Here is a 126,452-nt window from a genome sequence, read left to right as displayed (position 1 = left end):
AAATCGGGGGTGTCCACCACGGGTGCGTCAAATACTGGGGGACTCGGCCACGGACCCTTCTCCCATAGGTGTGGTATTTTTTATATCTACTAGTTATATTTTTTTTGTATCAATAAGCTTGTTATTTGTGTTAAAACTGCAAAAGTAAAATATCTTTTTTAGACATGTAAATAATATTTTATTGATTCAAAGTACTAATTTAGTCATTTTATAGACCATGTGACAAGGTTTATGCTAACCAAAGGCTAAAAAAATCTGGGATTTGGGATTGCAAATTGCAAAGCTTGAAACTTTTTTTTTCTTCCTTATCGATGGCTCCTACGTATACTGGCGTAAGTGAAAAAAGTAAATTTTACAGGAGAGCCATTTTAGTGGCCAGAACCATATTTTTGGGTCATATCTTCTGACCTACTAAAACGAATTTAATGAAATTTCACATTTAGCCTTAACATGTAATGCTTTTGCTACTGCTGTTATCAATTTTTATATTTTTCTTATATATTTTGAGATTTTACGCATTGCCCTTTTACGTCGGCATATTTCTATAATTTCATGTATATTGTTCAACGTAAAGAGACTTAAATGACAACGTAAATATAATATTTTAAGCGATTACTCTCTTTATTTATGCATGTAATTATTTTAATTGTTATCATGTGCTATATCAATAATAAATCAGTTAGAAAAAGTCGTTTAATGTACCGTTTTACGTTTTAACGCAAATACGCCCATATACTGTGTTCGAGATTTAGTTAGGTCTTTTAACATAATGTGTCATATTTTAAAAAAGTATAAATAACTTGAAAAAATCGAATTGCCTAAGGCGGGAATTGAACCCACGATGCCTTAGGCAGTTCGATTTTTTCAAGTTATTTAATATTTTCAAATTAGTTTGAGATGCGACTCTTAACGCTAAAAATTAAATAACTATATAATGTGTCATAATTTATAAATATAACAATTTGCTAAATATTTTCAGGGCTTTATTTAAGATTTGGATTATAAAAAATATATGTTCATGTAAGCAACTACTCGTATAGATTGACGAATCGTATGATTGGGCTTTATACGTGGCGTAGTTTTGCACATACGCCTATTTGCCTAAAATTTTATTTTGTATCTAATGGAAAAAAAATTTTTTTTTCTTACTGATGTTATAGATTAGAGCAAAGTGAAATCATTGCTTAAATAATTGGAAAAAGGCGTAAGCGGCAGTTTCGCCCTTATACGTAGGAGCCATCGTTATGGCTCTCGCGGAAACTTTTATTTACAAATCATTAATATATATGGTATAGAAATTAACTAAGAATTAAAAAATAAATTGTCTTTTTTTCAGTGGACATCAGCACTGGATCCAGCCTTGACCCCAATCAAATCTACAGAAAATATTCAGTGCTATGAAAACAAGAAAAAATCACAGAAGCAAATCAAGCTTAAAATTCATAATAATACAATGTTAAATATGTGTAGTTTGGATTTCCAACACACTGTTATCCTGATGTGTGCTATGTACATTTAATTTTAATACTGTTAATGGAGTCTTGTAAACAAAATCTGATCTTAGCACTATCATAATTTATAAAAAGTATAACTTTTAACATATTAACTTATTAAATTGACTTATAGATTAATCTATTTTTCAGTTATTGCATTTTGTGCTAAGGTACAGACATTTGTAACTGTTTGTATCATATTGGAGTGTTTTGTCAACATTTAAATGGCACATTTTGTGTCTGTTATCATCTAACTCAGTGCCCTACTACATATTTATATTGATTAGGTACGCTATGTATCCAATGAAAATCTTGCTATGGAGGAATCTTATATTTATTATATTTGATGTTGTCATCTTGTCATAGCTTTAATGGTTGCATAGTTGATACAATGGAGTATCTAATCATTTGTTTAAAGGCTTAAACATTCCAAGAGACCTGATTCAGTTTTGTGAAAGCTTTCATTGGTTTTTTAAAAGCAATAGCCTGTGCTTAACGTATAGTGTACATAAATTTTGATTGTTTTTCACCAAGAGACAATTTAGTATTTTATAGTTGAATTTACACAATTGTCATAGTAATTAGTTAAATAAAATATTTTTCGAATTGATGACTGTAACTTAGCATTTCATTTCAATATGTATTTCACTCTTTTTCATGTCTGTCTCTTCTTGGAAAATTTTCTATGAATATTGGTTTGGCATATTAAAATCATAATAACCCCATTTAAAATTGTTGGAGAAAAATTTATTACTTCCAATTATTGTAAATATTAGTTTGCTTTCCTGTTTGCTAATTTATTGTACTTGTAAATTCATATCCCTATATATTAAACTTAACTATAGGTGTTGATGTGAATGCCATAGAATATGTTGGAACATCATTGTTGGACCTCGGAGTCGGCGAACTCTTGGCACAAAGTCATGTGTACACTTGGAACAAAACGATTGAGAAAGTATTATATCAGTCATCATAAGTACCATTTACTGATGTAATTTCTAAGTTAAATATACTTTATTTGTGCAAATGTAGATATTATGTATGTTGATGAATAAATAGATAAAAGTTAGTTGTTGTTATTTATGCTTACCCACACTCCTGTTATGGTAGTAATAGAAAGAAAGGGGAATTACATTCAGTGTAATTGATTTCGTCGCTGGGAATATTAACTTAGGACAATTCACTAGCCCCGTAACAGAAATAAAATTTAAATTCTACATTTCAATTTCTGCCCGGCCGGGAATCGAACCCGGGACCTCTCGGCCGATGATTATGCTATGCTAGACTCGAAAGAGAAAGTATGGTTTTATAATGTTTTCACCATCAATCCCTAATTTTTAAGTGACCCCTATGAAAACAAAATTATTGTTGTGTTACCATAGGGGTCACTTAAAAATTAGGGATTGATGGTGGCATTAGCCTCGTATCCACTAGAGAAGCTTCAGGCCGAGCCTGCCACTAGTGGCCTCTGGCTTTATGCACATTGTCCCACAGGCTGGCAGGCCACAGCCCACTGCACTGGCTGTCATAATTATGTGTGACGTCATACTTACGGGAAATGGAATATCGCGCTCGAATTAGTCGCTAGTAGTCCACTACTATTCCTTCATTTTTAAGTGACCCTTTGAAAACAAAATTCCTGTTACCATAGGGGTCACTTAAAAATTAGGGATTGTTGGTGAAAACGGGCATAGGACTACTAGAGCGCACATTTTCAGCAGTTGCTCAACGGGAAAATCACGAAGAGCAGGTGTAGATGTTGATGTTGTTGAATGTCTATGGAATTTCATTTGCTTCAGTTATTTTTAATTCTTATTTGATTGAATATCTTGGAGTGTACTTCACTGATGCCTCTTATAAAGAGTGAAGAAAAGCAATTAGCGCTTCAGGGGCACTCATATTATACCTATTACTTATTTGAAAAAAAAAAAAAACTGGAACAAAAACTAATACAGGATTTATTTAATAAAGGATTTATGAACTATAATAATAATAAAAGATTTATGAAGGACGTGTTTAAGTGCCCTGGAAAGGGCCTATGTACTGAATAAAATATTTGAATTTGAATTATGGGATAAAAGAAATAATAGTCAACATAATATTTTAGCAATAAAATAATTTATTTCAATACAAACAATTCAGATGTCACCTTTCTTTCACATTTCATATAGGTATTTAAGAAATATTGGTACCTACAAAAATGAGCACATTTTTATCACAAAACGGATTGTAAAGAAAAATTTAAGATGACCTATCACAAGACTGAAGGAATCACAAATAATATTCTAATACATTTAAAGCATAATTTGAAGCAAGATGCCCGGAATTTTCGTATTATACCCGTTAAATTAGATACCTACTGCTGATTAGGAAAAAGGATCTTACAAGGTTAAATGTTTGAACCAGTATTATTCCTACTTCAGAATTGGATTTGTCATTTTTTCGTAGTATTACATTACTATACAATAATTATCTTATTTTTAGACTGTAAGTATTTTTTACTCATTATTGAAATGGGAAAGTAGTTTATGAGTTGGTTTTTAAGATTTTCCTACTTCTGACCACTTATTCAACCTACAATTTGCTGTAAGTCTGTATAATTTACCAAGTCGAATACCTTATTATTAAACTCATAATGTACAAAAATTATGGCAATGTGTCACCTACAGAGATACCTAAATAAAGCTTCTTTCTTACTATCTACTTTCTTTTAAGCTACAAAGTGTAAAAATCTATTTATTTACAAAATAGGTGGACTCTTCGTTAAAACGCTGAAAATGCACACAACACTCTTATGTACAAACATAAAACTGCCCCCCAAGCCCCCAACCAGAGCAAACGCTATAGTGATCATCGTCAACCTATTGAAAAAATCTATAATTGTAGGTATTTCACACAGGTTAAGAAGAGTCCCCATTTTACTAAATCCATCGTGATGTGATGATGGGACTAAAAATACATACTATCTAACATTTTCCTTTCCCATGTGAAACGATAACTCTGGAACGTTCTGGAAAATCACTATAGCCTTTATCCCATACAATATGATTTTCTATTCTATTTGCTTGGAACCCCTAGTTCGGAAATTAAATCTTATTTTTTAAAAACTACATAATGTAACCTAATTGTTTTCCTTCTTTATTTAATTCCTCAAGTCAATTTTTTCGGTACCTTTCTGAATATAAACAACTTGGTTTATTACAAACACTAGGTTTTAATTTATCTGTTTTGGTTTCTTAATATAAAAATAGTTTCATGTAATTAATGCTTTCAATATAATATAAACGAATCATATATCATGCATACCTACTCGTATGTAATATCTCAAATACAATAAATAAACATGAGTCTTTAATCGACATAGTGATCTTATTATTTTCTGTAAAAATTGATTACTCTGTAATGAAGAAAACAGAATTAAATTAAAGTAATTAAGACCATGGTAGTTATGACTTATTATTTTAATTAATAGAAAGTATGTACGATCTAGCAATACAAGTTTAATAAATAAATAAATGAACAACGCAGACTATTGATGTTATCACTATGACGATTAAAGTATGAAAAAATTTAAGTCACTTCTTTATACAGTGAACTTTTAATGCCTTAGGGCTGATTTTTCAATCGTCGGATAACTTTTAACTGAAGAATAAGTTTGACACATTGACAGTTTCAGTATGGGAAATATGTCAACATGACAAGTTTATTCTGCAGATAAAAGATATCTGACGATTGAAAAATCAGCCCTTAATTAATCAATAACTTGACTATTTACACATAACTCGACTGACTTTGGATGCCATTCCTTTCTTTCTCTAAATAAGAACACCATGTATTTAAAATACGCATAATGTATAATTTTATTTTGCACTTGTCCCGGTAAATACGCCTCTTAGGACCTCCTAACGGCAGCGCAGAAGTCAGAAATGTGTCCCCAATAGCGTTGTGTTGCGATATATTCGGGACGTCCCATTATACAAAAGTCCCAATTTCTCCTTAGTTTTTAATATCGTTAATTTTAATCGCTTTTGTCGTTGAAGCATTTAACACTGGCAATACTAAATTATATTAAGTAGTCCATGGAATTGGAAATACTAATTCCAACGTGAAATCATGCAATTATGCAAAACACATCCACAATGGTTTGTAATGTAAAGAACTTAAAAATACTATTATAAATTATCATTTTCTCACATACAAAAAAATTATGTATCACACCACAACCCACAATGGGACTTCCCACGATACCGCGCGGAGGCACAAACATTCAATTCATTTTAGTCTAATCAATTAAACTTCTAACAGATGGCGCTATTAAACCATAGGCAAGGAGCATTCAAGCTATACTTGCATACATTTTTGTCATTTCACAAAATTTTTATTTCTACATAATCTAAGGAATGTGAATAGTTAACTAAAATGTCCAAAATTTAAGCAATATACAAATTAGATTACACAAGTTGAAATAAATAGCATTTACTTCTAAACTATGGCAGTGGATTACTGATGTAAAAGACAGTCTTGCAGAAAATTAACGCTAGACACTTAAATTAAATACAATAATATAATATTACACAGTAAAATCAATTAACTAATTGAGATTCATTGGAAATCTTGTACATTCACACGTTTATTGTAAATAATTCACACTCTTGTTTCAGCGTCGTCTTCAGTAGTAGATTTCCTGGGGAATAAAAAATAGAAATAAGTGATTTTTTTAACTATAAAAATATTAACAATGTTCCATTTTTATGATGAATTATTTCAACTAAGCGATATGATAACTTAGTTCTTCTTTCGGCCGCTAGGACTAAGTATTTTGGTATTTGGTGCCACTTCAGAAGTTATGTTATGACTGACTGATCTGTATGTTTTAACTGTAAGTACAAAAACCACACTTATGTATGTGGAAAATACTAAATTTTCATAGTCATTAGTCGGCCGTTTGGTGTAGTGGTTCGAACGGACTACTATTTCGGAGGTAGCGGGTTCGATTCCCGCACAGTACCTACAAACATTTGTGTGCATGAACATATTTGTTTGTATTGGACTGGGTGTTTTCTATGTATAATAAGTATGTATTTACAAAAAAAAAGTATTTAAGTATGTTTATATCCGTTGTCTAGTACCCATAGTACAAGCTTTGCTTAGTTTGGGACTAGAAGCGCAGTGTAAAATGTCTAAGGATATTTATTTATTATTTATTTCATGTCATGTAAACCAGAGGCGTGGTGGTGACGTCGAGGCACGTGATTGTGTGATAAGCGTGATGATGCCTACTTAGCACACAAATCTCTTGCGGCCATTCTGTCTGTTCATGACCAAAGATAAAGACTATTATCTAATATTTAGTCTTGTTATACATTACTTAATAGTTTTTAAACACATTTATTTATGAAAGTTAACGTTATTTTGTGTACATAAGTACAGAGTGATGTTTTTTTGTGTGTGAGTATGGCCATATTCGAAATTCAAATGGAAATTAATTAAAAAAGAAATGAAAGGACACAAGAAGAGAATTTCTGAGAGAAAGTGACTTTTATGCTAGTGAAAGAACATCTTTCGACCCATAGGCCCATTAACATGTTCAGTTAAGATTATATTTAAGTAGTTAGTCCCTGAATGTAACACTTATCGAAATAACATACAATAAGTAGGTATACTTAAAAAGTGACGTCATGCAGAAAACTATTTACCTCCTCTCTAAGATGTTGATGACATGGCGCGACACCACCGGTTAGCAAAGCAAAAGATGATTACAATGAGTGTTTCTCATACAACCGCCACCATCTATAGACAATTTAGCATTAAAGGTGTTTTAAAAATTGATAATTAATTAAATAATTGAATAAGTTAAAATTGGTATAAGCACCTCTAAGATTTATGACCAAAAGTAGACGTGACGTCATGCGAGTCAAGAAGTAATTTTAAGGATGATTGATTTTTTCAGCTACTGAATTATGGTTTTTCACACTATTACAAAGCGCTTAAATCAATTTTAATTATCCGCATAAATAGAACCCTTAAAAATTCAATAAAATTGAAATTAGTCGTTTTCGAAACAAGTTCAGAAAATTGTATTTAAACTTCAACATGCAACCATGCAAATGACGAATTAAAAGTAATAGTTTTTTTTTAAATTATATTCATATACTCACTCGCTAGTCTCACCCATACTCGCTAGCGGCGCTCCCATTTGTTGTTGAGGTTCACCTGGATAAATTACAAAGACGATGTAACTAAAGAATAGGCTTTATCCGGTTCGAAGGACCATTCGTTTGTCGGGGATTTCTTTGAGGATTTTGTGGTCTGGAACTTGAACCCAGTATTTTGGAGAAACACAGCTCAGTGCTCCATCTGATATTTACACAATGATTATAGGAAGTTTAATGTATAAAAGACACACAAATAAGAAATATGTCTCTTTCTAAGGATTAGTGCACGGTGTGTTTTATCTGTTACAGAAGGGCTTTCATTGTTATTAAATAACATAAAATATAGATCGCACCAAAAGTCTTCTGCATTTTTAGTAATGATTAAAGCCGAATAAATCAGTAGGCCTAAGATGCGCGCCGCGATAAGCGGTTATCACGCCATTTTATAGATTTTCCCCATACATTTTGACGTCGATAAAAGTTATCGCGGCGCGCATCTTAGGCCTACAGGGCATGTTTAAGTCTTTCACTTTAAAATTAAAGTTATGCTAAATCAGTATTAATTTGCAAGTATACCAAAGAGTATTGGTGCAGACTATACACGTAAAAAAGGTTGCAAAAGAAAAAAAATAAAAAGTGCCAGGCGTTACCTGCGTGCGCTAGGTCACTACGCGAGGGCTGGGCGCCGCGCAAGCTCGCGTGGTCCTCCTCCGCTAGCAAGCAAAACGAACGGTGAGGACGCGTATTTTTTAAATATACTGGTCATCACAAAAATCCCACTACGTTTTACAGGAAAACTCGTTTCTACTGACACAATCATGGTGCCCCAACAATATTGGTGTTATTTGAAAGCCCAATAAATATCCTTAAAGAAAAACACATTTAATTTCTTGATAAACGATTAACATAAACGCGATATACAATAAATGTGACTTGAAAAAAGACCTCACTTTGGGCTCACCTCTGGGATAAAACCAAATAATGATCTCACGTGTCCTCTTTAACAGATGGATAGCGATTAATCCCAACTTAACAGTTTTATAGCCATAAAAGTTGGCTCATGCGTAACTACCTATTTTTTGAAGAAGTGACTGGATTCTTCTACAGATACATTTTTGGGGTAAAAACCTTTCCTTTAATGAAATGAAGTTTAGAACTAGGCTTTTAAATGGTGCCAGTATTGGTGGGAAGTGGGGATGCATACGTTTGAAAGTGCTTGTCGCGGGAGGGTCGATTTTTATGATGACCAGTGTAGATCTTCTTCGCATACGTATTTCAACATAGGATGTGTGCGATTCCACATTGGAATTCGAATACTTCAAAAATACGCCTCCTGATAAGCTGGCATCACAGACTAGAATCAGAGTAAATACAAATGAGTAGGTCATCTTCATATAGGAACGTTCGCACGGGCGCGGTTTGCATGTGAGCGCGCCAACAGTTTTGTCAGTGTGTGCGTATACGTATATTGGCGCGCTCACATACAAACCGCGCTCGGTGCGTTTCTATAAAGATGACCTACTCATTTGTATTTACTCTGCTAGAATCGAGCAAATAAGCTCTGAATTTACTGGGCTTTGAGGATCACGATGCTGCTTGTCATTGTGTAAAAAAATTCAACCTGTGTGCTCTGGGTCCGATAGTAACAAATCGAAAATGACTTTATGTGCACAGTATTCCAGTCTTATTTGCTTGATGCATTAAGTATGGGCTGCAACACCTGCATGTTAGGTGAACCATAAAACACTGCAATGTCAGTTTAAGTCCAATTTTAATGAGGCTCACTCGAATTCAAGTATTGAAGATAGGTGTAGGTACACATTAATCAGAGTAATAAATTAACTCCATGAATGAACAGAGCGTATTGAGTAGCGTCCTGCGTTCCCACATCATTGCCCAATACAATCAACAATAGAAAACAATAGTTATACTGTTCCTTGTATGTATCGGCGGCTGAGCCCGCCAGTTTTGTTTTAGTCGCAAATACACCTTTAAAGAAATCACATGTTTTACTGTTCCAACCTTCTGACGTACGTTTTGTGGACATTACTTATAAAGTGACAACAACAATAATATACCTGAACATAACGTATATTAATATAATTACGTACATCGGGTATTAATAAACGTACAATAGGCAAAAAGTATGTATGTACACGGTTTGGCCTAGTAGGTATAAAGCTTTGGGGTAAAACGTATAATAATAACCAAAATTAACAACAATTTTAGGTTTAAAACAGCTGCAAGTAACAGCAACAAATTAACAACAAAACAATTGCAAAATCCAAATAAATAACACAAAATCAACGTGCTCACACATTATTATAACACAAAAAAATATAAAACTTGATAATTCTTACCTGTATACGGGAACAGGTATTTATCATGAGGGTGATGTTTGTCTGACCCATCAGACATCCTCTCATTGTAATCCTGGCCGTAATGACTATCCATTTTCCTCTGGTAGTCGTTCTTCAACATAGTAGCGATCCCGGAATCCCTAAAATCCCTGGGGGGATACCCGTCGTGCTCCCTTGTGGATACCCCCGAATCCCTGAAGTCCCTTGACCCGTAGACGTTGGTGTCAGTATTTAGGTATTTGGTAGGGCTGTAGCCGTAGTCTGACGTTCTTGATGAGAGGTAGGTCTTGGATCCGTAAGGGTTTCCCGCCAAACGGTACATCGTGGGAGACATTGGATAGTTGGGGTCGTAAGGAACTTGCTTCTCGCCGTCGTTCGGTAGAACGCCGTACATAAGCTCGTCTTCTAGCCCGTATCTGTTGCGAAAAATAGAAATGGTTTCTGTTAATGATGATTTGAAATGGTGTTAAAGAGTACAAGTGTTACTCTTTAAGTCTTTGTTCTGATAAGTCTTTACAATTTTACATCAGAACAGCAGAAAAGATTATTCAAATCAAATTTCTTTATTTGCGTAATTCCAGGTTCATAAGTGGTCTTACATGGACAGATTAACGAGGCCATCCCGTTCAGTTCTATTCTGTCCTCAAAACCTTCCGAGTTGTAATTTGCCTTGGCTAGTTAGTTACTTGTTTTATGAAGCGCAGTCTGGAAACTTCTACTCAGTCACCCAAAACGGACTTGAGAAGTTTCTCACTCATCTGTTATGGAGTAAGCAACCTAGAAATTGACCACGTTAACACGGTGGCGGCCGAGCTGGTACACGTCTGAAGTCAGATCCGGGTTGGGAAGAGGATTAGGGGAGGGCGAGGCCATCCCGTTCATTGCTTCGTTGTCCGCAAAACCTTCCGAGTTGTACTACTTACAAGCAGCAGTCTAGAACCTTCCACTCTGGCCACGCAATACCTGTTATCGAGCTAGCAACCTAAAAACTTCCACGATGGTCACGCGATACTGTCTGGTTCTCACCTGTTGTAGATGTAACAATACTCTCACTTGGCTGGTTCTCACCTGTTATCCAGCGGCAGTCTGGAAGCTTCCACGCTGGCCACATAAGTATCATGCACGTTCTCCAGTATGGAGGGCTTGGCTCGTTGCGGGCGAGCTAGTACAGTCTGGGCTATTTATTCCAAAACGCTGTTTACGTAGTTTCGGATCGTCTGTCACCGTCGCTCATGCTGCATTCTCGATTTGCGTGAGAGGGATGGCAACATTCAAAGCAATTGATAACGTTTTCCGGAGTAACCCCGCGGGTTCGGAAGAAGATTGGGGAATGGTGAGGTCATCCCGATCAGTGCCTAGTTGTCCGCGGAATCCTCAAAGTACTTGGCTGTTTCTCACCTGTTATCCAGCGGCAGTCTGGAAGCTTCCACGCTGGCCACGTAAGTATCGTGAACGTTCTCCAGTATGGAGGGCTTGGCGCGGTGGCGGCCGAGCTGGTACACGTCTGACGTGAGACGCTGTTTACGTAGGTTCGAGTCTGTCTGTCACCGTCGCTCATGTTGGCATCTCGCTTTGCGTGAGAGGGATGGCAACATTTTTCGGAGTAACTCCGCGAGTTTGGAAGAAGACTGAGGGAGGGTGAGGCAATACCATTCAGTGCGTCGTTGTCTATGGAACCCTCTAAGGTCTATATTTACTTGGCTGATTCTTACCTGTTATCCAGCGGTAGTCTGGATGCTTCCACGCTGGCCACGTAAGTATCGTGCACATTTTCCAGTATGGAGGGCTTGGCGCGGTGGCGGCCGAGCTGGTACACGTCTGACGTCAGATCCGGGTTTGGAAGCGGGTTGGGGGAGGGCGAGGCCATCCCGTTCAGTGTTTCGTTGTCCGCGAAGAACCCTCCAAGTTGTACTTTCACTTGGCTAGTTTACGAGCAGAAGTCTAGAAGCTTCCACCCTGGCCACGCAAAACCGTCACCTGTTATTGAACTAGTAATCTAGAATCATCCACGATGACCATGCGATACACACTTGTCTGGTTTCTCACCTGTTATCTAGCGGCAGTTAAGAAGCTTCCACACTGGCCACAGCACAAATATTCTCCAGTATGGAGGGCTTAGCGCAGGTAGTCGAGCTGTGTGTGAGGTCTGGCAAAGCTACGTTTCGGGTCATCTGTCACCGTCTCTCATGCTGTCATCTGGTTTTGCGTGAAAGGGATAGCAATAATAACGTTTTTCGGGGTAACCCCGGGTTCGGAAGATTGGAGGAGGACCATGCCATACCGTTCAGTGTCTCGTTGTCTATGGAACCCTCTAATGTCTATACATATTTACTTGGCTGGTTCTTACCTAGAATGTCGCGTTGAGATCTGCATTTCTATATTTTGTTTCTCACCTGTTATCCAGCGGCAGTCTGGAAGCTTCCACGCTAGCTACATAGGTATCGTGCAAATTTTCCAGTATGGAGGGCTTGGCGCGGTGGCGGCCGAGCTGGTACACGTCTGACGTGAGACGCTGTTTACGTAGGTTTGGGTCTGTCTGTCACCGTCGCTCATGCTGGCATCTCACTTTGCGTGAGAGGGATGGCAACATTTTTCGGAGTAACTCCGCGAGTTTGGAAGAAGACTGGGGGAGGGTAAGGCAATACCATTCAGTGCCTCGTTGTCTGTGGAACCCTCTAAGGTCTATATTTACTTGGCTGATTCTCACCTGTTATCGAGCGGCAGTCTGGAAGCTTCAACGCTGGCTACGTAAGTATCGTGCACATTTTCCAGTATGGAGGGCTTGGCGCGGTGGCGGCCGAGCTGGTACACGTCTGAAGTCAGGTCCGGGTTTGGAAGTGGATTGGGTGAAGGCGAAGCCATCCCGTTCAGTGCTTCGTTGTCGGAGCCGGTCTCTTGGGACCACCGGCCCATTTCTGGACGGTTTCCTTCTGTTTGAAAAGCATAAAGTTTAAATTTGCTGACGAGGAAAGGAAAAATACATTAGGATTTTTAACAATTATGATGAATTAATGTTAGAAGTAATGTATGTATGTATCTCAAGCGGGAAATTGGTCAAGACGTAATAGTGTGAACACAATCTCGATAACTTTCTCCTGTCTTCTCGCGTGCGTCACTCATACTTCGATGTGCGGACTAGTGCTTCGTCCGCCATTAGCTACCAAGAGTGCCGTGTGGTGACGGCAGAGTAGAATACATTTGTCACCAACCCCTACTCTTCCCGCGGGTGTCGTAAGAGGCGACTTAGGGTCCACACATCAAACAGAGAACGGGCAGCAGCGCTCTCTGAAAAACATCAATCTTTTAAACTGCGATCTCCAACCCGCCTGCCAAGCGTGGGGATTATGGCAAAACCCTCCACTATAGTGGAGGAGGCTCATAGTCCAGCAGTGGACTGTAAAGGGCTGTTGATGATGATGATGATGAACATAAGCTTCAAAATGTACCTTCTCTTATATGAGGTTGCCATCGCGGCGTGATGCCCAAAGGAGCCCCTTCGGTGATATTTGGTAAAAAGCCTCCACCGTTCCCGCTCGTTCCTCGATCCCCTACAAAAAAGTTATAATTAAATATTGAATCAAGACGAATAGTGTATTGTGATGCATTCTGCTTCATAAGACTGATGCCCGTTTTCACCATCAATCCCTAATTTTGAAGAGACCCCTATGAAAACAAAATGCCTATTATATGTTACCATACGGGTCACTTGAAAATTAGGGATTGATGGTGAAAACGGGCATGAGTCTGAGATACTGACTGACTTATTTTATAAGTGGCTGGCGCAGCCGCCATTAGACTAGTTGCTGGGTTTCATGTTGACTCTGTATAGGTCGCGCAACGAGAGTTGAGTCTTGTGTAGTCGTACTGACAAGTTTAGTGCTTTCTCTCTCGCTTGTAGACATTTATCAAGTGCGTGGTAGCTAGTGTTATTTGAACTTGATTGGGTAATGTGTTGTTTTTTTTGTGAGTGTGAGTACGTGTTCGCCTCAACTTTCGTTGAGCGACCTACAAATCAAGTTGTTTGAGGGACCTAATCATCGATCAACATGGAAATCATTGGGAGCCTATGTTCATCAGTGTGCTGCGCTTACGCTGCGCGGAAATTATCCAAGTCAAGTCAAAAAAACAGTGGGGTGGGGATGAAAAATGAATGAATTTCATCCCCACTCCTCTGTTTTTTTGACTTGACTCGGCTAATTTCCGCATAGTGTAAATCCGCCAGTGGACATCCTATGGCTGAAATGATGATGATGTGGCTACTCACTGGCGACAGAAGGTGGGTGGCTGGCGCGGCGGCCACTGGTCTCGTCATCGTCAGAGGAGTGGCTTGAAGCTAAGTCCAGGCTGCGGTCGCTTCCATCGCTGTCGCTATCGGTGGCTTCGGTAGCCTCTTCGCCGGTTTCTGCTGTGGTCTCGCCGTCTGTGGCCGCTTTGCGCCGACGACGGCCTTGGTCTAAGTGATAGATAGAGCAAAGAAGTCCATTACTTTCTAATGAACATCGGTCTGTTATTCTAATGTAAAAATGCACCAGCAGGAACAATAAACTTGTGAATGTAATGGCGATATTTGTGGCATGAAAAAATTTAGGTGCAAACCAAGTGGCAGGCGAACGCGTTTAGAACGGACAAAAAGTAGGAACAGTCTGACAAGATGGCTGGCTGACCCGTGCGTCATCGAAACTAGCAATAATTAAGTTTTTCGCGTAAGATATTTAGACTTTAAACAAGATTTATCAATGATAGATTCATGATACACAGTATATTGGTTATACTACTTACCGTCTTTTCTGGTGTGTAGTGAGGAGTCAAACCCTCTGAGATAGGCCGGCATGTCACTTGCGCTGGTATTATAATTTGACGTCGACGTACTCGTGTGACGCAGTTGGCCGTCGCTGCGACTAAATTAAAAGAAAATTGTGGTTGTATTGCTGTTCTTGAATTTTTCAACAATGTGATTCACGCCCGTATTCACAAACATTACTATGGGGTCTCACAGTCCGCGTGGACATACAGCGTGACACACGAACCAATCACAGAGCTCTATTCAAAACTGTGCGTTCGATTTGCTGCTTCACTTAAGCAAGTATCGTTTGTGAATACGGGTAAAAGATTAATGGGAAAAATAACAATACCTGTAAGGACTAGAACTAGTCTTAGTAGTGGATCTAGAGGTGGTGGACGAAGCAGAGATGCCAATGTTTCGCAATTGCCGGCCGGGCTCAGTGCTGCTGTGGTACGCTAGAGCTGACCTGAGAATAATTATAAAGCATTTTAGTTTATAACATCAAGATTAAGCATACTAAAAAGACCACAGCTTAGATGATTATTCAGTTTTTTTTTTATTAAAATTTTCTTTGAACAAGCAACTAAAAAAAGTGTCTGACATACCTGTTGACCTGTGACAGGTTCTGTGCACTGCTGCTGACTATGACCGAAGTGTCAGCGAGGGGAACTTTCTTTCCCAGACATCTCAGCATCGTTCTAGAAAAACAGTAATTTCATTATTATAAAGAAAAATCTTACTAAAATCTCAATCCTATGTGGACGACCTCTTTTTAAGGTTGTTTAGGTACATGAAAGGTTTACAAGACCTTATCGTGCAGAAAACTAAATAGTCTAAGAGTCCCCCCAAAGTCCGGGATCTAAAAAAATGTTTTTGTCGGGGCTACATGTTAACTAGGAGCAAAAGTGTTTACCCAGACTGGTGACCAGACTTTTTTCATACTTAGGAATAGGCTACTCTAGCTGAAGTTGAGAACAACACTTGTGAATACTTTATACTTTACCTGTGCAAATTGTCTCTCGCTCGCACATTGAACGCGATCAGGCCCAACGCCGACGCAGCCGCGTGTAATGTGATGGCCCCCGCGAGAATCGAACTCAGCATCCCTCGCCGGGCGCCCGTCTCGCTGCCCAGCACCAGAGCGCTGGCCCATGCCGCCGTTAGGAGAGGCAGGCAGATTACGCTCACAGCTAGAAGCATCCTGTTGTGGTGTACCAAAGTTTGAATTAGTTACAGTCTTAAAAATTATATTTGGCATCATTATTCATTCATCATCAACATCTTCTCAGCCATAGGACGTCAACTGCTGCACATAGGCCTCCCCCAATGCTTTCCATGCTACCCGGTTGGTAGCGGCCTGTGTCCAGCGCCTTCCTGCTACCTTTATGATGTCGTCATTATTCATTACTATTCGTTAATGGTATTTTTGTGGAACTTAAATGTTATTACTTCTCCCTTATCGCGCTAGAAGCTACCCACGTATCTATTAAACACTATCGCGTATAACTTTATTACTAAGAAGTAGGTATAGTCTTTACATCAGAATAGAGGCAGTATGTAATTTCGCGAAATAAGCTTTTATGCCGTGTGGTGACGGCAGAGTAGAATACATTTGTCACACTCTTCCCGCGGATGTCGTAAGAGGCGACTTAGGGACTACACATCAAACAAAGAACGGGCAGCAGCGCTCTCTGAAAAACATCAATATTTTAAACTGCGATCTCCAACCCGCCTGCCAAGCGTGGGGATTATGGCAAAACCCTTCACTATAGTGAAGGAGGCTCATAGTCCAGCAGTGGACTGTTAAGGGCTGTTAATGATGATGAAACTTTTATGTGAATAGAAATTTCCGTCAAGTGAGATGCATATCAATAGCTTCCTTGTTGTGGACCTTTGATTACCGAAGTAATATATCGTGAATACTAAGCTACTACAAGGACAAAACAATGTTGAAAGTACGATATTGATTACTACGACTAAAGAAATACAGTTCAAAATCTCACCTCAAGTTGCCAAATCCCACGACGTGGTCGCGCACGGTAAAGGCAGCCGATGTGGCGGCAGCGAGGCACGCCAACGCAGCTAGAGCGTAAGCACCAGCTGGCACCACCACCCACCACACCACGCCCTCGTGGCAGCTCACCCAGCAGCTGCGCAAGAATGGACTCTATGATCACTGAGTTAAGGGATTAAATTGCCTGTGACAGGCTCATCTAGCAGCTGCACAAGATTGGACTCTATGACAGTGTTATAAGACATTTGCTGCTGCGACGTGGCCGCGCACTGTGAAAGCGGCTGACGTGGCGGCAGCGAGACACGCAAGCGCGGCCAGGGCATATGCACCAGCCGGCACCACTACCCACCACACCACGCCCTTGTGGCAGCTCACCCAGTTGCTGGGGAAATGAGCTTTGTGACTATTTGCACAAGGTACGTCATATCTCACACACCAGCTGCAAAAATGTACTTTATGACCACTAGCATAAGGAAGTGCCTTTGGTAGTCCACGTAGCAGCTGTGGAAATGTACCTTATGACTAGCATAGCAGCATTCAAAACCTTTCTTCAAGTTGAACAGCGTGTTACGGAGAGGGTATGCACGGTGTTTCTTTACAAAGTCAACACAAGCCCTTCGTGGTTCTCATTCTTCATATACAGTGTGAGTCACGTTAAAGTGTACATATGAAAATAGATGAAACTAGACCTATTTTTATCGACAAAAAAGAGGTAAAAAAAATTGAGATTTTTTAAAAATTTTTTAGAGAATTTTTTTCTTCCAATTACGTATTGTAAAGAAAACGTAATAACTTTTAAACTAAGCGGTATATCCTGATAAAATAAAAACAGTAATAATGCTAAATAACAGGCAATACTAAAAAAATACATAAAATACACAAAAAAAGCCAAAAAATAATAAAAAAAAATATACTTTTTAAAAAGAATCTGCTTAAAAATTCGTGTTTTTTTGGTTATTTGATAATTTCCTTTAAAAAATGCCCCTATAACAGGTGGTTTTTATTGTTTTGTATTATTCTCTATTGTATTACCTTTGTAAAACCAAAAATTGCATGTCTCTATCCCTATCACAACATTTGCTATGATTTGAACAAAGGCCTACCACAATATTCTCCTCTGCAGGTAGGGACAATTTTAATATTAACTAAAATGCTTATTTTACTTCGAAATCTTTTATTTTTACTTGAAATCTAACTTGTCTTTATCAAAATTACAAATCTAGATCCATTTTCAGTTTCGTTGTTAGCGAAGCGTTGAATGGCGCGCCCGGAGAGGCTTAGTTCAAACGATCATAGCAAATGTTGTGATAGGGATAGAGACATGCGATTTTTGGTTTTACAAAGGTAATACGATAGAAAATAATTCAAAGTAATAAAAACCACCTCTTATAGGGGCATTTTTTGGAGAAATTTATCAAATAACCAAAAAAACACGAATTTCTAAGCAGATTTTTTCAAAAAGTATTATTTTTATTATTTTTTGGCTTTTTTTGTGTATTTTATGTATTTTTTTAGTATCGTCTGTTATTTAGCATTATTACTGTTTTTATTTTATCAGGATATACCTCTTAGTTTAAAAGTTATTACGTTTTCTTTACAATAAGTACTTGAAAGAAAAAAAAATCTATAAAAAATTAAAAAAAAATCTCAAAAATTTTTTGACCTCTTTTTTGTCGATGAAAATAGGTCTAGTTTCATCTATTTTCACACTGTATGTAACGAGGCGGCGCCTATACACGCTGCATATGATATAAATCTGTCAGTACAAAACAGTAGTTCTATCATACTTACAACAAGGCGTTCCCATACTGCTGCTGATGATGCGAGGCGGCCAAAGCCAGAGCCACTGCCGGGGCAGCATAAGCAGCCGCCATATGTGCCGCTAGTCCTCCATGGTTCACATCTCTCAATTTCCTTACTAGGCGGCGCAGTTGCCACGCGTCGCAGGCCGACCAAGCTAGCGCTGCCACCCACAGTAGTGGAGTCACTTTATAAGCCTATGCTGCCACCTATAGATGGCATGAGAACTGAACAGTAGCATATCATACTCACAATAAGGCGTTCCCATACTGCTGCTGATGGTGTGAAGCAGCCAGCGCTAATGCCACAGCCGGCGCGGCGTAAGCAGCCGCCATATGTGCCGCTAGTCCCCCATGGTTCACATCTTTTAGCTCCCTGACGAGGCGGCGCAGTTGCCACGCGTCGCAGGCCGACCAAGCTAAGGCTGCCACCCCCCAGTAGAGGAGACACTTTATAAGATTATGCTGCCACCTATAGATGGCATGAGAACTGAACAATAGCAAATCATACTCACAATAATGCGTTCCCATACTGCTGCTGATGGTGCGACGCGGCCAAAGCCAATGCCACGGCCGGCGCAGCATAAGCAGCCGCCATATGTGCCGCTAATCCTCCATGGTTCACATCTCGTAGCTCCCTGACGAGGCGGCGTAGTTGCCACGCGTCGCAGGCCGACCAAGCTAAGGCTGCCACCCACCAGTAGTGGAGAGACATCGCTATGAGCTTGCACGCGAACTAGGAGAGGAGAAGACAAAAGATAAGTAACTAAGTAATTTTAAAATTGAAACGATATCTTCGATATATATATTTTTATCTTCTGTGTAAGTTTTCTGCTTCTTCTGCAAAAGTAGGTACTGTGATATTCATTACGCTAACCAGAGTACGATAAACGGTTCTGAATTTTTCGTTTCTCTCTCTCGTTTGTGCATAGTTACTCGTAATGTTAAAGATTTAATAATAAGGAAGTGGTTTTGGCGTGACGTTGAAATGACTCAATATCACGCTGAGTCATTACAAATAGTTGCCTATGACGACACAAGAGTCGTGGACGCGTGACTCTTCATTTACCACTTAACCGGTTACAATGTGCTAATGCATGGAGCTATAAGATAATATATGCTACTTATCTACTGATTCGACCCATGGTCATTCTCATTATGTTGAATGGTCAGAAGTTATACTAATGATTTTACCCATTTGTGATATTGGGAAAGGTATTTCACCGGAATAAGACACATTTTGCAATCACAAAATTGTTTTTACTCACCTCATTCTGCACCAAGGAGTTCCTTGCCTTAAGCGCGATCAAGTACAACAGTTCTGCCATGAACACGCAGAATATCATGTGCTTGTGTATGGAGTTGGAGACGGTAGCAGCGCCGCCCCGCATTAGGCAGAGAGCCGCCCAAGTAGCCAGTAGCAGTGGTAGGGATATGCTGAACGCTGTGTATGACGTCACGGATTCTAGGAGGGATGGTTCCGGGATGAACTGGAGGAAAAATTCAAGCGTCAGAGACCCATTTCCTTGATTAATGAACGTATAAAATAAATCAACTCATAAAGGTGTAAATGCCAAATTTATCATAATAAACAGTAAGATGCCGATACGAACAAGACTGTGTCTGTGTCGTTGTTCATTAATAACTTTTAATTTTCTACAGGGTTATTTTATTACTTGGCTTTTTACAAATTTGCGGTTTACTTTACAAATAAGATAATCTAAAGTTTTCCTTACCTCAATGTCGACTTCGTCAACCAATACAGCGAAGGTGGACAAGTGGTTGCACGTACAGTTGATCAGCAGAGGCTCGTCCGAATACGGGGACCAGTCGTAGTCGATCTCCGTGTGACAACCGACGCGGGACCATTCGCCGAAGCTACACAAAAGATTTAGAAATTAAGACAAAAATAAATGGGTTGGGGCCAATTAGCTTTATTGTCTAATCATTAGGCTCTAATGTACAGTTTATGCCAATGTCATCACCTAACTTAATTTCTTCCTTGGGTTATGAAAGAGTGAGTCCAAGGTCATGTACCCTGAAATAAACTTAAGAGTAAGACAAGCTATAAATAATAATAAAAATGATTTTTATTTTAGTCTTGGCAACTCTCTCTTCTTTGGTTGCATTTAAACCAGCGCCTAAACCGTCCAAAAGACGATTGCCGCCTCTTTTATATCATATAGTATTGAATATACTTAGTTGGAAAAGAGAATTGAAAACTTACCCTCTCAAAGTCGACCAATGTACGCATTGCGGGTTCGTCCTCGACCCAAAAGTCTCCCTATCGATATCAAGCCACATTTGCAGCCTTATGGGTTTCTTCAGCCTCATACCCCCTAAACTCTTATACACCAATTTCTTCTTCCCCATATCTTTTGTGCCATTCCCATCTTTGGTTTTCCCATCATCAGCGACTAACGACAAAGCCAGAACTTTAGGTTCTTGGTCTAATTTTTCAGCTGTGAAAGACGAGTCGTTTTCTTGGTAGTTGTCGTTGGTAAACGCATTCTTGTCGTGTTTTTTAAACGCTGGTTGAATGAGGATGGGACCGTGGTTGTCGTGGTTGGAACTTTCGTCTTCAGTGTGATGCCACGTGTTAGTCATTTGGGGATTGGCGTTGAGATGGTTATTGGGGTTTGAAGGATGGGGGTAGCCTTTGTTGGCGTATGATATGCCTGTAAAAGAGTTATATACTGAATATCTAGGCGTAACAGTACTTGCGTTTTAAGTGCATTACTCGTACTTAGATTGGAAATAATTATCTATCAAGAGGAGAAACAGACAAATAATTCAAGACTCCCTGAAGTGTAATATAGAGTAGAGCATACTCTTCTATTCTATAGAAGATCTTGTTTTGTTTGCTTTATTTTATCGATACCAAATAGCTCTTAATTCTTCTCGAGGAATTATAAGACCAAGTTTTTCATTGTTTTGGACCATAATCAAGGCAATAGTATGGTTCAAAATAAAGTGTCAACTTTATTTCATTAGGAGTCTGTGGCAAAAGTGAAAAGAAAGAAGCCCTTTTTCACGCATCGAAATAGAAATGACACACTGCGTAATTTTTAAGTATACATCTTTGGTAGCGTACGATGTAAGTAATTCCAACTCACCCTCAATATCCTCCATATTGTTCTCCAGCGAGTTATCCTCTTTACTTTCATGGGACTCCTTCATCCAAACATACTCTGGTACAAACAGCGCCACCTGGATTATGGGTGAGCCAATAGTGATGTTGACCCCCCATCGCTGGCTGACAGATTCATCCATGCGTAAAGGCATCAGCTGGGACGTGTTGCGAGAGTATTGCATGTACGAGAATACTGCGCGGGATTCGTAGTTGGTTTCTAGGGTGTCTGGGGGATTAAGAAACTTGTTAATTTAAATGGACCAATTTCCTGAAATATCCTAAATTTTTTTTAATGCCTGCCAATAAGTGACTTATATTGCAAACATTGGCGGTCATTAGACATTATTACGAATCAGACAGTAGGATTTGTAAATGCACAGGTATTGCCACGGGTATTACCTTCTATTAAAGGACGTGAGAAGTACTTGATATTTTTTTACTGATAAAGCCTTTTTTTGTAGTTTTTAGTATTGTGGAGCCTCTTTTTTGAATACCAAATTTTCAGTTTAACATTATATTTACATCATCATATTTAGACCTTGTTCAATTTAAGACGATCTTACCGTGCACATTGCTATTGGTAATTCCCAGCAGGTCCAACGGCAGTAGGACTCTCGTGAACTTATCGAACTTGTTCTTACTCCTCACATAGTTGTTATACTTGGGGAACGACACAGTCGGACTTGACGGCTTCTTCTTAACCTTCCCGTTGCCGTACGAAGGTTGTATGGGCGAGTGTATGAAAGCTGATGTATCAGGTAAGATGACGCGTTCTGTGGTGTATGACTCCAGGTTCAAACGGTTGAGCTGGGTCGGCTCGAAACCGTATATCGATTCCGCTGTTACGATGTCCACGCCGATTACTGTGAGACAAATAATTACATTTGAAATGAGACGGTCATTGACGACATTCATATTATTGTAAAAAGAACTATTGTTCCGTAGTAGTCTAAAATACAATGTAAGTAACATTAACTTCAGTAACGTAGCTCATGCCAATGATATTGCTTGACAATAAATATATATCTATATGTGTTATAGAATGCTGTTTGTTTTCCTAACAATAAAATAAAATAAAATAAAATAAAATAAAATAGCGCTCATATTGCTGTCAAAATCATCAGTAACTCCTGAGCCAAACACATCGCGGTAGAAACAAACCCGAAGATTCGCCCCCTCCTTGTAGTAGATCGGGTTTAGTTCTAATACGTTCTATTCCCACCTCTCGTTCCCACCGTTGCAACTCCTGTGTAGCCAGGATCTACAGCTTTACCGCCAATAAAAACCCAATCAGTGAAGATCAAGTTTGTTACGGGGGGTTTAGTTCTAATGCATACAAGACGTTGCCAATTGTCAAATATTCTTACCCAAATCACTGGTGACGATCTCAAAGGGACTGGTGTAGGTGTCGTGCTGACTCTCCGCTAGCACGGCTATGTACTTGTCGTACTTTTGTAACAACTCCTCTACGCCATGGCCGGTCAGCTGGCGGATGCGCCGCCACTCCTTGTCGTAAGTCGGGCTTAGGATCGTGTTGGAGGATTTTATTATGTTCTGGAACAAGTCACATTATTTAGTTTTTATCATAATGGTTTTTAATATATTCCGCGATTCGATGTTCCGAAAGTTCATGTAAAGCTGTCTGCCCAACTTGCCGTATCAGACGTCTACGATAGCAAAAGATCTCAATGGCAAGCATTTTAATAGATTTATGATGCATAGAAGTTAAAAAGTAATTTATAATCATCATCAAGCCTCTGCTGTAGCTTAGTGCCAATCTGTGTGGTGATGATAAAAGACACATTTTCACATCTTGCTTTATGCCACAGGTACTTCTTTTGAAGTAGCACATACATTGTCAAATACGCACTAAGAGAAGGAATATCAACGACGATAGTATCAGCGGCAGTGAACGCCTACCGTCAGACGAACTTCAAGTTTCATGCTATCACTTCCATAAAACACTCACCCGAACATAATCCTTATCCTGGCTGTGCGTAAGGTTCAGTCCAGCCTGCCTCAGCTCATACTGTATGAGCTCCAATAAGATGCCTTCAGCCACTAACACATCTGCTCCATAAAGCTGTGCTGTATTACGGCAGGCCGAGGCCAGGTCTTCGGCGAGACGAACACCCACGAAAGTATTCACTGATAGTTCACCGGTTTCTATCTTGTGTAGCTGTAGTATAGATAACAAATGGGTTATTAATGTGGCAATTTTTTGTCTTAAGAATATTAAGTACACCGTTATTTTATTTTTCTTTATTATGGAAACAAACAGCATGAATTAATACATGTGAACTTAAAAATTAAAGACAGTACAGAAGCCTAATCAGTTTCCACAGATAAACGTTACAAGTTGATCGAAAGTTATGCAGAGTGCGAGCAACTTAAAATAACAAAAAACTCACAACAAAACGTTACATTATTTAATGGATTAAAAGAATATTAAAAAAATAGTTTGAAAGCTTTATATGGCATATTTTCTGATATTCTCGTTTTATGTATGTTTTAGTAATATAAAGGGTTTACCTGGTTCCTCAGTTGGTAGAAAGTGGAAGTAGTACAATTGAACATGTCCGGTTCTTGCCAGGGAATCACTTGGGTATCATCGCACATCCGAGTAGCCCGGCCGCTTGTTCCTGTACAAGTGATACTTATATAATAAGTAAAAACCTCAAGCATCATAATTATACTATAAATATTCATTTAAGATTTTATTGCTCAGCATAAGGTACAAAAGTCATTGAAAATATTGAAACAAGTAACCAATTTATTACCTGAAGGACAATCAGTTGCAGCTTCGATACCGAACTTAGTTCTCGGCCACCAGACACCATGTGAGAACGAACGCGGGCAGCCATCGTATACCACTGAAATAAAAGTATTTGTTAAAAAGAGGCAAGAGCAATTTTACAAATAATTGTCAGTCGAATGAATAGAATCATCATAATTATCATCCTCTTTGAAGTTCATAAGTCTGACACTAGAGTTCAGACTTTTTTGTCACAACCCTCAACGATGACGAGAACAAGACCATACAAAGGTTGCAAGAAGGCACTGAATGCAGGCGTTGGAAATCATTGGGGAAGGCTTACGTTCCTTAGGCTGAAATGATGAACACTTCCCCTCGCAGTCAGTGTTAGGCGCCACTTCAGCGTAGGCATTACCACTTGAGTCGCAGGCGCGGCCGACGACGCCGCCGCGGCAGTAGCACTGGCACTAGACTTCTGACTCCACTGGTCAGCAACCAACGGCAAAGGATCTCCCAAGCACTTACCCTTGTAGCCAGTATTATGAGCTATTTCAGCGTAGGCGTTGACGCAGGTCGCTACCAACTAGCTAATCTGCAGGCCTAGGTTCAGTAGTGAACATCCTGTACCTCAAATGGTGATGGGCTTACCCTCGTAGCCAGTGTTAGGCGCCACCTCAGCGTAGGCATTAGACGCGGCATATGACGCTGCCATGACAGTAGCACTGGTACCAACCGGTCAATCTGGAGATCACTGGGAGAGGCCTTTGGCCTCGAGTTCTTACCTAAACTATAGTGCGACCACGGGCCCGAAGACGTTGTGTGCGCAGGCCTACCACTAGGAACGATCTGGGAAAGTACCTGGGTAGGCAGCTTAAGACTGGTAGAAGGGGAAATCCTTGGGGGAGGCCTACGTTCAGTAGTTCTTTAGGCTGAAATGATGACGTCTATAGTCTGGTCCGTGAGCACGTAGAATTTTGTCCAATGACCCCAAGCTATTCATCCTTATCGCTCGCGCATAATTATATTGCTGTCGCGCTCGCACACTCACTGCGGGCGCCCGTCGCACAGTCGCGACAGCAATATAATTACGCGCGAGCGATAAGGATGGGTAGCTTGGGGTCATTGGACAAAATTCTACGTGCTCGGCGACCAGACTATAGCTAAAATGATTATGACTCACCCTCGCAGCCAGTGTTAGGCGCCACTTCAGCATAAGCATTGGCGCAGGAGTCGCAGGCGCGGCCGATGACGCCGCCGCGGCAGTAGCACTGGCCGCTGGTGGTCTCGCACGAGCTGTTGAGGGATCCTGCTGCGTAACATTGGCAGGGGAGGCAGTCTTCCGAGCCTTAGGACTTGTAGTCTGGTCAATAACTAACTAAGTAATAACAATCTCAAGCAATTACCCTCAAATCCAGTGTTAGGAGTCACCTCTGCGTAGATATTATCGCAGCCTATGTATGACGCAGCCACGACAGTAGCACTGATACCAACAGGCCAATCTGGAGATCATCGAGAGAGGCCTATTGCTCATCAGTGGATATCTGAAGGCAGAAGTGACGATGACTTACCCTCGCAGCCAGTATTAGAAGCTACTTTGGCGTAGGCGCTGGCGCAGACCGCTACCAACTAGCCAATCTGGAGGCCTAGTGAACATCCTGTGGTTGAAATGATGATGACTTACCCTCGCAGCCAGTGTTAGACGCCACCTCAGCGTAGGCATTGGCGCAGGAGTCGCAGGCGCGGCCGATGACGCCGCCGCGGCAGTAGCACTGGCCGCTGGTGGTCTCGCACGAGCTGTTGAGCGAGCCCGCCGCGTAGCACTGGCAGGGAAGACAGTCTTCTGAGCCTTCGGACTTGTCATTTGCATATTTGGTCAATAACCAAATAACTTCCAAGAACTTACCCGCGCAGGCAATATTAGGAGCCACCTTGAGCGTATGCGTTTGCGCAGGAATCGTAGGCGCGGCCGATGACGCCGCCGTAGCAGTAAGACGGATACCAAAGTTCTGCCTCCACTAGTCAACAACCAACGACAAACGATCTCCCAAGAACTTACCTTCGCAGCCAGTGTTAGGCGCCACCTCAGCGTAGGCATTGGCGCAGGAGTCGCAGGCGCGGCATATGATGCTGTCATGACAGTAGCACTGATACCAACCGGTCAATCTGGTGATCACTGGGAGAGGCCTTTGGCCTCGAGTTCTTACCTATAGTGGCGACCACGGGCCGGAAGACGTTGTATGCGCAGGCCTACCACTAGGAACGATCTGGGAAAGTACCTGGGCAGGCAGCTCAAGTAGTAGGGGAAATTCTTGGAGGAGACCTACATACAGCAGTTCCTTAGGCTGAAATGATGACGTCTATAGTCTGGTCCGTGAGCACGTAGAATTTTGTCCAATGACCCCAAGCTATTCATCCTTATCGCTCGCGCGTAATTATATTGCTGTCGCGCTCGCACACTCACTGCGGGCGCCCGTCGCACAGTCGCGCGTCGGGTAGCTTGGGGTCATTGGACAAAATTCTACGTGCTCGGCGACCAGACTATAGCTAAAATGATTATGACTTACCCTCGCAGCCAGTGTTAGGCGCCACCTCAGCGTAAACATTGGCGCAGGAGTCGCAGGCGCGGCCGATGACGCCGCCGCGGCAGTAGCACTGGCCGCTGGTGGTCTCGCACGAGCTGTTGAGCGAGCCCGCCGCGTAGCACTGGCAGGGGAGGCAGTCTTCCGAGCCTTCGGGCTTGTAGTGGTTTTCCTGGTAGAAAATAATTCATAATTATTAATTTATTCATTGCATCATAAATAAATAAATATCCTTGGACATTTTTACACTGCGCTTCTAGTCCCAAACTAAGCAAAGCTTGTACTATGGGTACTAGACAACGGATATAAACATACTTAAATACTTTTTTTTTTGTAAATACATACATATTATACATAGAAAACACCCAGTCCAATACAAACAAATATGTTCATGCACACAAAATGTTTGTACTATGCGGGAATCGAACCCGCAACCTCCGGAATAGTAGTCTGTTTCGAACCACTACACCAAACGGCCGACTATCAAGAACAAGTTGATAAAAATATTCGTGAAGAAGTTGGTATGCAATGGCAAGGAAACAAAAGTCGCATTGGCGACTCCGATCGCCAATCAGAGGCTCCCAACACCGACACCTTTCTTCTCTGGTACTAGCATTACTGTCAGCACTGGCTGGGGGAGGCGCCTGGCCCGCTCGCTGATCGCCCTTTGAGCCTGGACGAATCACCTGATGGTCTTGTACCGCGAGGGCGAGGCAATGATACTAGAGACGAGTTACAGTTAAAGGTTCAGCCAAACCAACGCGATCAGCCGGCGTGCAGCGATGGCGATCAATGGTTTTAAGTCTGATTAACCTTAAGTCCGTCGCGGTAGCGTCCGAAGCGTAAGCTCGAAGCCCACATCAGCCACTGCTCGAAGAATCCACGATACGACGACGCTCGAAAAACGCTAATATGTGGTGGTCCATTAAACTTCAACACTCGCACGCTACCTTGCAGTGGCACGCGCCGGTGTCGCGGCGGCAGTGCGGGTGCAGGCCGCGCGCGGCGCACTGGCACGGCCCGCACGCGCCCGCGCCCCACCAGCCGCCCGGGCACTCCAGCGCGCCGCCCGCCCGCAGCGCTCCTCTACAACACTCGCACGCTACCTTGCAGTGGCACGCGCCGGTGTCGCGGCGGCAGTGCGGGTGCAGGCCGCGCGCGGCGCACTGGCACGGCCCGCACGCGCCCGCGCCCCACCAGCCGCCCGGGCACTCCAGCGCGCCGCCCGCCCGCAGCGCTCCTCTACAACACTCGCACGCTACCTTGCAGTGGCACGCGCCGGTGTCGCGGCGGCAGTGCGGGTGCAGGCCGCGCGCGGCGCACTGGCACGGCCCGCACGCGCCCGCGCCCCACCAGCCGCCCGGGCACTCCAGCGCGCCGCCCGCCACGCAGCCCTCCTCTGGAACAATATGGAATGGTTAAAACAGTTAACCATGTACGTACAGTTATGATACTACTACTAGCGGCAGTTCGCGACTTCGTACACGTGGAGTTAGTTATTTAAACATAGGACTTTAATACAAACAGTTGTTTTATTTACAAAAATAAAAAAATTCTGCACTCGGGACTATGTAAAAGAGAAAAAAACGTAACAAGTCATGGTAACGTATCTATGTCATGAATAAAAAATTAAGTTCTTTATTCATCTAATAAAGAATGATAGGTAGAAGCGTCCTATACCAGGTCAAAAGTACAGATGTTTTTTGGTGTTGTCCTTTCTGTAGTAGGAATAAAACTCTACTACTCTACAGTACAGAGAACAATCATAATATTTTGTAAACGCACGCTGGCCCCCCTCGATACGGGTCACACTCAGTGTGTCACACATGACGCAATAACTCACCCGTCATGACGTATCCCTCGTCGCAGTCGCAGCGGTAGCCCCGGCCGCCGCTGTGGCTGACGCAGTACGAGTGCGGGCCGCAGGGGGCCAGCTAGCACGCCGCCATGCACGGCGGCCCCCCTCGATACGGGTCACACTCGGTGTGTCACACGTGACGCAGTCACACGTGACGCAGTCACTCACCCGTCATGACGTATCCCTCGTCGCAGTCGCAGCGGTAGTCCCGGCCGCCGCTGTGGCTGACGCAGTGCGAGTGCGGGCCGCAGGGGGCCAGCTCGCACGCCGCCACGCACGCCGGCCCCACTCGATACGGGTCACACTCGGTGTGTCACACGTGACGCAGTCACTCACCCGTCATGACGTATCCCTCGTCGCAGTCGCAGCGGTAGCCGCGGCCGCCGCTGTGGCTGACTCAGTGCGAGTGCGGGCCACATGGGGCCAGCTCGCACGCCGCCATGCACGCCGGCCCCACGCGGCCCGCGTCACACTCGGTATGTCACATGTGACGCAGTCACTCACCCGTCATGACATATCCCTCGTCGCAATCGCAGCGATAGCCGCGGCCGCCGCTGTGGCTGACGCAGTGCGAGTGCGGGCCACATGGGGCCAGCTCGCACGCCGCCACGCACGCCGGCCCCACGCGGCCCGCGTCGCACTCGCACTCCGTCGTGTCCCAGGAGGATACGCATTGGCTCTGTAAGTTATAGACAGTTGGTACAAAGGCCATAATATTGATTAATATACACAAAAATATGTAGGCATTTTCTTCTGCCCGCGACTTCGTCCGCGTGGAACAGTTACTTGTCTTAGCGTGATGATATTATGCTTGTAGCCTTCATTAATAAATGGGCTATCTAATACTGAAATATTTTTTTCAAATCGGACCAGTAGTTCCCGAGATTAGCGCGTTCAAGCAAACTCTTCAGCTTTATAATATTAAGTACAGATATAGATATACAGGGTGTTAGGTAAATGGGTATATGAGCCGACACTAGCCCATGTTAACATGGTCATATAAATGGTATGGTGAAGTCAGAAAATTGATATCTTCATTTTAATTATTTTAATTTTCATACAAATCGGATTTTATAAAATTTATTTTGTATGAAAATTAAAAAAATCAAAATGATGATATCAAATTTCTGACTTCACCATACCATTTATATGACCATGTTAACATGGTCTAGTGTCGGCTCATATANAATGGTATGGTGAAGTCAGAAAATTGATATCTTCATTTTAATTATTTTAATTTTCATACAAATCGGATTTTATAAAATTTATTTTGTATGAAAATTAAAAAAATCAAAATGATGATATCAAATTTCTGACTTCACCATACCATTTATATGACCATGTTAACATGGTCTAGTGTCGGCTCATATACCCATTTACCTAACACCCTGTAGAATTGGTAGTAATGTCAGACGATAACTATGATGTAATAGAAAGAAAATACTTACATAAGGCGGGCAAATCGACAGCATACAGTCAGCGCGGGATTGGCAGCCGTCCCTCACATTCTCTCTCACTGTTGGGCGGTTCAATAAAGATTGACTCGTTCCCACTCGAACATCCTGAGCAAAATGTAATTCATATAGGGGCCAGGATCTTACTTATTTTGTACCAAAAGAAGATTTATCGATATCTTGAAGTATCGATAAAAATTAAAGTTTAATTTTTAATTTATACTTGGATTAGGTACACAAAGTTAGAATCGACCATTTATGACTTTGACTCACCTGAATACACCCTTCAAAGTACCCGACTTCCGACGCCAATAGCCCAGCAGTGCTATCCGGTCCACCGATCAGGATCTTCCCAATATACTGGCCCTGGACCTTATTGGCCAGCATCGGAAGCAAGGCAGTACGAAGCCCATAGTCGATGGCGACAGAAATGTCAGTTCCTAGCCACTTGATCTCGACGCGATGCCACACGCCGTCAGCCAGGTTCATTGATGGAAGGAACATGGATTCTCCATTGTAGGCGTAGTGGAGGAGACCGGATTTTAGCTGTAGAAGGAAAAAGAAACTTTAGTCTCATTATAGTTAGGTCATTTATTCTACATTCCAGGAGGACGACCCTTTCCAATTTACCAGAGGTGAAAAGGAGGATTTGATCTACACTCTCCATTCTGGACAGACATGATTTTTACTTATTTCTTCCTTAGTCGCCTCTTACGATATCCACGGGGAGAGCGTAAGTCCTATTCTACTCTGCAGGACACGCAGCTGAAGGTATAAGTCCGTAGGTGTTGATATGTATTCTTTGAAATACCTTCAGACGACGTGTCACAAAAAAAAAACAACACGACGACTCGTCTGCTGCTGCTGCGTTGAGTCGGCTCGGAAATTGCCTTTTCCGACATCCATGGGAACAGTGGAGAACACGGGAACTCCGACGGAACAGCATAGCTAAAGAATCTCCTTATTTATAGAATCAGAAATGAGGAGATCCGCACGAGAACTAAAACATAGCTCGCAGAATCGCTAATGTTAAGTGGCAGTGGGCGGGCACATAGCTCGCAGAGATGATGGCCGCTGAGGCAGAAAAGTTCTGGAAAAAACGTGGCGACCACGAGCCGGAAAACGTAGTGTGGGCAGGCCTCCCACCAAGTGGACCGACAATCTGGTGAAGGTCGCAGGAGGTGCCTGGATGCGGGCGGCGCAGGACTGGTCTTTGTGTAAACCGGTGGGGGAGGCCTTTGTCCAGCAGTGGACGTCATTTGGCTGAAACGAACGATCATTTGATAGATAGATAGATAGATATTTATTTGCATCACCATAATGTAACATAGGATACATAAGGCTTAAAGCTAATAAATAGATCATTATGCAGGGTTGTCGGGCACTGCAATTAGAAGAGAGGAGGATCTACTTTTAATTTATCACAATTTGGACTATAAAAGTATTAGTCGTTAATTATTTTATTTTAATATTCATATGTATAAATAATATTATGTATAATTATATTTTACTGTAACTTTCCTATTACAATTTATCATTAAAATACTCCTGAATTGTATAGTAACTTTTTTCTATTAGTAAGACTTTTAGTTTTTTAATAAATATTTTTTCTTTTTCTTCTCCTTTTATTGAATTTGGCAGCTTATTAAATATTTTAATTGCCATTACATAAGGGCCGCTTGAGTACATATTAAGTCGTGATATTGGTAGGACTAGCTTATTTTTTTGAATGTGAATTTGAATGTGTGAATGTGAATGTGAATTTAGTAGGCAAGTCCTGTCGTTTTGTAAAAAAATTTGGATGATTTTTGACAAAACATAGTTCGTAAATATACATGCAAGGTAATGTTAGAATTTTTAATCGTCGAAAGTAAGGTTTGCAGCTGTCCATTGGTTGGATGTTTGCTATAATTCTAATTAACTTTTTTTGTAGAATTAGCAAGGATGCTGCGTTTAATAGAAACTCACGCTGATCAGTATGGAGCTGTTCTGGCCCACTTGTATGGAAACGAAGAAGGCGTCGGTTTGCCGCGTGCGTAGCGACAGCGCGTTAAGCCAAGGCAGCTGGATAGGACGTAGCAGCGGGTTGAAGGATAACATACCATGGCATATCCCCCTCCCCCCAAAATGGTATGGGGGGACCTCTAGCTCTCCAGAATGAACAATAGTACTAGCTCTTGAGCTATGGTACCGATCGCAGCCCCCCTCCCCCCTCATATCATGACATGTAGGGGGCCAGGCCCCCCCTGGAAAATGACCCAAGATACGCCATACATGCCGCATATAACAGCAGCTGTTACAATGTATACTTACGCTGATCAGTATGGAGCTGTTCTGGCCCACTTGTATGGAGGCGAGGAAGGCGTCGGTTTGCCGCGTGCGGAGAGACAGCGCATTGAGCCACGGCAGCTGGATGGGCCGCAGCAGCGGGTTGAAGGATAACATACCCATGCGCGATATAGCGGGGCCTCTCCAGAATGAACAATAGTACTAGCTCTTGAGCTATGATACCAATCGCAGCCCCCCCTCCTCATATCATGACATGTAGGGAGCCAGGCGCCCTCTGGAAAATAACCCTAGATACGCCATACATGCCGCATATAACAGCAGCTGTTACAATGTATACTTACGCTGATGAGTATGGAGCTGTTCTGGCCCACTTGTATGGAGGCGAGGAAGGCGTCGGTTTGCCGCGTGCGGAGAGACAGCGCATTGAGCCACGGCAGCTGGATGGGTCGTAGCAGCGGGTTGAATGATAGCATCCCGTCGCCGCTGAACCGCCATGGCGGGGGTGTTGCTGTGGAAAAAAATATACATGAAGGCTGAGTTGCACCACCTTATTTTAACTGTAACAATAACAATAACCAGTGCTTTTTGTATGGAGTTTGACAGAATTTTGACGTTTGTCAAAGTTAAAGTACGATGGTGCAACTTAGCCTAATACAACCGGGTCGAATTAAGTGCGCACCTGGCGGCCGTGACGTCATATCAACGCTCTGGTACGGACACGAGGCGAACGCGAAGAGGTATTCAGGTAAGTAGGAGAGAGTCACTTTCCAGCGAGGTGCTCATTTAGCTCCATCGAGTTATAAAATATCCATGGGCTTTGCCATGGGTCTCATAAGAAGGCTCAAGGTCGCCAAAAGGGCGATGGAGTGTGGAATGCGAGTTTCCCTACTGCACTGGATCGAATCGGAAATGAAAAGAAGAAGAAAAGAATCTGTGGGAGAACCAAGTAACTGGCATAACCCCGCAGAAATGCCAAACTTATTTGGCAGTGGGCGGGGCGTATAGCTCGTAGAACTAATGGCCGTTGGTGCAAAAAAGTTCTCGAGTGGCAACTACAGTTTGGAAACTTTGATGTATGCAACGCGACGATTTAGAAAAGGTCGTGGGAAACACTGAATGCAGTCAGCGTAGGACCAGTTTAATTTATTCACATCAAGAGACATAAATGTTGAGTATTTTCAAGTTATTATTTTTAGCTATACATGACCTCTCAAATTAATAAATAGGACTTACTTTCCCCGCAGTCTTTCCCCGTGTATCCTTCCGTACAGTCGCAGATGTAAGTGTCCCACAGGTCCCGGCACTCGGCACCATTAAAGCACGGCGCGGAACTACACTGGGACCGCTTCTCGGGACAGCCGGCTAGGGTGCCATTATCTGCTACGTAGCTGTGGAAATGGCGTGGTTAATATGTTTTTATGAAACCTTCATTAAAAAGTTTCTTAAGACAAGTCAATAAGATTCAAGGACGGAAGTTTTAAAGCTTTGAATGGAGAGGAATGGCAAGGAAGTTTTAAATGGAGACAGTACCTTCCCACGTTATTTTGAATCTAATTGTTTTGTCTTAAGATTATCTGAAGCTCAATAAACGATAATGTGAAGGTACTCTTCTCTCTTATTTATTTATTTATCTTTATTAAAGAAACATACAGCCTTGTTAGACACATGCAGTTAACAGGAATCCACACTACACTGTGACGCTGCTGTTTAGCGAGTGGTTTTAAATCAAGTGATGTATGGGTAAAATTTTATTAGCATCTAGATCTGATTAACTAGGTTTGATAGTATTACCTGTTCAAGTCGATAAACTTGTGGTCGATGTAGAAGTCAGAAATGCAGCCGACGAAATCCTTGGTCTTCACTTGGAAACTACTCGGGATGTTGGGCAAGCCACCGATTTGGAGAGGACCCGTTAGATCCAGGAATCTGTATCAGATAAATACATTAATAAATTATAATAGTACATGGGATTTGCTAAATTACTTATATTGAAGCGTATGCCAAATTGAGGACAGTCTGCGTTTTAAACTTTTGACAGAGTGGGAAAAACACCTAAAAGATGAAAGCCTACTTGAAAGACGCATAGATTGATTAAACTGTCGAGTGGCGAGTATACCAATGAATGCTTCAACATTTATATTTTAAACCTCACTAAAAAGCAAAAAAAAAAATAATCTCAAGCTGACTAAGCTTTACGAATTGCCAAAGCAATATCATTGTTGTTGTAAGCTGCTTTAAGGTTCAATTTCAACAAGGGATTACCTGTGACAAGTCTCAGTAGCGATATCACAACGAGGCGGCAGGATCTTCCTGGTGAGGTTCGCACATGCGTACTTCTGGCCAAAGTCCGCCGCACCGGCTAGCGATAAGTCCTTGTCGCAATCGTCCACTGTCATGGTCGCAGTCTGCAAAAATAAAGTTGCGTTGAACAGCAATATGAACATGCCTTTATATGTTCAATGGTACGAGAAGTCAATTATAGGCCAGTAGAATTAGATTTTAAATCGGAAATAATTCCTAGAAAAGATTTTATTGCTTTAATGGCTTCATTGGTTGCCCATTAAGACTCTCCTAGGTTTTCGACTTCGACGGAGTTGTTCTTAAGTGGTGGGGGCCCCCGAAAGGGGCGCTTTTTAGGTTTTCCGGTTATACCGCGTAAAGGACTTACCCTATCGAAAAGTGGTCTTCCTGACGGTTGAAGGTCATTTAATCCTGCATTAAATAAGACCAAATTCATATGTTTTGGACAAACCGTTCTCGTGCAAATGTTCGGCAAAGTAGAAAATATGTGTATAATTATGACCCTCTCCACGTCCAATAGCTCGTCACCCGTAAGCTCCCAAGCCTTGTGAAGGGTCGCCTTAACCAGCGTATCCCTGTCAAGGCTCACGAGTTGGATTCGCTTATCCTTGTTCGTTCCAGCCGTTCATTAACTGCGGTTGCTGCACCTCTTCCTGGCACTCTCCTAAACGACTCTGTGTTACCTAATGTGGCTGCCCCTCTTTCTTGTACCCTCCTGTACGATTGCATTGCTTAGCCATATGCCTGGTGGTTCGACGCCACAAAATCAACTTCGTACGCGTGAAAATAGTTTAAATACTATTTTCCGTGCTTGCAACATTTTTCTTTACTGCTTCGCCTCTATTAGTCGTAGAGTGATTGTATATACCATATGTCATTTTTGTGTTTAATTCTACTGGCCTATTATTACAGCCGATGGCAATCTGCTTCTGACATAGTCCAATGTATTAGCAAGCTGAATGGCAATGAGCAGGATACATTACACCTAGAACTGACGGATGATGCGCAGCAAGGTTATGGGCTGGAGGCCATGTAACGGCAAAGAGTGACATCCATCCATAAAGTGAACAGGTGACCGTAAGGTTGCGGGAAGGAGTTGCGGGAAGGTGCTGGATGCAGGCCGCTTCCAACCGGCGAATCTGAAATGACGACAGTGACTCACCCTATTCAAGTACTGGACTTCAACAGTATGCCACATGCCGTCAGCCACATCAGCAGCGACAGTCAGCTCGGTCTTGCCGCCGCCCAGCGCGAAGGTGAAGCGTAGTCCCGTAGCGTATGAGTCATTGGGAAAAGTCTACGTTCAGCAGTAGACGTGGCTGAAATGACGACAACAATAACTCACCCTATTCAAATACTGGACCTCCACCGTATGCCACATGCCATCAGCCACATCAGCAGCGACAGTCAGCTCGGTCTTGCCGCCGCCCAGCGCGAATGTAAACCGCAGGCCCGCGCCGCCCGCCTGCCCTGCGCCCGTTCCCACCAACTCGAGAGCGACGAAGTCGGTACTCACTCTATTATAAAGTCGCTGATATAGGCCGACGGATTAGCAAGCTGAAGTGGCAATGGGCAGATCACAAAGTATGCAGAACTGACGGCCGATGGGGAAGCAAGGTCCTAGAATGGCAAACGCAGCGTGAGACGTCCACTCACCAGGTTCACAGATGACCTTATAAAGGCTGTAGGAAAGGATGCCGCTACCAACCAGGCAATCTGGAAAACAGTGAACGTCCTGTGGCTGAAATTACGATATGACTTACCCTATTCAAGTACTGGACCTCCACCGTATGCCACATGCCGTCAGCCACATCAGCAGCGACAGTCAGCTCGGTCTTGCCGCCGCCCAGCGCGAATGTAAAGCGCAGGCCCGCGACGCCCGCCCGCCCTGCGCCCGTTCCTACCAACTCTAGGGCGACGAAGTCGGTACTCACTCTGTTATAAAGTCGCTGATATAGGCCGACGGATTAGCAAGCTAAAGTGGCAATGGGCAGATCACAAAGTATGCAGAACTGACTTCCAATGGAGCCGGTTCTGGAATGGAGAACACGAACCGGCAAGCGCAGCGTGGGCCATTCACTCCGCCCATAAGGTAGATAGATAACCTTTTAAAGGTTGCAGGAAAGCGCAGGATGCAGGCCGCTACCAACTGGCCAATTTGGAAATCAATGGACCTCGGTGGCTGAAATGATAAAGACTTACCCTATTCAAGTACTGCACTTCCACCGTATGCCACATGCCGTCAGCCACATCAGCAGCGACAGTCAGCTCGGTCTTGCCGCCGCCCAGCGCGAATGCAAAGCGTAGTCCCGCGCCGCCCGCCCGCCCTGCGCCCGTTCCTACCAACTCTAGGGCGACGAAGTCAACTCACTCTATAGTAAAGTCACTGATATGGGCTGACGGATAAGCAAGCTGAAGTGGCAATGGGCGGAATACTGTACATTACATAGCACGCAGAACTGATGGCCGATGGGGCAGCAAGGTTCAGGAATGCAGGTCACGTACCGACAAGCGCAGTCTGGAACGTCCACAAGGTAGACAGACGACTTTATGTTGCAGGAAGGTGCTGGATGCAGGCCACTTTCAACCGGTCAATCTGGAAATCTTTTAGAGAGGCATCAAACGTCCTCTGGCTGAAATGACGACGACAATGACTTACCCTATTCAAGTACTGGATCTCCACCGTATGCCACATGCCATTAGCCACGTCAGCAGCGACAGTCAGCTCAGTCTTGCCGCCGCCCAGCGCGAACGTGAAGCGCAGTCCCGCTCCGCCCGCCCGCCCTGCGCCTGTGCCCACCAATTCAAGGGCGACGAAATCGTGACGCTCGTTGTAGCGACCGTTGTATAGGAGAAGGCCTGACGATGCTTGCGTTGCGAACCTAAGAATAACAAGGGTATGAATAAAAGTTATGGTACTTGAAACTACCCCAAAATTACGTGCTTCCCAGTACCGAAACTACTGAAGTACTGGGTTACATAAAATCCTGGCCCTTAGCTCGCTTATTGCAGATGGAAACCACCGGTGCATAAAGATCCATCTCTTCCTCTAAGCGTTGGTGCCTCCTCTTCAAGAAAAGTCATGAATGATGACGAAAGGAAACTTTCAGTTCGTACATAACAGTGGTATAAGCCGCGTCTATGGCACACTCCTGACACAGTATATCACCCTTACTGGGAAACCGTTGCGCCATAGACCCATTTCATAACTTTCCCTAAGCTTTGGTACTCACTTAAGTTTCAAATGCAGCCTATTCAAGCCAGGGAAGGTCATGAATGATGACGTAGGGAAAGTAGGGAAACTTTCAGTTCCCACATAGCAGTGTTATAAGCCGCGTCTATGACACACCCCTGGCACAGTATGCCACCCTCACTGGAGACCACTAAGGATATAAAGCTACTTCCTTTCCCTAGGCTCTGGTACTTACTTGAGTTTCAAATGCAGTCGATTCCGCCTCTTCAAGCCAGGAAAGGTCAGGAATGATGACGTAGGAAAGCTCCTAGCCTTGAGCTCGCATATGGCAGTGGTATAAGCCGCGTTTATGGCACACCCCTGGGACAGTTACAGGAGACCACTGAGACATAGACCTATCTCTACGTCTAAGCTTGGGTACTTACTTAAGTTTCAAATGCAGTCGATTCCGCCTCTTTAAGCCAGGGAAGGTCAAGAACGATGACGTAGGGAAGCTCCTAGCCTTGAGCTCGCACATGGCAGTGGTATAAGCCGCGTTTATGACACACCCCTGGCACAATATATCGCCTTCACTGGAGACCACTAAGGGATATAAAGCTACTTTCTTTCCCTAAGCTCTGGTACTTACTTGAGTTTCAAATGCAGTCGATTCCGTCTCTTCAAGCCAGGAAAGGTCAGGAATGATGACGTAGGAAAGCTCCTAGCCTTGAGCTCGCATATGGCAGTGGTATAAGCCGCGTTTATGACACACCCCTGGCACAATATATCGCCTTCACTGGAGACCACTAGGGGATATAAAGCTACTTCCTTTCCCTAAGCTTTGGCACTTACTTGAGTTTCAAATGCAGTCGATTCCGCCTCTTTAAGCCAGGGAAGGTCAAGAACGATGACGTAGGGAAGCTCCTAGCCTTGAGCTCGCACATGGCAGTGGTATAAGCCGCGTTTATGACACACCCCTGGCACAATATATCGCCTTCACTGGAGACCACTAAGGGATATAAAGCTACTTTCTTTCCCTAAGCTCTGGTACTTACTTGAGTTTCAAATGCAGTCGGTTCCGCCTCTTCAAGCCAGGAAAGGTCAGGAATGATGACGTAGGAAAGCTTCTAGCCTTCAGCTCGCACATGGCAGTGGTATAAGCCGCGTCTATGGCACACCCCTGGCACAATATGCCGCCTTCGCGTCGAGCCACGCATTGGGACCCGCTGCGACATATTGACCCGTCTCCGTTCACTGAGCACGTGGCTTTGGTTAGTATGGTCTCGCAGTTTACACCTGGAAAATGAATATTAATAAGAATCTGAAGATCAACCTCAAATGACTAAATATCCAGAACAGTTTGTGATACTTTTTTAGTTTGTTTATGGTTCAAAATCAATTGAAGAAGTGTAACATTTCATGGTAGGTTGATGTGCGACTAGGCACATCTCCTGGCACACTAGGCAGGGGTGTACCAGGATACTGCGCTTTATATTGGTCATGAGCTCTAAAATATAAAAATGTACATTTGTCAGTTCTCTATTGCATCCATACGCGGGTATTGTGTCTTTTAGTCATGGAAGGATCTAGATTTCTAGAAGATGTATATTAGCCACGGAAGGATCTAATAAGTGTAGATAGGTAGAGCCTGGATGCGGGCAGCGCCGGACCGTTGGTTGGAGGAGGCCTTTGTCCAGCAGTGGACGTCATTCGGCTGAAACGAACGAGGTATAGTAAGCAGATCGTACCGGTATATCCAGGTGCGCAGACGCACGTGTAGCCGCCTTCACGCCGCACGCACGTGCCGTTGTTGTTGCACGGCGACGAGTAGCACAGGTCTACCTCTGTGTCGCACATGTAGTGCTCTCTTGAACCTGTGAACCAAATATTCCAGATATTTCTCTAAAAGTAGGTATAAGTTGCCATCGCGAGGGCTGGAAACCATGAATGATCTTCCAGCCCTTCGGCTTGACTTCAAGTCAATCGGATATTGAAAAGGATTTTAACCGTTTCTTAATTTAATTACAAGAAACTGTTCTTAGAAAAGAATGTTTCAATGATTGCAGACGAATGACGATAGGAGAGAGATACTTCTTCCATGTGGTTCACTCATTCCGTGGATATCGTAAAATGCGACTAAGTGTGAAAATATTGTATTTCAGGCCTCCCCAACCCATCTGGCTAGCGTGGGGATCCGGATGGTATTCTAAATCTTCTTCTGTTCGCTTCTTTTAAATGTGCATCGAGTTCTTGCAGTGGAGACTGAATCACTGGAATGACCGGGTATCACTAGGGGACATGTCGCGGAGATAAGTCGTCCGACATTTACGTAGTTTGTCTCTGCAACTTTGTCCCTCGACATATGACTTGTTCACACTAGCCAGTAGTGAACAGTATGTCGCCCGAGGAGCGACACAAAGCGACACGCGTCCTCACTACTCAAAGGCTGTCGGGCGACTGTCGAGGGACACGAAGATCGCGCATCGACGCTTGCAGAGCATCGATAAGCAACAAGTCTCGCGACCCGTAGATGTCGCAAGCGACGTCGGGCGACATCACGCGGGACACGTGAATTTCGTCTCGGGTGACAGAGTCGCTGGACAAATATCTCCTAGTGAAAACGCGGCTTTGGGCGATTGCAGCGCCTCTCTTAAATTGAAGTGTCGTGTTCTTGCAGTGGAGACTGAAATACTTAATGACCTGGAAGTTAAAGACTTACCCGTAAATCCATAAGGGCACTGGCAGGTGAAGGTGGTGACGGGGTAAATAGGCCGGAATAGCATGGTGTCGCTGGCCACGAAGCCCGACGCGTTACCGAACTTTAGTACTGTGAGGCACGCCTCGAAGTTCAGGCAGGGCTCGTGCACGCATACGTTGTCGTCGAATGGGAGGACCTTGGGACGTAAGCAGTAAGTGTCAAGTTCCATCTTGCTATTGTAATCAAATAAAATATAAAAAGTGCTATAACATCTAATAGGAGAAGGTAAATAGCTTACGAATGATTTGTCGCTTGCTTTCTGTTTTATCATTTTTATGTGAAGAAAAAACTGCAGTGTCTTTGATAAATTCATGTAATCATCGAGTGCAATATCTTGATGACTAAAAACTTCAAAGTCTTATGCCCGTTCTCACCATCAATCCCTATTTTTTAAGGGACCCTTATGGTAACACTTAACAGGCATTTTGTTTTCATAGGAGTCACTTCAAAATTAGGGATTGATGGTGAAAACGGGCATTAATACCCTAAGGCTTTCAAAGAATATTGTGAATTTTGGGCAACCTCGCTTCATCATTATTTCAGTGAGATGGTGTCAATCAGAAGACAACTTTTACCATACAAAAAGATATTACAATTAACTAGATTTTGACCATGACTACAGTTTGATTTGATATTGCCTGCCAGAATTTCAGATTATCCAGAAAGACAGTAGAAGAATTCTCAAAATTGGTTGATATTTTCAAAGATCTTATAGGCACACTCACAAACTTTGCCTCTTTAAGTGTAGTCTCACCTGTACTGTAGCTAGCCTGGCCAACGTAGCGCGGTGCAGGTACACCCGCTCGCGCAGGTGCGTCGGCGAGTAGTACTGTGAAGTATCACCAGCCACGCCGACCTCTGCGTCCGGTCGACGCGCCGAAAACGACACGTTTAGGATGTTGCCCGTCACGTCTGTGTCGTCCTGTTTACGGAATAAACCATGTGATCAAGCATAAATTAGAGACAGGCAGATAAGCGCTTTTATTTTACTACTAGCTTTTGCCCGCGGCTTCACCCGCGTGAAATTTAGTTTTTCATATATCGTCATAATTTATAGCCTATATATTATTCTGGGTTATAAACAATAATACTTTAAAGTTTCATTAAAATCCGTTCAGTAATTTTTGCATGAAAGAGTAACAAACATTTACACATCCAAACTTTCTATACCATCCGAGGCACTTGGCGTATCTGAGTTTTTTTTTCAGGGTGGACCGGGACCATCGCTCTGAATATCGCAAGAGGGGAGGGTGCGATTAGGGACTTGGGTCGGGGCTCCCTCGGGTCGGGGGCCCGTGGCATTTTGCCAGCCTTGCCCGCCCACCCTATAGTTACGCCATTGATGAAAAGTAATTGTCTGGAAATGGTAACCTTATCCAAAGGAATCTACTTGCGGCTAAACAACAAAATTCTCCGCATCTCTACTTATTTAGCCAAAAGCTTGAATTTTAATAAAAACTAAAACTCAACCAGTAGTGGCGAAACTAGTCTTTATTTTGTACCACATTTACCGCAATAAAGAAATTCTTATTCTTATAAGGATTTCATTGGAACCATACCAAAATTTATCCGTAATAAAAGTATGCGTTAAAAATTACATTTCCTCCAATGCAAAAAAGATTTTTTCCTCCAAAACAAATCTAAAAAAGATTTATTGAAAAGATAGTAGTACCTCTGTTATCACTATGTGACTGCTCTTATTTACGAATATTTCCAAACTAAACTAACCTGCACACTAAACACATAAATGTTCTCCTTAGGGCATGGGACGATAGCCGCTAAGCCATCCACGAAGAAGCCCAGTAATGGTGATAGAAACTGCTCCGCCGTCATAGCGTTTAGTCGCACGGTGATAGAGTTTAGCAGCATTTCTTCGGTTATCAGTCGAACTGACAGTTGCATCATCGCTTTCACTTCGTTTACACCATCTGCAGGAGTGGAAAGTTAAGTATTTTGCGAGTTTTAAACTACACTCGACGTCAAATAAATCGCATCTCCCGCGACAAGCACTTTCAAACGTATGCATCCCAACTTCCCTCCAATATTGGTACCATTTGAAAGCCTAGTTCTAAGCTTCATTTCATGAAACAAAAGGCTTTTACCCCAAAATGTCGCAGGAGGTGCGATTTATTTGACGTCGAGTGTATGTTACACATTATTTTTTTTATTGTTAATACATTATTATCGCTTGTGTTATAATATTAGTTACAGAATTCATTACCTGAGACAGAAATTTCCATGGTGGCCAGCTTTGGAACGTTGGTATTGAGTTGCGGTGATAACGTCATGGATCCCGTGGTCTCGTTTAGTAGCACTAGATTAGCGTTATTGCCCGATAATATCCGATATTGGAGCTGAAACAAGTTTACTTCATTGAGCACTTCTTTGGCAATAAGTAAGTCTAATGGAGACTTATAGGAAAAACAACCAAAAGAAAACGTTTTATTTAATATTAATTTGTTATCGTTTTTGTGTAAGCGTTGCCAGAATCACGTATTCAAATGATAATAATAATAATTTAATACTAAGAATAGAATCGAGACTGTTTAGTGTAAAGTCAATAACAAGGTTAAATTTTATCTAGAATAAAGTTTTAGCATTGCTTGGAGAAATAGATCAAAGAGCAAGTTATAGCAAAGGGTTATAGCAATTTTGGTTGGATTTCATGATATACATAAACGTATAGTTACAATCACAATATAGCAGTAGTCTGATCTACATACCTTATCAGTGACATCAGCATCATACGCCGGGACCCTCCCAAACGGCCCCACAGGGAAGCAATCCTTATAGTTGTTGAATATAATCTGGAAGTCCTTCATCATAGGCGCGTTGTCGTTGACATCTGTCACCAGGATCTCGACTCTGACGTCATTCCACAGAGGCGGGCTAGCCGCTCGGATGACCAGTTCGTACTTCTTGCGGGGACTCTCGTAGTCCAAGTCGACCATTGTGATCAGTTCTGCCTTGTCAGACCCTTGGCGCACTTCGAGGGAGAAGCTGTTGGAGTCATCACCGCCTGGGAGTGTAATAAAGAAATTGTAAAATAAATCCATAAAGGTCGAGTTTCAATAAACTTGTAAAAACAATAAATTCAATTTAAAAATGGCTCCCATTCAGAAGAGTGAAAGTGCGACCCTCTCTTTGTAAAATGTCATTGTGTCGCTGCGTGAAAATGAAGAGATCCGCAGAAACCAAAGTAACCGACATAGCCCGCAGAATTTCCAAACTCAAATAACAGTGGGCGGGGCATATAGCTCGTAGAACTAATGGCCGTTGAGGCAGAAACGTTCTCAAGAGGCGACCACAAGCTGGAAGGACGTAGTGTGGGCAGGCCTTTCACTAGTTGGACCGACGATCTGGTGAAGGTCAGCGCAGGTACAGTCGTTGTATAAATCCTTTGGCCTCCCTTTTTTCCAGCTGTGGAAGTCATTTAGCTGAAACGAACAAAAGTATAAACAGACATATAAAAGTACCTTTGATAGAATAATGCACCACAGCATTAACCCCCTCGTCAGGATCGTGTGCGTATATCTCCCCCACAGTGGTTCCTATAGGACTGTTCTCAGGCACGTAGAAGGTCAGGCAGTCGCTTTCGAAGACTGGCGGTGAGTCGTTGATGTCCTCCACTTTTATGTGCACGATCACCTGGGAAAGAGTTTGTGATGTTGTAAGAACGACTTCAGTTTACAGCGGAATTTATCGCGTCACTATTTATGTCGATGTAAAGATAAGTAAAAAGGAACGTTAAGAGTCTCTGGATCTTGAACGCTGTAGGAATCAAAATGCTATACATACAGGTCCCATTGAGGCCTTTCAAATTTTCAACTCGATTTCATAGCATCTGAACAACTTACCGTTGAACTCTGAAGCGAGGTTCCACCATCAATGGCCAGTGCCTTCAAGTCGTAAGTAGCCACAGATACTCTGTCCAGAGCCTTATTGGTTGTAATAACCCCTGAGGCGGAGTCGATGACGAAGGAACCTTGCTCTCCCTATTTCTGGTGTCGAGTTCGTAGTGAACCCTCCCTTCGAGGCCTTTCAACTTTCAACTCTATTATGTAGCACCTAAATATTACTTACCGTTGAACTCTGAGGCGGGGTTCCACCATCAATGGCCAGTGCTTTCAAGTCGTAAGTAGCTACTGATTCTCTATCCAGCGCCTTGTTGGTTCTTATGACGCCAGATGCAGGGTCGATGACGAAGGAACCTTCCTCCCTATCTCTGGTGTCCAATTCGTAGTGAACCCTCCCTTCGAGGCCTTTCGATTTTCAACTCTATTATGTAGCACCTAAATATTACTTACCGTTGAACTCTGAGGCGGGGTCCCGCCATCAATGGCCAGTGCCTTCAAGTCGTAAGTAGCCACAGATTCTCTGTCCAGAGCCTTGTTGGTTCTTATAACGCCAGATGCGGGGTCGATGACGAAGGAACCTTGCTCCCTATTTCTGGTGTCGAGTTCGTAGTGAACCCTCCCTTCGAGGCCTTTCAACTTTCAACTCTATTATGTAGCACCTAAATATTACTTACCGTTGAACTCTGGGGCGGGGTTCCACCATCAATGGCCAGTGCCTTCAAGTCGTAAGTAGCAACTGATTCTCTATCCAGCGCCTTGTTGGTTCTTATGACGCCAGATGCAGGGTCGATGACGAAGGAACCTTCCTCCCTATCTCGGGTGTCGAGTTAGTAGTGAACCCTCCCTTCGAGGCCTTTCGATTTTCAACTCTATTATGTAGCACCTAAATACTACTTACCGTTGAACTCTGAGGCGGGGTTCCACCATCAATGGCCAGTGCTTTCAAGTCGTAAGTAGCCACAGATTCTCTGTCCAGAGCCTTGTTGGTTCTTATGACGCCAGATGCGGGGTCGATGACGAAGGAACCTTCCTCCCTGTCTCTGGTGTCCAGTTCGTAGTGAACGCGGCCGTTGAGGCCTACGTCTGCATCTGTCGCGCTCACTTGAGTGACAGAAGTTCCTGAAGGAAATAAACATAGTCAATGGTGAAGAATTTCGACAATTTTAAATATCAAAATCTCCATTTTAGAGTAAGTAAGTATGAAGAACAAGACAAACGAAGATCAATTTTTTTTTAAATACTTTAATTAATTGGGTACAGTCGGATTCAAACTAAATGGTGGCTCGGATATTAGCTGCGAGTGCAAGTGCACGCAGTTTTCTTCGCCCCGCACGCTCGCTGATACCTAATATTGTGTACTGCGCCTGCGCAGCGACTCGTGCGATTTTCCAAGCCGCTTTAAAGTTTGCATCGGACTGTAGCTGATAATACCCTCTATACAGGGTGTTAGGTAAATGGGTAGGATGAGCCGACACTAGCCCATGTTAACATGGGCATATAAATGGTATGGTGAAGTCAGAAAATTGATATCTTCATTTTAATTATTTTATTTTTCATACAAATCGGATTTTATAAAAAAAAAATTGTATGAAAATTAAAAAAATTAAAATGATGATATCAAAAGACAATGCCGGAAATTGGCGTCTTTTTTTTTCGCGCAGCCATCAACCATACCATGTTTTTTGGTTACAAAATAGTGTAATAAACCAAACTTACTAAGACATGTATACCTCTAAACTCAGTCTGAACTGAGTTACGAGCATTAGAAGTTTGATGTTTTACATACTAAGATTTGCTTTTTGCGCGCAAGTTTTGTAAGAAATTGCAACAAAATTGCAAACAAAGGGTTTATTACACTATTTTGTAATCAAAAAATAAGGTTTGATCGATGGCCGCGCGAAAAAAAAAGACGCCACCTTCGATACAAAATCTGGCATTGCCATTTCTGACTTCACCATACCATTTATATGACCATGTTAACATAGGCTTGTGTCTGCTCATATACCCATTTACCTAACACCCTGTATACCTATGTGGAACCTTACATATAGGTTTCCAAGGATAAAATGCAGAATTTTTAGAAAAGCTGTGCTTTGAATTACATGTCAGATAATGTCTAATGAAACACTTTGATTGTGGAGTTTTCATGAATCTTACCGACTAAAGCGTCCTCCATAATGTTGGCGGTGTACAGTTGCTGCTTGAAGACGGGTTCGTTGTCGTTTACGTCTACGACGGATATCTCTACATCTGTCGTGTCAGATAGAGAGGGCACTCCGCCATCTCTGGCAGTTACTGTCAAGAGGTATCCTGTGAACAGAAATGTTTATTTATCTACTGTTTGATTCTCCCTTTTGTCGTAGAAATTGAAATGACAAACGTCATTTGCTGCACAAGTTGCACATTAGCCCTAACAAGTGGTAAAACATGACAGTTGTAATGTCAAAAGACGGCCAAAAGGCTTTAGCTCTGGCCTCTCCAATCCATCTTCTCCCAGCGTGAGGAGTGTAGACCAAATCCTCTATTTGCCTCAAGTAAATTAAAGAGGGTAATTTTCCTGCAGTGGAAACTGGATACGTGGATACAATATGTTCATTTATGTTATTTAAACTTAGTCCACTAACCGTCAGACGGACAGCGGTAGTATACTTGGGACCCTTTTGTGAACGAAATCCAGTAAAATAAATGTCACTCACCACTCATAGTTTCTCTGTCCAGCAGCTTATTCGTAGTAATGGCGCCAGTTTGCGGGTTGATCACGAACTCCTGGTCGTGGTGCGCCACCGCCTCGTTGGATATTTCCGAGCTGAGGCTGTATGTGATCTGAGCATTGACACCAACATCGCTGTCGGTAGCTGATACCACGAGGACTGTCGTGCCTATTGGTGCGTCTTCGAATACCTGGTGGAATGATTGGGTTTATAAACAAAAGACTGTAAAAGTCAGTCACCTTTGTGTGGAAAGAAAGACACAGCTTAGAAATATCATACGCCGCGCGCGCAGCGTTAAATAGTTCGTGATCGTGACACCCAAAGTAGTCAAAAAGTTTGCAACACTTCTTTGCTACATTGGAATAAAGTTGCGTCATGTAGTCTTCTCCTTCTAGTCGTGTCGACAACAAACCTAATACAGTGCCAGCTCAAAACTCCGCTACAAGAGTGGCGTTGTATGTAGTGTTGTCATCTTTTTGGCCACTTTGGGTGTTACGGACTATTTGATGCTGACTGTACCTTACGTTTGACGCTAGAATACTCCAGCAACGTTACATATTTTAGTAGATCAGAGGTAGTCAATTTACTCAAGTAATATGGGTAAACTTTTGTAAAACTATGCATAGTATGGTGAAACTGGGTCCAAGTCCCTAGAATCTAGATTTTTCTACGAAACGAAAAATGAAACTTACCGCAGCAGTATAAGGTGCGTTTTCAAACACCGGCGCGTAGTTGTTGGCATCAGTGATGTTGATGTGGACCATAGCAGTGTCAGAACGGCCGCCACTGTCGGTAGCAGTGACAGTAAGAACGTATCGCCTTTCTTGCTTGAAGTCTAGTGGCTGCGCGACTGTGATAAGTAAGACCCCGCCCATTCTGTTCGTTCTAACATTGGAAAATGGAACTCACCGCAGCAGTATAAGGTGCGTTTTCAAACACCGGCGCGTAGTTGTTGGCATCAGTGATGTTGATGTGAACCATAGCTGTGTCAGAACGGCCACCACTGTCTGTAGCAGTGACAGTGAGTACATATCGCCGTTCTTGCTTGAAGTCTAGTGGCTGTGCAACTGTGATGAGTCCACGCCCGTTTTGGGATGTGATGGAGAATCGACCGCGGGTGTTGCCACCGGTGATTTCGTAGTGCAATCTATGACAAACAATCGAACATTAATGGTTATGAAAATCTTTGTGTACATCATCGTAAGCAATTCTATTCTGAATGACCCATTGTCAACTAATAAAAATATATTAAGGAAAGTTGAATTTGCTTTAGGGCGCTGGGGGAGTCCTAATGTTGACATATTCTTTCTTGATCTTACCGATTGTCCTCGTCAGTATCTGTAGCCGTGACATGGAGGCTCTCCCCTGCCCCCCCCCCCCTCTATTCGGTACGCCTATGATCTCCAATGCCTTCCTTGATCTCACCTTTTATCTTCATCAGCATCCGTAGCCGTGACGGTGACGAGCGGCGTGCCGGGCGGCTCGTCCTCGGCGATTTCCACGTCATACTGCACCGGCGCGAATACAGGATCGTTGTCGTTGACGTCTTGGATCACCACTACCACTGACGCTGTGGCGTGGTCAGCATAGGCGTACTCAACGTCTGGTTTAGCTCATTGCATGTCATAGGAGACTCTCCCCTGCCTCCCCTCGATTTGGTACGCCTATGATCACCAATGCCTTGATCTCACCTGTTATCTTCATCAGCATCCGTAGCCGTGACGGTGACGAGCGGCGTGCCGGGCGGCTCGTCTTCGGCGATCTCCACGTCATACTGCGCCGGCGCGAATACTGGATCATTGTCATTGACGTCTTGGATTACCACCACCACTAACGCTGTGGCGTAGTCAGCATAGGCGTACTCAACGTCTGGTTTAGCTCATTGCATGTCATAGGAGACTCTCCCCTGCCCCCCCTTCGATTCGGTACGCCTATGATCATCAATGCCTTGATCTCACCTGTTGTCTTCATCAGCATCCGTAGCCGTGACAGTGACGAGCGGCGTGCCGGGCGGCTCGTCTTCGGCGATCTCCACGTCATACTGCGCGGGCGCGAATACAGGATCGTTGTCATTGACATCCTGGATTACCACCACTACTGATGCGGTGGCAGAACGGGGCGGGGTCCCGCCGTCGGTAGCTGTCACCTGTCGAAGGGTCATCATGTTTATTTGGTTGTTACGGTGTTGTTGTGTAGACTCAGTGTTCCGCAAAATTTTTGTGTTCAAGGTAGGTACATCTAGGAAAACGAATTTTTTTGGAGGTGCACCACTCGTGGACAAACATTTTTTAAGTAATTACCTTTATTAGTTAAGACTAATGGTGTGCCGAGGCATACCATCTAATGACCACGATACACCAGTGTGACGCGGTACACCGTTTGCGGAACACTGGTGTAGACTGTAGTATGGATTTCATCAACTTCTTAGCTTTTAATTAAATACTCGATTAACTCTGTTGAGTATAAGAAGAGGTAAGCAAGTGGAGGTATTTAGAGAATTTGATCAATTTTTAACAAAAAAAATATTATTGAAAGTCTTCATTGGTGTTTGAACATAAAAAAAAATCTGTAAAAGATCCCTCTCCTTAGTCGCAAATTAAATTATTAAAGGTCACACAGAAAGAGTTGAGGCGATTTTCGAGGCTTTTAAAAAGACTGTCTGCGAAAGACTCACATTAAAATTTTCAAAAGTATCTAGAAAAACATCATAGCTTACCTGCAGCTGGTATTTGGCCTGTGTCTCGCGGTCCAGCTGCCCCGAGGTGTAGACCCAGCCGGATCGCGGATCGATGGTGATGGGCAGCTCGCTTCCACTATACTCCTTGTCCGAAAGGGTGTCACAGCAGGAAACAATAAGAAGTAATGAGATCTTACCTGTAGTTGGTATTTGGCCTGCGTCTCGCGGTCCAGCTGCCCCGAGGTGTAGACCCAGCCGGATCGTGGATCGATGGTGATAGGCAGCTCGCTTCCACTGTACTCCTTGTCCGAAAGGGTGTTACAGCAGGAGCCAGACAGAAGTAATGAGATCTTACCTGCAGTTGATATTTGGCCTGCGCCTCGCGGTCCAGCTGTCCCGAGGTGTAGACCCAGCCGGATCGCGGATCGATGGTAATGGGCAGCTCGCTTCCACTGTATTCCTTGTCCGAAAGGGTGTCACAGCAGGAGCCAGTAAGAAGTGATAAGAGTTTACCTGCAGCTGATATTTGGCCTGCGCCTCGCGGTCCAGCTGTCCCGAGGTGTAGACCCAGCCGGATCGCGGATCGATGGTAATGGGCAGCTCGCTTCCACTGTATTCCTTGTCCAAAAGGGTGTCACAGCAGGAGCCAGTAAGAAGTAATGAGATCTTACCTGCAGCTGGTATTTGGCCTGTGTTTCTCGATCCAGCTGTCCCGAAGTGTAGACCCAGCCCGATCGCGGATCGATGGTGATGGGCAGTTCACTTCCACTATACTCCTTGTCCGAAAGTGTGTACGTCAGCTCAGCGTTGACGCCTTCGTCCGCGTCGTAGGCTTGCACCTGAATTTAATAAAAATGAATGTTTTGTTTTAAGTTATGCCAAATTTGAAACAGCAGGGCTAGGACTAGCAATGCTGTCATGCATGGATGAAACGATATGATCTTATAGTGGTATTATAATATCGACTTTAGACAATATGCATAGATACATTTAAAGTCATAGTTTAATGTACACGATTTCTAAGGCATGTTTGAAACCATCATTTCGCCGACTACCTCTCACATAGGACTAGGTATGCGTTCAATGTAAGTTAATTCATTTACCTATGTAGGTATCATCTATACTTGTAATAAATCTGTAGAGGTCAATTCTGTACATGAAATATATTTTCAAAATAACTATCAGGGGGTGATAAGTGATCGATACTGATGGCAAAAATGCAATCAGTAATTTTTTTGTCTGTCTGTCTGTCCGTCTGTATGTTCCTTATAGAAACAAAAATTACTCAACAGATTTTAACGAAACTTGGTACAATTATTCTTCATACTCCTGGGCAGGTTATAGTATACTTAGGAATTCCCACGGGAACAGGAATTAGCGGGAAAATCCTTTTGTATGAAAAATCTAAACCGCTTAAGTTAGACGCTTGAAATTTGGCATGCAGGTACCTTAATAAACTTAAAGCTTAGTTACAATAGGATATTGCAAAATTCCCACGGGAACGGGAGTTAGCGGGAAAAAACATTTGTATGAAAAAATCTAAACCGCGTAAGATAGATGAAGGGGGTAAAACGGGATCCACCCCAAGTAACATTTTACTCCATTTAAGAGTTCAATAGTCGTTCACATGTACTCCACAAGCTGTGTATGTCAGCTGTATACGAGCTGTATAGCTTGCTATAATATAATGCTTTTATAGAACCAGTTTGGGCACAAATTAGACAGCTTTAAGTTCACTATGGCTGTACATTAGCAGTATAATAGCATTATAATAGCAGTTTAAATAGTAACATCGTACTTAAGGCTGACTTACGGCACTATATGGGACGCAGTGTGAACCATACAACGTACGTGAGAACAATAAAGAGTAACAAGTGGCTAAATGCACAGCTTTCAAAGTTATAAAGTCCGACAAAAGTACTCCAATGCTACATAAAGTTCACGTGTGTCCTAAATTATTTCCACATTTTAATATTAGTTTGGTATTTGTACGTGAGTGCCAAGAGGAAACAACTCGGGCGGATAATATAATCATTTATGCAAATAATAACACGGGTTTTAAATACTTAATAATGTTAATGCCATTGGGAATGCAACTTTATCGTGAAATGTATACATATTTACAGCTAAAATATTTACGCGCCTCTGTAAAAACGCGATATTCATTTTAAAATATTTAAAACTGGCTGAGAGGAAATCTACAATTTTCAGTTTTTGATATTGTATTGGCATTATAATTATACTACGGTAATTAATTATAACATGAAACCAAAACTCAATCGCTCTATCTGCGAATTTTGTGATAAATCTGCATTAATTTTGGAGATTTATTTGGTAAATATTTTAGGTTATGTAGAACAAAATGGTGGAAATGAAATACGGCTATGTGAACTGTTATAACTCCAATTTAATGCGGTGAGCGTATATTAGGTTCACATGTGTTCTGTTAGAATGCTGTTATCTATATTAAGTTCCACATTTGTACCACTACAGCGCTAATGTCTATAAATTTATTCTAATGTGAACTTATGTACAGCTTTAAGATGTACCTAGTTCAGGTCAATTGTGTATCTTTAATTCTTTCAAATACTGAAATTTTAGAGATCCGCAATAAAAATTATTAATGTCCGTTAAATCGCCTAGCCCAGGTACTAATAGTCAAGTATGAATACCTAAAGCATCAGACGGTAGTGTTCCCGGTTTAAATTCGTTTATTATGCCTGACAATTTATTCAAAGCGGAATGAGGAATACGATTTTCAATAGCCCATGTTCTTATTTTTTTGCTAAAGGTTAAATAATTGTCTAAATCAAAATTGTATTCACTATCACTAGAACTGCAATCATCACACTCTGATATCTGTATATTTTGAAGGGAACTTTCAGGTTCAGGCATAATATTTTCCTCTGCATCATGTACAGAACCACCATAAATACAACTAAAAACAGGCTTGGGGAAAAGTGTAATAGAATATCACATTCACATTCATTTTCAGCTTAAAGCAAATAAGAGTAGTACTTGTGGACAAATAAACTGCTATTGATGTTAATGGACAACACATATAGTCCTTTTAACAGCCTACAGTGCACATGCGAACCATTGAAACACTTTTGTACAGATAGTAAAAAAAGGTTATTTTATTAACAGAAACAAGTCCTACTACAGCTACTAGCTGTATAACAGTCTAAAACAAGTAAACATAACAGCCTTTGGCTTTATAAATGACCACGTGTGTTCTATTAAAATGCTAGCTCTATAACATCGTACAAGTAGGCCGTTAAACAGCGGTTGCCGTATTTCTACCCTCCTATAATGCTCTTAGTCAGACGGCTGACTAAAGGATAGTTGTTAGAGTATTATAACACCAACAATCGTATAAAAGTATAACTCTACACTAGTCTACACTCCTATAAGTCCCTTAGACAGGTATAGGTGTAATTAATTGCAATAATACAGCTTATACATCACGAGTGAACTGTACTAATGCTTTAAGTACACATTGGAACTAAATGTGAACTCTTAAATGGAGTAAAATGTTACTTGGGACGCGTACGAAGTCGCGGGCGGCTGCTAGTACAAGATAAAACAATAATTATTAATACACCGATGAGTCAGTTTATAATATGCTAGATCGAATAATAATGCAAATATTTAAATTACCGGTTAGGATTAAATAGATTCAAGGCTTTTATCAACTAAAATATAACCAGTTTTCTCCTTACCCTGACAATACTATATCCCACGGGCACATTCTCGCTGACTGACTCTTGGAACAGCGACGTGTAGAACCTGGGCGAGTTGTCGTTTACGTCGCGGACGTTCACCAACAGCTGGGTCGTGTTGGAGCGGGATGGGCTGCCTCCGTCTGAGAGAGATAAAAGTCAAATAAGAACGTTTTTAAGAAACTACCTAAGACACATACGAGTAACTTGCAATTTCTAACAAATATCCTGAGCTTAGATAAGACATTGTACCTACTTTGTATCAACTGGATTATCCAAACGGCTTGAAGAAGCACACAGTGATATCTGATACCGAGCTCACACGAAGGAAGAATAAAAAGTCAACCAAAATATTGACTTGGCGGCAATTTTTTTTAAGAGTTAGACGAGTGGTATGCGTAAGACAATCCCTTAGGGCCTTGCTACACTGGCGGATTGCAAGAGGAGCGGCGCGGCGGCGCGGCGGGCAAGCCGCGTTCACCAAAATGCTTGTAAAATGCCGCGGCGTACCGCGCCGCGCCGCTGCTCCGCCCAGAAAACCTTATAAAGATTGAGTATTTATCCAACTTCGCTTAGTTTTGGACCAGAAATTGGCATTTCTTTCTTCAAAATATTCAAGTGAATTATTACCTTGCGCCCTTATAACAAGCCTGTAGCTCCTCAGCTGTTCATAATCCAGCGGTTTGACCAGAGACACATCCCCGCTCAGACTGTCGATGGAGAATTGCATCTGCGTGTTGCCGCCGATGATGGCGTAGCGGATCGCTGCGTTCGCACCGACATCCGCATCTGTTGCTCTGTGGACAAAGGTTCAGTTATGTATAATGATGATGATGATTAATCCTTAATCTGATCGAATTCGGCCATGGTGATCACTTCGACTTCTAACTGACTGAAAATGGCCTACAGCTGCTGATCTTCGTAGTTCGAGTTTAAAGTATACAAAAAACTTTACTATTAAATTATTTTTCGGGTAAAAATATTTTGTTGGAGGGGAACTGATTTAAATGGGGCTCTCCTTGTAAGAAAGAAAAAATGGGAATCCCATATACTACTCGTATATGGCATATAGTTTCTGCCGTTCAATAAAAATATAAATTATAAATCTAAAATAATTTTGCTATCGCGAAAATTGGAATCAGCGAAACAATTTTCACGCGTATACGAAGCTTAACTTTAAAAAGCAAATTGTATGGCCTACTATAATTTTTTTTTTATCCACAACGAGGAAGCTCGAATTTCGCAATACTAAGCAATTTGTTACTTTTGTATAGTTTTATAATTAAACAATTTTCCCACAAAATAACGTGTTGTGCAATATGATAAACTATTCAAAGACACTCGTACCTTGATTAAAGTTTAATAGCTAACAAGAATCGATTACACCCACAGAATTGCAAATCAATATTTGATCTAAGTTCAGGCAACGGCCATATTGCGTGAGTTGCATCTAAGATGCAGTTTGCAATGTTATGCGTTTATTGCTAAGCCATATTGCCTATGGTCCGTGCCAGCTGCCAATAGAAACTGACAATTTTGGGAGTAAAGAGAAGCGATACCAAATGTATAGATGACCCATGCTGAACTGTCCCACCAAACTCAATGACAGGAGGGCGCTACCATCGTTCAACTATATGGTTTCCGACATGGCAAAAATCGGAACCAGCGATCCGGTATTGACGGTGGCGCCCCCCTGTCAATGTCATGCATAGGACAGTTCAGTATTTCGGAACTATAAACAAACCCTATTTCATGAGTGAACCCGTCTGACTTTGACATATTTTGGCGGGGAGAACGAGACATTACGACAAATACACAAGATGGGAAGAGACAGAATATTTGTCAACTCGACAGTCGTATCGACCTTTTGTACCTATCGCTGCTAGTTAGCCGTACCTACTCTAGATAAGATGAAACAGACATAAAGATGTTTGACTGTCTAAGGCCAGGTGTCTACCAAGGTGGAGCGGAGAAGTAATTTGAAGAACCAATCAGATTTTATTCATTCCATTTGTCTTCTCCGCTCCGCACTGCTGTCAATTTCTATAGAAAAATTCGTCCGCCCGATTCTTCTCCACTCCGCTCTGCTTTGCTGCGCCTTGATGGAAACCGGGCCTTACTTTGCTTTACTCCTAACTTTGCTTTACTTTGCAATCAAAAACAGATACAAAGACAGTTCGGTATCCATGTCATGTTTTATCTGTCACAAAAATTGCCGGTTTCTGTTGGTGTGGACTAAAGAAATCGTCGATATTCGTGTTATAAACGTAGATAGTGATAGGTAAGTTTGCAAACGAGATTAAAACTTAACAAACAACTGTATAATTTGGTTTTGTACATTCCTAATGATGTGCTATCATAGAATCTAAGTGTGCTATAATGAAAAATCTAATTTACCGGCACAAATGTCATGCATAAATAAATACTTATGAATATACAGAATAAAATTGATTAAATAAATGTATTTGATTTAGGATTTATTTCATCAGATCTAGGGTAGGTACCTACGAAGTTCCAAGTTATTTATTTCGCCTAATTTTGTTCAGATATTAGATTATACTACGGCTTCCAGTATTCACGAGCTACTTTAAAGACCAATCAATCATAATCTTTCATATCCTTTTGGTAAGAGGGTTTAAGATTTATGTTTCAGGGTATAATCAAAATATCAATCAAAATTACACATTTTTATATGACAGAGTACAAAAGGCCAATTTATGCAACACCAAAATTGCCATATTGCTTACTCTAAAGATAACATAAATATTCTTTTGAAAGAAGAATAAGTACTTACTCGTAACCTCATTTGTGAGTGTTCAATATCTTGTTCAAAGAACCATCAGTACGATTTATGGTCATGAAAATTCAAGGAGCTTGGAGAGAAACCAGGATTAATGGGAAAAAGATGGGAGATCTAAGTATATTTCCTTTTAATGGTCTGCACTCTACCAGGCCTTGTCTACTCGATATTTATTGACCTCTTGATATTTATTTTAAAAAGTATACTTTTGATAAGTTTCAAAACTGTTAATTAGAAATATATTTTGTAAAGTAACACTCGTGTAAGCTGTATTTATTTCAGGAGGCCCGTAGAAAGGAAAGGTACGGAGATATATGCGAATTCAATACTCAATATGTTTATTGCTTCCTTCGTCTGACCAGAGTGGGGTTTGTGTATAGGCCAGCTGGTCCAGAAGACGCGTTTTTGCCTACTCGTGCGATTTTTGACGTACTAAAGGTTCACACATTTTGCCCACCTGCAGTCGCGCGTTTTGCTGATGAAAACGGGCGAGTAAAACGTGCTATCTAGACCTACCAGCTCTTCAGGTTCGTCCTCCTACAGTAAAGACTAAATGTAGAGTATGTAGAATGTAGACACTTGATGATGATGAACAAATCTTACTTGATTCTCGCAACGACCGGGTTGTCAGCTACGCTGATGTCCTCATCCACCGTGACTGTGTACGTCTTCTCGCTGAACTGCGGGTAGTTGTCATTGTCGTCCAAGATATTCACGTGGATTGTCGCTCTGTTGAGAGAAAATATATCAGTAAATTAATTATTTTAAAATTAAATTAGTACTTACATACTAAAGCTGGGTTGCACCATCTTACTTTAACTTTGACAAACGTCAAAAATCTGTAAAACTCCATACAAGAAGCACCGGTTAGCGTTATAGTTACCGTTAAAGTTAGGTGGTGCGGCTCAGCTTATGTTAGATTCTTAGCGTTATACTTTTATTTCACTCGACACAACTTCCATCGTTTGTGTTAAAATATAAATGTGTATTTCATACATAAAAGAAAGAAAGTCTTCGGTAAAAACATTAATTGCGATGATGAAAGACTTCTGAAATAATTACCTTATCAATTTAATTAAAGGGACAGCGTTAATTAGATGTTTTTGATGTCGAAAAATGTAAAGTTAAGTTACAAAGTCACAACCAGTAAATGAATACTTTTATGTGTTAAATATCTTTGGTCTAAGGTTTCATAATGAACTTTCATTCTAAGTTGATAAATAATATGTATTAAAATAAAATAATAAATAATAGTACAAAAACTATTGTATCTGACGACATAAAAAACCGCCATGTTTGTAAAAAAAATCTATATTTCCCGCCAATTTTTATTACCGGCCAGGATTTACCAAAAAGTATCGATTTTAAAAAAGAACTCACGTCTAGAGAGTGGATCGGTGGCCTTGACAATCATGACAGTGAAAAACTTTTTCTGTTTCCCGCCAAATAACCTGGCAGTGGCAGGATTCAAAAAAGTATTTATAAAAAAGAACTCACGTGCTAGAAAGCCGATCGGACACAGGGCTGGCTTGATCGGTGGCCTTGACGATGACAGTGTATCTGGCCACTTTCTCTCTATCCAGGGAGGCCCTGGTTAGCAAGGCGCCGCTTCTTCCATCCACCCTGAACACATCCTGGATGTCGGACTGCTCGGAACTGACGTCTATTGACTCGTTGGCGTCGTCTGGATTGAGGTTCTCTGCTATCACCGATTCGATTGAGTATTCCACCTGTAGAAAATATGCAATTAAAATATAGTAAAGAACACGTAGGGGACAAAGAATTTAGTTCAATTTTAGTCTGAATTTCCAAGAACTGTACGTGTGACGTAAAGGTCGTATAATGAAACATCGCAGAGATATTTCATATTATTCAGTCTTTCATGTTAATATTATATCGAGGAAATGAGGAACGCAGGTACCTCCTTGAATTAAATATATTGTATGGAAACTCGTAACTTTTATCTCAGTCAAATTACAATACTATGTAGTTAGAAGAGCACAATCAACTAAATAAATAGAGAATCTAGTAGTAGTAAATGCGTTGGCTTTGTTTGTAATAAGCACTAGGGCAAGGCTGCTCGATCCCAGACCCGAAGAATTTTAAGTGGCCCGCGCAAGTGTGGTTAGATCTTAATACTTAATGAGTTTTGATTGCGGTTGTCCTGAGAGTAACTGAAATAGGACATGTAAGTGGCCCGTCGTTAACGATTGAATCCACCGTTTGGCCCAACTCTTTAAAAGGTTGAGCAGCCTTGTACTAGGCGGAGAGATACTTACTTCAGCGTTCTTGCCGATATCCTGGTCGGTAGCCTTGAGGGTCAGCACGGTGGTGCCGGGACTGGCGCCTTCCCTCACCGACGCCTCGTATTGCTGCATCTCGAATACGGGCGCATGGTCGTTGCAGTCCAGGACATTGATCTAAAAATATTTGAAATAAGGTACTTGATACAAATAAGGCCTACCTAACTTTAAATGCTTATATTTCAATAAATATTAACGCCAGTCAACAAAAACAAGGTTAATTAACTTCTTCCATCCTTTAATTTTAGCAATATTACAAAAAATAACAAAATTTTTAACTAAATCTACTCAAATTAAGCAAATTACGAAACCACTGATTTTGGCTTTAATAAATCACCTACACGGAATAAGGCCTATAAGATTCAAATGCCTCTAGACCTTAAAATTGAGGTTGTATTAAACAAAATGCGGTCTTATAACATTAAACACGTCGATTTGTTTGCGTTATCAAAATTTTTCATACCAAGTAAACAGAAATATACTGTATATCTCTAGATAAACTTAAATTCCATTTATTAAGAATAATACATAAATCTATATCTATTTATATAAAAGAAAGTCGTGTTAGTTACTCCACTTATAACTCAAGAACGGCTGAACCGATTTAGCTGAAAATTGTCAGGGAGGTAGTTTAGAGCCAGGAGAAGGACATAGGATACTTTTTATCCCGTTCGAAATTAAAAAAAAAGTCTGCTTATTTATTGTCATTAAGGCGGAACAAAGTTCGCCGGGTCAGCTAGTTATAGATAAAATTAAATATTCATAGTAACAAAGTAATGATTCCTTACTTAAATGATCAAAAAAAATATCAAAAACAAACAATATTATTTTTGTGTATAGGGCTTATTAAAACACCGTGTTCGAATAAGGCCTACACATAAAACCTTTTAAATAAATCAGTTCAGGAACATCATTTAGTCTTGATTTTTTGTAAACAAAATGAGATCTCAATTTTTGTTAGAACCAGGGCATAAAAAGGCTTCTGAATCATCTTTACGAACTCCTACACAATCTTTGTGATACCACCAAAAACAGTCCTTTATGATCGCATATCTGCTACATTGTCTTCGAGACAGGCATGATAATACCAGCTTTTATTCTCCTTTCCTTTAGAATTATACATACGACTTTTATTTCTTATTTTTTATTGTTTTTGTATTTTGTTTCCTTTTTTTACAGGTTTTGTAAATTTTTTCGACTCTGTTTTCTTTTTATTTTCTGTGCTGTTAGTAACATTCTTATTAAATAAATATTTAGTTACTCTTTGACTCATTTAGTTTAATGAATTTGTCCATAATCAGGTGTTAACATAAGTATCTAATATGGCTTACTATGCTGAAATAAGGCCTAGGCCTTATTAGATATCTTGCTCTTGTTGTCTTTAAGAAATTACAAATAATGCATCTATAGCCAGTAGTAAAAATTAAGGTAATTATTAGCTAGTAAGAAATATTTAGAAACAATTACTAAGAAAAGCTTAATCTAAAACAGCGTCATTTTACCGAAAATGTAAGATGAAATCGCCAGATTTTTAAAAGAGAGCACGAAATCACCCACCACCTTAGAAGAACGCGTGCCAATTGGTGCTGGGATCGTGGATCGGGACGCTCTTGTACTCTACCGGGTTGTAAGGCATATGAGTACGTGTCCTTGAAGTATTATCCCGGTTGGATTTATTTATCTGTGTTTTCTGATGTGTAGGCCTTATTAGAACGTAGGCCTTATTTGTATCAAGTACCTTAGGTGTTATTTCTGAACGGCTTACAATTCTTTTTTTGTTTAGCTTAATTATTGAGACTCTCTGTAAATAACAGAAGTGTGTGCAGTGCATCCGAATTTTTGGGGAACCCTAAATACCTACTTACAAGATAAGCATTTCCCTGGATTTTCCTGATATTTACACAAACATACTGTAAATCCTGTTATGTAGGGACCAGATTTAACTGCTCGGTATCTAATTTAGTGCGTGCGTTTTCAGTGACGGTTGTGGCGTAAGTATTCGAGGAGCCTCATAGGTGATGAAATTTTATGTAAACAACAGCACACTTGGCATGTTATGAACTTATAAGTATGATTTGTATAAAAAGTAAATAACTGAAGTGCGGTTGATCATACATCCAATATCATAAAACCCACCTGTAGAGTAGTGGTCCCGCTTCTAGGCGGGAAGGTGTCATCCTGCGCCACGACTCTGAAGTAATGCACGTCCAGCCTCTCTCTGTCCAGTCGCGCCTGGGTGGTGACGACGCCGGTGCGAGTGTCTACAGCGAACATGCCGGCTGAGCGGGAGTCCAGTAGGCTCGACATGATTGTACAGACACTAGCACATCAGACTATGTTCACCAGTCGATGAAGCACATGATGTCGTGCCCTGCGTACCCAAACGACTGCACGCAGGAAGATTTAATGAAGGCTTCTGATAACGCCATTCTTGTGGCGGAGTTTTGGGCCGACGCTGTGTAGGTTTGTTGTCGAAACGACAAGAAGAAAGAAGATCAGACTATGCAGTTTTGTAGCAAAATCGCGCCTATTCTAACGGGCATAAGACGCCATTTAGTTATGCTAGATGCCGTCGACTATATCCAATATCTAAACTCACCTGTAGAGTAGTGGTCCCGCTTCTAGGCGGGAAGGTGTCGTCCTGCGCCACGACCCTGAAGTAATGCACGTCCAGCCTCTCTCTGTTCAGTCGCGCCTGGGTGGTGACGACGCCGGTGCGGATGTCCACAGCAAACATGCCGGATTATTGTGCAGACTCTAGCACATCCGACTATGCAGTTTTGTAGCAAAAGTGCACCTATTCTAACGGACATAAGACGCCATTTTGTTTTGCTAGATGCCGTCGACTGTATTCAATATCTAAACTCACCTGCAGGGTGGTGGTCCCGCTCCTAGGCGGGAAGGTATCATCCTGCGCCACGACCCTGAAGTAATGCACGTCCAGCCTCTCTCTGTCCAGTCGCGCCTGGGTGGTGACGACGCCGGTGCGAGTGTCCACAGCAAACATGCCGGCTGAGCGGGAGTCCAGGAGGCTCGACATGGAATACGTCACTGGACTGTTCTCGGGATCGCTGCAGGAGAAAAGGTTTACATGAAAGACCTGCTATTGTTTTTTTATGCACAACGAGGAAGCTCTTGGCCTGCATCTCACTTGATAGAAAGTGAAGATCAGGTCGAAGATATTGTTTCGTCATTTTAAAATGAGACTAATCACCGATTGTGTCTAATAGAGATCGTAAACGCTTATTGTTTACCAGGTTAGCAGGGCATGGTAAAAAATATTATAAAGATTTCATATTCATTTCACATTCAATTGACGATAATGATGACATTATGAGCTTTATACTGACATGAAGATTATAAGAGTTACCGACATCAATCAAATGTAAATCAAAATGATACGCGAGGAGAACAAAATTAGGACTGAAAATAATGGCTCAACCACAAATTACTGTTATGTAAGTAATAGTTATTGACCAATCTTTTAACCAGATTATTTTAACGGCTCCATTCGCACGTTCTCTAAAACAAGTATTTTATCCTAAAACGTTATTACGAGTGTAAATACCACAAGCGTAGCACCCATTACTGCGGTCGGATATGACATATGGGTGATGCGAGCTCACTTAAATTGTATCACGAGCGAGCAAATTGATAGGATTTCTAATGTGTGGCCATTTTGCGACATTATGAAGTAATTCGTTCGTAAGTGGATCAGCAAGGATTGAACTATCAAGGATCGGGTACTGTATCAACTAAGGGCTGATTTTTCAATCGTCGGATAACTTTTAACTGAGGAATAAGTTTGACACATTGATAGTTTCAGTATGGGAAATGTGTCAAAATGACAAGTTTATTCTACAGATAAAAGATATTTGAAGATTGAAAAATCGGGCCTAAATCAATTAAATAACACTAAAGTAGAAAGTTAAACTAAACATTAAAACCCCAGCGGGCTTCGTTGTAGTTAGTTAGTAGTAAACAGATCGTGAAGGAACATCGAAACTACACAGTTGTAAAAGAGACGACTTAATAGCACAATTAGTCAACACTTAGGTATTAGGTATATACTCATCAATTGTCTTTCGTTATCCTCACCAAATCCTCATCCTCATTATTATGAGAATACATAGATTGACTGTTCAGTCGAAGCGCAGGGAGCCCGCCGTATTGTGGGCGATAATGATCGTGCCATATAAAAATACCGCGTCACCGATACAAATTAAAGCGGTTTGCATAGGGTTGAACAATCCCTTTTCATAGTAACTACCTGATACATTATGTAGAATGTTGTTATTAGAATTGTCGTAGTTATGTTTAGGCGCATTGCAATCATCATCATCATCATCATTTCAGCCATAGGACGTCCACTGCTGAACATAGGCCTCCCCAATGACTTCTACAAAGGCCGGTTGGTAGCGGCCTGCATCCAGCGCCTTCCTGCTACCTTTACGAGGTCGTCGGTCCACCTTGTGGGTAGACATTCTACACTGCGCTTTCCGGTAGGTACGTGGCCTCCAGAACTACTCCAGAACCTTGCTGCTTCATCGGCCGTCAGTTCTGCATAATGTGTCCTGCCCATGGCCACTTCAGCTTGCTAATCCGTGGGACATTGAAATAATTTTGAGGACAATTTCTCGAATTTTTTACCCATTCACAGATTTTTTGTAAAAGATTAGCTTCTTAAAACATTTAAAACACATTTTTTGTGCAGCTACGCTTTGTAAAAAAAAGTTCTTGCTAATCGTAGGTTGGCAAAAACGGTATGAAATAAAATTCGTCAAACCATTTGGAGAAGTTTTTACGAACATAACGGAATGCGTGGGTGAAATCGTGCTTGAAAAGAACAGCGTTAGCACTATGATCAACAAAGTTAGAACTTAGTTTTAGTATAAATGGACTTGTCATAGCTAAACCCACAAAACGCTGTTCTTTGTGTTGTTAATTAATTTGTAATTTAATCGGCGTAATCAAAACTGCTTTTACTTTTGGGTGAGAAAAGAAATTGGCAACTTTTTCATACAAATAGCAACTAAACATCGAATGTGGATGAGCCTTTATTATTACCTATTTTCCATATTTATGGATCTTTGTTGTAAGTATGACTTTTTCGATATTAAATTAGGTATTTATTTTCTCTGTAGGGTTCAAAGTTCGCCTAGAAATGTTTCGTATTTGCAAAATCGGACACCCCTACCGTGCGCGGTTTAACCTTATTGCAAACGGGCGCATTGTCTGGCGACGCGTGCAATGGCTCATGACAATGGTTCCGGGCATAAAATAGATGACTTCATAAAAGCTCAACGAGCCGGCGTACAGTCAATTAACGTGCTCGTACAGCTGGTTTATGATCAGGTGCCGACCAAACCGCTGATTAGGACCATTCCCGGGAGTCATCGACCTAAGCAACAAAAAGGTTATCGAGCGAGCACGTAGCAAACTGTTGTTTGACTTTTGAAAAACAATGGCACTGGAGCGTGTAATACAATCATTGGGAGCTTCGAAAACAAATTATCTTTGCTTGTTTTACAACCTTTCTAGTTCAGTGAGACAAAAAATACATACCGTGCTCGAACTGTAGTGACCACGACTCCCGGAGGCTGCTCCTCAGCAACAGAAGCCACGTACAAAGCTTGTTCAAAATAAGGCGACTGATTCCGCAACTCCCTCTTCACCCGCTTCGCAATATCAGTGTCGTTCAGCTCCTGGTGATGGTACACTATCTTCAGCCGATGATCAGAGTCCACTATATTAGTCCGGTCACAGTTGAACGTGAACAGAACTGACACTTTCCACATTGGCTCCTGGATACACACATCACCACTGGCCACTAAATCGCCTTGACTAGTCTCGATCATAAACCGAGGATCGCTCACTGCTAGAAACTGCACTTTACACATCTTCTGTACTGTCCGCGGTAGGAAAGCCGTCAAAGAATTCACAAATTGAGATTTTCTCAAACAGATTCCTTGCCACCTATCCGTGGTTGGTATCGAGAAGCTGGCGTACGTCTCAGATATCCATTGTTTAGCTTCGGCTATTTTCACATCTACGGCCATGTCGAAAGGTACTAAAGTATGAGATCGTTTCTGCCTTCTACTTCTATTTCTTGCTGCAAAATCTTCGAACATGGCAGCGGACCACGGATAGGCCGTGGAGAGTACACTATAATGACTAGTTTCAAGCTCCTCCTCCTCAAATAGCCTCCAGTCCATCGGTTCGGAGAATACTGCTCTCTTATCCCTGACATGGTCGTCTTCGTACTGTAAAGCCGAGTCCTCCTGGTCGTAGACTCTGTCGAAGTCGATGTCATAGAGATCGGCATGTCGTCTGCTGCAGTCCTCACCGGTGACTAAGACTCGTATAGGTAGACTGTAGTAGTCGATGTCGCGAATGCGTTCGGATGTGGAATCGACGTAAAAGGTGAAGATGTTGGGATAGAGGACGCCATCGCATCTGAGTCGTTTGCGAAGAGAGACGAGGCCGGTGGTTCTGTTGACCCTGATGATGTGGTGGACGAAGTTGGCGGTGCGGTGGACGTCGATGGTGTAGGTGCGCTCGGAGCCGAGCTTGTAGACGGCGGCGTCGAGGACGGTGTGGCCGGGCGGCGCGGAGTCCGGCACCAGGACCAGGTAGCCGTGCGCGGCCGCGGCCAGCAGGAGCAGCGCCAGAGGCAGCGTCGGCGCCATGGTGGGCTGGCTTCACCTGCAGTGCCGCCGTCGCGTCCGCCAGCTGCATTGCTTTTCCATCTGCAACAAGAGAGAACATTTTCAGTGAAGTCCTTATCAACTCTACTTATTATCCTCTTTATGTGCTATCATTGTATTCATTCAACAAAGGATTTAGTTCTTACGGAAGAGTCAGCTAAAGGCTCAGATGCTAAAGGACTACGAGTATAATGTAATTCTCAAGTATGAATCCTGGATAAAACCAATGGTTCGTTTAGTTAGAAAGATAGTGGGAGATACAAAACAGTTTAATAAAATCTAACAGGTCATAACCAGATAACTAAGTACGTACGTTACGGCAAGCAGGAGCATAAACGCGGCGTAGTGGAAATAAGTATAATGAGAAAAATATGGAACAAAGACAATGTGGCGCGTATCCGTGATACTTTAACATAAAAGCCTGAACATAAACACACAATTGCACATTAAATTGCTCGCAAAATCTTCGAGTAAAAGTATTGTGCCGCGAGTGATATAAATGAACGTTAGCATTATTTACCAGTAAATGTGAATCTGTGTGTCTAAACATTATTTTTAACATGTAAGCTTGGTATGGCATTGTTTCTCTAGCATAAGTCAAAGCAAAAGCCATTGCCTGCATTTCATTAAAGGCAAAGGATTTTATTGCACTCAAAGTTTTTTTAGTTGTAGACACATTTTCGCAAATCGCACGTAAAGTTTCCTACTAGTATAACTTAAAAACTTCCTTTGTGAGAGAGATCCTCAAGAGTACGGTGTATAATAACAGAAATAGTTGATTCAATGCTCTCTTAGGTACTTTAATTAACGGACCTTTACCGAGTCAATGCTTCTGAAAAACACTCGCTAGCCAAATTTTGATTGAAACGGGTTTATTTACACGGTGTCCTATGTCCCGCCATGTTGCCGGCGGCGTCGTTTGCATGTTGTTCCGCAGGTTTATGGTTATTAAAATCGGGGTGAATTTTCAAGTATTTTCGTACTGTAAGCCGCGTTTTGGAATAACAGATGAATTATCGGTCATGATGCTAACGGCACAAAATAAGCTAACGGTCAGGGATGGGTTTAATTGTGGAAGCGGAATCTTTTAGGTATTTATCTTATGGGTGATATTTATCGTTTTGAAGTTACTGGCTTCTAAATGCTACGTCGTTTGAATAGATTGAAGTGCGTGCTTACTAGGCCAAATAGAAAATTAGGCTACTACCTGGATGAAAGTTTTGACGTTTTGGTCTAACCTTAGGTATGTTATGATTCATGAAACAGGCATTATTAAAGCATCATTAAAATACACCATAGTAATTTAGCTTGACCGACATAAAGCAATAATTTGGACGTACCTACGTAAATTCAAAACATTTCGATAACACAAATTAATGTGCGAATTTAATGTGTACACCCGTCCAAATGTTCTAATCCCGAACCCTCATAAATACAGACTGCGGGTAAATAAACAATAACAGTTACATCACTAAACAAGCCTAAACAAACGTCCCTAATCTGGGAACAAGGTATATTGGGTATAGGACAAGAGTATGCAATTATACCCCGTCCCCAAATACTGTTGGGACATCACCATGATGTACAGTCGTCTGTACAGTCTTCGACCTAGGGTTGCCAGGTCCAAAAACACAAAAGCGTCATAGCTCTTGCGTGGGTCTATCATCTTTGAATGAACATTATTCTGTGGCTCGAGTTTTGAATAGCGCGGCAGCCACATAAAAAGCCTAACTAAAGCCGGACAGGCCGGAAAAGACAATATTTGGCCGGACAAGCCCCTAAAAAGCCAAACATGTCCTCCTGACTCCTGGCAACCCTACTCCGACCATAACATTTCCAACTGATTTTGAACTCAATAACTTTAAAGTTAAAGTATAAAATAAAATAAATAGGTGAATTATAAATTTTGTTAGGTCAATATGCCATCGACTATGTAGTGATAATGTTAGTAGTACCAGTAGTACAGACACCAGTACAATTACATACGAGGATAATCCGAATCCATCGATGCCTGTATCATCAGACTGCCGATTCAAGAGCCGGTAGTTTGTTCCTCGTCTTCCGAAACTTGTGGTGAGTCGCTATTATAATTCCTATCACAATATTTAGCAGCTGGAGGGGTTACCGGGAATATTAGTATAGTATAATAGTTTTATTAATCATTAAATGAAATGAAAACCTTACAAAATTAATTAAATTCTCCCTACATACAGTATTAAACTTGATGTGCCACTGCCATAGTACCTAACCCATAGTACGTAGCCCATAACTTTTTGTAGAGCGACTCCACTCATAGAAGGCTGTAAAAGGAATCGTCTACGGTCAATAGATAAATGGCATCAATTAATGGCCCCATATCGTTCGCCCGCCAATTTTCCCTTTTCCGATTTTCCCTTTCCGATTTTCCGCGGCTCCCATTTCACACGGGCGGAATGTTGACATTGCATAATTAATAAGTGGATGTCGTTACACGCGCGACGTTTAATTTAAAAACATTTGCCGAATTGAAAATGTGATCCGTGTGTTTATACGCACTAATTACACGTCACCAACATCAAACGAGTCCAGACAGAAAGAATTAAAACGGAGGGTGCAGTTACTCAATGTTTTGCACACTTTACACTTTCATCTTCAGGATCTACTTGGCTTTGGAATACAGTACCTAGTGAAATTTGAGATGGAAGCGATTCACCCTGCCCAACCGTGAATCTCCAATTTGTACTTTTAAATTGGCTTCCAAATCGATGTTTACTTGATTTGAATTAAATATTACCTAAGTGTATGTAGAGTTTACAAGCAAGTTACATCACAGGCTCATATTGCTATCAAAATCTATTGAAAATGCTATCGTTTTGTCTTCACACTTTTCAACAATGGATTGGTGGCATAAGTACATACATTACACAATTATGGGATTAAAGTTCACGAGGGCTTTTTGTGATTCTTATAAAATAAGCGTAGAGTTATGAAAGAATGTCTAGCATAAGTTTATAATGTTTGTTTACAAATTATATTATATCTTTGGTTCATTAAACACAGTTATCCTCGTAAATTACGAACACGTTCGGTTAATCTTGCCCCAAACGGAACAGTATCTTTTGCCCATCTGGGTCATACTTGAAGGGGGAACAGAAAGCTCTTTAACTAAGGCAATATCATTAGACTAGTATTTATTTAGCAAAACCTACGTCTTAACCGTTATTTTTTGGCGCTTTTGTGATGGTCAATATAAATGTAGTGTTAGGTATGTGATAACAGCTTGTTGAACTTGAACGGAAGTTTTTGGTTCAAAGGGCGTTTGGAGTGTGCTTCCTAACTGATGAATATTTCAACATTTAGATGTCAATTTGGTTGAAATTGATAAATAGAATGATGTTCTTTCGGTGACGAGGCAACAGAAAGTATTATGCAATTCCATTGCTTCGTCAGCAGTGCCTTGCGCTGCCTACCTTTTTTCGATAATGTAATTTCATGAGATACGTTATGAAAGTTATTTTTGCAAACGTTGGTCACAAGGCGTGCACGTTGTTGTAACGTATTCGCTTTTAAAAGGCAGTATGGACCCACTGTACCCCATAACATTGTGTTAGAACCCGGAGATAATAAACCCAGCACACTAGCGCCATCGAGCGCTAATGGTACTATCAATTAAACGTGCTTGGAATCGCCGATTGGGTGCCCATTTACTTCGACCTTCCTGTTTTTGTAGGAAGGTATGGTGCCATTAATTTTATCTTGATCCTATTTTTTTAGCTATTGGTTTGCTATTTTGTTGGTAAGAATGTAATTTTATTAGTCTAGCTAGAACATACGTGAAAAACCCTCTTAAAAAATTACATGTTTAAACTTCTTGGAATACAGAGTCAAGTGGAGGAAAATATAACAAAGATTGAATATCCTTTTATAACAAACAGAACCTACCAAAACCAAATGAATTTCTAAGTAGGAAGTAGGTTTTTTATTATGACGGAAAATTTAAACAAGACGCAAAGATGCTGACTTTTCTCTGTGAGAAGTCAGAACTGTAATAACGGAAACGTCTGTAAAATTAGAATAAATTTTTATTATTATTTATATAGTAAGGTACATACGAGTAGTATGCATAAGGATAACTTTAATAACAGTGGCTGTTAACGGCACTCGACTGCCATTTAAAGACAAATCGGCACTAAACATAACTGCAGATTACACTCTTGAGTACGAAGCGATTAATTAAGCTTGAAACCTGTTAATACCGCTGCGGGGAAGGTGGAGGGAAGATACTGGAATCGTCAAGTAACAAGGACAGCCGTAAACGTGCTGGATCGACGCAGGTTTCTATTTAGAATGATTCAGTAGGGCGACCAAACTTACGGTAGTTGTAGGAATTTCGCCCCATTCGTTTTTAAGGTTCAGTCAAAGCAACGCGATCAGCCGGCGTGCAGCGATGGCGATCAGACTTACGAGTAAATGTTCGCCATCGCTGCACACCGGCTGATCGCGTGTGATCGCGTTGGTGTGGCTGAACCTTTACAGGTTTTAGTATGTGTAATATTTGGGTATAAGACTAAACTGATGATATTACTAGTATGTTTACCTTCAATGCATTTCAAAAGAAGTGTTGTATTTTTTTTAATATTCCGAGAATTACCAGTGTCGTCATAGCTCAGTTAGTACGGCAAGCGAAAGATCGTGGATTCAATCCTACCATTTGATTATAACAGATCATGATTAACTTAAATAAATTCCAGAAAGACGTGTCTACTTTAAAATGGTTGGATATAACTGTTCATAGAACTATTCAATAACTTGTCTAACAACTAGATAAAATTGTCTTCATTATTCCCCCAATTACTTCAATTATGGTCACCCCAGCATCGAGTATTTTACTCCAACCAGTTTCCTATATGCGGCGCAACCGCAACGGGACGCATTTAATTCAGTTGAAATATTAATTGGGCGAATTAAAACTGAAATTACGGTTTAATTAAGGCATAATTGTTGGTGAAGGCGGCCGAATGCTTTGGTTTGGTTTATCACGTGTTAATATGGTTACAATTCACACTTGTGTGTTGATTGGGCATATCGTATCATGTTTGTTTTATTTTTTGATTGGACTATTCAAGCTACTGTAAATTGAAGAATTAATAAATGAGATAAAACACAGCTTGCTTTTGGCAACCGAAAATATTTTATCTTTTTTTTTATTTCAATAATTTTTATCGTAATCTCAGAATTTACGAATATTAAACTTATACTCTCTCTTACGAGTACGAGTATGAATACTTATGTATTTTTTATTATATTGAAGAAACGACTCCGGCGCACAACGCGGCAAAGAGAAATCACATGAAAATATCGACCTCAGTATCTGGCAAGAAAGACTCGTAGTGGGTTCAAGTCCTACCTGAAGCAATTAAATATTATGAAATAAAATTCAAGTATCCTACTAATCCTACTAATATTATAAACGTGAAAGTTTGGATGTCTGGCTCTGACTCTTTCACGCAAAAAGTACTAAACGGATTTTGATGAAACTTTAGGTACCTACAGCATTGTTGTTTATAGCCCAGAATAACATAAATGCTATAATTTATGACGATCTGTGACAAACGAAATTTCACGTGGGTGAAGCCGCGGGCAAAAGCTAGTTTATTCATATTTCATGATAGAAGGAACGTATTTCTACTTATCCAGTAGCTAATATTAAACATGCAACGATATGCGATCGAGAAGTCCCGCAGTAACTTTTACAAACGCGTCTTGGGACTCGTTAAACGTAAATGGGAAATATATTGGTGCTTAAGTGATTATTACTAGAGATGAAACGGATAGTTGTTTGGCCGGATACCGGATACCGGATATCCGGCCAGCTGCTAGGCCGGATAGCCGGATATCCGGCGGCCGGATAGTTGGCCCATTGTCTCGTTGCATGTCGTGACGAGTTTAGCGCCGCACAGGTGCTTCGAACGCGATCAGTGGGTCTATTAGTAGACAAGACTAGTCACACTTTTCGAAAAGCGAATCCATCCGAATAGAATGTCAGATTTTGCCACTTGTCTTGGGGGCAGATCAATTCGGCCGATTTCGGTTGCTATCGTGAGTGTGTGATTGAATAGCGAAAATTAAATTAGTTTACTTGTTGCGTAATCGGACTGAACTGCATGCATCATGTCATCAGACCATCAGTGAAAAAAAGATCGCCTTTATTATTTGGCAATATTTCGTTCGACATTAACAGATACATATTTACTAATTTATGTATTCGTCATTAGTGTGAATAGCTCAGAAAAAGAAATTAGTTTTTTGAAAGGCCTTTATATGGCTTTTTTGTAACTTTTTGGACTTTAAATAAAAGCCGTCATTATTATAAGCCATTTTATTGATATTTATTTACCTCAAAGATTAATGTATTTCATTTTATTTTAGGAAATTGTCGTAGTTTTTTAATATCCGGTATCCGGCCGGATAGTGAGTTACTATCCGGTATCCGGCCGGATAGTAAATTTAGGCCGGATATCCGGCCTACCGGATAGTTACCGGATATCCGTTTCATCTCTAATTATTACCTTGTGCGTCAAGACTTAAGGTGAATTTAAATAGGTTTAAAAGCCAGTAATAGACTCAGGTGGATAGGGTTGAGATAGTTTCTACACTTGCAGGCACTTTAGACTTTCTAACATCATTATTCAACTAGTTTTAGTGCCTTTAGCCTCCTAAGGAGCGCCATTTTTTTTTTCACCAAGCTATTTTTTAGGTCTACTTGAATTAATGTTGGTGCGCAATAGTATGATGTTACGATGTGATAAGAGTCCCATCATCATGCCTGTATTGTCTCTCTTAAAAACCCTTTGGGCGGATTTTAATCAAACACTATACGTTAGCTATAATTTCCAAATAAGAACGGAATTATTAATACTTTCAGCAAATAAAGTCCCTGGCGTCCGTAATTCATAGTTCCTTTATCTTAATCGTACTAACCGCCGAGTTACTACCCTACACTTTTTGAATTACCTACTTAATTGTTATTTAAAATGCCCATGTACGTAATTTTTTCATTCAACAAAATGTATTTTTTAAGCTTTTATTGCCAACTGGGCAGACATTGTGTCGTACACTTACACCCTTCAACGTCGGACGCCCCGTGGGTAGATTAATGGTCCCTTGACACGAACATTGTATGAATTTTACGCGCATATAAGTTACTAGTAAAATAAATAATATAATTTTTATCCGTAGTAATATTTTTGACAAGCTATTCAAAAACATTTTGAGTGAAATATGAAGGCAATTAATTACGTAGAGTTACAAAACTATTACGCGGCTATTTAGGCTTTTAAAGTTTGTTACAGCATAAAACAAAGGGTTACCTTTTCTTTTAGTAGACTTGAATGATGACCTCCGTGGTTGTTCAAATCATTTCCACCTGAAACAATAAAATAAATATGACGTTACGACACTTGTAGCTGTTTGTGTAGTGTAGTAAACTACACTTACTTAACACTAAAACTATAAAATGCTGTAACTGACAGTGACCATCGCTAATTAAAAAACAATTACCTAACTTCTTAAATAGAGCTTGCACGACATATAAAGCTATACAGACAGGCATCTTATGATGTACTTATTTAGCAACAAAAATACTTATGTATCTTATAATGTGCTATGTTGTGTAGTGTACCTACATCGATTAAACAAACTGTCAGCAAAAAAAAGTTTAAGTATTTATTTTAATTATAACCTTTACCAAACATTTCTTTTTAATATCATGTTGCAGCACATTATTTACACCAGTATTTATATTAAAAAACAAACAAAAGCTCATCTTGACAAACGAGCTGCCCTGATAGCAGGGTCTAACGATGATGGTGGATTAATGACTGCTTAGCGCGGCCCACTTAATTATGCATATCTAAACGACTTGTTAACTTAATTAGATCGTGCATGTAAAGAAACGTGTTTATTGTTGGAAGAAAATTGAGGTTATTTATTTTTAATTAACTTTACATTGTTGGGATCTTGCTTTCTCTATAGTAGAGATGAAACGGATATCCGGCAACTATCCGGTAGGCCGGATATCCGGCCTAAATTTACTATCCGGCCGGATACCGGATAGTAGCTCACTATCCGGCCGGATACCGGATATTAAAAAAACTACGAAAATTCCTATAATAAAATGAAACACATTAATCTTTGTGACATCTGAAATTTTAATTACCTGAATTACCTAATTGTTTTAATTGATATTGTAATTGCATTGTAATAAATATTTTTGACATTTGAATTCTATTGGAGGTAGATCATGTAATATTAATAGTGACTATTAATAATTTAATAATAATACTGCATGACGACTAAATGTTTGCATATCGCTATGTCGATGAAACATGTTGTTCTCGTAACAAGATAATAACTGAAATGTACCATGTTTTATGCAAATAAATAATTTGAATTTGAATAATTTGAATTTGAGTCAAATATCAATAAAGTGGCTTATAATAATGACGGTTTTTATCTAAAGTCCAAAAAGTTACAAAAAAGCCATATTAAGGCCTTTCAAATAACTAATTTCTTTTCTGGGCTATTCACTCTAATGACGAATACATAAATAGTAAATATATTTTAATTCCCATTTATTGTCCTGAAGCAGTGGTAGGGTTAATACTGGGACGTGTAAAAGTGCTTTTTTAAGCCTATTTACAGAAATAAATTAGTTTTAATGAGTTTTTAGTTTTTTAATGTCGAAATATTGCCAAATAAAATAGGCGATCTTTTTTTTCACTGATGGTCTGATGACATACAGGGTGACTTTGAAATCGTTGGCATCCTTTTAATATAAGACTACTCATGATACATGGTGCATTCCCCAAATAGTTTAGGCTTGGGCCAAATTCCGTGCCGCTGAGTGTATGAGACAACTCCAATGAGATTTTTTGTCATTAATTTAACTATGTCTTTGTATTAGTGTGCTCTAAAAAAGAGTTTAAAACTATTGTACAGCACATCATCCTATATATTTGTTGCAAAATAACACTTAATACATTGAAATAAGATGCCACAATATGAAGATTGATGTTCTGTCGTCTGTACAAGATTTCAAATATTGAAATTTTAATTCATTTGATATGACTCATATTTGGGGAATCATGAGTAGTCTTATTTTAAAAAGAATGCCAACGATTTCAAAGTCACCCTGTATAATGCAGTTCATTCAGATTACGCAGCAAGTGTACTTATTGAATTTTCGCTATTCAATCACATACTCACGATGGCAACCGAAATCGCCCGAATTGATCTGCCCCTTAGACGAGTGGCAAAATCTGACATTCTATTCGAACGAATTCGATTTTCGAAAAGTGTGACTTGTCTAGTCTACTAGACCTACTGATCGCGTTCGAAGCACCTATGCAGCGCTAAACTCGTTACGACATGCAACATGACAATGGGACAACTATCCGGCCGCCGGATATCCGGCTATCCGGCCTAGCAGCTCGCCGGATATCCGGTATCCGGTATCCGGCCAAACAACTATCCGTTTCATCTCTACTCTATAGGTACTTTAGTGTTAATTAAAACAGCTTGCTTTGAAGTTTGTTGAATGGCAATAGAAAATAACAAAAGTTATAGGGTTTTACAATGCAGTATATGATTTTTTAAATAAATAAATTTTGGTGCTTGAATCAAAACAAAAACATAGGAGTGTGTTTGATGCAGCATGCAGCTAAGATTTCAAAAGCACTTGCTTGATATAAATCACAGTCGGAAGAAACTTTATGGCTGTATCAATAAATTCTTAAGTTCTGTTTAAGGCGTCCGCCGCTCTAAATCTCAAAAACTACCGCAATGATTTATAGGGAACTTTAACGTGAATTGGGAGAACAAAATATTTAAAAAATCCATCGTACATAGAGATAGAGGCTAAGTTGCACCACCAAACTTTACCGGTGTTTTTTGTATGGAGTTTGACAGATTTTTGACGTTTGATACAGTCAAAGTAAGTGGTGTAACCCAGCCAGAGTCCACCACCACAACACCAAACACCACGAGTGTGCAAACGCACAGCGATACAATTTCGTTTATAATTTTAGTTTCATCAATCGGAACACTACCAAAACCTAAAAAATAAGTACCTATGCTTCGTGACTATGTCAGGTAGTTAACGGCTATTGAAACAAGAAGTTTGGATATAATATTTCAGTAGATGTTAGTTTTTCTTTGGCATAATTAAGTATTATTGGATGCATTTCCAGTTCACAATTCTTGTCAGTTTCAAAGAGCAGACTAAAGGCGTCCTTATCTCAAGATCCTCTTTGTTTCAGAAGGAAAGGAACCTAGTAAAAACCTTTGTCCAAGCCACCTGACAGCTCGTGGTGGAGAGCCCTTGAGTGCGTGTACGCCTCAGGCGCGATGCGAGGAAATTACACCTCGCGTGTTATGGTAGCCTGGTATTTTGAAGCCGAAGTTATACTTTTGATTTGTTTTTTATGAATGGACAGTATTGGGCAGTCTATAAAATCAAGTGTAACGTAATTTGAGAGCTGAGAAATGTTTTAAAAAAGCGAAGCAAAGTAAGTCCACGTTCCACTATAAGGCACTGGCCACACTCCAGCTGTGGGGTGGCTCAGGCCAATAAAGACTCAAATGATGTAAGTTTTTTAAGCGTAAGTAACCATACGTCGCGCGAGTAACGCTAATTTATTCGCATATAATGAGATAATGTGCTACACTTAGTAGCATCAAAAACACCAAATAAACATGCTATAGCAAAAGCACTTTGAAGTTCCCCGAGTCGTACGTAAAAAAATCCTTTGCATTTCGCCCCTTTCTTTTTATTAATTTTACCGCATTAAAAATCTGGTGACAACCATTAGAGGGCCTCGAGATAAGGGTGGCACTAAGCACTCGACAGTCGTGTGAAGGGCGTATGCCCGCGGCGTCTTGTCGCGAAAATGATATCTCCCGTTAAGAAACCCTAGTTATTTGTTTTGCGTATCCAGTGAGACCTTTAGAGGCTTTGTAGTAGTTTGTAGCAATGAATTTTATTATAAACATAACAATATAACAATGTTTCAATGCGCACAATTAAATAGAGCATATTCCTTCCCATCAATTCAAACATTTTCAAGTACGCATCTCCTGTTCATTTATACAGGGTGTCCCAAAATTAGCACATCACACGGACACTGAGGTAGTTGGGCCTAAGACGCATCGAAAAAGTCAGCCTTATGTCCATAGAATGACCAATAGTTTGATGAGTTTTGATTAATATGACTGATAATAGTTACTTTTCAAAATGGACTTACGCCCATATTCACAAACGATGCTTGCTTCAGTGAAGCAGCAAATCGAACGCACAGCGTTGAAGAGAGCTCTGTGATTGGTTCGTGTGTGACCCTGTGCGTCCACGCGCACTGTGAGACCTCATAGTAATGTTTGTGAATACGGGCGTTAATATACTTGTTCGATGCATCTCAGGGTCATCTACCTCTGGTGTAAATGTGACGTGCTAATTTTGGGGCACCCTGTCATCATGACATGTAGATAAGTACAATGATGTGACGACTGACGACTGATGAGTGCTTCTAAGCTTGCCAAAGCTCACGCATTTATTATGAAACCATCCGAAATAATGAAACGATTGAAGCATTCACGATTCACATTTTAGACAGGCTTCGGCGTAAGTGGTAAAGCGGGAGAATCATACAAAGCGTACACCTTGCAACCGAAGTGAAGCATTTGAGGCTCTATTTTGACGCATCAGCACATAGACATAAGGATAACATTGTACCGTACTTCGGTTGTAGTGTATGCGACATGACAGTGCCATTACTATTGCAACGAATGCACAGCGTTCGCGAAACCGGCACTTTAATAACAATGCTCCTTTTGACAACGACATGTTTGAAGTTCATTATAACATGGCACTCGCTGCATTTTGATTTTATTACTATTATATTTTAGACAAAGACTATTCATAAGTCCAGTCTTCATATATGAAACAGATACTGTAAAGTGAACTTTTAAGAAGCATTTAAAGTTATTGTGGCTATATTTATAAGATCTTTTGTGACACTTAAATCACAAAGAACTGAACAGTTTCGAAAAATTCTGGATCTTCCCTCACGAATTCTGAATTATTTATCCTCGAACCCGTAAGAAATTGAATATGACTGGCAAATATCAATTTAATTTAAAGCGATTTCTTTTCCTTAAACCAATAAATGTATTATGAGTTTGTACATCATAAGCTTTTTTTTTTATTAATCCAATCATACAATGACATGTGGTTTCACGTAGGTACATGAAACAAAAATGATATGCATACTTAGGTATAACATTTGTTAAATTATTCATACATAATTATTTATTATGTAAAGTTGTGTTGTTGGTAGATCTTTGTCAATAAATAAATAAATAATAACACAAAGTAGAGGTGGTAAACCCAGTTCCATTGAAACCCGTTCTGAGTGGATCAAATGAATGGCGTGCGAGCCTAATTATAGAGCTACTCGAGAGCTTTTCACTCTAGATATACAGCCCAACCCGATCGCGGGAAAAAGCATGTATTAATTTGCAAACAAGACTAGTTATTAATTTGTTAGCAACTTCATTGAAATAGTTTCTTTGCTTGGTATTTACCGCGCGCGTCAACGATACTTATTATTTCTACTAAAGAGTTATCTTTCAATTTTATTTTGTCCAAAAAAGTTGTTAAAAATGTCTTTATTATGTTACAATCTACATATCCCTAATCCCTATACCAAAATTCATCATTATTGGTTCAGTTTGAAACCATGTGACGTTTCATGGTCTCTACAGTAGGAACTGTCATTGCTACTGTCTCTATCTACGCAAATAAATATTAAGCTGCTAGCCCTTGCCAGCCAGAAAGCAGGGATGGGCTTGGTGCAAAGTATGATGATACTTATAAAGTTGTAAGTTTATAACACTACGTGTGCCCATAATGATAACTGACAAATCATTATGAAAAATTAAAATGTCAAGTTCACATCTGCATTTGACACAGATGTCTTGCTTTAGTAATGGGTCTAGGATGTTTTACAACCACAAATAATACCAGTCACTCGTAAATAGAGTCCCTTGTAACCTGCCCCTGCTCGCGGGAACCACAAGTATGCACAAGGATATTATTAATTGAATCTGACTCGGGCCCCGGGAGCTCGTCACAGGTTTAACCAGATCTTAGGATGCTTATCAATTTGTCTATGCTATTTCTATTCACGCTAGTTTAAATCAATCAGTGGTTATGTTTACTGACTTGATCAGGTTATAAACTAGATTATTACCGCGATGCTTACACGTAATTTAATGAAATAATGGTTGTAAATGAAGTTACACACGATTTTCTATAGGTCTGAACACAGGTCTGGTGGAAAGACTTTAGGAAGACATCTCTCCACCTGCCCATGGCCATTCCAAATGGACGAATCGCGGGAGGTGTGCGCGAAACAGCGTCTGCCTTGGACGACTTGAAACTTTGGAGACTTTAGGAACATAGAGTCATTAGTAGGAAATAAGGAGACTGTTTAACAACAGATTAAAGTAGCTCAACCAAATTTCTGCTTGCTTTAGCAAGTGCACACTCAGCCAGTAAAAAACGTCATACTAATTGGATGGATTTATAACGAAACCATTTTATAGCACTTAAAAATTCGTTCGTAAAGTGTCGCGCCATCATAAAAACAGTGAAGTATAAAACTGTGTACTCGTAAAATATTTTATTTCAGTTGCATTTCAACTCGGACCGTCCGATAGCGCTGAAATAATATTTGGCTAATGATTCCGTAAACGAAAATGTTTTTGAAGAGGAATTTTTAATAACCCTTGCAATTCAGCAGCTTTATTTAAGATGCAAGTTTCTTTGAAGTCTGGATTTTAGCGAGAGACTTGATTAGTTGCATCCTAATAGAGTTCTTATATCATTTGACTTCAATTACTGTGATGCTTGGATTGCAAACTAGTTGTGAATCAATACTAAAAGAGGTTTTCTCTAACTTTGAGCAACATTTTGTACTACTAACATGGAAGTGTTCTGAGATAACACTGTAAAGTTTTGGATATTTTCCAGTAAACTTCGAAATCCGTACGGCGTACGCGTTTAAATTCGTACGTTGACATTTAAAAATCGGCTTCCAAATCCAAATGTGCGCAAATCGTCTAAATCCTTTACCCGCGGCGTCTGCCGCGTGCCGCCTACCTTCGACGCGTGAGCGGCCTGACAAACGACGCTACTCAACCACCCTCAAAAGGAATACTACAATATCTCTTTCGAATGTGCTCCGCGGATGTACGTTCAACTCAATCGAGCCATTTTACTTTCAATTGATCCGATAGTGTCTGGATAAAGTTGTCTCTTTTGGTGATTTTTGGATTGGCTTTGTTTGGGTCTTGCTGGGCCTTTTTTCCACTATTATCAGAATTAGACCTATTTTCAACAAGAGTGTTGTAAATGAACAAAGACTAACGCAAAATAATAACTTCGATTTTGTTCTTGGGTGTACAATCTATTACGACAATTTCAGAGTTACACATTGTATTTTAGACCTCAGTACGTAAGTAAGTTAAATTTACCACCTAGCACTTTCAAGAGGAGCAAAACGTCTCACGTGGAGTTTTCATAAAAGATAAGTTAAATTTTATAAAAAAAAATAAAACCGACTCCAAAAAACCTACACTAAAAAGCAGAATAATAATTACTAATTACCTACTTATTTATTAGGACGAATTATTAATATTTATGTAGGTATACCATGATTGATACTTCTGGAGTCGGTGCCAAGATTATGAAACATGTAAAGTTTTCCTGCACCGACTCCAAAAGTATCAATCATGGTATACCTACATAAATATTAATAATTCGTCCTAATAAATAAGTAGGTAATTAGTAATTATTATTCTGCTTTTTAGTGTAGGTTTTTTGGAGTCGATTTTCTTCAAATTCGCATGAAACCACCCTTTTGATAATACCTATTCAACAAAATAGTAATCGTTCTAATTGGTTTATAATCGGCGGAGATATTGCGTATAAAAAAGTTAATCCCCAATTTTCCACCCTTGGGGGTTGTTTTTTTTATTATTAAATTTAAATGGGACCACCCTTGAGATATTACCTATACGCTGAAAAAAGATTTGTTCAAATCGGTTCATAATTGGCGGAGCTATCGCGTAACAAACATAGAAAAAAAAAAAAAAAAAAAACATACGGGTCGAATTGAGAACCTCCTCCTTTTTTTGAAGTCGGTTGAAAATAGGTTTTCAATATGAAACTTGTTCTCGCTATGGAGACACTTTAGAGAACAGTTCTGTAACTTGGAAAATTTCTCGACTGGATCGAGAGGTGGTACCGATCAGCCATCTGCGCCGTACGGACTGAGGGATTCAGCAGGGGGACACTTTGAAATTGAAACATTTCAATTCAATGATGATAGAATTTCAATATTACTCGTATCTGCACTGAGTGGAAAGTGAGCATGATTGGTTAGATTTAAAGAGGAAAATATAAAAAATAAGGTCGGTTTTGATACGAATGAACAAACACACAATTGTGTCATAATTAGAGATGAAACGGATAGTTGTTTGGCCGGATACCGGATACCGGATATCCGGCCAGCTGCTAGGCCGGATAGCCGGATATCCGGCGGCCGGATAGTTGGCCCATTGTCTCGTTGCATGTCGTGACGAGTTTAGCGCCGCACAGGTGCTTCGAACGCGATCAGTGGGTCTATTAGTAGACAAGACTAGTCACACTTTTCGAAAAGCGAATCCATCCGAATAGAATGTCAGATTTTGCCACTTGTCTTGGGGGCAGATCAATTCGGCCGATTTCGGTTGCTATCGTGAGTGTGTGATTGAATAGCGAAAATTAAATTAGTTTACTTGTTGCGTAATCGGACTGAACTGCATGCATCATGTCATCAGACCATCAGTGAAAAAAAGATCGCCTTTATTATTTGGCAATATTTCGTTCGACATTAACAGATACATATTTACTAATTTATGTATTCGTCATTAGTGTGAATAGCTCAGAAAAAGAAATTAGTTTTTTGAAAGGCCTTTATATGGCTTTTTTGTAACTTTTTGGACTTTAAATAAAAGCCGTCATTATTATAAGCCATTTTATTGATATTTATTTACCTCAAAGATTAATGTATTTCATTTTATTTTAGGAAATTGTCGTAGTTTTTTAATATCCGGTATCCGGCCGGATAGTGAGTTACTATCCGGTATCCGGCCGGATAGTAAATTTAGGCCGGATATCCGGCCTACCGGATAGTTACCGGATATCCGTTTCATCTCTATAGAGATGAAACGGATAGTTGTTTGGCCGGATACCGGATACCGGATATCCGGCCAGCTGCTAGGCCGGATAGCCGGATATCCGGCGGCCGGATAGTTGGCCCATTGTCTCGTTGCATGTCGTGACGAGTTTAGCGCCGCACAGGTGCTTCGAACGCGATCAGTGGGTCTATTAGTAGACAAGACTAGTCACACTTTTCGAAAAGCGAATCCATCCGAATAGAATGTCAGATTTTGCCACTTGTCTTGGGGGCAGATCAATTCGGCCGATTTCGGTTGCTATCGTGAGTGTGTGATTGAATAGCGAAAATTAAATTAGTTTACTTGTTGCGTAATCGGACTGAACTGCATGCATCATGTCATCAGACCATCAGTGAAAAAAAGATCGCCTTTATTATTTGGCAATATTTCGTTCGACATTAACAGATACATATTTACTAATTTATGTATTCGTCATTAGTGTGAATAGCTCAGAAAAAGAAATTAGTTTTTTGAAAGGCCTTTATATGGCTTTTTTGTAACTTTTTGGACTTTAAATAAAAGCCGTCATTATTATAAGCCATTTTATTGATATTTATTTACCTCAAAGATTAATGTATTTCATTTTATTTTAGGAAATTGTCGTAGTTTTTTAATATCCGGTATCCGGCCGGATAGTGAGTTACTATCCGGTATCCGGCCGGATAGTAAATTTAGGCCGGATATCCGGCCTACCGGATAGTTACCGGATATCCGTTTCATCTCTAGTCATAATAATAGTTAGGAAGGGTTGAAAATATTAATTTTCCTAATGATGAGTTACAGGAAGATAGCCTTATTCTTGTCCAAGAAAAAAAAAGCATAACCTGTTTTATTGCAACAGCCAAATGAGGTTATAAGATTTAAATTCATGGAAAAAATTACATTAACTTTTTAACGGAATATTTAAATATTCCAAATAAAAATATTTGCTGTGCAATTATTTTTCATGCTAATATCCGAGTACAGCCCTGAAAAAATTCAATATAAAATGAAATGAAAATCGTTTATTGGGAAAAACGTATGACACTGTACCCTGAATGCAGATTAGCTCAATTTCGTCCCAGAGACGCTCCGCTAGGGCTGTCAAATTTGCAAATTGTTTTTATTTAACGGTACAGTTGCTACAGTTAAAAAATCTATGATATCTTAAAAAAAAATTGTACAGTAATTCATAGCAATTGAATGACGTTTAGTTGAAATTCACGAATTCTCTGCTCAACTGTTTCTGAGCGGAGACGAGACGTGTAAACATGAATTTCTGTTGGTTGCTTGACATGTCTTGTCACCGCTTAGGTGTGAAACGGCCCTTAGGCACGTGCGTGAGTGATAACGCTGTTCTAGCGCTAAAATATGCACGCGTCTCTCTGACTCCAGACGTTAACGAGCGACGAGCAAAACGAGTTACACAAAAGGCTGACGCTGCATTTTAAAATGGCGAAAAGACAACAGGTTTGAGGAAAGCTAAGCGCAAAAACGAATACGGTTGACGGCGCAAAAAATAACTTAAGTCATTGTAGAACTGAAGATAAACTTAACTAAACTTCAGATATTAAAAAATTTTTGAGACCTAGTGTTTCTATATTTTTTCATGCAGAACAAGGCAGGTATATGACCGCAATCGCATCTGGTATTACGCGAAATGCCTGATATTATAAAAATATGTCAAGGTAATGTTTTGACTATGAAGGTGAAGATATTGTGCAGGTATTTAATATACACAATACTATGGGTTTCTTAAGATACTCCCGTATGTTTATTTTATCTTGTAGACCTTTTCTTTAGACATAAGTCCTACAATACTTTACGATGGTGTCTACCTCAGATCATAGAAAGAGAATAGATATGAAGTCGCGCGTAACTACAACGAGAACCAGTGTCCCCACATTTCCCCCACCACAGCTCCCACACACACATTCAACTGTGTAAAAACAAAGCGACTGAGAGTCTACGACAACATGTGCAACCGGCTTAAAAGTGCTGTGATTGGCCAGAAGGCGTGCCTTATGGCCAATCAATGGCCGCGTGACGTGACGCACACTTTGAAAAAAGCAATTAGAGAGAAGAAAGATAAAATGGAGTCGATAAGATATCGATACTTTAAATCCTGGGGGCAAGGCTCGAAATTGGTTTAAAAAATGCTTGTATGAAAACCTTTTTATTATTATACGTTATTATTATGTTCTTTAACGATTTTTGCATAAAGGAGTCAGTTCCATTTTGTATGGACGAAAAACTCAGAATCAATTATTGGGACTAAATGAAGTTACCTTATATTAATTTACCCCAACCAAAGCTCAATGTCGTTATCGATGGAGTATAGAAGTTATAGACTGACAAAGTTTGTATGAAAAGTCATGGGTTAAGTAGGTACTTGCGATTTTTACCAGTATTTACAATATTGGTAATATATTATTATTTACTTTAATAATAATAACAGGATCACTGTAATTATTATTAACTACTATCGCGCATTAACTTTTTAATTATGGCGAAATTCGTACCGCCTATGTTTATCAAAAATAATGCCTATATTAGGCTTTCAACTAGCTCTTATAGTAATTACATAGTTGACAGTTACTAATCCCTTCTACTATTGTTATTGTTTTTGTAAAAACTTAAAAATCGCAAGCAACTCATGATTTTTTCATTCAAAATTAGAAAATAGAAAATAATAATTTACTTCTATTTATCGATAATAGGAAACCGTATTAGAACACGAGCCCTGCACTATGTTACGACCGGCACATGCGGCCGTACTGTGTATTTTCACGCGTCAGTGGATATCGGAAGAAATAAAATACATTGCGCAGTAGTTACGCATGACATAAAGTGGTTGCTAACTAAATCGTCAATGTACAACGTGTTTGAATTTTTATCACCACTAATTTCGATATCGCAGTAAATGTCACGGCACTGAATTCGTTCGTAAAAATGTTTAGTTTTTTTTATTTATAAGCAAAATACCAATGGATTTGCAATACTTACATGTGGTAAATGACTTCATTGTTCCTGTAGTTCTTCGTTTCACTTATGTTATTGCACGTTACGACGCATTATCCAACAATATCGGAGAACATTTCCTCAGTACGACTGAATCGCGACTAACCTGGCGTCGCGGCCGATGTTCGTTTCTGGGCATATCGCGGAGACACGCGCCACGCCCCCGTTTCACATCTATTCCCTTCTATGATCTGAGGTGTCTACGTACAGGTTTTCAACAACCATGTCCCAGCACCATTTATCAAGTGCCATATTTTTTCTGACCGAAGGACAAGAAAACAACGCGGGAAACCTGTTTGATCGGAGCCAGGGAAGGCAATCACACCGGCCATTTAATTCTGCAAGAAGCCAACTATGCAATCCTGAGAATGTCTCCAAGCCAACTTAACGGTCGCACGTAAGGTGAGGAGGTACGTATTTCGAGAAGTTGTCTACTATGGTTACGAGAAGGCTTTTTTGGATGCAGCATTGTGTTCAAAATAAGAATAAAAAAACAATCGCTCATGAGGAGCGTTTCCACCAAAGATGTGCGAGGATGAGTAGCGTAGCGAGGGATGTGTTTGTAAAGAACCAATAGAATCGCTTCATTTACCGAGGCGAGGTAAATGCGCTATCTACGCATCCTCGCATATCTCTGGTGGAAACGCAGCCTTACACTGAACTGAGTGATATTACATTTATGTTTAAAGGTATGTGTCTCTTTTCTCAATCTCTAAATTGAAATCTATTACTTCAGTATCTAAATAGAAACTATGAACATTCAAATTACTCCTATACGTAGTGCTCTTAAAGATTGTTTTACCGTTAAAAGACATCTCCGCAAATTAACTTTCAAGTAATCTCTGCGGGCGATAAATCCTTGAGGTATCAATGCCGTATGAGAGAGGTATTGCAGCCGTAAAACAGCATTAGGGTCTAATTTCACCCGCCCGCTGTTGGCTGTATAAGTTACCGTGCCAGACACTTTATTGGTAGCTAACAGCGACACCCGACTCTATGTTCCACGCAGCTCGAATATGTCCAAAGTTTGGATAAAATTTTTAGCTGTTCTCTCTCGCATTGCAATAAAGTTTTTATTATCTGTAGCGGTACGTGGTTTGCGTTATTTCTAGTGGTGTCATTCAGTTTACGCGTGTATTATAAATATAAGACATGTTTTGAAGCAATTCATTTTCATCTACCCTTAGGCAGACAGTAATAAAATAAGTACTGCTTAGAAAAACATAAGTTTTTCTTTGAGCTCTCACTTATTTTTCATAACAAGAACATCACATTTGAAATTCCTTAACTTTGCGTATATTCAATGTAAATATACAATTCGCAGCTTTCGAAGCTGGAAGTTTTCAGAACATTCCGCCGAAGGGAAAATTTCCATGCCAATTAAAGGGATCATTCGAATATTAATGCTTCTACCTATAGTCAATAGGTACCGTGCACCAGCTGTTTCGTCTTAACTTGAAGATAATTGAGACAAACTTGATTTAAACTTTGATAACTTGAGCTTGTTCTACTCTAGGTACAGTCGGTACCAAAAATTGTGTCTGTTATGGCTGAAGTTGGGTTGGGGAGCAAAACTTTGTTGGCTTATCTTAAGTCCCGAGCATATCAAATGCTCGGCTTAATGTTCATATCTGCGTTTATGTCGACGCCATAAGGTTCGAAGTCGCACATATTTTTGGTATGAACTGTACTAGCCAAGGTGTGTTCGGTCGGAGCAAGTTCAATTAAACACGAAGTCTAAAGCGTTGAGTCAACAAAGACTTGAAACAACAAAAAATCTATGCGTTGAAATAACTGTACCGTATAGAGCCACACACTTTGTTTGGATTTGAGCTAATGAAGTTAGGGTTGGCAGCAGCGTTTGTCAAAAATATTATAACAAATTCGTTCTGTTCTGTTTATCATACAAGATTAAATTGCTAACTCTCTATTATTTACAGTCTCTATTTATCTAACCAAACATGATTAATCATCGTAACTTTTTAAGATTATTAATCAGTTATTAATATTGCGATATCTACCTACACTTCGCTCATCTATTCATTATTACGTCTTACTACTCTGGGAATTTGATTTAGAGTATTTTTAATATTTCATTTGCACATTTATAATGCAATTTCTAAATTCCCACGCAGCTGGAAGAGTCAAAAGTTCTTATTATTATAAAAATAGATATTTTTTGTTTCGCCTGCAAAATGTAAAATGGTGACAACCCTACATTATTCCGATGTGCACGCGCACGCGATATGTACACTTCACCTATCTCAAGCGAAGAGGCATAGATTCTTAGAAGTGATTTCACCCTCGCGCCTCCAACCTTCACGGGAGACGAATGCTATGTCATTAAATATGCTCTGATTACACGTGTTATGTTAGTACACTTTGAGCTCATTAAGTACACATAACTGTGGAGGCATTTAGAGAATAAGAACTGGACCGTAAGTAATGAAAGAGAAGAGAAACCAATATTTTAATATACTAAGGCGGCGACTTTCACAACTTTTATGAATAAATTCTACTGAAACAGAGACAGAATTTTAGAGCTCTTTCAAATAATACAATACATTTTGAACCAGGCGACAAACATTAGTTTGCAGGACTGTTACGAACAAAATAAATGACAACTGGGTTGGAATAAAAATGACTGAGTGAGAGATGAAAAATGAGTTGCACCACCTAAAAAGTTAGGCGGTCAAAGGACCGTAACTATAACGATAACCGGTGTTCTTTGTATGGATTTTTGACGTTTGTCAAAGTTAAAGTAAGATGGTGCAACCCAGCCTCAGTGTCAGCTATCTTGCAAACAGGGGTGACGAGGACGACGTTGAGCTCAAAACCTTTTATTTGAAAGAGCCCTTACATTTCTAATTACAGAAACAGAACTTCACAGAATTTTTATTATGTTTACAATATAATTTTTAAGACAAAAAACAATGTTAATTAATTTCATGAACGCGGCAAATTTCAGGAAATATTCGGAGTTGTTTATCCTCGACAGAAACATCTTCCAAAATTGCTTGCTATGTGAGGATTATCCTTATGGCAGTTTAATTATAATAATGAAAATAAATAGATGCACACTTAATTATATCGACATAGCTATTCTAATTTGTCAAAGTGTACTCTGAATTTGGGCTTTCCACTTTTTAATTTATTGAAAGGTAAAGATTCGGTTTTAATGTTCTATGATAAGATAAATAGATTTTTTAAAGTACCTGTTACTTATTACTTACTTACTATGTGTGTGGATTTGACAGGGTTTAAATGAAAAATATTCGTCAAATAATATTTTAGGTCTAAGAGTCATTAGATATAGGATAAAAGAAACGAGAATAATCTAAATCCTTTAGTGTGGTTTAAGAATTATAGTTCTACCATTCTACACAAACTATTCTTAAGTTTGATGAACCGAGTTTTGAACGTCGTTATTCGTATACGTGCTTTTAAATTGTTTCCTAAAGAAAGCAAAGTCACAAATCCATCAAAGTTAACACAGTGTAAACCTTCCATCAACAGTTTAGTTAGCACCAACCGTCGGTCAACACCATCCCCAACGATAGTAGAACAAAAAGCCAAAGATAACAAAGGCTCTATCGACTGGATTGCCTATGATTGCCGGTATGTTAAGAAGCAGTCACAAATCCAAAGTTAACAATGTAAAAGTTACGTCAACACTTCAACAGTTTAGTTCGCGCCAACAATCGGCGGTCAACACCATCCCCAACGAAAGCATTAGTAGAACAAAATGCGAAAGACAACAACGGCTCTATCGACCGGAGGGGTCGCCGGCCTATGATTGCCGGTACCTATGTTAGGAAGCAAAGTCACAAATCCAAAGTTAACAATGTAAAAGTTACATCAACAATTTAGTAGTGACCACCAACCCCCTTCCATAATCGGGGAACCAGACGCAGGTTAGCGTACCATCCCTATATTGTTGACATTCCACCAGCTTGCACTAAGCGTTTCGATGACTCTCTTATAATGCGAACAGCTAGGGGCTGGAATTCGCTGACTGCTGCTGTCTTTCCCAAAGACTATAATCCGGGCCTTTTCAAGGCGAGAGTGAATAGGCACTTACAGGGCAGATAATTATGTACCATACTAGACTGCATCCCACTTAACATCAGGTGCGAATGTGGTCAAATACCTGCCTTGTTATGAATAAAAAAAACCATCCTCAACACCATCCCCAACGAAAACATTAGTAGAACAAAAAGCGAAAGATAACAACGGCTCTATCGACCGGAATGTTAAGAAGCAAAGTCACAAATCCATCCAAGTTAACAATGTAAAAGTTACGTCAACACTTCAACAGTTTAGTTCGCGCCAACAACCGGCGGTCAACACCATCCCCAACGAAAGCATTAGTGGAATAAAAAGCGAAGGATTAGTGGAACAAAAAGCGAAAGATAACAACGGCTCTATCGACCGGAGGGGTCGCCGGCCTATGATTGCCGGTATGACGTGTGGCACTTACAGTACGCCGCATTTTAAATGCAGTCTGTGCGACTTTAGATCGATTGGGTTACTGACCACGACTAACTTCGAGTTGCGTCTAAACAAAGACCTTCCAAGTAACTTGTTAATTCGTAAGATTATCTGTACGATTTTAATGGATTGGATTTTTTATTTGTGATCAACTCAACTCTCATAAATCACTTTTGAGGGAAGTTGGTCAAAATTAAATTGTCTGAAATACGTTGGGGAAATGGGGAGGATTCACGTGCTGAAAGCATACTTTAGTTGATGTAAAACTCTCCTTCTGACAGTGCTCGTGGTCATCATTAAAGGTTTAGTGGCATTCTTTTAACCTTCTTGGGGTATAGGTGAACGTAGGTGTATCTTTTTTGTAAGTAGAAGGCAAATGAGATATCCAAGCGGATATCAATAAGATGTATTGTATAGAGTAGAACATACGTGGGAATAGTTGGGGTTACCATGAAGGTGAACACTTGCATGACGAAAAATAGTCCTGTAATTATACCTACTTTATAGATAGAGTGAATTTATGCTACACAAATTACTATTACACCGCATAAACATAACTAAATTGATTGAACACATCAATACGCCGCGGAAACTGCTCGGAATCGCAACTATTACAAATCACGCGATATGCCAGGCCTATAAATCAGAGAGCAATAACAATGAGCAATCAAAACAACAATATATTACTGATATTACGAGTTTAATTGGGATTAACTTGATTTTGGATTGTAACTTAAGGCCGGGTAACAGAGAAAATGGCGAAAATGAGGTTTTCATTTTTCATTTTTGAGGTACTAAACAGTAAAATAAAAGGCTAAGATTTTTTTTGGGCATAGTTGAGGATATTTTCTAGGGCTATTAACGGATGGAAACACGATTTGATGAAGTTGACTCGATAGAATAAATTCCCAAAGTTACCTCTATTCGTTTTCTAATAATGGTTTTATTTTTAAAATAAGCGATTTGAGATTCTGAATCTTTTACTAAACTAAAGTTCAGAAATAACTTGAGGGCTTTTAACGGATGAAATTTTTATATTGCGTCTTATTTAGTTACTATGTTAAAAAATGTGGAAAAAATCGCCCATGACGGCTTGGACAATCTCAATCAGTCGCGCGGTGGCGCTTACGGAGGACGGACGCGTGCCAGTTTTTTGGCCGTGACAGTTCTCGATTTGTCAATATTTTTGACAATGATGACTTTGATGAGTCACAGTATAATAATACCAGTGTTACTGGAGAAAGCTAAAATTTTTGATAATTAAGAATTCTGAATTTTGTCTACCTATTGAAATTTAAATCGTTGGCATCCTTTTAAACTAAGACTCTACTCATGATACATTCCTCAAATATGAGACAAAACCAATGAGTTAAAATTACATTTTAATAGTACCTACATACAATCGTCTTCACTCTTTAGAAGAGCACACTGACACAAATAAATAATAAAAAATTAGGTCAGTGGGTCAAATATAGGGGCAGCTGCACGTCACTGAAAGACGATTCTGTTTACTCGGCATCTGGGCTGGAGAACATGAATCCTTGCTTACAGATGCAGATGTAAATAGAGTTATAATTGGACAAATTTTACATGAAATGTTTAACAGAACTCAGTTAAAAGACACATACATGGAATACCAATAAGGTTGCGGAGGGAAAGCTACCTATTATAAACTAGCGGCCGCCCGCGACTTCGTTCGCGTGGACCTCGTTTTACCCCCGTTAGATATGATGTTTTACCTCATTTTACCCATGTTGATAGATGGCGTTTCACGGTTTCCCCCGAATGAATATTTACGAACGTCATACCGTAGTTTGTCCAGTGCTGTAGATTTTAACCAATGACGATAGATGGCGCTTTTAGACACGTCTTATTTATTTATTGAAATTTATTTGCCACATATCGTCATAATGTTAATCTGGGTTATAAACAATAATACTGTAAAGTTTCAACAAAATCCGTTCAGTAGTTTTTGCGTGAAAGAGTAACAAACATCCAGACATCATGACATCCAGACATCCAAACTTTCGCCTTTATAATATTAGTAGGATATTTCACAATCCAAACTAATATTTACTATTTAGCATTTACTTACAGTAAATATTAGTTTGGATCGTGAAATATTTAAAATAAAAAAAAGAATAAAACAAAATAGGGTTTCAAATTACCTATCTATAATCTAATATTATAAAGAGGTAAAGTTTGTGTGTTTGTATATTTGTTAAATTGTAAGGGGTAATCTCGGGATCTACTGAACTGATTTTAAAAAATCTTTCACCAATAGAAAGCCACATTATATCTGAGTGTAATAAGTTATATAAAAACCAAAAAATTCCACGCGGGCGAAGCGGCGGGCGGAAAGCTAGTTTATTTATAATTATGTAAGAGCATAATTATTAAAGTCGAAGTCAAACATTCTTTATTTGTGTGGACCTATATTAACGAGAGATTACAAGAGATTACAAGGCGTCAAATATTTCAAGAAAAAAATTAAAAACTATTATAAAGCTAAATTTTGCTCTCATGGAGCCTTTACCTACTCTGACAAATTAAGACTTAGAGAAGAAACTAATAATAAAACTATTTAACTGTCCTGCAATGAAAAGCTTGATCGGGTACAACACCTCAAGTTATTTCAGAACTTGATTTCATTAAAAGACTCCGAATATCAAATCGCTTAGGTATCTAAAGTCAAACGATTCTGAAATGTCAAGTGGACTAATGAATAACCCATTAAGATAGTAGCGCCCTCCTGTCAATGACATACCTGGAACGATAGAGTTTTGAACAACTAATAAAAATGCTTTGTCCTAAATGACTGACGGATATCGTAGAGACCTGAAAGTTGGAAGGTGTGTTCTTTTTATGACGTAGGCATCTCATAAGAAAAGATTTTCCGAAATGGGGTCATGAAATGAAGGGGGTGAAAAAAGGGGGCAAAGTTTGTATGGGACAAAGTGATTCCTTGGTTCAATCTACTTGAAATTTAGTTTAACAATACCTTAATATAATTCATGAAAGACGTGTGGAACGGGTAGAAAGTAATTTTGGCAGTCATTTTCTTCGAAGTTGATATCAATACTACTTAGTGCCTTTGATTTAATTACTTTTTATTTTTACAAGTGTTTGAAAACTCCATTTCAGATTGTGTTCAATGTCAAGTGAAATCTCAAATTGAAATGTCTCAATCTCAATGAGGAGACTCTGTATTTATTCCTAGAATTCCCCAAACACCGTCAAATTACCCTTTCGAATTCAAGACAGTGCAGTTTCCCATCAGTCTGCTTCGTAATGACTATAAACAAAGCTCAAAGTCAAACTCTAGGGACCTCTGCTTAAACTCCCATGAGTGCACAGAGGTACGCAGGTAACCGCGTGTGATGCTTATAGCAATTTTCGATAGGTACAGAACCCCGTACATACGTCATACATATTATAGAAAGAAAACACCCAGACCAATACAAACAAATATGTTTCTGCAATTTTAGTATGATATTTTTATTTATTAATAAACAAAGAGACTGAACAAAATTGATGCGTACCTATACTGATTAATGTTATTAACCACATGCAAAGCTTCGTGAATTGCAACAACTATAATTAAATTTATTATCCAAGCTCTAAATAATCGCTACTAAGAGTAACTTATCATAAAAAAAAATTCCAATCGCTCAAGCTCCCAAGGGCCTACCGATAGGTCGGGTGACGTAATCTTGAAATTCTTTAAGCCGGCGCAGAACTTCCAGAAGGTCGGGCGACGCCACGGCCACTTTGAACAGTGTTTACTTCTGCAGTTATATTTTATATTTATTCGATTCTAGAATATATTCCCAAAAAGTCTGAAAGGTGTTTTAATTTGTATCACTTGGATATGATTTCTATTAGAAAGTGTTGTGAGTGTGACGCTTGAAGGGAAGGAAGTCAACCTAACCTAACCAACTGCGTATTTCTATACTGTGTAGCTGGAAATTGTGGCGGGAGCTCTTTGACGCGTTGTTTTCGGCGAAGAATTGCGCGCGCAGATTTTGACAGCGCGAAATACCTACTTTAGAAGAAATACCAAGCCTTAACTAAGTTTACTATGGGAACCGTTGTAAATGGTAAAACCTTAAGTGGTGTGGAAGCGGAACTATTGTTTAAAATTGATTGAGTTATATAGGAAATCGATTTGTATGACACAAACATGCTTTCATTAACCAACCATACATAGAGTCATCATCAAGTAGGCTTCTCATTCTACATTTGTCAAGACCATGCGATTTTATAAATATTTTTGTTTTTTAGAACGTTCGTTCGTTCGTTCGTTTCAGCCAAATGACGTCCACTGCTGGACAAAGGCCTCCCCCAAGGTTTTCCACAATGAACGGTCCTGCGCTGCCCGCATCCAGGCTCTTCCCGCGACCCTTACCAGATCGTCGGTCCACCTAGTAGGAGGCCTGCCCACGCTACGTTTTCCAGCCCGTGGTCGCCACTCGAGAACTTTCCTGCCCCAACGGCCATCGTCTCTACGAGCTATGTGCCCCGCCCGCGCTATGTATTAGAACGTAATGTCTAATAATCACTTTTGCTTCTTCCAATCGCGGCCATTGCCACGCTTTCTTGGAAGTCAATAATTATTTAGAAATTAAAAACATAAGTAAACCAACGTATTCTCACACATGTAGCTTTTTTGTATAATTGCCACTTCAGGTGTGTAATACAAGTTAAACACGATAAAAAGTTACGTACACACTCTAAACAAACTTTTCCTTTCAAGACCACTTATCGTGAAATTTTGAGTACGCCCACTCATAACCGGCTACGGTAAACAGGACTTTACAGAGCAAATAGGCCGAAAATAATGTGAGCAAAGTTAAAAAAGAACATTGTGTAAAAAACAAACGAAAATCGTCGTAAATAAACGAGTGAAGGAAAAAACAAAAACAATGTGTAAGAAAGAAGTCGGTTGAAAACAAATGAGCATCGTTATCACGGTCATTCAACGCATAAAAATGATATTATTGTCTATGCATTTAACTACTGACGTCACAGACCACAAAGTTGATCGCTTACTACAAGTTGTCGATTTTACTGATCGACTCTGTTGTGGTTAGAGTCAATGACCTCGGACTGAACAGTCGTGAGATGTTTTTCTTGCAAACTTCCAGAATCCTAGCAAAAAAGGCAACAACATTCCAAAATGTCTTATTTTGTAAACGGTTTTATACAAAGTAATATTTTTGTAGACATGTTATAATGATCAATGGAGTGCGTAAATAAATAATATCCCGCTATACCTACGTAGATTAGGGGAGCGACCCCGAAAATAATGGTTCATAACTTTGTGAAATTAAATTGAATAACGAAGTTAGGTACCTATTTTATATTCAATTCAATAAAAAAAGACTGAAACTGTATAACGTTCAGACGCAAGACCATAATAAGATGTTAGTGATTTACTTTTTCTCAATTAAAGGTACCTAATCAGTCACAAAAATAACTAACGTTTATAGAAAAACTAGCTTTCCGCCCGCGGCTTCGCCCGCGTGGAATTTTGTCTGTCACAGAAAAACTTTATCGCGCGCGTCCCTGTTTCAAAAACCGGGATAAAAACTATCCTATGTTCTTTCCCGGGACTAAAACTATCTCTATGCCAAATTTCATCAAAATCGGTTGCGAGGTTTAAGCGGGAAAGCGTAACAGACAGACAGACAGACAGACAGACAGACAGACAGACAGACAGACAGAGTTACTTTCGCATTTATAATATTAGTTGGGATAAATGAGCATATACGAGTAGGTATCATAACCATTATACGCAAACATTTTAATATAAACACATTGACAACATAGCTAGAGCCAGAGACTGCTGCACAAATTGTGTAAAATCTGTGTTTTATAATAATGTAGCACAAAATATTAATAATGCGATTAGGAGTGCGTACCGGCACAGTACCGGCGCCAGCTTGCCACAGAGGTTGCGCACCCGTGCAGACGACGGCGGACCACATAAAACCCGAACTTTATACGCCGACTGTGCACCGGGCGACGTTAAATAAACTTCTTAATTTGGACTTCAACATTTCTCATATACACTCGACATCAAATAAATCGTCCCTCCCGCGACAAGCACTTTCAAACGTATGCATCCCCACTTCCCACCAATATTGGCACCATTTAAAAGCCTAGTTCTAAACTTCATTTCATTAAAGAAAAGGTTTTTACCCCAAAAATGTGTCTGCAGAAGAATCCAGAGTCACTTCTTCAAAAAATAGGTAGTTACGCTTGAGCCAACTTTTATGGCTATAAAACTGTTAAGTTGGGATTAATTAATCGCTATCCATCTGTTAAACAGGACACGTGAGATCATTAATTGGTTTTATAACCATAAAAATTGGTCTAATTGATCCCAGAGGTGAGCCCAAAGTGAGGTCTGATGAAACTTGAGAGTTAAATTATTAAAGATCAATAAACATCAACAGATACAATTAATTACATCGCGCTACACTGCGTTGATCAAGACATAAACATGCTTGTATTAATAAAAAAGCTGTATAACTCCCAACCTTTTTGGAGCATCTCGTTCGTTAATGCAAGCCGTGTAACGGACCAACCAGTCCTAAAGATAGATCGGAATTCGCGGCAGAACAACTCAGCATCAGTCGAATTTCATCTCAGATAAAACGTATTAAAGTTTAAAACAGATCAAGAGATAAGTTCAACGCGGTAAACCTAAGCTAGAAAGCCACTTCGATGACACGCTTTTGTATAAAACAGTGGTGATACAAAACGAAATCCATCCTAATATTATAAATGCGATAGTAACTCTGCCTGTCTGTCTGTCTGTCTTGCTTTCACGCCTAAACCACTAAACCGATTCATCAAAATCGATTTAGTGGTTTAGCTAAACCGATTTTGATGAAATTTGGCATAGAGATTTGATTCCCGGGAAAGGACATAGGATAGTTTTTATCCCGGTTTTTGAAACAGGGACGCGCGTGATAAAGTTTTTCTGTGACAGACAAAATTCAACGCGGGCGAAGCCGCGGGCGGAAAGCTAGTACTAAATAAATTAAAAAGATATATGAGATTGAGTAGATAGATATTCCAATTATCCGATAAAATGGCATGTAAATGACCATTTCGTCTGCATGGATTTGCATCAAAATGACATTTAAGTATGCAATGGTTCGGAAATGGCGCGCTGGAAAAAAAGTATCTACACACACAACCTTAAAAAGTAGGTATACTATACAATACAATATCATCCTTGCAGCCCTTACCCGGAGATGAGATCTTTACCGCTCCTTTATTTTTTAATCATATTAGACAACGGCGTCTACACATCCTTGTTTTAATCAAGCGAATTCTGTCAATGGCCCACACGCGGGGCGAAAAGAAAGCGGTAATAACTGGAGAGGTTCGTTATCTCATCGCCAGACGGAATACGTCTGAATGGGGCTATTCTAGGAAGCATTTTGAGTATTGCCCCCTTAATTAAGAGGGACGCGGAGTGGTCTGGAAGCGTCTGGGCCGCACAATGCAGGTATCCTGCACTTGTTTCGAGAGGATGCCATTGTGGATCGTTTTCGTGTTTCCACCTGGAAAATTGTGGGGAATTTTTGTCGCGCTTTAAAAGGGGTTTGGGGGACTGTGTGTGTAATGCTTCAAACATTTCTATTCCGGCTGTTAGTAATTAAAAATATGGACGCGCTTGCTTCGGGAGACGTCGGCATGTCAAAGAAAACAAAGTGCGAGTGAACCCTGTCTGTAGCATCTAATAATAAGTAGGATTTTTTTTGCAACAAACATAAAATTGTCTTTAGATTAAAGCAGGAGTTTATTGAGAAAACAAATGAAACCTTTTGGTTACTGTGTACTAAATAAAATGATTCAAATATTGGCATTTTGCAACACAAACTTGGAACAACTTTGTTTCGCGTAGTAAAGTAGCCTCTCGGAGATCAAATGATATCTCTATAAATACACCATTTTATTGGCCAGTAAAAGAGGTAATAGAGACTACATTCTATTAACGTTTCAAGTTACAAGAGGACAATACTTCCATCAAATAAGGATGGATATTTCGGTAAAAGCTGATAAGATTACAACTAATGTTATTTTCGTTGTTGACGTTCATTGTTGTTGTTGATTCATTGTCATAATGTGGGTGTTGAACTTTTCCATTAATATTAAAGAAGAAGTTACTCTGAGGTTTGCTGAGTTCGCAAAAAAAAATATGAAAGTTCCCATATTATGGAAAAGGTATTCTTAATCATAGGCATACATATTACTCGTAACACAACATTGGGCTAACCAACCAATACCAATCGATCAACATGGAAAGCATTGGAGGAGGCCAATGTTCAGCAGTGGAGTCCTATGGCTGAAAGGATGATGATGATCATGATGCAAATTATCTTTATTTGTATAGGCTAATTAAATTAGTAGGTACTTACAAATCGTCAAATGCTCTTAAGGAGCCTATACATGTCTCATTCTTTTTTGGCATTATAGGCAGACTACATTTTTGTTGCAAATTCTCCCCTATTCCAATCAAATAAGGTACAGAGTTTATCACGATGTGCCTTCGTCATACATACTTTAATATTATGAAAGTAATATTCGCACCTGACACATTCAAAGTAACTAACGAATCTGTATTTCAGCAGATAATCTGGCAACAAAGGAGGATACTCTTTTGTGTGGTGGCATGAATCATAAGGGCCGCGATTCAATAGAAATAAGAGGGCAGAGGTTCGCATACACCGACGATGGATTCACACTTGACGACTTTGCTCGTCGACGTTAAAACAATATTTATATCCAAAAAAGTTACAAAAGTACAATTTTAGATAGTGGTCTCTGCACTAAATGCTTGTATTGCAGTGGCCGGAAATACAATAGGTACCTACTTACTCTTAAAATGTCATTAATATGTACCTACCTTTACGTTTTATTAGTGCGCCCTCGTGATAAGAAAACTTATCCTATAATTTGGTGCTTTGATAACTTTTCTTTAGTGAGATCACTCTTTATTGTTTCCACAAAGTACGGAAAATCTGTGTTGTAGAGACATGTTTTTAGCATCTTTTTAGAAAAAAGCGTGTATGTGCATAACATTGTTTTTTTTAAATCAGATAAATTTATTCTAAGCAGTAAGTAAGTATATGGGCTTAAATCTTTTTCGTATTAATAAGCACAAAAAGATAAAAAAAAACCTCGTCTGGTGCAAACGCCACCTAAATCACCTTGGGCCCTGAGCTAATATTGTAACCGTTATTTAACACCTTTGGGGGAAGCTCACACAATGTATTTGGATAAGCCGGGAAATATTAAACGTGGCACACCAAAGGTTGGCTTGAATTCATACGGGATTATGTACTTAGTGGGATTATTTTCATTTATTGCGAATATTTTAATCTGTAACTAATGAAAAAACTCTTTACTTTAATGAACAGTAATAATTAACAAAAATATAATATTAAAACGTGTCTTGTAATTATAAGAGTAGGCGCACACCGTTGATTTTTAGTTGGCCGATAGTTGTGCCCGATTTTAATTTATGAAGAATCGGCCAAATCGAATCGGCGTAGTGTGCGCACTCCCATACATGCCCATACTGATCAACTGCCCGACTAAACTATCAGCCGACGAAAAATCAACGGTGTGCGCCTACTCTTATAATTACAAGACTAAGGACTGTTCTTCCGCCACTTTTTTTCAGCACCAGTCGATATATTATCCCGAAATAGTGGTAAGACAAGCTATTTTTGGGACGTGATTTACCTACCTACTAAAAGGAATTCTGCAAGTTACTGGCATTAGCCTAATTTAGAGATAAACAACTTGCAAGAAGAAACCATTTTTTTTCAAAAATTACTTACAAAATTGAAACTCTATAATTTAATGATTTACAAAAATAATCCTGGAAGTCTTGATCTATGCACTTGCACACTCGTTCTTCTTTCTTCCTTTATAACTTAATTCCAGATATACTTACATCAAATACTAAAAGGAAACAAAAAAGCAAACGAAATCATGTGCACAGCTAGTGCCGCAATAAAACCTCTCCCGGTAAGTGGAGGTGAAAGTAGCACAAATGAGGCTCTTAATCCGCAAGTACTCGGGGGTATTACGATTATATCGCCCCGTACGTGACTCAAGGCAGGTCTTGAGACTGTGATAGGAGCTATAAAACTCAAAGGCTGGGTTGCACCACCTTACTTTACCTTAAACACACGTCAAAATTCTGTCAAAAAAGCACCGGTCATTGTTATAGTTACGGTCAAAGTAAGTTGGTGCAACTCAGCCTAAAAGTAATATCTAGGTAACTTACTTTTTCTTTTCACAAAAGTTCTCTAGCTTTCATGAGAAGGATATATTCTAGGCTGAAGAAGTAGGCGGTTTATTAACCGGTTAACAAGGCATACAAAATGTTTTCATACCTTTCAAAATCTAAATATCCCCTCAATAAGCTACAAAGTAAATTACGGTATATTTACAAAGAATCACTGCTCGTAAACAAGTAAGAAAAAACAGATAACTTGTACTGCTTCAGAAATAAGGGAAAACAAAGATGTTACGGAGGAGAGGGAATTCGGGCGTTTTAAGTATTTTGCAATAAATTAATAAAGCCTTCTCGAAAATGTATTAAAATTATTTCTTTGGGACCTTCTGGCTATGTTTTGGTTTAGTTAATTTGATTACACCACAGCATTTTGCTTGGAATTTGTTACACAAAATGTTTATATTGATAAACACTTACATAACCAAAAAATATATTTGAAGAAGTATAATATAGCAATAGATTTCTTGAGGCTGATGATAATGCATAAAACAAATCACTATTCTACTCTTTTTATCATCATCATGTAATTGAATAAGACTAAGGGAATAGCAAAGCTTTAAACTTCACTAGTAAAATTATACAATTTATTTTTCGCTTGCGGTAACAATGACATGCGGTAACGGTGGGTGAATATATTTATTTTTAACCTTTCTCTCTTCCTATTGTAGAAGCAGTGCAGAAATAGATTCCGTATAAAAATTGGACGTCAAAGCCCCAATTGTCGCGTTTAGTGGATTTCGGTTTCAGCCTTTGTGTGCGGGTCCTATTCAACGCATTGTCCGATGCTGAAAGCGGGCAATCCATATTGCAACCACGATTCTAGAGCTCCCTCGCCCCTCTCTATCAGTACTTTAGAACGGGAAATGTAGGCCTTTGATGATGGCTGACAGGCCACAGTAATCTGGTCTAGTGATGGCCATGTAATTTGTCCAATGATTGCGGAAACAGAGGCGAGTAGATTTATGTCTAAGTGCCTTTATTGCGGATTAGGTTTGGTGCCACTAAAAGCTCGTATTGCGTGAGAATCAATCGTACGATCAGCAGTTTTTGTTAACGTGTTATTTTATAGCTTTTATCGCAATGGTCGATAAGTGGTGAGATTACTGGTTTAGTCGGTAAGAAAGGTTTCAAATTAAGGTGTTTAATGAACCCGGTTAAGATACGGGAACATAAAAACAATAATAATACATACTATGATTATAACCAACGCAAAGCTTTCGAATGGATGAGTACCATAAAAATATTTTTAATAATAATATCTGATAGTGCTTCAATACAAATAATATTCATACTAAATATGATTTATTTTGAAAGGATCAACGACAAAATTGAACGATACGGGAACATTCAAATAAAAATCTGATTGTATTCGAATATATCGGATATTCAATAAAGTAGATTGTTGAACAATAAAAAACATTTCTCACAAAGCAATTTAAAGAAATAAACGTTCTTACTGTAAATTGTAAGGAATGCCTTGATACAGTGCAGTAGCTGTTAGAATTTAATAAAGAAGGAACCTTTTTAACGAAACAATTTTATGCTGTGAATTTTTAAAATGTTCATTTGATTTTTCAATGCATTTCTTAGGTTCTTTTGTTTCAACGTTATTTTTTATTAAGACACAATTACCTACGTTCTTTGCCGACAAAATTAATAAAGGCATCTTAGCGATATTTCATTTTTAATGTTTTCCCTAGAATCGATATACCTACCTACATAGAAACGAGTTATACTGATAGTGTAATCATAAAACCTGGAATCAATTTATTCAGTATTAAAAAAAAGTGTTATAACTAATTGTACGGAATCCAAACAAAAAATTGTTTAAGTAATTGATTTAAGTAGTAGTAAAATCAGCTAAGGGATTGAGCCTTTACACGATCAGCTTCTTCAAAGTTCCTTCTTGAGTCAGTCCATAATAACTTACAATATTTGTTTCCTAGAATACCGTGGTTGATCGGATACTGTGCACATCTGAGGGTCCTTCGCAAGTCAAGAGTCGGTTCACGAGCCTTCGGGTAGAGGGCACAAACCCTCTTGTTATGAGGAGCAGAATGTATATTTATTCAAGAGGATATACAATTTGGGACGTTTGTCGGAGGCCTGGTTACAAATTGTTTGTTTTGGTTATGACTTTATGTAGAGCTACGGTTAATTCGGTCACAGATAAAAATAAAACTGACAGACGCTTACTAAGGTTGGGTTGCTGCAAGATCTTACTTTAATTTTAACAAAAGTCAAAAATCTGTAAAACTCCCATAACTTCAAAGTGACCCCTAACTTTGACCGTCAAAGTTAGGTGATGTAACCTAACCTCAGCCTAAGTACAGTTACACATTCTTACAAAATGACGTCATGTTATTATCATGCTGAAGACAAGCATACTCGATCACCTCAAAATGAGCATGCTTAATATCAGCAATGTTTCGACACACAGCTACTAAGTAGCAATTGACATGTTTTCGTGCTAGTAATGAGAATGTGTTGTACCATAAGAATGATAGAATTTAAAGAAGTCTTAAAACTGCTTTATGGTATCCAATTATATCCTTAATAAGACACTGTTGATTTAGGTCAAGCTGCAGGAAACTAATACTCATTGGATATTCAATACTGCTAAGGAAGTTGGTCACACAGATAATGCTTTGTCAAATAATAATATTCCGTAGGGCTTCCTGTGAAATTCAAGCTGTAGTTTTGAAAAGCAAGGTGCTGACATCGAGGTTTTAATCATAGACGGAAGTAGGTCGGATAATACACCATACACTCTTTTGTAGATGGAAGAAAAAATGAATTGTTTTTTTTTCTTGTAAAAAAATGACACATCAACAATATAGATGACCCACGCTGAACTGTCCCACCAAACTCAATGACAGGGGGGCGCTACCATCGTTCAACTGTATGGTTTCCAACATGGCAAAAATCGGAACCAGCGATCCGGTATAGACGGTGGCGCCCCGCTGTCAATGTCATGCACAGCACAGTTCAGTATTTTGGAACTATATCAACATTATAGACGTTGTACTTATGCCTGTGTAGCGAAAATTAAAAAGTAGTTAACACTGAGAGCCGTTATAGATTTTTTCAAATCGGACCTATGACTTTAGTGCGAATTTGCATTGATCGTCGTAGTCGCTAGCGAGTGCATCAAAAAATCTGTAAAGATTTTAGTTCTTGAAAGCATCCGCTAGGCACGCTGTACAGCGTTTGATGTAAATTCGCACTAAGCCCCCAGTTCAAGATTAGCGCGTTCAAGCAAACACACTCTTAAACTTTATAATAAGTACATAAGTACTTTATAGTCCTATTTAGATTGAATCTCATAAATAAAGTGGTAAATGTAAGTCTGAGTGTTGCCATCTACGGCCATAATTCAGGCTATTGGTGTAGAAATCTATCCGTGCACGGGCAACACATTCCGCCAAGCTTGACAAATTAGAGCAAGGGATTATCCTCCGCATCCTCTACCAGCTAGGGTTGCCACATTTCATGTTTTGCAATCCGAAGTGGAGTCTACCGTCTATTCATGCTGAGCAGACATTTTGTGAAATAATAGAAAGCTTTAGGCTTTGGTTCTTTTGAATTCAGTAATACGTCATACGTGGATAACGTACAGGGTTTGACTTTGTTTCTCATTTCATGTCTTGGATGCCATGGATTTCCAAGAGTTAGTACCTATACCTATAATAATTCATTAAAGTATCACCTCATTCTCACTATCCAAAGATCCAAAAGTTAGGAATTTCAGTTTTTTTCAGAGTTTCAGGTTAGTCTGTTTGATAAAGTAGATATTAACTCTCAATTTATTTTTAGCCTACCTAGTTATAAAATAAATGTTAAAAATGAAACTCCTACTTTCAATTAAAACAATCAGTGACTCATCGTAGCAACCCTAACCCAGGGCCGAATTAAGGATTCGCGGGTATTACCCGTAGGCTTTGTTCAACTCGTGATTTCAGAGCGTGTGGGTTTTATTAGAATTTCGCTGGCCCCTCTTTGTCGGCCTTTGTGAAGAACACGGGCCGCACTCGGGAGCACGGATTGGATGTGGGTGAGCTGGAAGAGGCGTGTTGAGAATCATTAATGGAGGGTTTGAGTCTTTTATTTTTCAGTCGTCAGCATTCTGCATTAAGAAAATGATTTTGAACCTTTTTTGGGATGATAAAATATGGATGCAATGGTTCCACACGGAGATAGTCAACATAAAAAGTTTTGATGTTAGAACTATCTCATCTGCTAGGTAGTGACACTGGAATAGTGATGAAATTGAAGAGTGGAAGTGGTTATTAATAGCCAATCATCATCAATATCGCTTGAATTGCTTTCAAACTATTCTGATATCAGCGGTAGAACATAGTTTTGTCTAAAAAGAATATATTCTAGACATTTACCAAGTACATCGTCAGCAGGTTATCGAGCGTAAAATTACAAATACAATACAAATATTTTACGTCAGGGCATAAGTACCATGACAATTTATACGATATAAACTCCAGAACTATGGATTAGACTTAGAATAAAACCGGCGATAGCAGATTCCTTGGTTAAATACAATAGTGATTTGCAGATTATCGTAAACAACATACGGAAATTAACCCAAAGCCTGAGGTTTACTCAAATTACTGTGGCCATAGAAAGTTCGGTATTAACAACATTAGTTAGACCTTACTGATTTGAGTTATTGTACATTTTCTATGCTTCTAGAACTCGTTTTACCTATTTTTGTACAGTAGACAGATCAGACAATACATCTTGATGTGCCGTAGTGTGAAAATCCTCGTAAAATATTTCTCGCTTATCGTATCAATCCCAAATATTCCATCAAATCTCCATAAATAAGACCACATACTTATGGATGAACTGACGAAGGCAAGCGATTTTTTCGTACAAAAATCGTCAATCCTATATAAATGTTAGGCGCGTGAATTGCGTTTGGAGTAAAGTGTAACGAGAGAGCGATGTACAAAACTGATTTGAAAAATTTTGATCAGCTTGACTTAAAAAAAGACTGGATCGATATTGACAGGGCACTCTCTGGTAGATAACTGATAATAATGAATGAGTATTTAAGAAAATAAGAAATTCTTCGAAAAAAAAAAAACAGAGTTTATGACATATCAAACGAAATCTGCGACTAACCAAAACCCATTCGGGTGAAGCTGCATGCATAAGCTAGTGTAACAAAATCGCTAACAACTAACAGCTTGGGCCCTCGCGTTATGGACGAGGTGTCGTTTGTATGGGATCTCGGGAATCAGGGTCGGGCCGCAGGAAATGAACTCGCCCGAGAAACCGAATATTCTGGAACTAATATTTACTTTTGCCCTAAACTATTGAACGTATGCCATTAATCTTGTGAGGGAAATCACATTCTTCTCATACATCTTCCATATAGAAACTAGTGTCAGACTTTATGATACGTCTGGGATCTAATCTTAACGTCTCTACTGTGGCTAATACCGGTTCAAGGAGGTTGAAAAGAAAACTATTAGTGTATTAAGTACGCGCCTTCAATGAACTCGTTTAGCGGAGTTCGACTTTCTTGTCCGTTCCTGGGTTCACTTACACTATTTTACGTAACATTCAATTGATAAAGATTTTTAGTAGGTAGGTATTAATCTCATTTGATTCCCACACATCATTTCGCTCTCTCACCCTAATCTTCTACTTGAATGAAAGTATACGAGTAAAGAAATCTTTGAATTAACAACTTGCCAGTAATATTAAAATCGTCCAACATTGAAATTAAGCTTTAAACGAGTATATCAAAAGCACGATGGCGTATGAAAAATAAACTACAATAAGCCAGACGGTGTTCCTAAGGGAGCGTATTAGGTCCGCTACTTTATAAGATGCATGTTAAACTTCATTTAATTTCCCAAAGAAAATATCGCGCACGCGAATTTGCTGTAGCAACCTATTCTATGAAAATTACACTTTATTGCATTATGTTACGGTTGGATTTGGATTGTGTTTTGAAAGGGGGTAATTTTGTGAGTAATTTTGTTTAATACAAGTCTCGAGGGCCGGTTGCACGCACTTGCCCTATTGCTGCCAGGGCTGTATCATAACCGGAATGACAGGTGGTATGTGAGCGAAGGATGAGCTTTGAGAGAGAAGAATGTTGTATGTTAATGTGGGAAAAACTTTTAATATGATTGGGTTCGATGTATTATGAGTAACTATTGTTATTTATTGATTTTACAGACTACGTCAAGAAACAGAAACTTTTATGAAGCTTAAGTGTAGATTGCACTTATGTCGTAACTGAAAATGAGTTGCGAACTTGCCGCGATAGATACCTTTTTGCATAATTAGGAAGCAATTTGTACGTTATTTAAGACCTACTTTGCCACTTGCTGATTATATCCCGGATTGCTTATAAAATACGGAACTTATCTGTCAGATATTATCTACATACCTATTTACTTTCGGTATATACCTTTTTTTAATATCTTGCAAATAAAGTCTTTGTTCGTTAGATAGCATGTCAAATGATCTGTAACATTAGCAAGAACCAAACTTCTTGCTTCTTGAAATCATATTTTATTACATTATCTTAAATGTAAATCACAAAAGGCTACCAAGCGGCAGCCCTGACAGCTCGTATTGCTTTTATTTTCGGTAAACATCTCGCTCGGAACCCGTTCGGGATAGTTCGGCCCATTCTGCCTAGTTGTGGATCTGGTTTGGAACGCGCATATCAATGACTTGTAATGACAACTCAATTGTATGGCTTTTATCTTAAATGGTAATATTTTGAAGTGAAATAGTTTCTGCTGAAGATTTTAGATCTTGAATAACAAAAGTGTCCAAACAACTGCCTATGTTCGTTCATTTGTTTCAGCCAAATGATGCCTACTGCTGGAGGCCTCCCCCAAGGAATTCAAGACAAGACTGCCTAGGTTATACTAGTAGTATAGTAGTTACATTGCATCCCTATTTCTCTACATAACTTCTGGCTTGACTCTAAAATTCGAAGTGTGAGTAGACTGAGATGGTTGGCATGTAAGCCAGCTGTATTATAGTCCAGTCAAAATAGACATGAACCCTGCAATAATTCGCATACAGCTGAAAATTGGTACGAATGTTCGGAGAACTATTATGAATTAACTGTGAAAAGTCCCCATCGATCCGACGNCTTAAGTGTAGATTGCACTTATGTCGTAACTGAAAATGAGTTGCGAACTTGCCGCGATAGATACCTTTTTGCATAATTAGGAAGCAATTTGTACGTTATTTAAGACCTACTTTGCCACTTGCTGATTATATCCCGGATTGCTTATAAAATACGGAACTTATCTGTCAGATATTATCTACATACCTATTTACTTTCGGTATATACCTTTTTTTAATATCTTGCAAATAAAGTCTTTGTTCGTTAGATAGCATGTCAAATGATCTGTAACATTAGCAAGAACCAAACTTCTTGCTTCTTGAAATCATATTTTATTACATTATCTTAAATGTAAATCACAAAAGGCTACCAAGCGGCAGCCCTGACAGCTCGTATTGCTTTTATTTTCGGTAAACATCTCGCTCGGAACCCGTTCGGGATAGTTCGGCCCATTCTGCCTAGTTGTGGATCTGGTTTGGAACGCGCATATCAATGACTTGTAATGACAACTCAATTGTATGGCTTTTATCTTAAATGGTAATATTTTGAAGTGAAATAGTTTCTGCTGAAGATTTTAGATCTTGAATAACAAAAGTGTCCAAACAACTGCCTATGTTCGTTCATTTGTTTCAGCCAAATGATGCCTACTGCTGGAGGCCTCCCCCAAGGAATTCAAGACAAGACTGCCTAGGTTATACTAGTAGTATAGTAGTTACATTGCATCCCTATTTCTCTACATAACTTCTGGCTTGACTCTAAAATTCGAAGTGTGAGTAGACTGAGATGGTTGGCATGTAAGCCAGCTGTATTATAGTCCAGTCAAAATAGACATGAACCCTGCAATAATTCGCATACAGCTGAAAATTGGTACGAATGTTCGGAGAACTATTATGAATTAACTGTGAAAAGTCCCCATCGATCCGACGTGTGCTAAAAAAAAAATTCAAGGTCAAACTTAAAAAATACGGGTTTTTGAGATTTTCAGCCAAACGGTAAGTTTTATCACAAAAATATGTATGACAAGGTTTAAGACCATACAATTATCTATCAAAATTGTCTATACACTTTCTCCTAAGAGTCAGCGTTTCTGAGATTCGATGATCCGAAGAGTCAAAAAAGTGTTTTCTTTATAACGGTCTTACACATAAATCCAATGTGATATCGCCTCGTGCCACGACTCAGCATTGTATCATGATGTGTTGTCGACGTCGAATATAAAATGATCCACCTCAATGTCGTTTGTCATCTTTAATTGTCGAAAAATGTTTGCAACTTAGACGAAGGACTGCACCGTAAGTTTCTAAGATACGAAGTTTTCGTGTCTATTATGTTTAAGAGCTCAGCTAGACACAAAAACTTTATAACAATTCATCATGAAGCATAAAAAATTCGCAAGTCGGCGTCCTTCATAACTCGGTCTCTATTCTCTATGAACAGCAAGGACAAACCATAACTTAACCAAATACCTCTCACACACATGAACAGCCGAAGGCTGATTAAATTACTTAAATGGAAACCTGTTTCGTTTGCGCGCGCGCCGATGCCAACGTCACCGGAAGCGCGTCACGACTCCCGACTAGGGTTTCTGCTCGAGCTTTCTCGAACTCGAGAAAACTCGAGAAATTTGGCTTCATTCGAGACGAGAAAAAAATTACCGGAGCTCGAGAATTCTCGAGTTTCGAATTTGAAGCTTTAATATTCTTGAAAGCCTATTTTCTTAGACAAAAGTAAGTTTTTAATTATTTAATAGGTTAACGTTGCGTTTAGACTGGCCTAGTCTTTCCTTTTTTTAACTAATTTGATTTGCAAGTAATGATAATAATGTTCACCTACGAGTATGCTATATTTCATTATGTTTGTATAACTGACTGATTTAAAGACTGATTTTTTTTTGTTCACTATTTGTTAGTTTAGGTACTCTTAAATACGTTTATTCAAGTCGTTATCTTTAAGTTTAAAAATTAATTAAAAGTTTTTTTTGTTTGTAAATGTAGGTTTATTATCGTAATTTTTCAATTAATTTGGACTTGTGTTCTTTGGAAAACAACTGATTCAATTTGATTCAATTGGAGCTCCAGATATTTATGGTTATTAATCCTTAAAGTACACGCGACTTTATGACTTTTGTTCCTTTAGTTAATTACTAAGTTATAATTATTATCCTGCTAATATTATAAATGCGAAAGTTTGTGTGGATGTCTGGATGTTTGTTACTCTTTCACGCAAAAACTACTGAACGGATTTTGTTGAAACTTTACAGTATTATTGATTATAACCCAGACACATTATAACATTAATAAAAACCCGTGTTTTTGTTAAACTTCAACCGATTTCAACAGTTTTAATTAAAAGACTCGAGACCCGAGAAAACTCGAGACTTTGGCCTCGAGAATTCCCGAAACTCGAGAAAAAAAATAAGTCGAGAAATCAGAAACCCTACTCCCGACCGAACAGCAATGGCGCCGCATCCGGGGGTTTGAGTACAAAATAAGGACTCTATTTTTTACCTTGAGGTTGCTGGGCTACTCCTTACTTACCGAAGTTTCGAATATATCTATCCTTCTTACGCAAAGCAAAATAACAACATAAGCAACAGAGACAGAAAGACCCGTGTACAACGTTGCTCAGAGTGACCTATCATGAGATAAGACAAGGCGAAAATATCATGTGTTAATTAAAATAAACACGGTTCTTTATCTTAACAAGGTAATTCGGACGATACGAGATTTTCGATTCGAGTTTGGTGTCTTAATTATTAATTTGCGGTAAAATCTTTTTATAAGAAAGAAAAATACCTAATTAGTTTTTAACTTACCAGCGTTATTAGTACATGTAATGTTGTACTAAGTATTTATATTACCCGACGGAACATATTAGGTATATTTGGAACCAATGCCAATGAAGACTAAGGCTGAGTTGCACCTCCTAACTTTAACGGTAACTATGACGATAATCGGTGCTTTTTGTATGGATTATGACAGATTTTTGACGTTTCTCAAAGTTAAAGTAAGATGGTGCAACCCACCCTAAATCTTTAAAAATACTACAACATAACAATAAAGAGAAAGAATAAACCTATGAGATAAAACGTAATATATTGTAACAAAATTACTGTTATTTTTTTTATTGTATAATTTACATAACCGTAGTAAATAAAATGAATCGTGTGAAATGTAATTGTGTGCTCAAAACCGCTACAGCGTAATTCACATAACATACGACATGACATTTGTGAGTATAATAGTACAATAAAACGTACACATAATTATAAATATGTAGCAGGAACCGTTAACTTAATTTAAATATATGAATTAAAAATAATTAACTGTTTCTGTTTTAATTTCATAAAACAAAAGGCAAATGATTTAGAAAAATCCTTGAACATTTCAAGATAATAAAATATCTAACTTCTCGTAAGTTTCGAAAAGTTTTCGTCGTCTTTTGTTCATTTTAGTTGTTCAATGACTAATTTATTCTTCTTAATTAATTCAATAACGAGTTCTTGGACTTTGGCTACTAAAAATGAGTTAATTATTAAACTGATACAGTTCTACAATTCTCTTTGGAAAGGTGATCTCTCCACTTAACATAGTTATTGACCGCTAATACTGGACAATCTGGACATACTGGACTTGGCAGTGTGTCAGCCAAGTTTGCAAATCCAAAAGGTGACTGCCAGAAAACTTGAAAATTTCTTACTTAATATGTAGTTATTTCTACGAGTGGTATGAAAAATATTTAAATTCAAATTCAAATAGTTTATTCAGTACATACGATTTAGCGGCATAATACGTAAGGAATCTGTATCCCTTATTACCAGGGTGCGAGCCAGTCGCAACAGCATTCTGAGGACCCTAGCGGACAGATACACATCGCCGCTATGGAAGTGTCTTGTGCAGAGACTGATCACGGGGTCTTATCCACCCCCATGATGATCCGTCTCTGCACAGGGTACAAGTTTTTGAATTTGTTATTGTTTGTGTGTATGTTTATTTTCGAACCCGTTTAATATGGACTTTTAAAATTGTCTGATAGAAATAATTTTTATTTTTATTTTATTTATTTATTTAGTACATAGGCCCTTTGTAGGGCACTTATACACGTCCCAAATATAGCTTGCCCTACCACCACTTCGGGATAATATATGGGCTGGTGCTGAGAAGAACTGGTGGAAGAAACTCAGTCGGGTTATTCCGTATTCGACCCATGACTACTCAACCCATTTCTTCACTCATCCCAAATTAGTATTCCTAGCTCAACCCATTACATAATTTCGTTATTCTACCCAAATGCATTCCTTACTCAACCCAAAGTAAATATACCAAAAATAAGTATGGATAGCAAAACAACGTTTACTGTTTTTTCAAAAATTTAATAATGATAAATGCATACTAGTATGTACATTGATTTATAATTAAATAGAAAAAATAAAAAAACATCACCTACATGAAAAAATGATAAGATATGAATATGTTGATTAACTAAAATATATTAAAGGTTTTATTTTATTTTAAGGTAAATACATAAACAAATTTTGAGGCTGAAAACTTTTACCGCGGGATTAGCTGTCCACATTAATACTTTTATTATTTTTCTTTTGTCATCTCATACCGCTTGAAAAAAAAAAGATGAAATACATTGTATTATTTGAAATATTTGTACATTCATGAACAAGTGACTAGCTAGGGAAAAAATTATACGCCATCGCTTGGTTATACTGATTTAATAAAAAATCACACTAGTCGTTTGATTATAGTAGATTTATAGTGGATTTATAGTAGATTCTAATTAGTCATTATTTGATTTGTGTCCTTTTGTGAAAAACGTTTTTCAAATATATTATTGTATCAGAATTCCTGCAGTTTTATTTAATAGAACGATCTTAACACAAAAGTTAATTGAGCTTAAATTTCTAAAAAATATATTTTTATTCTGACCGTACATAAAAATCTTATATTTTTAAGTGGTTTTAAAATGGGTTGAGCTAGGAAAGTTTTTTGGGGTGAATAAGGAACATAAAATTAAAAATTTGTTGTGGGTAGAGTAAGGAACAAAATTGGGTTGAGTAAGGAAAAAATAATGAGTGGGTTGAGTTGTCGTGGGTCGAATACGGAATAACCCACTCAGGGGTCAGTCACCTTTGTCAGCCTCTTGTTCAATAAAATACAGTAATTATAAATTGCTTACATTACACGCAATAAGTGCGAGCTAGGCAGGTAAAATCCATACACTCTTGTCATTTAAATAGCCGAAACATCTTTGGTTGTTGAGTTTTGTGCTTATCAACTTTTTAAATACATGTAACTCTTGAATCTTGGTCTCAAATTAATATCAACTACATATATTATTTAACCACGTTGGTTGTGCCCAACTTGGCCCATTTTTCACATTTGTTTGTTGGTATAAAATATTGCTCGGGTAACATATTTCCCGCAAGTCACAGTAATGGGCAGTACTTGCGTTAAATTGCTCAAAGTGAGCGGTTGCTCAGTACACTGGAAGTGACTGCCGTTGCTGAAACCAGTGATTTAGGGCGGCTAAAGTAACTGTGCAGTAAAGTCAGCCTTGGGTTATTTTTTATCCTGTTTTTGGGATTTTTTATTGAACCTGTTCATATTAAAGAAGTGTAGGTAGGGAGCCACTGCTCGATGGAACCTAAAGATGGTTTATAAACTGGTAGTGCCTGGATGAAAACAGCTGAAGATTGTGTTTTGTGACGCTTCGGGCAATCAGCAACCACATGATTTTTAGGGAAGACGTGTGTCCAACAGTGGACAAGAGCATGATATACAGCAGTACAGCAAATCAGACTTAGAACCATTTTGTTGTAAAATGGCTCAGCACAGCTTAAGGCTTGGTATTTCTGCTAAAGTAGGTATTTCGCGCTGTCAAAATCTGCGCGCGCAATTCTTCGCCGAAGACAGCGCGCCAAAGAGCTCCCGCCACAATTTCCAGCTACATAGTATAGAAATACGCAGTTGGTTAGGTTAGGTCGACTTGCTTCCCTTCAAGCGTCACACTCACAACACTTTCTAATACAAATCATATCCAAGTGATACAAATTAAAACACCTTACAGACTTTTTGGGAATATATTCTAGAATCGAATAAATATGAAATATAACTGCAGAAGTAAACAAGGTTCAAAGTGGCCGTGGCGTCGCCTGACCTTCTGGAAGTTCTGCGCCGGCTTAAAGAATTTCAAGATTACGTCACCCGACCTATCGGTAGGCCCTTGGAAGCTTGAGCGACTGGAAAAACATTTTATGATAAGTTACTCTTAGTAGCGATTATTTAGAGCTTGGATAATAAATTATAGTCTTAGTTTAAAAGGATGCCAACGATTTAAATTTCAATAGGTAGACAAAATTCATAATTCTTAATTATCAAAAATTTTAGCTTTCTCCAGTAACACTGATGTTATTATACTGTGACTCATCAAAGTCATCATTGTCAAAAATATTGACAAATCGCGAACTGTCACGACCAAAAAACTGACACGCGTCCGTCCTCCGTAAGCGCCACCGCGCGACTGATTGAGATTGTCCAAGCCGTCATGGGCGATTTTTTCCACTTTTTTTAACATAGTAACTAAATAAGAGCCAATATAAAAATTTCATCCGTTAAAAGCCCTCAAGTTATTTCTGAACTTTAGTTTAGTAAAAGATTCAGAATCTCAAATCGCTTATTTAAAAAATAAAACCATAAATAGAAAACGAATAGAGGTAACTTTGGGAATTTATTCTATCGAGTCAACTTCATCAAATCGTGTTTCCATCCGTTAATAGCCCTAGAAAATATCCTCAACTATGCCCAAATAAAATCTTAGCCTTTAATTTTACTGTTTAGTACCTCAAAAATGAAAAATGAAAACCTCATTTTCGCCATTTTCACTGCTACCCGGCCTTAACTGGATAAGCTGTCGCTCGTACTTGGGATAGCCATTGATCGGTAAATATTCTTATGATTTTTTAATCATTATAATTATTTTTCACTGCGGATGTATCACTTCGAATAATTATCACACATATACAGGTCTTATTAAAACCAATTTGATTTAATAAAAGTACGAGAGAGTCACCAAACCAGGAAATTCCTTGTGCTCTTGGTTCAATTATTTTTACTGCGGATGTCATTTAGACCTAAGAGGCCAATTAAGAAGATGTAATTTTCTTAATTGTTCCTAATCGTATTCAGGATCTACACTTTTACCTAACGGACGCGACCTTTTTACGCCATTTTACTGCTATTAGGCTATAGTAGCGTTTTTATTTGGAAGATTCTCTTAATACTATTGGAAAGCTTGCTTTAGAATAACAATTAATGTGAGTAAAAAAAATATTGGCTTGTAGAGTAAAAAAAACTAGGCTTGAAAACTACAAATCGAAAAACATCTTAGCGGTTACAGTTAGTCGCTCGGCAAGCAGGTTCTGGGTTTAGTTCTGCTTCTGGCTAAAGTGATTCGATTTTTTAAGTATTTTATGTTTTTGGATACGACTGTACAGTATGTTATGGGCAGTACAAACTTACAAAGCAGTAGGCAGTCAAAGATCGCCGGTTATGGCCAAGACCGTTACATACACGATCCATACGCTAAGCGCATTATACTCCATTCACGCGGTAAAGACAGGGTTGCAATTTTTTTGAGTAGAAGTGTGAATCAAGATACGGCCGGGCTGTCCAAAACTAAAGTAAAATATCCAATCAAGACACAGCTAAAGGGCAGATAAAACCATATCAACTTAAATATTCGATAGTTACATAACTATATTAAGTTAAAAGGATGAGATAAGTTAGCCTACATATTTGAAGTAGGTACATAAAGACCATACATACCTCAGAAATTCCAAAATCTAATCCTGTTTCTCCAAACCTAATTCAATATTCCGACCCTTCCTAATATGGAAGGTAGTCGTAAATTACTGAGATAGCGGAATGTCAAAGCAAAGGACACAACGTGACCACAGAGCACGGTCACTTTATGCTGTGTTCATTATTGTTTGACCTTTGTGAATTAGGTAGGTAGTAGGTACTTACTTTATTAAAATTTCTATATAAAATTTTGTGAGAAATTAGACAAAAAATAGAAACAGGAGATTAATATTTAATGGTCACTTACCATTAGGTGAGATACAGGCCAAGAGCTTCCTCGTTGTGGATAAAAAAAAAGTTAAGCTCATATTATGCGCGCCTTACACGTAGGTACTAAAGCTTCGGCCAAACCAACGCGTGCAGCTCGCGTCGGCGATGGCGATCACTGCGCGTGCATAGATCGCCGCGACCAATGACAGGACGCGTTGATATGAACTCATCACTACAAATTCATACACGACATCAGTCTGATCGCCATCGCGCACGCAGGCTGCGCACGTTGGTTTGGCCGAACCTTAAAAAAATCTTCTGTTATAATTAGAAACGCCAAAGTCTGAACGCATCTCAATTTTAAGCACAGACTGCGAAATCCTTTAAGGACAGAAGCCGATAAAGTAACACGTGTGCTGCTAACCGCTGTAACGGTAATGTTTTCAAAGGAGCCTGTCCAGACACAGAGACCTTTGCAAAACCATTCTGCAGAAAGTTTTTTGCTGGATAGTGGCAATTTGGAAGGTCAAAGTATCCTGGTTACATGAGTAGGGTTACCAAGTCGAAATTGAAAAAAGTCGGACATTTCAAATTGAATATTGTTCGGGGGTTACAAACCACGAAAGTCACGTACCTATTTTGAACGACAATTCTAGCGGAAGTGTACTTCAAACATCATCATCAAGTCACAAAATTTTAGCCTCCACTGCAGGAGCTCAGCGTTTTCTTACTATTTGGAGCCGGAAGACGTAGCGTGGGCAGGTCTCCCACTAGGTAGACCGACGATCTGGTGAAGGTCGCGGGAGGTGCCTGGATGCGGGCGGCGCAGGACCAGTCTTTGTGGAAAACCTTGGGGGAGGCCTTTGTCCAGCAGTGGACGCCTTTCGGCTGAACGAACGAACTATTAGGAGCAAATTCTTCCGATTTGGTCTATACTCTCCACGTCCGATCAAATCATGAAGGACGGTAACCCTACAAAGTCCAACGGGTGTCGCCTGCGTTCGTGGTCCCATCCTCAAATTGCGTCTATAATTAAGTAGCTTAGCGCGAGCAAACTGAGAGCCTCGGCGATTAGTTGGTCCGGTGTTAGTTTTGATGGATGGGGGCATTCTGGCCCAGCGACCACGATAGGGTTAATGAAGAGATTAGGTATTAGTTTCGCGTGTTATGAACAAAAAGGCGAACATATACAAGGTATAAGGTTTAATTTTGCCTTTTTACATGTCCAATTTGCTTTCGGACATTGAGGTGGGCCAGAAAAGAAGCAGCGGCAGCAGCTCGGCAGTTAATATACCTTTTATGATTTCTTATAATAATTTTCCTTCAAAAGGTTCAAGTTTTTTCATATTTCAAGTAATTCATGTAGTAGGGTATTTACCTACAGTTTTAATAAAAACCAGTATTTAGTTAGCGTTTATTTATTCGTAATGAATAAAACATATCCGATGTAATTAACATTTCTTTCCATTCCCATGACCATGTAAGTTTCTTCCCCATCTATACCAACATCGTAATACTTATGTAATCCGTAAAACTGAATTAAATGAACTCCATTCATAAAATGTAAAATAACCGGAAAATTGATAGTAAAAAATATTAAATTACCGGTATCTAATCGCCCGAGGCATCGGTATAATATGATTTGAATCGGTTGAAATCGTTCCGTCTGGGTAAAACATAAAAGTCGATGGATATAATGCGATTCCTATGCTATGATGATGGCCAATATTACTTGCGCATGTAAATTGAAGGGACAAGAAGTAAATGCTACATTGCTGTCTGACTTAGTATTTGCTTCAATTAAAATTGAAACAGGTTTGATTAAAAAAAAACCGGCCAAGTGCGAGTCGGACTCGCGCACCGAGGGTTCCGTACAAACCTGCAAGGTTTACAAAGTTCGTTCATTACGACAATCGAGTCATAACTATGGTATTTTTATTGCAAAATGAAATTCATAACATTACAACGGGGAAAGATGGAGGAGCATAAATTTAAGACAAAGATCTCTTTATCGTTTAAGTAATCCTTTATTTTATAGTATTTGATATGAATTTCAACTTGATAGCTCTACGCGTTCATGAGGAAAAAAGTAATAAGTTTATATTTATTAAAAAATATATATTTTGTAATGTAACTAAAAATTTAAGGTTTTCGGAATTTTTCCTTTATGTGTGCTATAAAACGTTGCTTCATGCCAAATTTCAAGATTCTAGGTCGACTGGAAGTACCCTTTAGGTTTTGATTCCCTTGCGAGTACTTGCGAGTTTCAAAATATGCAGCTTAAATTGCTGTTTCTTTTGATTGCGTTGACATAGAAGTTTGATTTTGTTACAGCTTAAAGGTATTATAGACCTGAGTATTTGGTATGAATTTCAATTTAATACCTCTACGCGTTTATGAGGAAATGGGTAGTAAGTTTAAAATTATTAAAAAAAATATATTATGTGATGTAACTAAAAATGTATGGTTTTCGTAATTTTTCCTTTATCTTTGCTATAAGACGTTGCTTCGTACCAAATTTCAAGATTCTGAGTTCACGGGAAGCACCCTGTAGGGACCTTTTTCTACCGAAGCGAAGGCTGGATTAAAATGGTTTCGGGAAATAGCTTTGATATGTTTTTTCTGTTTTGAAATCCATACAAATGTATGGCATGTTCAAAGGGAACAAAGAAAAAAATTTTGGGTTTATTACAAAGTATTTTGTGAGTTTTGACGAAAATTAGAATCCAGCGCCTTTCTTGGAAGTTTGTCTTTGATACACTAACGCGCGTATTCGCAAACATTACTATGAGGTTTCCCAGTGCGCGTGGTCGCACAGGGTCACACACGTACCAATCACAGAACTCTATTCAAAGCTGTGCGTTCGATTTGCTGCTTCAGTTAAGCAAGCATCGTTTGTGAATACGGCGCGCGTAAGGTGCAGACAAAACAGGCTAAATTAAACATTATGGTACCTCGCAGTTGTTGAAGATGCTATTTTGGATATCTTGAAGCGTCTAATAGACTCGTTGTGAGTCATAATAATATAGGGTGACAAAATTAAATATTCTCTGCCGTATCTCTCAAAGGTAAGCAATAAGACATTATGCCTTCGCAGAACGTGAACACTATCGCCTATTAGCCGACATATTCGAAGCATTTCGGCTTCCAGACTGCACATTAAGGGACGTCCAGTTTCAATTAGGGAAGCACCGGGATGTCCGGAATCGACACCGGGGGTACTATTAATTAGCGAGCTGTCCGTGTGTCTAGCGCGTCCAGGGAATGTGCTTGTTTGAGGCCTTTCTACCAACATTTTCACTTGAGACTTCAAAAAACTAGCTTTTTTTGAGTGAGATTTGCATTAAAATTATCAGTTTGTTATGCATTTATGTTTATTAACAAGCCCATTTACACTATCTCATTGAGTTAATTTTAAAAATTTCCATAATACATCCCTTTTCATAAAATTTTTATCTAATATCGTCAAAATAATGTTTTGTATCTCTTTACATCTTAGTTGATTGATTTAACTAAATTCTACAGCCATTACGATTCTTAAACATTGTTTTCAAACATAATAAACCCATTTTGAAGTGTATAAACTAGTCCTCGAAGTACGCCTTTTAGGTATTTTTAGGTATAACAAAATGCAAAAAATATCAGCAAGTTTTCAAAATTGAAACACAGAATAGCCAACTCTAGGAATGTGGATTGAAACAGATGGTATTTTTAATATCGATGCAAAATGCATCTTTCTTATCAATTTCAAATACCAATGCAGATGGATCAAGTCGAGCGTATCGAATGCTATCCAGGGATTTCTTTCATTTGTGACGTCACTTGTTTGTTGTTTGTTTTGGCCTGCATAGCAAGATTTTTCTCCAAAATTATTTTGCTGGGGCTTTGAAATACCTACATTTACGCTGCCATTATATTGATGAAAAATAGTGGTTTAGTTTCAAAATACTGTTTTTAGAAATACTGTTTTCAGGCTTCGAATTAAAGCTTAAAGCTGCTGAAGAAATGGTATGAATGAATACTAATACTACCCAAGAAAAAATTAAAGTCTCAAATGTAGAGACTTTAAAGCTAGTTTTGAATCGTATGACTCTATCGATCAGCATTNCCCTCTCCATGTACCTATAGCTGTACAATAGCAACTTGTATTAAGTGTAATTGTACTGCTGGCCTAGCTTGTAGCCTTTTCATTGTCTGTCATACTGTTCAGTGCCTACAACGGTATTAATGATTCAAAGGCTGCCCGAGTTGGCTGACCGCTATGTGAAACTTAAAGGTGGCTACCACTTGGAGTTATCAATCGAAACATGCCTTAACTATCGCTGCATTGGTTTGGTTAGTCATCAAGTTAAAAACGTGCACCTTATATAGTGGTGATAGACACTATTTTGCAACAAAAAGTCTGTCTGTATAGTCGGGAAGCTTCGCGACATACTCACGTCCGAAACACCGCAGTCGTTTCAGCCGAAAGACGTCCACTGCTGGACAAAGGCCTCCCCCAAGGATTTCCACGAAGACCGATCCTGCGCCGCTCGCATCCAGGCACCTCCCGCGACCTTCACCAGATCGTCGGTCCACCTAGTGGGAAGCCTGCCTACGCTACGTCTTCCGGCTCTTGGTCGCCACTCAAGAACTTTCCTGCGGCCATCAGCTCTACGAGCTATGTGCCCCGCCCACTGGCACTTGATTTTAGTGATTCTGCGGGCTATGTCAGTCACTCTGGTTCTCCTACGTATCTCCTCATTTCCGATTCGATCACGCAGGGAAACTCCGAGCATAACCCGCTCCATCGCCCTTTGAGTGACGTTGAGTCTTCTTAAATCAAGTCTGATGTACAAGATATTAAATTTTATACGATACCTTGGATGGCGTCCAAAACATGTTTCAGACCCCATCAATAGATTGCCCTCGAGTAGAAATACTTAATGTCGCCACAAAATCCGTCTAGCAAGTGTCAAATTACACACAGACGAAACCCATTCAACTATCGCACTTACAGGATTTACACAATCCGACGGTTTAATACACGATCCGATTTTTCCACTCTCGTCGTTGCGAAAATAGAGCGAACACGCATACATAATGAATTCAATAGGGAATAGATTCGAGTGACGTGTATGTACGTAAGCGACATGTCTATTTTTGCGCGGTTTTGCTTTTAGTTTACATGATTCAGCCATTACATAGTTGAATTCATGTTGTTAAAAAGCTAGTCACTGAATTCTATTATAACTTAGGATATCTTAATAATTTACAGAATTCGTTTTATCTGTAGAATACCTTTATTATTTTTTAAGGAAATGTCGATGATGAATGGCAACAAGTTTCTTGGAAAACTTGATGCCATGATTTTAAACAACCTGAAGCATAGCTAATTGAAGGCAATTAGGCAGATTATTCGAGGTAATTCGATGCCTTGCTAAAAGTCCATGTCCAATAGTGGACTCTTGCGTTCACAATAAAAATGCTAATATCTCGGTCAGCCGGCGACTCATTTCCCAAATGAAGCTGTTAAATACTGATCAGTATGGTCAGCAATAAAATCAACCCTTGTAAACTCCCAAAAAGACCTGAGACACGTTGGGAGGCGCCGAACTTATCGTTTTATGTCGTACTCTTAATGGTACATGAATTTTACAGTCCCCGGACTTACATATTTACGCGGTGTTTTACATTTTATGGGACACTCCGTGTGTATTAGAGCGGAATTCCCATCTTTAACGCTGGATATTGTAGTTAAACATTATAGGAATTTCAGTTATGAAGTTGTTTTAGAAATGTTTAAAAAATAGACTTAATATCACTTTTATAAATCTTCAGAGATTTTTACTGAGAGATTTTTACTAGAGAGTATAGAGTTAGGCCGTATAGAGTTTTTTTTTCTGCTTCCATTTTAGCCACAATATGGATTTTTAATTAAGGAGTAGGACGTTCACAAAGAACTATTAAGTCTAAATTAAGACTAACTTACGAAGCTTGGCTCTACATGAGATCTGATTGATTTTTCGCAGTTCGACTTATCGAAAATGTTTTTGGTGGGTTAACATTTTTAAAACATTTTTTCAAAATAGAGTTAGGTGCTTAAACCTTTTTAGAAGAAGAATAAGAATAACTTCACTGACTGCTTAATTACTTAGTCTGGGAGATCGTCTACTAGTAGGGCCTCTAGTCCACTTCGTTGTCTTCATCATCCAAAGTGGCTCTCAAATGAGCATAACAAGGAATTTAGCCAATCTCGTAGTCCTTAGCCAATTATTAGCATATCCTGCAATTATTAGATCAGCTGGAATCAGGACGTGGAGGTCTACACTTCGTTATGAATAATAACTCTTGATTGAGCAGATTTGATGGTAGGGACTTTATGGCTTAAGAAGATTGGCAGTAAGGAGTTGGTATGCGTTGCTCCTAGTATTTTATCATTTCATCTTTAATGAATGAAACACCTCTCAAGCCGTAGGAGAGATTAAACAATAAAATCTTTATGAAAAACATGACAAGGTAGGTACTCGAAAGAATAATCTATAAAACAATCACTCATGAAATGTCAAAAAAGGCACGCACTTTTTGCGGACAAAAATTCGTGTGCCTACAGCATAAAGCTCGGGCTACACGCATGCATAATCTTCGAAAATTAAATATGCCCCCAGCGGAATGCAAATCCGCAACCGCTGCCATTATGGAGATAAAAAATGAATAATATAGGAAGAAAACAAAAATGGAAAACGAATTATTGTGAGATCAACTTGTTGTCTAAGCACTATAGATTTTTTTGTACCTTTAAAAGTGGTTTTAACCGCCTCAGTGGTCTTGTGAAAATACTCGGTATTCGGTCTCATCATCACCATCAATTTCCGTCAGGTGACATACAGGCTAATAAATTCCTGTAGTGGAACAAAATCATGTATTCTATACCTTAGGGCTTAGAGGAATCGTGAATATTATGTAAAGACTTGATAAAGAATGTTAGGTGGCCCTTATTAGAGTCGGGATAAAGGATAGCGTGTCATCCCGAGCCGCAAGATAAGTGGCTGATCTGCATATAATTGCGGGCCCAGGCCCATCCATCCCGCGAAATGCAAATGGTATGAATGAATGAATACAATAATACCATATTGCATTCCGTTATTGGTTTTTGCTTGATTTTAATATCTTATTTAATCAGATACGATTTTAGATATTTACAGATTTTTATGCACGAAAAGAATAAGTAACATATCTGTCCTGTATCCCTGTATGTGTATTTTTATCACATAGGTACTGTCCTATTACTATGAAATGAAAATGAAAAATATTTATAAAGATTTGACCAATATTTTGGCACTCGTGAATGTCGCAATAAAAAGGTAGCCCTTATGAAAATGCTCCAGCTACTAAAAATACCTATACCTAAGCTAAAGAAATAAAAGACAATGCAAGCCAAGAAACTAACTGCTATTTTATTTTGTAACACTAAAATTATGTTTATTCAACGCGGACCGTCCTACCGCAATTCATAAAATGTACATTTCTCAACAAAGTAAACATTTAAAACGTTTTCCTTGATGACAGCCCATTACCACCACGAAATAAGAAATTTTCTTCAATTTAATGCAGAATAATAAAAGCTAAAGAAATCCTAGGAAGGTTTCAATGCTGTCTGGGCGCTGCTCGTTTTTGTACACAACTTGCGTCAAAAGTGCTTTTTAATTTCAATTTTGCATCTGAATTGTTTCCGTTATGCGGATTATTTTAATCGGCAAAAAAGTGGGCCTTTCTTTTGGATTTCAGAAAAATATTTAGCAAAAAATTCGTCTAAAATATCAGCGTTAAAAATCTTGCTCGTAAACTCCTTATTATAAAAAAATATTGTTTTACTTATTAAGTTTAGTGTGAAATTTCTATAGTCGGCTTGCTTCGTTCTCACATACGTAACGAACTGCTCACGCTCGCAGCTCACCGCTCAGCCCCGAACGCTCGTGTCCCTATGAATAATGCACGGACCAGTGTTTATTTCACTAATTCGACCGTGGTATCTTGCATTTAGGGGAGTACTAGTATTTATTCTGTAGTTTAGGTAGCCAGATAGAGTTTAGAATGATGAATTAATTCTGGAGTATTTGTAGGCAATAAAATTGTTTTTCTATTGTCTGTTTTTGCGGCACGTGAGAGGGGTTAATAAAACTGTTTCATCATTAAATCTAATGAATCTGACTTAGTAAACGAATGAAAAATATTTTTTTTATGCATAAAAAAGGCAGATATTTGACCACAATCGCACCTGATGTTAAGTGGGATGCAGTCTAGGATGGTACTTACATATCTGCCCTGTAAGTGCCTATTCACTCTCGCCTTGAAAACGCCCGGATTACAGTCTTCGGGAAAGACAGCAGTATTATCATAAAAATATTAATTAGCTGTTGAAAGTCACATTTTTTAATATCCACTGTATCTTCTACTACTGTAGCTTCTGTTTATTTGTCTCCTGCCTGACCCCATACAAAAAAGACTTCATAGAATGAGTCAATTTGTGAATACAACTTTTATCATTAAAATTTCTTTGAAGCATGCGCTTAAAATAGCTAATGTGGTAGGTACTATTTGAAACTTACCGTCAATATTCGGAGCTTCACGAAACCTGTAACAAAGCAAATTTAATTAATAACTAAGAAAACAATTCCAATATGAATGATCGGTTCACGCGACGGAATAAATTTGGAACAGGAAGTATCGGAACCAACAAAGTTTGGAATTTGGATGTTGGTTAATTGTTGATCCGTGAAACTCAAAACAAACAGGTAGTACGGTCAGGCTACATCACGCTTGTTTTAGCATTAGCTTTGCTTCAGAAAATCTCACATAATGACCTTTTAAGAGACAAAAGAACTGACTGTTCTAGTAAATTAGGGTTGTAATTGGGCGTCAATGAAGACTAAACTCTTATGCGTCTGTTAAGAGGTTTTAATAAATTAATTTCAGATAGTTTGACGGCACATTAAGGCAAGGATTGTGGTATCTTTTAATGTAACTGATGAAGTATAAGGTTCTAATTTGCAACAAGAAATTTCTGAATCTGCTGTCGACAATAATCTTAACAATAGGTTTTTATGGTGCCAAGTTTAAAAAATAATTTTGTACAAAGCACACAGTTGGTATAAAAGTGAAAAGCCAGCCGCTGGAAAGGTATTAATCCCGCAATCCAGCAATAAATTCCGCACTGAGCTGTCCAAAATTCATGACTTCGTAGGTGTGTAAATTTTAATTTGCGCTGGACGATACAGCTCTTGTGTGTTTTATGAATTTTTCGCCGTGTTCTAGTTTCGAAATTGTGTCGTGAAATGAAATTCGCATAACTTTGTGAATAGCCCTTTTTACCTATTCATAAAAAGTAAAATGTCAGGTAACACTTTTGTTGCGATGCATGAAAAACATGTTTTTATTTTACTTTTTTGACCGCAATCGCACCTTGTCAGATGAGATGCAGTCTAGGATAGTAAATAATATCTGCCCTGTAAAAGCCTATTTACTCTCGCCTTAAAAACTTCCTTTCCTTACATATCGTTTATGGACTTTTGAAAAGTAGCTAAATATTCTTGGTCGCTTGCCTTCTGCTAGTTCTGAGTCAGGTCTCTGGCGACAAACATTTGACTAAACTTAGTTTTGAAACATGTTCAAACCAACAGAAACAGGCCAGTCCCAGGCCTCTCGAGTCTCCCGTTTGCCTTGGCCTAAAGACATCACACAAAACTTTGTTTAATACTTGTCTTTAGAAGTCCAGTTCCCTGGGGTAAGTCGACAAGAAGATTTAGAAAAGAATAGTTTATCACTAAAAGCTTGACAGACGAAACAACGATAACAAAGATATCAATAAAAATCTACTGTAAAGTGGCGACAGGTCTGTATTAATCAAATCGTTAAAACGCCACTACGATAGTGATACTCAATCGTTTGCGTCAATAAAATCGATATTTTATCGATTGATCATCAACACTATGTATGATCCGGCACTGGTCTTTCATTGACGCTATGTTATTCTTTGTTGAAAGACAATCGAGAGATACATCAGTTTGGCAAATAAAGATTTCAAAAACATTTTTTTGTGCACTGACCCTACGTGTATTTTTGTCAACAGTAGCTGGTCGAAACTAATGAATGCAGTCATCAATACAGCCTGTTTTGTTGACGGTGAGTTGCGACTATTGTTTTCAATAACGCTATTTGGTTTTAGATTGCGTTGGATTTCCCCTATCTATTGTTTTTGATTCCATTATTTACTTTTTAGGAATACGTAAATGTTTACAGAGATTTATTACACAAGTTTAAATTAAAAGGTGCCAGGACGCTTTATGGCACGATTTTTTAAACCCCCCAATTCTATAACGATCTAACAGCGAAACAAAAGTAATTTGCGAAGTTTGTAGGTACCTCGCTACAAACTGGGGTACAATGCAGACCAAAAATTAGTTTGTTTTATTAAAGTACGTAAGTTAGAATGGAATTTGCATAATAACAGATCCCATTCAGCGCGGGCCTCACGGTTTAAACTGGAACTTAGTGCGGCCAATTCTTAATTAACGGAGAAGGTTAATTTGGGAGGCTCCGTTCTCTACGTAAGGCGACGGGCACGGTGCTGGCCAGGGGACAGGTTGTTAGGGGACTATCCCTCGGATGTAGAGATGATCATTCGTTGGAGCAAAATGTACTAAAAGGAGATTCTCGAAGTACTTAATAATATTTAGGCTGAGTTGCATCACCTAACTTTAACCGTCACTAGAACGATAACCGGCGTATTTTGTATGGAGTTTGACAGATTTTTGACGTTTGTTAAAGTCAAAGTAAGATGGTGCAACCCAGCCTTAATGTATCAATTCCTCACCTATTTCAATGATTAGACAAAGATACTTTCAATACTTTTATTCAAAATGAAGCCAAATAAGTTCTACTAAGTACGTCATTTTATCTAGTTCGCGTAAAAGTCAAAAGCTCTTGCGCCTTCCGCTTCCGCGCGCAATATACGCGAAAGCGCGGCAGGACAAGGCGCGAAATTGTCGAGTTTATTATATCCAGGGCGGGCGCCGCCCAGAATTACACGGCAGCTTTCATAATCAAAGTTGCTGAAGGGCGCCCGCTCAGTAAAAAGGCTATTTTATCATCGCCAGCCTGCCAATATTTCCTCGGTTTAACGCGGTTAAGCTACGCTTATTACACTGATTAAAAAGTAAAGTTCATTGTTTTATTTTATTAAATTATTGGTTTATTTTATTATTTTGTGTTCGATGTGTTTATTAACTTTAGATACAAATGTAGAGGACTTTGCAGGATGCTCATTTAGCACACTACTGTAGAGCAAATAAAAACCCAAAAAAAATGAATACTTTTCTTTCAGTCTTTAGTAGCTATAGTTTGTTACGTTTGTAATTTTACTAAATGTTTAGTATCTAACAAATTAAACTTCAC

The 126,452-nt window shown here is 39.5% G+C and overlaps 1 protein-coding gene across 1 annotated transcript; it reads right to left on the bottom strand.

Annotated features, from left to right (window-relative positions):
- Nucleotides 1-6,086: 6,086 nt before the first annotated feature.
- Nucleotides 6,087-123,635, bottom strand: stan (protocadherin-like wing polarity protein stan). Its single transcript, XM_028313063.1, has 56 exons — nucleotides 123,608-123,635; nucleotides 73,030-73,085; nucleotides 64,539-65,722; nucleotides 61,843-62,044; nucleotides 58,950-59,090; nucleotides 58,168-58,400; nucleotides 57,274-57,399; nucleotides 54,501-54,667; nucleotides 53,871-54,013; nucleotides 50,820-50,987; nucleotides 49,430-49,617; nucleotides 48,381-48,618; nucleotides 47,457-47,661; nucleotides 46,918-47,070; nucleotides 45,659-45,879; nucleotides 44,380-44,551; nucleotides 43,627-43,922; nucleotides 43,125-43,257; nucleotides 42,632-42,831; nucleotides 41,658-41,825; nucleotides 40,865-41,039; nucleotides 39,894-40,019; nucleotides 39,201-39,441; nucleotides 37,633-37,855; nucleotides 34,935-35,077; nucleotides 34,464-34,598; nucleotides 33,906-34,060; nucleotides 33,014-33,180; nucleotides 30,657-30,929; nucleotides 30,378-30,491; nucleotides 29,434-29,608; nucleotides 28,334-28,470; nucleotides 27,057-27,243; nucleotides 24,518-24,610; nucleotides 24,270-24,379; nucleotides 23,707-23,916; nucleotides 23,105-23,291; nucleotides 22,301-22,600; nucleotides 21,721-21,963; nucleotides 20,832-21,282; nucleotides 20,341-20,482; nucleotides 19,873-20,094; nucleotides 19,120-19,340; nucleotides 16,795-16,941; nucleotides 15,795-15,992; nucleotides 15,397-15,489; nucleotides 15,141-15,257; nucleotides 14,788-14,906; nucleotides 14,273-14,461; nucleotides 13,455-13,556; nucleotides 12,814-12,938; nucleotides 11,407-11,504; nucleotides 10,009-10,424; nucleotides 8,299-8,361; nucleotides 7,652-7,706; nucleotides 6,087-6,177 (listed from the first exon to the last, which is right to left on the bottom strand). Exons 3-56 carry the CDS (start codon nucleotides 65,660-65,662, stop codon nucleotides 6,138-6,140), a joined length of 10,470 nt encoding a protein of 3,489 aa, XP_028168864.1. The 5' UTR covers nucleotides 65,663-65,722; nucleotides 73,030-73,085; nucleotides 123,608-123,635; the 3' UTR covers nucleotides 6,087-6,137.
- Nucleotides 123,636-126,452: the final 2,817 nt, after the last annotated feature.

The sequence above is a fragment of the Ostrinia furnacalis genome, unplaced genomic scaffold (genome assembly GCF_004193835.3).
Source record: "Ostrinia furnacalis isolate ACB-3 unplaced genomic scaffold, ASM419383v2 OfSCF4144, whole genome shotgun sequence".
Taxonomy (NCBI): Eukaryota; Metazoa; Arthropoda; class Insecta; order Lepidoptera; family Crambidae; genus Ostrinia; species Ostrinia furnacalis.
This window is presented reverse-complemented; position numbering and strand designations above follow the sequence as displayed.

Coding starts and splice junctions, on each gene's coding strand:
- stan (XM_028313063.1), bottom strand. CDS start 65,662: ATGGCGCCGACGCTGCCTCTGGCGCTGCTCCTGCTGGCCGCGGCCGCG. Junction 28,471..29,433: donor CGAGGGATATGTCATGACGG/GTGAGTGACTGC, acceptor ATATTGTTCCAG/AGGAGGGCTGCGTGGCGGGC. Junction 19,341..19,872: donor ACTCCTTGGTGCAGAATGAG/GTGAGTAAAAAC, acceptor CTCCTCTCCTAG/TTCGCGTGCAAGCTCATAGC.